Here is a 143,357-nt window from a genome sequence, read left to right as displayed (position 1 = left end):
GAAGCAGATGGAGGATGTCTTGGTAGCACTCAAAATTCAGGAAACGTTTAGTTTAGGGCTTTGATTGCAGGTCCAGAAACCCTTAATCCAGCTGTGCTTCTCAGATGTGCAGACGATGGAGCATCTCTTCCCTTTGGGGTGCCCCCAGGCTGGATGGGCTCTGCCCATTCTCTACCAGGATCTTCCACGACTCCTTTGCAGGCAAGGTTCAGGGTCAGCTACTTTCAGTGGCACAAGGTGCTATAGTGAGCAACAAGAATAATGCTGACTGCTTGATGTACCCCGGGACCTGAACGACCAGGGCTCATAATCTGCACATGGCCTATGCACTGGTAAGAGAAAGCAAGGGTGTCATGTGCAAGGGAGTGATTATCATCTCACAGGCATTTTTTAATTCATGAATACTGAACAGCTGAAGCACACAGCCGTGAGCAGTGTTGTGTGTTCAGTTCCTGCTGTGTATATTTAAGCATGGATCCTGGGACAGTTTTGATCAATACATCCTCCCTAAGCAGTACAGCAAATGTCTTCTGTTAACTTGGATTAATTCCTTGATGGGTTATAGACATATGCTGCTTTTTGGGACAACTATCAATCACGTAGCCCTTCTTGCCACACTCCATACCTCTACCTTTATTATCTCGAAGTAAAGACTGGGAATAATCTGTAAGTAATTTATACCTCAGTGTTGTGAAGATGAAGCAGTTTCTGTGTTAGATGCACGTCACTGAAGGGAAGTGTGGCCTTTTGGTGAAGGCACCAAGTCAGAAACCAGGACCTCCATGTCCTACACAGGCTCTCCTGTGGTGCCAAATGGGTCAGGTAAGGTTCAAGTGGTTGTTACACTGAGTTTCATAGTACCTAATGCAACTGATGTCTGTACCCTGTTACTGGACAATTACACTGGCCCTCTCCTGACTGTTTTCTACCGTCAGTGTTCTTGGTTTGTCCCAATAGCACGATCTTGCTAGCTAGATTTCCTATCGCCACTGTAATACTTACATAAAAGTAATTTCATTGTTTTCATCCTTTGCCAAACCCATAGTTCTCAAATCTTTTGAGTATAAAAATCTAGAGCAGACTCTTCTGAACACTGCCAGCCTGACATTTAATAACTTTTATGCACTTTCCTGCCTAAATGTGCTCTATTTAAAAGCAGGATAGCTCTTGCTTATTTTCATACAGCATGATAGTCAATTAATGTTTGGTTCACTGGTAGGCTTCATCCTGAACCTGCAACTCATCATAGACATATGCTATCAAGCTTCACCATCTTTATGTGAGAGACATACTTGAAGTGTAGTAACTTTACTTCTGCATGAAAGTCGCTCAAAGTAATGAGTGAAGGAGTAAATTGTCCTCAGTGTCCCAGCAGGACTGTGGCCACATTCATAGTCAAACCAGAAAGTCTTCCACTTCAGCAGAAGACACCTTCCTGGGCTTTTCGTGAAGCTCTGTGTGACTCACTGTTCTGACAATATCATACAAGCCTTTTATTCAAAATTCGCTGAATTGATCAACAGAACATTGCTGCAGAAAGATTAATTTTAGGTCATAATCCTTCTTGGAAAATATTAATTGTGACTGAATTATTTTATTTTTACAGCACAAAATAAAATCATACAATCATAGAATCATAGAATGGTTTGAGTTGGAAGGGACCTTTAAAGGTCATCTAGTGCAACCCCCCTGCAAGGAGCAGGGACATCTCCAACCAGATCCAGTTGCTCAGAGCCCCATCCAACCTGGCCTTGAATGTTTCCAGGGATGGGGCATCCACCACCTCTCTGGGCAACCTGTGCCAGTGTTCCACCATCCTCACTGTAAAAAAAAATTTCCTGATGTCTAATCTAATCTACATCTCTCTATTTTAAATACATTAGCCCTCATCCTTTCACAACAGGCCCTGCTGAAGAGTTTCTTCCTGTCTTTCCTGCAGGCCCCCTTTAGGTACTGGAAGGCTACTATAAGGTTGCTCCCTGGAACCTTCTGTTCTCCAGACTGAACGGCCCCAACTCTCTCAGCCTCTCCTCATAGGAGAGGCATTCTAGCCCTCTGATCATCTTTGTGGCCCTCCTCTGGACCCACGTGCTTCTTAGTCCCTTAGGATTCTGAGTGGGATACCTTACCCAAATTGTCTTCCCCTTTTCCTTGTTTATAAAATGACCTCCCTCCCTTCCCTGGTTTCCAAGTGTTCTACCAAGCAAGAAAACATAGCAAGTCATTGTCACCTGTTTGGGTGGAGAAAGGATGTACAATGAAAGCTACCCAGAGGTGTGTCTCCAGGGGAGCAACACAGTGCCAATGAAATTCTGAATGAACTGAACCTACAGACTGTAAGCACTACGACAAAGCAAAGGAAAAAAAAAGAACAGGCTTTTAAGCAAATGTGCATTAAAGCACCTGAGCCCTTATGGTCTGTTCAGAAACTTCTTGCCAAATATAAAGTTTAATTTCCATAACAATATGAGCCTTAGATAATATCTCTTCTGCTTGGTGCGAAGAGTTATTATTAATTGCTGTCTGAATGCTCGTCTCTATGAAGCGTTGTGGAGAAAAGAGCGTTCAGGGACTTTCAGTCAATCCACATAAACAGAGCCAAACACTGTTGCAGGGAACTTCTATAGCAGACACATGAGTGCATTTGAAGTTTATTTGCCAAAAAGATATTAGGTAATCATCCCTTCTTTTACTGCGCAGGGCTGTGTTTTGGTCAGAATCTGCGCAGGGCTGTGTTTTGGTCAGAATTTCAACTAAAAATACATAATTCTTGTTATTCTGACTGCTTCCACAGTTTGGTAGATAATGAATTAAAAAATGTGATTTCCGTTTTTTAAATTTAAAGATAGTGTCAATATTTCTCCCCTATTTAGCCTATTCTAGTTACTGCCTAGTAATGTCTGCTTTTCATAGTAGTTTATCATTACTCTTTGCAAATCCTTTCCTTCTTATCTGCTAATTTTTAAGAGTCAGTTATACTGGCAGATAGATTCCTGCAAATTCTTTACTCTGAGCTGTTTTCAGTTTGCTTATGTTTTTTAGGATAGATTGATTGTTACACTTACAAAGTGTAAATCTTCAAAGCCTGCTGTTTCTTTCTGAAAGAAAATACAAAAGGAAATACCCTAAACAAGAAAAAGAAAAGAAAGAAAATAATTCCTTCCTATCCTGTGTCTCTGACTTCACTCAATCTTTCTTAGCTATGCTAAATAAAGCTTTTTCTACCAAGGAGTAGGAAAATTAGGATTACTATTTTTTTCTCGAGGTCTGAATGTATTCTTTTCTAGTCACATGATGACTCCATTTCTTTGGAAATCTTTAAATACATCTTAATCTGAACAGGTACACTGATTAGAGTGCTCCTTCCCTTGTTTGCAATCAGCCTGTGTTTTGTTCCCTGAACTTCAAAGAGTTGATTATATTGTGTCCTGGCTTCTTCTGGGTCTGGATTTTTATCTTGCTGATAATGGTGTAAATAGGAAAAACTTGAAATTGCTGTGTCCTGTCAACAAAAATAAGATCTGACTTGGATCTTATTAAGAGAGAACCATATTTGCTTCATGCCTCACACTCCAATTCTCAATTGCTTTTCTGTCTGCCTTCAAATCCTCGCTGCAGAGTATCCATCTAGTGCACAAACTCCTCACGAGCTCTAAACTTTAGCTCTAAGTCCTAGATTTTTCACGCTTCTAATTCCTGTTTCTAGTGCTGCTGCCTTGGGCTTGCTGTGACTAATCTGGACATTTTTGGCTGCATGAAATGATAGCTTGCAATATTTGCTTCCCTGTGGGTCACAACAGCAGATAAATAGTCTTCCATAAGCACCATTAGATTTTCCTCTTGTTTGCTCTAGTTTCTTTTTTTTGGCACCCTGTGGGGAGAATTGACATGGGGGTTTTGTGAAGACAAGACAATCCTCGCTGTGGTTCACAGGCAACAGCGAATGAGATCATTTAGATTTCAAAGCCTTTATCTTGATACAACTTTGTGTTTGTGAAATTTGTGCCCATAAACACGATGTGACTAGATTATGTCATGGGATTTGAGTGTTTAAACAAATTCGTTTTCCTGACCTGCTTTATGGTTGGTGCCAACTTGCAATGCAAATAGATCTCTGATATGTTTGATGTGGCCTTTGGATTTGGTCATTTACTCAGGTGAGATTTCTTAAAAACTCTGGAGAAAAATGTTTCTTCTGCAAATCTTCACTGGTCATGACAGTAAAAAATTATCAATTCCTAGACAGAGTTACACAACACTTCTCTACCTCTCTTTTCCAAGAACACAGGTCTCAAAATTCTGCTCAAGTGGTTTGTAGCTACCATCACCTCACCACACAGCCCACCTGCTCACAGCCTTCTAAAATAGGTGACTTTTTTCTGACCAGTCACTGCAATTGTTAGTGTGGAAAGAATGTGACAAGAACCATTTGTATTTTTTGTTGCCTCTTAATGACATTTGGCAACTGAAAGTGAGAAGGAGTAGCCAGCACCATGACATTAACAAGCAAGAGGAAGAGAGCAGTGGAGAACTTCAGAGAACTTCAGCACAGAGTAGTGTAGGACAAAGGGTGGCTATTTGTTTCCTGGAGACACTTATCTAAAGGAAAAGCTTTATGAGAAAAAAAATCCATTATCTATTGAGAATCAGAAATCATTTGGAGAAAATGGAGTAATGCAATTTACCTATGCTTTTTTAAAAGAAGTGAGCAGTGGAGATATTTTCTTAGCTCCATGAGAGATTCAAATGCATTCATGTATGTTGCTGGGATAATGGCATTTCAAGGGTCCCTGAGAGTAACTTAGCCTCATCCCATGCCTGGCAATGCAGTGGAGACTTTCAATTACCCAAGCACAGGGAAAAGTTGTTTTGTTTTTTTTTTTAAAATAATAAGGAGTAGCATGAGGCCAGTTCTGTAGAGTTTTGTAGAGCATTGTCTTGCAAGACCATTTGTTTATTAAAGGCATTCAGCTTAGGTATTCAGAGGTCAGTCTTGTGGGACAGCAAACATGCCTGGGATCTGCATTCATCTGAAACTGCTGGAGAGGAGAAAGCTCTGGAAGGACTGTGGGGGCAACTGGTAGTTGTGAGATTTGAATGTAAGTACTCTGAATGTTACTGTATACAACTTGTACGTTCAAAGTAAAGCAAAAAATGACATCCTTACTGATCAGTGAGACTCTATTTACAAGGTTTGTATTCCCTGTTTTCCTGGAGGAATGGCAGTAAGAAGTACTTGGAAACCCCTCGGGGAAGTTCTAGACTTGATGGAGGAAATAAGAGTCCTCCCAATGGCTTCATCTTTATGGTGAGATGGCATCTTCACTAACATCAGTGGTCCAAAAGCCTGGTGCCTGGTCCAGGTGAGTCCCCCAGGATCTGCCTTAGATTGTTGCAATGGGGACTGAATGCCCCATGGAGGTGCAGGTCCTCCCACTGACTGTAGAGGGCTAGCTCCGACTGGGCACCTAATGGTTGAATGATGATGGATGAGAGGAGTCCTGCTTCTGCCAGCTGGGGCCAGATCTTGAAAACACATCTAACTCCTAAAGACTATGCCTGGGGGAATCTTCACAGATGCCTAAGCAGGTTAAAAGCCTGTGCTTCTTTGAAATAAAAGAACCTATATAGCCACTTTGGAAAAATCGCTGTTTTCCAGTCAGCACTGTATGGATCTCTTTGTGTTTTGTGGGGTTTTGTGTTTTGTGGGGTTTTTAAAATCTGGTTTTAAATCATTATTTCAGCCATGAAGCAGAGAGCAATATTTCCTCTCAAGAAATTCATCCTCGGTTCCACTGATATTAAGACCTTCTCCACATGGTCATTTGCCTTACTGGGAGCCTTTCTTGATGGCATTGATTGCCCTTTGGAGGAGAAGTATAAAATTAAACAGAGAAAATATTGAAGTGAACTAATGTCTGAATTTGTTAAAGGAGAAGAAGATTTTTCCATGTTTGCTCTTATCCCTGTCATTAGATTAGCTTGATGCTAAGGATACTTTCCTAAAAAAAAACAAAAACAAAAACAAAAAAAAATCCAACAAACCGACACCAAACCCCCCAAACTACACAAACTCCACAAACCTAAAATCTGAAGCTCTACTATAAATTATGGCCATTTAGCTCAACTCCTAGTGTCTTCAGTACGACTATAAACAATTTTTTTTGCACTGTTTTTATTTATTTGACATCTCAGCCCATAAGCTGAACAAATATGGAGAGATGTTCTTGACTTCCTCTGGAAGTGGAGCAGGAGTCAGGCAGGGCCTGTACTGAGCTCACTCATGTGGAATCACCTGGAGTTTTCTACACAAATCTGTGAGAGGAGTGTGTGAGGGGATGTTGCTTCATGTTACTCAAAACTATTGTCCATAATTTGCTACCTGGCACTGACTGACCAACATGGTGGTGCAATAAGATATGGGTGATCAGAGGGTGATGTATTCAGATATATAAGCATGATCTAGAGATATGAGTTTTGCTGGCTGTTGACAAGAATTAGTCTCTAAGACTGCAACCACAGTTGTTTGAGAGGAGTACAGTCTAAATGTTCATATCTGGACACTTACTCAATCATTCTGAGTTCCCTCCACTGAAATGGAGAAGAAAAGGCTTTTTTTTTTTTTTAGGATGAGCACCAGGCCTATTTGAGGGTGTTACATTCTGAGAGAAATCACCCAAAATGTATAATGCCTATTGCTGATTATAGCCTCACCGCAGATAGCTGGGACATAAAGATCCACATTTGGTCACATCCAGATGACAGACTCTTGAATATCTTGGACTTTTTGGAAAATGTTGACTAAATCACTCAAGTGCCGTGGGAAAATTTGGGAGACTGTGTTTGGGGAGGAAAGGGGGAAGACTTTTCCATAACAGTTCTTAGTCATGTCTATCCTATGAATTAAATAATGTCCTTCCTTCACCCCCTTCCAGGTTTTTTTGTGAGTGGTAGACAATTTTTTTTTCAGCATTGAGGTACTAGTATTTAAAATTGCAGAAGAAAAATGTGGTGGAATTTTTTTTTAAATGTCATGTGGGTTTTTAGTAGCTGAGAAATACTGAAATGGATACTGAGTTAATGCCACGTATACATCAGTCCAAAACCATCTCGCTTTTCTAATTGTTTAATTTGGAAAAGATGAGCATCTTGCCTGGCGTCTGCTCACTTTACTGGAGTTGGCATTGGTGCAATATGGAGCCTGGATGTGGATCACAGCTCTCCCATTCCTCTGGCGTAGTGGGAGGGGGAGCAACCCACAGAGGAGGCTCAGCCTTCCTCAGTGACGGCAGCAGAATTCAGAGATGGATGGAGTATTGAGAATGAAATCTGTGGTAGCAGTTAACTTACCCTTTAGAATAACATCCAAGAACACTGGTGAAATATTGGGGGTGTTTGGCTGAAAGAGGTATGAGAGGACTTTGTGGGCACTCTCTGTGGTACAAGAGACCAATTGGTTTTAAGGATTTTGATCCTGCTCCTCACTTTCATTCTGCTCTAGAAAAGGGCCACAACCTCCTAGTCTGTCCCACAACCTTGGAGGAAGGATCCCTACTAACATCTTGGACAGCAAGAACAGCCCATCCCCATCTGCTCAGGCATAAGAAAAACAGGCAGTCGGAGAGCAAAAGTGTAATGTTAGTGACCTGTTTGGTGGGATAATTCTGCTCAGATTATATGCGTGTGTTTCCAGATGTGGGACCTCGGCTCACTTGATAACTGACAGATGAAGGCTTGGTCAGGAGACATGGTGGGGCTTTCAGCTGCCAGTCCAGGCGACTGAGTGGCATGCAAGCAGCCAGTGTAGCTGAGTAGATGGCTCTGCATGGAATCATAGAATAGTTAGTGTTGGAAGGGACCTTTAAAGGTTATCTAGTTCAATCCCCCTGCAAGGAGTAGGGACATCTCCAACTAGATCAGGTTGCTCAGAGTCCTGTCCAACCAGGTCTTGAATGTTTCCAGAGATGGGGCATCTACCACCTCTCTGGGCAGCCTGTTCCAATGTTCCACCACCCTCACTGTAAAAAATTTCTTCCTGATGTCTACTCTGTACCTCCTTCTATTTTAAAACCATTACCCATCATTCTATCACAACAGGCCCTGCTAAACAGTTTCTCCCCATCTTCCCTATAGGCCCCCTTTAGGTACTGGAAGGCTTCTATAAGGTTTCCCCAGAGCCTTCTCTTCTCCAGGCTGAACAGCCCCTACTCTCTCAGCCTGTTCTCACAGGAGTGGTGCTCCAGCCCTCTGACCATCTCCTCTGGACCCTCTCCAACTGGTCCACGTCCTTCTTATGTTGGGGGCTCCAGTGCTGGATGCAATACTGCAGGTGGGGTCTCATGAGAGCATGGCGCTGCTCATGCTGTCCCACAGCCACTCCTGCACACTGGACATTACTGTCCTGTTCAGACACCGCTTTAAGTCTGGCTGCTACCTTTGCTCATTCTTTATCAGTCACTCTCCTCATGAACAGCCTCTCTAGTTTCTTGGCCAAATTATAACCCCTTTGGAGCTTTCAAAAAAATAAGTTCCCCATCTCACCTCAAAATTTGCCACATAGTCTTTCTCTTTCTGGCAGCTCTCTCCTTCTGAGTTGGCTGAGTTTCAGTAGTGGATGAACAAAGCATTTCTGCAACAGGTGACCAGCCGGCATCAGCCAAGGCAGCTCTGCTCATCATAACGGAGTTTTTCTTGCACCAGCAGATGATCTCACCCAGGTTCCCTGAAAGCACCTGGGATGCAGGTGATGAGAACACAGTACTAGTTCAATGCTCGCTGGTGCTTGGGAAGATCCCTACTGGAGCCATCACAATAATTTTTACGAGCAGCAAGGCTTTGCCCTGTGGGACAAATTGCTCAGGACAGACTCTGGCCACAGCCCTGGCGTCGGTCCTGGGCCAGCTGCTGGAGTACGGCAGAGCTGCCTGTGCAGGGTCACTTAGGTTGAAAAGTAATTTTTGCTGCTGCTCTAAACTGTCTCTAAGTGTACAGCCTTAGTGGTTCTTGTATTGTGACAGGGCCTTCAGGTCTGTAAAGCCCTTAAGGGCCTCACTGTGTTATGCTCTGTTCATATAGCTACTAGGAGACAGTCACTGGCCCAAGAGCTGCCAGAATAAAGACAAATGGGCCATTCTGTGAGCTGTGCAGTTAACGGAGCCTAGATTCATACAGACTTGAAGCCTATATATCTATCCTTTTCCAAAATGCTCCCTTTGCTCCCCAGATCTTTACAATCCCTCCTATTCTTGCTACAGGAAAACCAATTTCTCTCCAGAGTGACCTCTCCTTTCCTCAACCCCAGCCACAGGTCAAGCCAAAGGCTAAGCAGACCCTAGCTGTGTCGGGGATGGAGGCCGCACATACCCTGGCTGTTTGAGAGCTGCACGCCTGGTTTGGTCAAGCAGCGTGCATGTGCCAAATGCTTAGCAAAAGGCTATACTGAAGAGGGAGCTTCAAAGCTTCCACTAAGGCTTACTTCTAGTGGAGGCACTAGTTTGGCTTTCCTTCCTTAAGATCACGGAAACATGATGCAAGTAGCTGTTCTGCCAGGGAGAGTGTTTGATGGCATGAAAAATGATCAGGTTCAATACAGCTTGAGACCTGTTTAAACTATCTTAAGGCCTCTACCCAACTTTCAGAGCAAACAATTCCTCTGTGCTCCTAACCTTCTGATCTGTGAGTACTCCAGGACTGCAATAGGAACTCTTTATGAGGGGAAATGGAGCTCCTAAGCAGTGGAAAACACAATAGCAATATATGTGCAATTAGTATGTGTAACAATATCCCTTCCAAGTACCTTTATCGTCATGTATCTAATCACCTTCTCTTCTACAGCTGCAGAAATATTGCAGTCTCTCCAAAATGTAAATTAAATAATCCACTGATGAACCTGTTGCACAGATTTAGCATACTGATGTAGAGGGTTTCAGGTGCACCACAGAAACATTTTTTCTTACAGCATGCATCTAGTCCGTTACCAAGTCTTGGCAAGGAAAGCCTCTATGGTGGGATCTCTTTGATGATCATGAACACAAGCTCCATCTGTACAGCTTTGCCTTCATTCAACTGAGTCATAGCCTAAGGATCAAACATTGTGCCCAGCCCCAACACGGACATCTGAGATCTATGCGTGTGTGTATCAGAACAAGCCCTCTGTGATCTCTGAATGTCTGTGGCAGTGTAGCCTAATGCAGAAAGATGAGTTTGAGAGCCATTTGATCTTTAATTCCTGTTGAACCTTCTCTGACTTTAGTCGGTATCTTTGAGTTTAGATATTTTTCTGCCTATCTGTAGGTTCTGTTCTCTAGTAAGAAGTGGATTTCCTAATCTTCCTGCATAGTTACTAGCATAAGAAAAGTCTTGACTTTCCTTCTGAAATTACTTCTCTCTCCACTGTCTCTGTTGTGAGCCTACAGCAATGGCAATCCCAGTTTAGGTATCTAAACATTACATTGGATGCATTTAGATTTGACTTTCATTCTCTCTTTGGTTGCAACACTTCACTTCTGAGAAACAAAAGATTCTGCTGTGCTATGGTGCTAGTTCTGTAGCATGTCCTTTAGGAGATGAAAGGCAGAGGACAACAACAGTGATCAGAAAATGAAAAGGGAAAGCATGGTTGCTAACAGCAGAAAAATAACTTTCACTTCCCATCCAGCACACCACCAGATCTCCCCAGCCACTTACTCCTGCCTCACTGGCTGCGCTGAGCAGCAGTTACCCCTTTTTTTTCCCCAGTAGAGTTATAGAAATCAATCCAAGTAAGTAAAGGAGGAGAGCTAACAAAATGGTGAAGAGACATTGGCAACAGTTAGGGGATGGAAGAAAAAGTGTGGATGTGAATGCTAGAATGAGAAAAAGGGAAGGATTGTCTTTTAAAAACAAGAAAGAGCTGATAAATAACCCTGAGTAATACCATGAGTACAGGAAAGAGAAGCGTAGAGATGGGTAGCACAGATCAAATGCAGAAGAAAAGAAATGCAAATGAAGAATGAATAAGAAGAGTAAGAAAAGTTTTCTGAGTTTGGATGAGTTAATTTTATTTATACTCTTTTAAATATAAAGAAGTCTTTCCCTAGAGATATCCTACATCACAGTTTAAAAAAAAAAAGCAACAAACAAATAAAAAACAAGTTATATCAGTCAGATAAGAATGACAACTCATGCTGCCTGCCTTCAATCCTCAGGACAAAGATATGCAAACAGCTCTAAGCCTGGAAATCCTGCTGCAGAAATCCACTTCTGCCGAAAGTCCTGCAGCTGCAGTAGAGAGATCACAGCACAAATAAACACCTCTCCTAGGGATGCCAGGCATGTATCTCACTTCATCTTGTGCCGCTTGCCTCTTTTTACAGGTAGGCCTATAAAAATAATTCAGAGGAAGATGAGGGAAGAGACACAGAAGAAATCACTCCTTTAATAGAAAGCAGTGGCTTGCGATTAGGTGTGTTTATCTCCCTGGGGGTTCAGAGGGCTCTCTCCTCCCCTTGCTCCAACCCTGTCTTGCTGCTGCTCTTCCCTTGAGTGAGTGTTAAGCTACTGCTGCAGATCTTTTTAAACACTGATGTGAAACATCTTGCTTCTGTCACCATTGCCTAGTTTGTGCTTTTCCTTGGACCCTTTGAATTAGCCAGAGCAGGGCTGGCCTGGGCTTGGTGGCAATTGCTCTGAGGGAAGAATTGATTGCTTCCCCAATTTGCTCCAAATCAAGCTAGGCAGGGAGAAGAGAGGCTATTTTCTCATCAAGTAACAGTGTTTGACTGAAGATAAGGAGAAACAATCAAAACTAAGCTCTAGCTTTTCTGTTTCATGAAAATAAAGTAGCCTTTCCTATCAACTTTTGCTAGCTGTGGGAGTTCTGCTCCATGCAATTACCTCCTTAATTACCTGATCCAGAGAGACTGTGAGCATCTGCAGATCCCACAGGAAAAGAAAATAATGGCAAGGAAGAGAAAAGGAAATGGCACCCTCTTTCCTCTAGAGGAATGACGAGAATGGGCAGAATTTTGCAACCCTTGGTAAGACAGTGTGGGAAAGACAAAAACTAAATACCACCCATCAAAAATAAGCAAGACAAGCATAGAAGCACAAATTAATAACTAAACGACTCTGATCTTGCCAAGGGCCTTTCGTTTAGTGGTGTTTAGCTTTAGAAAAGCTGGAGGTAGTCTAGAACAGGAGGATAAACCAATCCAGAAAGCATACAGCATCTCTCCTGAGATCAGCAGAAGACCTGTTCTGAGGGATGTCCCAGGTTTACCTATGGTGATGAGCTGTCATGGCAATCCAGCTAGATGTTTGGTGATGTTTTGGCAATCCAGCTAGATGTTTTGGTCTGGTGATGATGTGCTAAAACCTCTGACTGTGGCAGGAGAACTCTGCTGTTCTCCTTGCCAGCAAGCTGCTGGTCTTCTCCTAGGTAAGGAGCATGCACTGCAGTGTGCAGTCAACCTTACAATGTATTAAACAGGAATTAAAAAGCAAGCTGCAAACAGGCTCAGGTTTACCCACTAGATCCTCCCCCTCTTGAATCATACTAGTCCACTTCAAAAGATTGTCCCCATATCTTCTGAATTAGCCTGGTGAGCTGGGAACGGTGTAACTCCTAAGTATATTTAGTTTGGTTGGTGTGATTGATCAATGCCTTTCAAAAATATGGGAAGCTCGGATTAGTTGTCTGTGTGATATGAATGGGAGCATATTGACAAGTTCCTCATACTTGGCGTCAGTTCTATTTCTTCCAGTAAAGATGCATGATAGTCAAGTTGCTGTTAAGACTGTCCCCATAGAGCTGGAGGCTGGGGTCCTGGACTTGGGCAGATGTGCTCAGCATACACGAGCCATTTGGAGAGGATGGTCCGTAGGTCGTTGTGAAATAAAGTGTGAAATCAAGCAAGTGCCAGCTCTAAGGCTGGTAGGAGTCTGCTATTCTGGAATTCCCAGATGCTCATTTTGTGGGCCAGCGTCCTCTGAAAATATCCTCACAGATCCATGTTGATGCCATATTGATGCATCTTGCATCCTAGCTTAACATATCAGATGGTGTCTACACAGCCCAGGGAGACAGCCGTGGTTTTATTTTGTTCCCTCTCTTTTCCTCCCCCCACTACTCATTAAAGAGTATTCTTTGCCTGACTTTGCTGCAGTCATCCCCTTCGCTTTTCGCCGTGCCTTAGGTATTGTGCCTTTCACAGTAAGAAACCATAAGGACAAGCAGCTAATGTTGGCTTTTATTTTTTTGAGCTGGAAGACATTCTTGTCTTAATCTATTCCTTTGGATTCTGTGTTGGAAATTTTGTACTTATGCCACATTTCTTTTTTTCCTTATGATTCGTCTAGTCTTTATTTTTGTCCTCTTCAGTGAGGATGAGCAGCGATCCCTTCTGTTGATGTGCATCTGGTTGTGCACTGCACCCAACTTTTTAGTGCGTGTCCCTACTTCCATGTAATTTCAGCATGCATGCTGTTTAGTTAACGTCTCTCCAAGTTGCAGTTTGTGCTGCATTTGTCCACATTTGTTTCTGTGTTGTGTGTGCAGATAAGGAGCTGTGCACATTTTTATATATATATATGTGTGTGTGTGTGTGTGTGTATAAGTGTATATGTAGGGGGTTTTTTTCTGGCTACAGATGGCTGACTGGGAGATTTCCTTACAGTAAACTTTGAATGTGGTCTGTGGTGAGGCTGCATGAGATGCAGAGAGCATACTGAGCTCTAATAGAGTTGCTGCAGCCTCCATGATTGCAGTGAGTAAGTAGTCTTGGCATGTTAGTCACTGTAAGCTTGGTATGGATGACACCAAAGTGAATCTAAGTGGTAATCAGTACACTAAAGTGCACCCAGGATCTTGTCACATATGCTATAGTTAATAACTAGGAGGAATCGAAGCTGTTGACAGTAAACTGAATCACCTAATTACTGATAACTGTGGACATGGATATGGCTTTGTATTATAAATGTTGGCCTTGGAGCCGATATTGCAAGTTAGGCTGCAACTCAACTTTTCAAAAATACCAAACTTCTGGATATACTGTCTGTGACATGAGACTGCAATATGGGAGTGAATTTAGAGCTCCTGAAGATAGGTGACAATTGGTATCTGATACCTAATTTCAATCTCTTAAATTAAAAAAAAAAAACAAACAAACAACCAGAAATGCTGTAGCTGAACCAGTTAGGTAAGGCCTGACTTTGCTGATATGTAGAAATAGTCTGTGTCTGGCTGTTGTTGTGGCAGTTACAGCTTTCTCCTGTTCGTTGCCCCAGCATGCTTCTACCTGTGCTGGGAACTTCAGTATCTTTTCCTGGAGTCTATGAAATCTGTATAAACTCAGATTCTCATGATGATCTGTGTCTTTCTTACAACTCTGGGTGCCCATCAGCGAGCCGCTTTGCCCAGTGAAGTCACTGCTGGGGCATTGCAGCATGTCCGTGGTGAGATTGTCCTACCACCTCATGGATACCTGCACTCTGCTCTGCCACTGCCACCACTCCAAAGACAGGACATGTGCATGTGAAGAGAAGCAAGTGTGGAGCTCCCCTCATGGGAGGTCTGACAAAACCAAGGGAATGGCAAACTCATGATGTTTTCCTTGCAGAGAGCAAGAAAGGGAAGTCCTGATAGGGGTAGGGATTTGCCTGGTGCAATGCAAGTTATCAAAAATCAGGAATGTGCTTTGCTAATATAGAAATAAGAGCAAGTCTTGAACTTGCTTTCTTCAAGGTAGAAAGAGTGACTAGTTTAAATTAATTGTGTGCTGTCAAATACCAGCAGAGCTGGCAGGCTTGAAAAATCAGGGAAAAGCGAGGAATTATTGGTTGACACAGGAGTAATCACTACAGTATTGCCAATGTCATGAGAAGAAACTAAACCTGCTGGTATGCTGGGAGTAGACGTTTTAATCAAAGGGGAGTTGCCTACTCTCCGCACCGAGGTGGGATGTGCTCTTGTGAGATGGATATTGAGAAGGATAATTCTCTATCAGCTTCTAAGTAAACAGAGGTGAAATTGAAGATTGCACTGGGAGATCAAACTGTGTTAAGCAATAAAATTCACTTTGGCTGGCACCTTGGAATGCTTGCCTTCTACAGTTGCTAGCACTCACTCACCAATCAGTGAGTTACGATATGGGCAAGTGTGCACTGGGGCTGCGTGGGTGCCATTACTGCATATTATTTGTTTCTGTCATAATTAATCTCTTTTTTCAAGTGCTAAAGCTAACAGCAAATTAACAAAGAATGACAAAAGTCTATCTGGCGTGTCTCCAAATCCCTCCCATCAGCTGTAACTCATTGTGACTTTATTTTGGGCCAATATTTCCTTCTTGTTGAAAAATTGCTCCATCCTTCCCTTTAGTTCTTTGACCTATGACTTAAAAAGCAGAAGCCTTGGCGCACTCCTTGTTTGTATGAGCCCTGGCACTTGATGAAGAGCTCTCCAAACAAAGCTCTGTGCCTACGTAGACAAATTATACAAGTCTAATTAAACCCTCTCCTATTACCCCTCTTACTTTTTTAATGAAGTTTATTTAAAACGTAGGATTTTTTATTTCTTTTCTTGTTAATTAGATTAAAATGCAGCGGGCATTTCCTTTTTTATCTTTTTTTTTTTTTCCTGGAGGTATTATGCAAACTTCATCTAGATAATACTCTTGCCTACTCAGTTCCTCTTCATATATTGGCTAGAATTTTTCATCAGTTCTGGGCTGTAGATTGCTGCACTCTCCGATGGCTCTTGTGTTTCACTCTCAGTGGTTTCAACAAGTGTCTGAAAGCATAGACAAAGAAATATTTGTGCTTCAGTGAACTTGATTGCTGTTCAAACATCAACCAATCACCCTGTTTGTTTTAAGACACGATTGTTAGCATGACCCAATTAACTACAAATTTGCTTGTTATGTTCTCAGAAATCTGAACAATCAATAAGCAAAGACCATGAACTCTGGAAAAGTGCACCCTCTTTGCGCTGAATAGGGAGGGAAAACTGAAAACAAAGTACTCCAGGTGATGCTGGGAATGGAGAAGGTTACCTCTTAAGCAAATAATTTTCTGAAAATCTTCTTTATGAAATGTTAAAACTTTTTTTTTTCCCAGGGAATTGTAAAAAGGAAAAAAAATAGCTTTCATAATAAAACATGGCTTACTCTCTATCAATGCAACAGCGGGAGAGAAGGGGGGAATGGGAGAAATTAATAAAGAGAATTGAAGAAACCAGGAAAAAGCCCTGGCTTAAAAGATGAAAAGAAAAGATGCAGGCATGGGGTCAGAGGTTTCCAAGCTTGTGAAAATTTGGCTGTAAATAGCTAAAGGTAGGGAGGAGCAAGCTGTCTTTGTTTCTTTTTTTTTTTCTGAAAACAATCACAGTAAATGTAAATGTAAATGTAGCAACACTTTCCATGAAAATTGTTTTTATTACAATTTAGTTTTCTGGAAAATCTGTTGATCTGGCCTGTGCAATTGGTGGGTGGTGGAAAACCAGAAAGGCTCCTCCCCATCCACTCCAAACGCTATCAAGACGCCAAAAATGTCCAAAACAATAGTGGTGGTGGTGTCAATGTGGTAACTCGCACCATTCAGATCGGTCTTTCTAAATACATTTATGCTGCATAGATCACTGTAGCCAATTGCATGTGTTCTCATTCTGCTCTAGATGTGTTCATATGCTGCAGCTTCTTATAATAACCATGTGCTGTTTGGGATTGTGTTAAGTGATGTGGCATATGCATCACACATCAGTGGTTCTTCCATTCTTTTCCATGGCCAGATACTTAGACAGTGGGAGATTTTTCATATATGTGTTACACACATAGCATGAGGCTGGTGGAAAGCCTCTCACAGACAGTGCAGACTGTGGAGTCGATGGTTTGACAAAGGCTTCATTTTTTCCTAAAGTAGCCTCAGAAATTTCCTTCTCCTCAACAGACAAGGCTGCCCTGGCTGGAAGCTCCCTGGACTGGAGGAACAAGGTTATTAGTGCTCTGCAGCCCAGAGCCTTACAGGAAGGTGCTCAGGTGCCCTGAAGGACCTACAGCATGAGTGATTAGGGTTTCTTTTTTTTTTTTTTTTCATCCAGCAAACATTGCAGAATGAAATTCTAATTTGCTACAGCAAAAATTTACTGTGCTGAGACACTCTTGAAAGCAATCCTTAACTGACTACTTTAAAACACTTGGATAAATCTATCCAGTTTCTCTACTGAGATACTGAGCAGCCTCAGAAAGAGATTGTTACGATCCTTCAGCGTTATTCCTCTTTATTTGGGTTATCTCTATTCTTTATGATCTTGCAGTTTTCCTATCCTGTTGCATATATCAGTACAAACTGTTACACCATGGAATGCCTGGGATGATAGTGCCACGAATAAATTAACAATGTTTTCATGAAAATACACAAGGAAAGGTGTTTATGGAGAACTTGCCTTGCACCAACCAAAAATATCATGGAGCACAGTACTGGGAAGAGATAGCAAGATGTTGATGATAGCATAGTTAGAGCAAGCCTAGTCTAATATGAATTTTTCTCGGGTAGAAAAAGGAATTCATGTGGATGGTTTGGCCTGGCAACAAGCGTGGCCATAATACGAGTCTATGCTAGAACTATAACCGTCCTATGTAAAAGCCTTTCTTCTTACCACTGAAGCTTTGTTGAACATTGCAAATCAAGAGTTGAATCCAAACTGCAGAATTTGTGCTTCCTTTCTATGCAGACACAGATTCCATCCTCACAAAATAAATGTAAAATAAGGTAAACTTCAAGTTGGAACTACATAATCTGTATGTCTTAAAGCTTGCCCCCTCCTAGTTTGAATGAGACAATATTGTCTCTTTTAGTCAAATACCAAAACTATTTAACCCACCTTTGACCTCAGTAAAGCACCTGTATCTTATGATACCGACTTTGACTGCATTAGCACGGGGCTACTGCATTGAATAACGTCGTACAGAAATTTCTAGCTTTCTTGCTTGAAGACTTCTGTCCTGAACTCTGTCTCTGGCTAGTAGCTCATCAACAAATATTATTAGTATGGGATTAGTTGGAAAGAGTCCAACACACATATATATATAATCTTCTTAGATCACCTCAGTGTTTAAAGCTACCTTTCTGTTCTGCAGCATTTAAAGGATTTGCACAGTCCACTTCCTCTAAGCATGCCCAGTCCCTTTTCTTATCTTTATATACTGGTTATAAATTGTACAAGTCAGATCAATAAAAGGAGATTTTGAAAAAGGGTGAAAATAAATGTCATGCTTCATAATTTCTTTCAAGACATCGCTATCTTTATTATTGTCACGCCTACACCTTGCTAAAAATAAGCACAGGTTAGAAGCCAGAGTCAAATTCATTTTCAGAAATGTCCTTTTCAGGTGTTCCCAAAGAAATATTTGAGACTGATATTATGCACCAACATTATGCCTAGTTATACTCCTTCAGAAACTCAGAGAAGGCAAATCTTCTCCAGGTTTCCAGCCCAAAAGGTTCATGACATCATCACTCACTGTGAAATCCTCTGTGAGTTTTTCATGCACTCATGCCCTCTCAGTGGAGGAAAAAGTTGTCTGAACCTTAAATTCGGGGGTGAAATTTGTAGTGTTTCCATTGGATTTCCGTGTGTATACATACCTGCTGGGGACCAAAGTAGAGGAGAATAAGGAAGAGGGAGCGAGACATTTCTCCAGAGCACCCACTGACAGTGCAAGAGGCACTGGGCACAAGTTAAAACTCACAAAATTCCACCTGAACACAAGAAAACACTTTGTTTCTTTTGAGGGTGGTCAAACACTGTCACAGGTTGCCCAGAGAGGCTGTGGAGTCTCCATCAGTGGAGATTCTCAAAATCTGACTGGATGTGGTCTTGGGCAACCTGCTTTGAAAAAGTGAGGTTGGACAAGATGGTCTCCAGAGGACATCCAGTTGCAAGAGGCCGAGGACTCTTCCAGCCTTGTCCATTTTGTGAGTTTGCAATTTCACATTGGACTCCAGGTGCTGCATATATCTTGCAGATGCCTCAACACATTGAACTTCCCATCTACATGGGAGTCTCCTTTTACATGTTCATGGAAACTTTTTAAATTTAATCATAGAATCACAGAACCATAGAATGGTTAGGGTTGGAACGGACCTTTAAAGGTCATCTAGTCCAACCCCCCTGCAAGGAGCAGGGACATCTCCAACCAGATCCAGTTTCTCAGAGCCCCATCCAACCTGACCTTGAATGTTTCCAGGGATGGGGCATCCACCACCTCTGTGGCCAACCTGTTCCAGTGCTTCACCACTTTCATTATAAAAATTTTTTTCCTTTGGAATAGGCAATGTATAGACCTTAACATTTGCAAGGCTCCTGTCTGAATGCACAAATATAAAAGCAGGGAGGGAAGGGGAAAATCTTGCTGCGTTGCAAGCTTTGTTGTGAGCTATAGTCTCCTACAGTGATCAATGAAAGTAGAGAGAAGCCTCTTCCTGTTATGAATTACCAGGTCAAACCCTTCATCTGTGAAGACTAAAGCTGTCGAGAGAACCTGCAGAGGTTGGATTAGAGTTATGGATTGAAATCCCTTGTGTGACAGCTTGACACCTGTAGGTTTACAGAAGTGGCTGATTTATTACATCAGGATTACATTCCTTTGAATGTTCTTTGTGATCCAACTGTCGAGATGTAGTACAGGTACATACTTTAAAATCTTGTATGAAAGATCTCAGCTCATTTAACTGCTTTCTTGGTAGTTGCTCTATGTTTCAGGGAAGATAGGTCGCTGTAGGTATGTGGAGAGCTGTTTTTAAAGTGCCCTTGCTACACCTTTGTTACAGGCTTTCTTGTGGTTTTGCATGTGATGGGATGAAATAAAGTTTCATCAGTCTGAAAGAAAAATGAAGGCTACAGAAACAGCACTGACTGGTGCCTCCTTTGTGGGTTCACACCTACAGCTCTGGTCTGCGGCTCTGCTGCGTTCAGCAGCCTCAAGGGTGTGTTCCCAGCAGGGATGCTGCCTGTACCACACCCGGGCTGTGGGGGTGTGGGAAGATGGTGCAGAGGGTGATTTGGAAGTGCTTAGGGAACATTCCTTTCTTTAGCTTTAGCATTCACCTTTTTCTGCCACTCGCTGTGGTGCATTTACACTAACCCTAGGAGTACTCCTGCCAGGAGCGCAGTGCAAGGGGCTATACCCACTTACTATATATATTATATAATTACACTTTTTTTTTGCTGAGCTAGCAGTGGCACTAATCCCTGACACACCATGGCAATGGCAATTTCTGCATTTTCACACACACAGCCCTCACTTCACGTCATCTGAACCTTGATACGTATGACAGGCCTTCAAAACAAGCCTTCAGATAACATCATCAGCCAACTTCCGTGTATTTTTTTTTTTAGAAGATCTGATGCACGAGGACTACTAATAAGGAGAAATGAAGACAGAGATGGGAAGTGAGGGAGGCGTCAGAGACAGAGAGATTGAGTGAGGAGGATGGATCCAAAGCAAACCTATGCCACCCACGCTGCCAGGTTGTTTGTTTTAAGGGGAGGCTGGAGTTTAGCATGCATGAAAATGCGATACTCCTGTCCACCTCAATAAAGAATACTGTTGTCTCAAGCAGACAAAGTTGGAGGAAATTCAGCATGCAGCAAGCCCACAAAATTGCCTGAAAATTAAACCTGTGTGGAAGAGCCAAGAAAGCTTGAATTGATCAGAGCAGACTGAGCTTAAATAAGAGTGTCTGAACAGAGATGTGATGGCTACAGGTACACAACAGGAAACAGTAAAGAGGTCAGGGATGGAGTGTCACCGTTAATGAGTGAGGACAGATCAAGGGATAATGGTCTCAGCGTGCAGATGGACTCAAATGGTGACTACAAAAATGGCACCATGACCAGGAGGTCTCTTTTTTGTTCGTGATGTTCAAATGACTTTCACAGGCAAACCACTGCAGCACAGGCTTTAACAGCTAGCTGATACAGTCCTGCTTTCTTGTCTGGGAAGATGTGTTTGCAGCAGAGACTTCCTTTGCAGGGGAACTTCTCTGCTTTTGCTGATAGACTGGAGCTGCAAGAAGGGCCAGTGTAGCCAGGGAGCATGCACCTGAGATACCTCAGAAGAGAAGGGTTGCCCTGTCCCCCAAATCAGCACATCACAGAAGTGTAGATAGAGGAAAACTGCAGAGACTGTGGGAAGAAGAAAAACGAGGGAAAGGGGCAGGGATATCAGAGGGAGGGAAGAGAGGAGGTACTGGTTAGAAAGGGCAACCATGGGAGGTCAATGGAGGGAGCTGGACAATGCCCAGCCCACAGCAGCCCAGGAACAGGACGATTATTGTTCATCTGTGCCCATTGTGGTGGTCTGGCAGCTGAACTTGCTCTGCTGAGCGAGTGAAAATGCTGGGGCTGTTGGTGCTTACAGCATAGCTGGGCATGGGTGGGCAGCACTGGGCACAGCCTACGATGCCACCATTTCCCTACTCCCTGGTGTCCTGTGCTCCAAAGGAGGGGCTTGGAGAGTTCAGAGAAAGGTGGTCAGAATGCTCCTTGGAAGGTGGCCAAGCAGAGTTTCTCCTCAACGATTTTAGCAGTCTGGGCTTACACTTTCTGAAAGCTTGTTTGCAACTTCAGTAACACTGAGTTTGGTTTCCTATAGCAGACATTATGTCTCGTTATTAAATCCGTCAATTTCTCTAAATGGAGATGGACACTCCTTAGCTCCACTACCCCATCTCCCAGGGCTCATAATCATTTACTTTTGTGCCACCCCTACATTATGAAATACCTGTCCTTCTGTTTATGCCTTGTCCCATGATATATTTAGAAAGCGCAATCATACTCCTTCTCAGCCCATGGTTAGCAAAATAAACCACCCCTTTTCACCCTTTGTGACAAGTTGTAGTCTCCTGCTCATCCTAGTCAACCTCCTTTTACAACTGCCCTGAGTTTAACCCCTCTCTCTTCTGTGCAGTGGGCAGAACAAAGCACATAGTTGCAGGTTAAGTCTCATGTTCTGTTAATACAGCTTCCTCATCCTTGCTGGAAATGTCTGATGGCTTCCTAAGTGTACATTGGACAATTTGTTGAGGTTGGTGAGTGGAAGTGGAACAGGTCTCATTAATCTGACTTCAACAGCGTAAAAGACTTGAAGACAAGTTTTGAAGAAAAGAAGAATTAAATGGATAGGATAAGGGATAAAGTGAGGGTAGATCATGGTAGATTAATCCAGCCTATCCTTCGTAAATGAGGCAAAGTACCACTGCACTGTGCGTATATGAAATGATGTTGCAGGGAGAATCGTTAGGGAAGTGGAGGAGACTGGACCTGCTTCAGGGACTGCATGGTCTGTGAGGAACTGGCTCATGGGGAGGGAGATGCGGTAAGGATGAAAGCTTTGGCAGCAGAAATTTGCTAAAGGAGTTTCCCAAGGTCTATCCCTGTGGGAAATCTCACGGTAATGTTTTCACTAATGGTCTTGGCACAAAAAGGAGTCCGCTAATGAACTATTTTTTTTGTATCCCAAATAAATAAGAATAGAAGATCTTTGAAGAAGAGAGCTTCAGAATGAATAAAGTAAGTGGATGAAACAGGGCCATACAAAGGTTAGCTTCATGCACATATGAGCCATGGAAATATTCATGAAAAATAACAGAGCCTAGAGCTATTGGGGGTCTAACTCTAGCAACGGAGCATTTAAGGTAACTGGAAACTTTAATGGGGAGGCTCAAACATCTTTAGTGGCAGCTAGTAAGTTGTCTGTGTTGTCCAATATGTTGTACAATAGTTTTCCTTGTGCTCCTACTTGTAGCTCTTTTGTTCTGTGGAATGAAGGTTATGTCCTTGCTGTATGATCGGAGCCTGGCTGGACTCCACAAGTTTCTGTGGAGCCCTGAGAAGGCAGAAAAGCCTCTGGGCTGGACTGAGACCTCTGTCACCCCAGCATCAGCAGCAAATGGCTGCATGGTACCTGTGGCAGCTGGGAAGCAACTGCTTATCCTCAAGGAGATGGAAGAACTTGGGATGAGAAACACTGCTTTTGTCTGGTTTACCTATTCATGCACTTCAGTTTCACTTTCAGGAATGCATTACTTAGGTCTCTAGTCTCTGATTGTAACGATTCACTTTTCCTGTCTTTAAAATAATTGTTCCTTCTTGGGAGGATATTCTTCCTTGCTAATATTTCCCAGTAAGCTGGTATCTGGTCCTTGTTTTGAGTCATTCTCTCATAGGATCACTCAAACTACCTTATGCAAAGTATGACTAAGCTATGTAGCTTGATGAAATTTGATTTACACTCTAAAGTCATCCTGAGCAAACCTAGACCTTTAATAAAGGACAGAATAATTTGAAAAAGAGGGTATAAGACAAGGTATTCTTGTTTTGACCTTACCTCAGATTGTCCTGCACTGCACATCCACAAAAATTCAGGGTAGGGTTTTAGGTGGGAAAAATGACTGGGGGGTGAACTCTTTTCTGGCATGTGCATGTGGTTTTCTTACCTGGATTAGGAGGAAGGACACTACTAAAGAGGTCCATTAATGGCTATGCAAACAGCAAACACTTGCTTACCAGTAGATACTTGTGTTTTCACTGCAAAAATATAGTGGATGCTGTGTGTTGGACCGGACCTTGACTAAGGGTAGGCAGCCAGGTCCTCCCGGTGGGGCTAAGCCTTTTGGCAAAGGCGTTAATGGAGCTTCATAAACTTTCATCCCAGCTGAGCAGCCCATGGACACAGAGATGGTTGAGCCACTGGTGCCTCCATCGCAGCCAGAGGGATTGCAGCAAGAAGGCGGCACAGCCTTGAGATGGAGCTCCCCATCAGCCTGGAGAAAGGACTTGGGGAGAAGGGAGATGAAAGTCTCAGGCATTTAATGAAAACCAAGACATAATAAGGAAGAGATTCTGGCAAAGTTCCGCCAAGACTGCTGGAAGGATGAGGAACAGGATCAGACTCAGGTAAAGATCAAGGAATGACTGATATGCCCCTGGGAGAGGAAATACTCATTTCTGAATGACTTAGTCATATTGTTGCCCATGGCTGTTTCATTTCCTCAAACAACAGTTTGCATTTATGCAATGCATTTGAAATCAGCTTTATGCAGAAATGATTTCAACAGCTGCCAAAAGGCAAAAAGATACACCTAAAATAATTTTATTGGGTGAGTCATCTGCTTGTAAGGCTGTAGTGGGATGACAACAACATAACCATTTGATATCTGAAGGTGTTATTGATTCATAACCTTGTATCATATCCTAGATGGTGGCTGTATGGGGGACAGTCTCCAGGACCTCCTGACCTGGAATGAAGAAGATGCAGAACAGAGAGAGCAATCATAATCTAGGCTTGAATCTCAGTGTTATTTATATATCCCTAGTCATTGAAATTACAGATCCACCTAGATGATGACCATGACACTGGTGGTTGTCTCAGCATTTGAAGCTACACCTCCTGAAAGAAGAGATTTACACTTTTCAGTGAGTTGAGAAATCTTCTACAGACCTGTAAAAACAGGAATAATATAGTTTATGCAAATTTTATGTACTAGTTTGTTCATTATGGACTGTCAACTGTAAGAGTATGCAAAAGGGACAGATGAAATTTCTGTTATTGTCTAAAAACTAAACTCTTAAATCTTTTTGCCAAGAAATGTGAACCTACAAAAACTAATCACTTGTAGAAACAGTGAAAGTATGCCACAGATTTTTCCATGGTTTTTTATATAGATCACTTGATTGTGACAGTAAATTTAAACCCAGTCTTCCTATATTCACCACAGCTTGAGCCACACACCTCTGCAAGACAAAAACTGCAGAAATACATAAAGGAATTCATTTTGTCAGTACTTGAACATGTGGAAATGTTAAGACATGTCCAGTTGAAAGGCTGTTAAATTTTTTTATCAGACATAATTTGAGGTGAAGCTTACTCACTGCAATATTAAGTTCTTCAAAGATCTTCTTCCTTCCCTAAGCACACACAAAACAATAGGGATGATGGACAGATACTTTATTACTGAGTACTATTAGCTTTTTCACAATACTCTGAGTGCGTTCCTGTTATCATGTTAAATTTAGAAAAAAACTTGATCGTATGCGCTGGAATTTGACATGAAAATTAAGTTCAGTCAAAAAATATTGGAAAAATATTCACTTAATGAGGCATACATTAGCTCTCAAATACTGGCTTCACATTTTCATTCCAACGGTGTTCATATGTTTCAGGAATCTTTGGGTTAGAAGTTATTTGGTATTTTTATCTTCAGCTCCTGCTGTCTCCACTTCTTAGAACTAATGGAAGTTGCTGCTTTAATTTCTGCTTGAAATTCGACAATGGAGAGACCTTTTTGTGTGTGTGTTAACAGACTTGGACAGATTATATAAACCTGCTAAATATTGATTCTGCAAACGCTGAGTGTCAAATTAACTTGAATTATCCCTTTAAAGAGCTTAGACACTGATTAAATACACTAAATGCCATTTTAAAAAATAAATTGATGCTTTGGATAATTGTATATATTAATATAACTGCATATTTAAGCATGTATGGCAGTAAAAATGCATGCTCTAAGAGCAGTGGTTCAGCTTTTAATTTTAAGAGATGTTCCTCATTTCCACCCTAAAGATGTAAAGATGCTACTAGTGAATGATCCTTTTAATATTTTGGGCAGGAGAGGGTTAGGATGCCCAAGCCCTCATTCATCTCTCACTGCAGAGATATAGCTCTCCCTGCCTCTGCCCCGGCCTCTTCTCATGAAGGTACCCACTGCTGCAGAGAGTTGCTCATCTGGACTCCTTTGAAGGACAGGGTCCTTTCTATAAAACAGTAAGAAACACGTCCATATCTGCCACCATTACACTTTACTGGTGCCAAAATGTACATTTTACTGAACAGCTGCACAAAAATGCCTGGAGTAGCTGAGCTGGGGTATATCCAGTCACCCATGGATGTGAGCCGCTGGAGCTGGCTGTGCAGCAGAGATGCTGGGGTGCACCTCACAGCAGAGCTGAGCTGGAGAGTGTAGCTGGCACCTTTGGGGATGGGGTCAGGCTTTGCTTTCTAGTGCAGGGCATGTCTGTTACATTTTAAAGTGCGTCATTTGCAGGCATTGGCACTCATCTGCATTAGCAGGCAAAATTGACTGGAGCTGCCCAGGGATCGACATCTCTCCAGTTGACATGGACGGTGTAGTGCTGGTGTGATGTGGACTGCGTTGTCTCAGGGGTCTCAGTGGGTCCAGGCTCAGGCTGGCCCTACACTGGCTGTGCATGACAGGGACCTCCAACAGATTCTAAAACACCTCTTGTGCTCTGTGCAAGAGACCTGATGCTTCTCAGTCAGTCATCTTGCAGGAGGGACATCTAGGAGTAGCCAAGGACAGGAGGAGGCTGAATTATCTTCTTGGTAGCTCTGTAATAAAGCACAGGGCAAGGAGTAAGCATGAATGCTCTGTGATGGACATTTATTCAAGCCAGTAGAGCTATGTCCTCTTACTGGCACTGTCGCTCTGAAGAGCTATTCCCCTTTTATCATCATTACATGCACTTGTACGATGGTATCAACATCAAACTTCCCGTTTGATGCAGAGGTATTTGTGCTCTTTAAAGTTCTTGAGTGGATCTTTCACAGGCGGGAACAAATGTCAAATGTTCCTCTGATTTGGCTTGTCAGCTGTGTTGGTGAGTCAGGAGAAGGGCTGTGATATGTTTCTGCTGTTGGAGTTTATCCACTGGCTTTTCTGCCTCGTGCAGAGCTGCTGGGACGCTAGCACACAGGCTGGTCTGGCAAACAGCAGTGATGCTCTGGTCTGAACCAATGTGCTGGTACAGAATGTCCCATCAACATGAAGTGGAGGGGATGGATTTAGATTATATGGAAATAATCACAAAAATATACCTCCTTTTTGTGTTAAACATTTTCTATCTTTCATTTCTATTTTATTAAAATAAATTATCCCATTTGCAGCCCTCATCTTCACCCAATGTCTGTTTTTCTGTCTACTCTAACATTGTTCCTTAAGTAACTACAAAGATTTAATGAAGTGGTATCTCAGAGTTCCTTTCCCTTTGAAGCCTCACTGGAATTTTCTTACACAAACCATATTATCAGTACAAATAATATTCTTCTGACTCCTTCACACAGGATATGTTGAAACAATACCAAGTTCATGGCACGTAAGATGCCTCTTTGATTCTGTACTGGAGTCAAGTGAAGGAGAAAAAATAAATTATTCAGTGTGGTTCAGATCTGCTAGCGCAAGTGAGCAAGCTCAGAGCTCTTGATCCAAGGCTCTGAAGTGTAGTAGCAGTCAGAAGTTCTGCTGCCAGCCTTTTTCTCATAAAATCACATTGTTGTTCCTCCCTGTATTCAATGTTGCATATAATGTGCACTGGCTGGCAATAAAACATTGCATGCAAGGCTGGAGGTAGAGTCCCATGTGCACTAAAGTGCTTACTGAGCACTTTAAGGAGCATTTAGGTTCCTGCCTCTTGGAGACGGTCTGTGGGAACTGTGTGTTCAACTCCCATGTGTCCTCTACAGAGAGGGGGAAGGACCCTTGAAAAGACACGCTCATTCTCGCTAAAGCTGTCCTAGCTTCTTTTCCAAGCAGTAGACTTTGGGAGCAGAAAAATTCAGGTCTGCTGCTCTCAGTAGAGATGGAGACACCTGCAGTGAGTGAGCATCACCTTCCTGGAGTCCAGGCTTGAAGGAAATGCAAGGGAGTGAAACAGGTCTCCTATAGTATAGCCAGGTGACTAAGGGAGACAAGGTCAGGAATGGTGGCTGGCAAGGAATGAGCGATTTATCAGTTCATAATTAGAGCTTGAGGTACGGGAAAAAGTAAGATTCTCCCATATGGATTCCAAGGAAGGTGGTTTAGAAATCCCACAGGGTGTGAGGGATGGAGTAGGGTTTCAAAGTAAAAGCACAGATTCAGTAGAAAGTTGCTTAATTGTTACTGTATTACAGTTACTTATCTTTGCTTACTCTTGCTAAAGAGTGAAGAGACATTTTTTTATTTGATCAGAAGAGCCAGCCATTTTCAGGAGCACTGTGATGAAGGCCTCCAAGATCAGGGGCCTGAAGTGTCTGAAGCTTGATGACTGGTGAGGGAGACAGCAGCTCAGAAGAGGAGGAAAATGAGATATGGTATAATGGACTCAAACACGGTAAAGCAATCATGGCATCATGAATTCCCAAATCTCTGACTTAGAGCCTTTACAGTGACTTTAACTACTGCTCAATGGTAGTCTCTTCTGAAGATGAGGGTTGAAGTTTTTATTACCTTTCTCCTGTCTCTTACAGATGACATTCTGGTTTAATTCCAGTCTCATTCCAATTTACGAGGCAGAGAATCACAGCTGTAACTGCTGACATTTACTCTTCTCCACAGACAAGCCAAGTACAAGGATCTAATTCAGCATAACAGTTAAGTCCAAAGTTTGTCTTCTGCTGATATTTGTTGGGCCTCAAGAAAAATATGTGTGTGAGAAAGGGTGTATTTAAGTGTGTGTTTAACCACAGACCAGTGTAGGATGAACACCTGACTTCCCACCCCAGGTTAGCTTGTCTGGGGTGTGCTGATTTAGTGATGCTGAGAAACATATGGGAGCTTGACCCCCTCTGTAGAAAAGAAGGTATCTTCTGTCTCCAGGGGTGGTGCCTCAGTACTTTTTGCAACATTTAAATCATTCTAAAAGGTCTTTAAGAATTTACAGTAAGTCCTTGAGTTCTTCCACAGGCCACAAATTAATTAGCTTGCTCCTTAAATTCCAGCAAGATAAGTGGAAATGCTTCAGAGGTTCCTTCCCTGGAAAACGTAAAACATTCTTTGATTAACTCCCCACTTCATGATAATGAAGGCTTGAATTTTTTTAAAGAGCTTGATGTGATTTTTAACTTCTTTTAAGTGTCAGAGTAGGTTTCCAGTCAGTGTTAGGGATTAAACTGGTGCTTTACTTAAAGTTAGAGGGAAAGAATTTAGCTGGCCACCAACAAGGAGAGACCCTTCAAGTTGCAGATGGTGATGAACCAAAGGTGGGGGCTGCAGGCCCTGTGGGTGCCCTGTATCGACTCCACATATTAGCTGTCAGTTCTCACCCTCATTTGTGTTTGTCATGAGTCTGGAGAGCAAACCATAGCTCACCAGAGATGCAAGAGTATTTGAGAGAGACTTGTGAACTCTCCCCCTGGACCAGGCTACATGCACATCCTACCAAAGCACGGCTTGCATTGCCCTGCTGAGCAGCCAGCCCTCTTCCTTGCAGCAATCTCTGGAGATTTTGAGATCCTGCTGCCGCCTCCTTGGGTTGCCTTTTCTTTAGTGCATGAACACTTGTCCATCCTTTTCAACTGCTCTCAAAGACAACACGGGCTTTCCTTTCTTTGGTACTTGTTTCTAAGGTATGTTCTGCTTCCTGCATCCGCTGGCTGGCAGATTTGAAGTGAGATCTCCTTACAGACTACACTAAAGGAAAAATAAGCCTATTGCTTAGGTAGCTGCTAAATGCAAAGGTCAGACAAAATCTCAAGGGATTTGAGATGCTACAGTGAGAGAACGGGCTCCTCGGAGCTGCTGGAAAACATGAGCTATCCAGTCCCAGAGTGAAGAAATCATACCATCATTTACCTGGAGATAAAATAGTCAGAGGGGAGGTGGGATTTCTTGCAGAAGGTCTAGTTCTAACCAATCAGCAGAGGTGGATTCACTGCCAGCTCCTGCAAGTAGGTCCTGTGGGGTTTGGACCATGGAGCCACAAAAATGGAGGCTGGACCTTACCTGATGCTGAAGTCTTCTCAGACAAGGCCTTGGAAGAGCTCTGGGAGGGTGCATTGCAGCAGGGAATTGCCAGCAGGTGCAGATACGGCATGTCTATGCCAAAACACACAGCTTCACTGTGAAACGGGCAGCTGAGAGCCATACTTGATCCTTGAGCCAGGCAGTGGCTTCAGTGCAAGATCTGGAAGAGCTGGCACAGCCGGCACAGTTTAAAAATCAACTTTTCCCCATTACAGCCCTGTTCTCATATCTTCTCTGCAATGAGAGGCAGGGCTGAGGAGACACCTCCATAGCCTTCCATGTCCATGATCACTTAAAAACTGATATCCCAAGTCCTACAGTTCCTGGTTCACTTTCACTGAATTCTGGACAAGGAAACACTCTCACTGAGTTAACTGACATTTTCGCTTTGTAAATCCTGAAATCCTTCATTACCGAGAAATATTACACCTCCAAACTGGTGGTATTTATTTTTGTGCCGGTGCCAGTAAGCCCTGACTGTAGAAGATGAAGCCACAGAGCTAGGTGCTGTACCGTTATGACCAGCTAGTTGAACTTGAGAAATAACGGACTACCCTACAGTTCCTAAAATGCTTAACATTTCTGCTGCCCCACAGGATCCACATACACCAGTGTCCCTGTGACATGAGAGGGCTTGTGCCTGCTGTCTGAGTGGTAATTGCCTCCCAGCCCACCACAATATTCACCTCCCAGTAGGGTGCTGGATGAGATGTCTCCTCTTCTCCTTGCCCTTTTCTGCTGTATCCTCACCCCAGAACCTATATTTTTCTCTTCCTGCAGCTGAAGTGATGGCTCAGACCCACATTTGTGGCAGCTCACTGAGATGCTGTATTTGCCTGCGGTTCCCAATCTTGGCAAAACCTTTCAAACAATGGGTGGACCCTCAACAGCAAATTTTAGCTGCCTGTCAATAACCTTGTTTTAGTAATCAAGTTTAATTTGGGCAAGGTAAATCTTGGCCTTGGTTTGTATCTGTTTATGAATGCTTGCACTGTGTGTAGAGTGCAAAAACCCCTACAAGCTCTCCTGCTGGTTTTATCCCTAATGGACAAGTTGCTAAGGTATGGTTGCTAAAAAGGCTGTGTTGCTGTGCGTGTCATTGGCTGCTGAACACTAGGTCTCATTCCTGTAGTGGAGTGACTTGGTTGAGTAAAGCAGCTAACAACTAAACTTCAACTACAAAGACTTTCTGTTTACTTTGTATGCCACATAATTAACAATTTGATTATAATCTGGCTCATAAGGGATGGGACTTCCAGGAGGAGAAATCTTTTCTACCTGATCCTTGTTAATAGCTATGTAACACTTGATTTTTTTTTTTCCAGAGGAAGCAAAAGTATACAGCTGCCAAGGGTGAAAGATGTGGGCAAAAGACAGTTGAGGGGAAAGATGAGAGTGTAATAAACTGGAGTCTAATGAAAAGGCATTCTTAAAGGGCAGATAGAACAAGTACTTGGGCAGTAGGTCATGAAAGTCTGGGGAAGACGACCAGCCCAGCAAAACACTTTATTGCTACAGGATGGTTGTTTCTGTTGTTTCCAGCTATTTAAATGCTTTCATCCATCTTCCAAGTAAAAATAACATAACAACTCTTTCATACTTTCAAGTCAAAACATACTGCTTTATTTTTCCTTCAATGGAGACATTGTGGAAGGTTATGAAGTAGAAAACTGCTGCAGGAGAACTGAGTTCCTCTTGCTCTTACTTAGGTTGTAACATAAGGCAGGACACAGATTGTGTATTTCAGTGATTGTAGTAGTATTTAAGGAGATAACAAAAGCCAGAGTAGCTGAAAGCAAACTACTCAACCTTATTATAAAGGGAAAACTTGCAAAGCAAGCATGCTACAAGGAAAAGCAGTTATATAGTCTCAGAAAGTAGGTTAGGGTACCCAAGAGACAATTTAAATGAGTTAGGAAAAACAGATCTGGGACTATTGTGAGACATTCCTCTTTGTTAATAGTATAGAAATGAGTAAATCCAAGGGGGAAAAAAGATCGCATTTCATATACACTGTGTTATGTTGTGTTGATTTCTTAAGACCTCAGTGAGTCATCTATATCTAAACTCTGTGGGAAGAGAGGATGCCAGGAGGAGATTTGTGATCTAGTATAATAGTGCTATGGCAAAATTTATGAGGGAACACTGGGTTTTGTTTTTCATGATTAAATGGAGGGGGGCACTTGAGGGTCTTTGCTTTTGTTGTGCACGGTGTCTATCCCTGCTAAACCGTTACTGTTCCTGTCAACAAGCAAGAATACGCAACAGGAGTTAACACGATTTCTTGGGAGGGTGAAGGACAGGAGTGAATCACGGCACAAGTGAGACGAGGAACATGAATGGTGGCACGTGGGCTGGGAAAGGCTCTTGCTAAGGCTGCTCTAAGCACTGTACCTGCGGCTTCAGCAGCAGTGTCTCGATATGGAAGCTCACACAGCGCAAATAGCAGTCAAAAATCAGAAAGTGAACGACTGCAAAACGTAAGCCATCAGTTCTGGCTCTTGCTAGCCAAAGGCAAGTCTTTATGCCTGTGGCTGCTAATGGAGGGGGCTGCAGCCAGCCCCTGCTGCGGTTCTGTGGCCCTGAGCACCTCTGGGGCGCTGGGGCTCCGGACGCTCTCATTCAGCCATCCAAAGAGGAGTCCACAACAGAGTCAAGCCTCAAATCTTTTCGCTTGGCAAGCTGGTAATCTTTTTTCCTAGTGTAGAAAGGATCCTCCATTTTAAACACACTAAATTACTGACAAGTAGAATATCCACTGGTCCTAGAGTGGCTTTTATTCATTTGTTCAGTTACGCTCCAGTTGCTCCTTCAGCTGAGAACTTGCCATAGGGGAAAACACCACTTATGCCCTGTCCTTATACCTTCATAGCATCCCCAGGTGAACAATGCAGTTTAAAAAAATCCTCAGTATCCTAACTTCTTTATGACATGGGTCACTCACCTGAAAATAAGATCTTATCTGTTGGTAAAATTAGAAACCTTTGTGTGAAGTCAAAGTCATTTCTGTAGCAGTTTGTAACTACACTTATTTCATTTGGGATTCAATTCTGCAATTTCCAAATCAGTGACTGTGAATGCTGGTGAATCTTATGCAGCAGGACTGCAATTCTGACCCCATTACAGTCTATGGTAAAACTCCCAGCTCAGCTGGAGCCGGGATTACAGCACAGAAACAGGAACAGCATACAGATTTTCATTCAGACATTCCCAGTTTTAACTTCCTGGTAATATCACTAGAGCAAAAGAAAGGGTGTATACATGCAAGTTTGCTTGTAGGTGTTTATATTGATATAGAAAATAGAATTCCAAAAGTCAAATCAACATTTTGAGGAAAAGAAGGGGTTAAAAACAGAGGAGGAACTCTGTCCAGCAGCAGCAGATGAAGACAATCAGCCTGATCTTTCATCCTCAGGATTTCCAGAATCAAGTGCTATTTGCATTTCTGCCTAATGGAAGAGAAGAAAGAACAAGCAAGGTTGTGTGCACAGGTACTGATGAAGCCTGGTTTCCAGCGTATTTTTCTGCTGGATTTTTTTTGACCACTGGCTCTGTGGATGTCTTCTTCCTTTAAAAGAGAGGGAGCTCATAAAACGGCTCATGTAGCTGGTGTTAAAGTGTGAGCTTGCCCTACAACTTTTCCACTTGTCAAGGCACTTACAGTATTCTTTCCCTCCCCACTCAGCCCCTCTGCTTATGAAACTTGAGGAACTAGATTATCTCTGAATTTTGCTCTTCTTCTGTCAAGTTCTGGCTGGGATGAGCTAAAGAGTTCAGGAGTTATTAGGAGGAGACGAGAAGACAGTGTGGCTGTGTTAAGCTTCGTTCCCATAGAAACACGTCTAAAAAGTGTATTCATCCTCAAATGGCAGGAAGGGAGAGCTGCAGGGGATGGTTTGCTCTTCCTAAGAGCTTGGCCACGGGCAGGGGGACACATGGTAGCTGTCTGGTTTGCATCTTCGTGGGCTCGATCCTGTGAGCGGTCAGCAGGTCACAGCCAGGCACCAGGGAGGAAGGCTTCCCTCCAGTTCCTTTGTTCTGGCTGCTGATCCTGGGTGAGGTGGGGAGCCTGTTTTGGAAAAGGGACAGCATGCCTGCATCCAGAGAAGGCATATTTTCAACACAGCCTCCCAGAGAGCAAGGCAGTGGGTGAAGAGACTGGGAAACTCTTGAGAAAAGTGTGCTCCCAGCAGGATTCTGAGAAGAGGGAAAGACAGGTGTTTTCTTAGGGCTCAGAGGGACTGCACAGGGCTCGCTGCAAACCAGGAGCCTCCTTGAGCTGACCAAAGGTAGGCCTGGAGGTTGGGATCTGCCTTGCAAGGCTATGGATGGCAAGGAAGAGACCTGCTTACATCTTGTCTGGCACAGCTGAGTTTCTCTACATAAAAAGCTTATATTGCAAGTAAAGCATAGCCTTACAGAGTTGAGACTCTCTTGGTGTTTCTGAGCGGTCATGTTAGATGCATGGTCTTAGTTTGCACTGGTTTGTGGTGAGCCAGCTGTCACAGTTGCAGTGGTTTGCCATTGCAGGGTTTCATTACAGCACACAGCTTTGCTACAGCAAAAAGATGCAGAGCAGCAGAGCACGGCTGCTTTGAGCTGAGAGAGGGAATGATTTTGCTGTGCCTCGGTGGCAGGGACTCTCTATTCCTAGTACACACACTCTGCGCGGGTGTCCTGTGGTCCTTATGTCCCAACACTGTGAATCTGGGGAGTTTTCTCACAGTTTATTGAGGGATATCAGGTAGAAGTTGGCCAGAGTTTCTGGAAATTTGTGCCAAACTTGCGTATTTCTTTAATGCATCTTTGTAGATAATGACATTCCAGTGTCCAAGTTATCATGTACCAGGCAGTATGCTGCAGCATTACAGAGCAACTTTTGCACCCAAGGTCCTCCCACATTATTTCTCCATGCCAAGCACAATACATCCTAAAGCATCTTGACTTGTTCTGCACTCTAAGGGTGTCTTTTGAACCCCTGACCAGCTGTGTGTGCTGGGTCACCAAGCAGGGTGACAACATGAAGATGAGCTGTTGAAGATGCAGGTTGCCGGTTCAGTAGGCAAGATTCTACTGAGTCTGCATGAAAGGTATTTTCTGAAAAATCTGTGCAGGGTCTTCCCTGAGCCATTTAATAATAAGCATGGGCCATAATATTATTATATATAATATATATAATTAATATATTAATATATAATTATTATTATAATAATTATTTAATAATAAGCATGGGGTGAGGAAGAAAGGGAAACAAAAACCAGACAAAATCCCCATAATGAACACCACATTTTGGGCTTACTCCATTGCTTTTACTGAATACCTCTTTAGAAGTAGTTGCTAAAACCTTCTGGGACCACATCCTGCTCAGTAGAGCTCCTCTTTTTGACATCTTCAGTAGGATTTATTTCAGTCCTTAAATGGACTGCACTTAATATAAGTTGGCATTCCTGTATAAATCTAGGCTGACATTCCTGTATATGAGTGCTTACTGTGATCATATGGGCTCCTTTGAAAATCACTCATTGTTCTTAAAGAATAGAGAAACTGAAGCCTTGGAAATATGAAAAGAGATGTAGAAGAATAATGAAAATGATAATAGGAAATCATACCAACCCAGTTCATGGCTTGAGGTGAGTCTGATTTTGACAGTACAATTCTTGTAGAAATATTCCTTTTTTCCCAACTGGGACCTTGTTGCAACCTGGTGATGATCCAAGCTGGTAGGGTTGAAATGCCAGCCATTTCTCTCCTCCTTAGCTGCAATATTGCATCAAAGAAGATGAAAAGTCTTCTCTATATATGTGCGGAGATGTGGCTGAGGCAAGAGCAGTTAGTGTTCTGGTAAATGCCTGATAATGCTGAGCCAATTCAAGATAATTCAGGATATTTAGGTTCTGATTCAGTAACTGCAGACTGCAAACAGTTTTTGCAGAAAACGAACACATTTTCTTCCTCAACTATTTGGAGTTGTTGGAGAATTTTGTTTTCATTTTAAACCAACTTTTTAAAGTATTGCTTTTTTTCCCTCCATGCCACATGAATCTGAAAACTGCATATTTATTTTAGTAAGACAAGCTCTTTCTTCTTTACACTGAAGTTCTTGTAACTTATTTTCTGTTAGTCTCTTCGAAATCCTGAGATTTTTTGAAACCAGCCTTACCTTGTGAAATTGATGAAGGCAACCAATTTAAATGTGCTTAGAGAAGAACTGGGTCAAAAGTTTTGGCCTAAAATGTGCTGCTGCTTTTTTAAAGTAATTTTCCCTTTGTTAAATCCTCTAAAATTTGGAATGGAAATATTCAGGCTTTCAGAATGACATTTTATATGCAGAATGCTTTTTTTAACGTCAACAGTTGTTTGTGGGTGTAGCTCACAGTTTTTGGAAAACTATCTCACTCTCTTCCATCAGAAAACGTCTTTAATATTACATATGTTGAATTCAGAAAATTGTACCTTCCGTGATAACGTAGGCTGATGTGCGATCTTTCCCAGACTACCTTTCTGCACCAGGTTTGTTTATTTCTTATTTGTCAAATGTACCTTCTTGCCCATGTTTCTGAAATTACATATGTAGACATGTAGCCATTTTACAGAGTTCACACGTCCCTTTTGTTTGTCTGTTTTTCCTTCATATCAGTATTCTGGGTTCACCATGGAGCTTTTCGCCTAATGTGTGCTCTTAGTTACCTGGACAAGTTGCTTTGCAACTGGATATCACTTCTAAAGATGTGTTTGGGTTTTTAAAATCTGTATAGGAAAGCATTGTCTACACTGACTTTTCTAAATAGTGTCAATCTCTTCATTGTATCCTCAATCAGCCCATGACACCAAAGCTGCTCTTCTCTCGTTTACTTAACATTTTGCAGCCTCTATCAGTACGGTGGCTCTTGTCTCCTGCTGTATGTGCATCCCATGCCTCCTGGAGCACGGTCCCTCGGGAAGCAGCCTGAGGTTTGCCCGTCTCTTGCTCTGGTTGGTTTTTGTTTCCGCCCAGCAGAGAGAAGTAGGGTGCTGCTGTGGGTGCCCAGAACCAGGGCATTGCTGCTGGCCATGCTCCAGAGGCAGGTCCCAAGGAAGGGGAAGGGCTTGAAGGCAAAACCAGGCACAAGGACAGCTTTGACGCAGAAACTCAAGAGCTCCTGCTGTTGGTCTGCATTTCTCTCAGAGGCAGAATTTGACATTGGAGAGAGTTTGGACCTCAGGTTTCCCCTATTTATATAAGCACAGCTGTAGCTTTAATAGTAAATCCCTTTGCGTAACTCCCCTCTGTTTTGGGCTCCTACACAATTCAGTAACCTTCAATAGCAAGAAATAAAAGACTTGGACTGTGCAAGACCCCCTTGCATTTAATTTACATATGTCCATTGGAATTGCTTCTGAACAATAATTTAATAAAGTGCAAACCTGGATGAACAACCATTCCCACATTTGCGGAGACCACATTATGCTGGCAGACTGTCATCCACACTAAAACAGGACAGGAACAAAACGTTCTCTGCTCCGCAATATGAACTTTTTGGGGAAACCACAGGGCTTCCACAGTATACGTACTCTTTGGAGAACTAGGCCAAAGGTCAGCAAGTGAAATTTTGGGCAATAAGAAATGAGCCCTGGACACTCAAAAATGCTACTGGTACAAATTCTATAGAAAAAAAACCCAAATACTTGAAATACTGATTTTGAAAGCAAGGTCATTGGAAGGAAGCTTTGAATCCTTTTGTATCTTTAAAGAACTCAGGAGGAATAAATCCCCACTCTCCACAAAATGCTGCTTCAGTTTTTAAGAAAAATCATTTTTACCACTGGAAAATTTTAAGGTACCATTGCAGAAGCTTTAAACTGTCTTAACCCCAAAATTTTGCTTCTGAGGAAATGAGAGCAGGATGTGAAAGCCATAAGTGGTATTTTTTTTGTTAGAAGAAATTTTAGCTTTCTGTAGGGGCGAGTTTTCCTGTTCTTTTCCATTTCAATTTTCTGTTCTCCCTTCATAACAAATTAAGCATTTCTAGAGGCACAGAATAGGCTTAGAAAACCAAGGCTGATTTAATTAGTCCCTGTATTTGTTAGATTGTAGGTGCTTGACCAGTGTATCTCAAGGGCTACTTACCTCCCTGTAATTGCTCGGTTTCTCACTTTCTCATATGAAGTGGAATAAGAAGGAAAGCCTTTTCTTCCATTGCAGCCACAGTGAATAAACTCTGAGGGAAAGAGCAATAAAAGCTTCAAAGAAATAGATGGCAGAAATATCTTGGTTTTGCAAATGCATACAACGCTGTGTTACTGTTATTCCTGAAACAAATTCAGGCACTAAATTTGTGAGGTCCAGGGATGGTGTTCTCTGACTTCTAGCAGTAAAAATTTGAAAGCATCATAAATTATCAGATGGGCATGAGGGAAGCAAAGCATCTTAGAGGTGGGTTAGTGAGGAATTAGCAGAAAGCTATAGAAAGCCGGGGCCTGAGGGGGGAAGATAGGCCTGCAATTAGGCTGCATGTTGAGACTCCAATCTCAAATCAGTTCTTGGCTCTGTCACAGGGTTTTTTTTTCAAGCTTGGGCAAATTAATTGGTTTCTGTCCCTCAGTTTCCAATCCATGAAATGTCCTCAGAACGTCTGGCAGGAATTCAAGCGCTGTTGTTACAGGCTTTCTGTAAAAACAGATATTTGGGGTTTAGGCTGAGTTTTTGACAATGCGTAAATCTTACCCAATCAGTAGCTCTTGCATTACTGTTACTTCAAATGGTGCCAGAAAGCAGCCTCATCTTTTCCTATATATATTTCAGGAATTTAATTTGGATGCCTCTTCACCAGCGAGAACTAACAAAGCTCGAATTTAAGGTTCTAATTTTAGTTCATCTCTATTATGAAGTCAAGGGTTTCTGGGTTTTTTTTTTGCTTTGTTTTGTTTTTAATGGAAATTCTTCCCAAAATATGTCAGTGATGAAGAGAGTCAGACACGACACACAGCATGAAGGATGTGATAGCGGCAGCTCTCAGCACACGTGGAAACACTCAGTTCCCCCAGTAGCTGGTTACTGCAGAGTGATTAATAAAGCACTGATAGCGACTGACTGGGATGCTCAAGAGCAGGGAGGCATGGTGGTAACACAGCTATGTCAAATAAAAAATGAAAAAAAAACCAAAACCAGCAGCTTTCTTGTTCTTGTTCAGGCACAGTCCCACAGGACTTTGTACTTGAGGTATCTGGTTTTCTTCTGTAAGTAACTTGAATTAAAAGAGGCTCTGCAAAACTTATAATTTTTACAGTTTGCAAAGAACTGGGGTGCAAAGAGGGTAGGAAAAAGAGAGGGTAAAGATTCGATCTAATGTCTGCTGAAATGGCATGTGGTCAGTTATGTCTGTCCATGGGGTGGGAGATTACTGTGTTATGAATTTCGTTTCATATATGCATGGTAAAAATTTATTACCAAGAATTCTTTAAGCAATAAATCTCCCAGCATCCCAGATCACCAAAGACCTGAGCTTTTCCATCCTTCCTCTAGAGCTCTTAGCATGACTCATCTGTTAGGAACAGGTATCTGAATCTCAGATAATTAATCTCTTGTGATTACAGTGGTGTCACTGCATCTTCATCTATCTTCTGTTTCTCATGTGAAGGAAAATCTTTGGTTATTAAAGTAGCCAACTGAAGGCAAGAGGCTGGAAGAAATAGTAACAAGAAGCAAAGGAGTGAATTAAAGTTTTGTGTATATATATGTATATAGACTGTTATTTATCAAGCAAGTGCTGTGCCTTTGAGTACAGAAAAGGCCTGGATTAGACTTCAGAGTGATGGTAATGATCAGCCATCAGTGACGTTAGCATGGGTGCAAGAGAGGAAATAGACAGAAATATGTGAGCTTTATAGAGCAAGATTCAGTTTTCAAGGATTAACAAAGATTTCCAGTTGTTGAAAACAAGAAGAAAATTTGTATGAAAAAGTATCATCTGCCTGCTCTGCATTTTTTCCTAATGAATTTGCTGTTAGACTGAGATGTCAGGTACAGTCACTGAACTTTCCTCCTTCTTTTTTTCCTGTTTTCACTATATTTTCTATGGCTTTTCACCTTTTGTACCCATAGTTCTCTCTTTCAATCATAGGCAAAGCTTTCCTGGCCTGTGGTGTGTGCAGCTGACGGGGAGTGATGGGATAAGAGAGAATAGAAGTCCCACCGACAGGTCGAGGCTAAGCGTGGATGGCGTGGCAGAGCTGCCTGCAATTGCCTGAATCAGGTATCAGCTGAAGCTGATAAGTCCAACGATCCTTTCTGCCCCCTGTTCCTGCTAGAGAGTTCGAAAAGGTAGGAATTTATGTCCTTGTCCTCCTCCTTGTAAAGTAACAACAGCAACTGAAGAGTAGACTGAACGTAGATGTCCCATTATGAAACAGGATTTGCATATTTCTGGTCATGCTATCAAAGTGAAGACAGCTAGTTTGGGTGTAATAGTTGTGTAGTTGTTGCCATTTTAGAGTATTGCCATTTTTTGTCATCCAGTATTACCTGGAAAAAACTGCTGATGGAGTTCAGCTGTAGCTTGTGCCAAGCACTTTGTAGTCACTACTCAAAAGATGATCTGCTGGCTCCAGTTTCCTCATGTAATGACATGCAAGGCAAATATTGGAGAGGAAACTCTTGCACAAGGAGATGAAGTGAGTCACTTGTGGTTATGCTATCAGTCAGCTGCAGAGCCGGGACCAGCACTCAGCTCTGCAGAGTCCCACCAAGGCAGCTCAGTCCTGCTCCTAGCTCAAATTGACCAATTTTAACTACAATTTCCAACTGGAAAAAAAGGGGTTGGTTGCATCCTGTTGTGCTTCTTGGGAGAGTGGTAACCTGGCAGGGCTGCGGGCAATGTCCTTCTAATGCAAAGTTTGGGGTTGTCATCCTTGGGTGGCTTAAAACTGTTTTCCTGTTGGGGATGTGCTGTGGAATCCATACATTTCTGACTGGATGTAGCCAGAGAGACTCATCTTATTAGCATTTCTACTCACAAACATCTTTAGTCTTTACTCAGAAATGGGAACTATTTTAAAAACAGGCTGTGAATACAGATTCAATGATGTTGTTATAATTACTGTACCAGACAAGATGGCTCATTTTAGGAAGGGGAAAGTAGTTACAAATACAGCATCTCATAAAAGAGACTTTAATTAAGTCAAGAGGCAAAATATAATAACAGTCTTTTTAATGTAGACATGCTATACCAAAGATCCCCAGACTGACAGGAAGATTAAGCTGGTTATGGTTTCTACGTCAGCGTAACTTGAATTCAGCACTTGCCAAAATAAAGCCTGGATCATAAAATAGGCAAGTTCACATATAGCAAACTATGGAAAATTTTCAGAATTTTAATTTAGCTGAAAGTTTTATTCACAGTGAATGGTTTAATACCATGTGCATTTGTATAATGAGAGACAGAAGATCCTTAGGTTAATGAAAATTATGCAGATTCTGCCTCAGTTCTTTCCAATACAGTTAAATGCTGGGCACACCTACTCATATAAGTAGTGCTGTCCATATTTGCAGTGTTCCCACTAGAGCACCGCTAGTCGTGGCAGCAGCTCCAATGGCTTTTCCTGTGTCCCGGAGGAGTCCTTTGGCGGTGGTCCTGTGATGCTCCCCACTAAAACACTCAGTGACCTTCCCAAAGCTCCTCAGCCCTTGTGCCTGCCTGGAGGTGACTACTTCCTACCCCAGCTTGTCCATGCTTGCACTCTTTCCCTGCTCTGTGCTGCTACCTATTCTCCATCCCTGCAAGGTGGCAGGGCTTGTCTTTAGGTTGGGCTTGGGATGCAGGAATAATCTCAGTGGAAGCAATTCATACTTTTTCCATATCCTTATTCTCTAAATAAGCAGCAGCTTCATCGTGTGATTTAGAAAGCCAGGCTGTGTCAGCTTGATCCCTAGCACTGCCTCTGGAGTGGATGGTCCACCTGGGCTGGCTCCTAGATGTCTCCTCTGATTCCATGCCATGGTTAAAGCCCCTGGTTTGGCTACTTTAGCAGCAGATGGGACCATGAGGGACTAACAACGGAGCTTGTACCCCAGGAAGGAAAGGGTGGACTTTTCTGACCAAAAAAGCATGAAGTATCTCTTGTGCTGTGGGCTTGTGCTGCCAAGTCCTTAAGGCCTTGGACAGAAATCAGAGACATTAGTTCCTACCTTTTCCATAGACCTTTTTTTCCAAGTTAAGTAGGTCCATGTCAATAAAGATAACTTTAAGAGCCTGACTCCACTTGGAGAGTTACTTATTTCTGGTCAATGTCAGTATGACTTAAGCACTTGGATCTAGACCTTCTCTATTTATGAGATGTGGATCCTTTGCCTCGTATTTGCCAAAGCTGTTGAGTCTGTTCTCCAAAGAGCCAACTCTGTGCATGTGAAATAATTTGTATAATAGGACACTGCTACAGTAATACTATTAATTTTTTAGTGAAATTCTGGCACAGAAGTAGTAACTGAGAGTTGAGAATCACCATCTGTTTATACAACTTCATTGGGACTTAAAAGTGGGAAGTAAAGCAAGAATACAGTGCTACAGGCTAGACTGTAACTTTCTGATAATTGTATTTATAATGGTCCTTCTGAATGAAAGACGTTTTTTGAATGCTATTTGTAATCATTCAATACTTCACAGCTACCCTGCTATTGCTGACTGTCATTACGGGAAAAAAAAGTAGGCCTTTTGGAATTCAAATAAGATGCAGAGAGCATTATTCACTGGGCTGACTCCACTTTTGTTGGCAATCATCAAATATGCTGCCAGTGGGAGTTTGATTCCGCAAGATGAAGAACAGTCAAATCCGCTGGCCCCGCTGCACGCCACGCTGGTTTTCAGCTGGGTTTGGAGATGGGTTACTAAACATTCATTCACAGCCACGGCTGGTGGCAGGGTTGATCATGGCTGCTTGAAATTCTCTCAAAGGTGGGAATGTTTCACAGGCAGTGGGAGAGACACAGAAGGCTCCTGGACAAGGGCCTTCTTGCGACAGCATCAGCATTTTCATCCAAAGAGATCCTAATGAAAACACTGCCTCTATCCTATTATTTTTGCACTCCTCAGGCTTGTTGGCAGTTTTTAATAATGATGTAAAAGGCATCTGTTTTCACTAGTAGTACGTGCACAGCATTCTTGGGAGACAAGTAACTCTTGTCTGGTTAAGGGTTTGGTTTGATGGTTTCTTCCATCCAGCGTAACTTTCACTTAACTAAGATCACAGGGAGGTATTGGCTTGGTTTGAAGCCAGGCAGCAGTTTCCCAGGGCCAGGGTTATCTGCCTGTGTGTTTGGGTCAGCTCTCCGGGCACAGTCCCACAGGCGGGGGCTCTCTAGGGATGTCTGGGCAAAGCCACTGTAGCTGTCACAGTTCTCTTGTTGCGTGCAAAGGCTCCATCCTAGGCTGCCTGGGAGATCCCTCCTAATTTTGGCTGGTCTGCAGCTTTCAGAGGTGTCCTTCAGCTGCTTGGCTTCTGCTCTGGGACCGGGCATGCCACAGGCATCCCTGTCCTGCCCTTCTTGGGGGGCCGCAGGCTCCAGCTCACTCATACATCCCTGCTGTCCCAGGGCTCCCTTCAAAACGAAATGAGGTTGCTGTTGGGCATTGCTGCATTTGTCCTGGATGCGGTTTTGCTCTGTGTTCTTCAGGGATTATCTGGATGGTGGGCCAAGGCAGTCTGAGCTTGTTAACCTGCAGACAACATGCAACAAGGAGTATCTGCAAGCGCATTGGTGGGCAGGGTAGGAATTCAAAATAACCTTTAGAAATGTACTAAAACTGTAGGAGGTGAGTCAGTGATGGCAAACACAAGGCTCCGACATGTGTGGGGGAAGATACAGAACATGAGGGTGGGTGGCAGCCCCTCTCTGGGGGAGACATGACAGAGATGGCAGGCTCGCTGTGACCCCAGTGTGGGACTGCTGGGAGAGGCAGAGAAGAATGGAGAAATCAGTTATTTGTGCCTTTGGATAGGATAAGAAATGAGAAGCTTAAACTTTCAGGAAGAAAGATTCAGATTTTACATTATCAAGAAATTCTCAGACCGCTGGGAAAGCAAGGTCATGGCAAAGCAGGGGGAGGAAATGTTTTCTTTTCTTATGTCTCCCATCTGTCAACCATCAAATCATTAACAGCTGAACTGTTTCCAATGGTGGACAGTCTAGTCCATCTGAATTGGTTTCAGGCAAGTGCCTCTTGTTTTTCAGACCAAAGTGCAGAGATCAGTGCTCAGGCGTCTGTCTCCATGACAGCAAAACACTAATTTTGTTGGGAGGGGAACACTCAGGGAGATTTAAATCGGGAATCTTTTAGCTCTTGAAACCTGATGGATAAATACTGGTTTTGCTCCTGGCAGATGTTTTTAGCACAACTCTTAAGGAAAATAAGATGTGAAGCTGGGCCATGACCGAACGCATGGGCGGTGTGGGGCGATGCGCTGGCACAAAACAGGCTAGAGGAGAGATAGCTCTGCCTCTCTTCAAGAAGTGCTTGAGAACTGGTGAAATGAAGGGCTAGATTTCATCCTAGCATTGTTGCTAATGTTATGAATGAGATGTTAAGCCAGAAAAGATGGAGAGATCGAGTCATTCCTTTTTGTCCCTTACCTTCTCTACTTGCCATCTTTAGCTTGCCTCTGCTTGTCGTGCCCTCTTTTCACATCCAGCAACCAACCGCAAAACCTCTGGCTCTGGCAGGTTTCCCTGCCCTCTGCCACAGTCCAGCTATAGCATCTGCTGCTGGCCACACTATCCCGGGAGAGTGGATGAAGCCACTTTCCTCAATCTGGGACTAGATCACAACATTATTTTAAAATAATGGGTCCTAGATTTTGCAAGGATCTTGTGCCCTCCAGCTGCACTTACTCCTCCATGATCCTTAGGCAGTGAAGTGTCCTGGTGCTTGCTGTGGTACGCTGTAGAAATAGCTCACTTATTTAAAGATGCAAAGCAGTGATAACATTGCTGGGTTATATTCCTATGGCTTCTTAAGCACTGTTGCCTGTTTAGTTACTGTGAACACCCGGGTAGGTGAAAAGCAGTGCTGGGTTTCTGTTGTTTTATGTTCCTTCTAAGCTGTTGTCAGATTGGAAATTTAGATAACATATGAGGGTAGAGCTCCAGTCAAGCTGTAGAGATCCCTTTTGGATGCTGAGTGTCAGGGTTATATTCTGATCCTTAGAGATGCTGAAATGTGTTTTGTGAGGTGTAGGCAGGCAGTGGTCAAGGATACTTGAATCTTTCATGACTTATTTGAGAAATAAATCTTTTATTGCTATTGTAGCAACCAGACTAATAGACTGAATTTTCTGATTGTTTTCTGATATCATTTAGCAGTTTTGAATGCTTAAGCACCTTCATAGGTTTTGATATCTGCAATACAAGAATTAAACATACTAAAAAGAAATGAAAGTAAACCTTGCTTGCTTCTCCATAAGAAGTATTTCCTATTCAGTTTCTGACATGTTACTAGTGCCTGGATGATACTGGTATCATGCTTAGGGAACATTTTTACCTGGTAAAACATGACAACTATTAGCACACTAAAGGTTACGGTTTTAGGCACAAGGAATTGCTGAAATGCATAATCCTGCCTAGATGTTGACCTGGCCCTTCCCAGAAATATGGTGATTTTCAGAGTTACAGAAGAGTGAAGGAACAGAACAAGCAAGTGGTAACATGTTCACACCTCCTTTCCACCTGCATCTCCCACCTGCCAAGAACCACAGGTGGAATTTCTCCAGGTTTATACTATTCTGTGGGCTCCCACCCTCCTCCAGGTTGGTGTAACTCCATTTTTTGCACCCACAAGGTTTTTGTAACCTGCGGCAAGGAACTGTAGAGATGTTTCATAATCAAGTATTTTCGGCATGTTCACTATTTTATCCAGTTGGAGAGCATTAAACAAAACTGATAGGAGCCAGGTTCAGAAGTGATCATCCTGTTTGCCCTCCCTGCCCCACTTGAACTTTGTGGCTTTCTGTGGTGCCTCCAACTTGTTGTCAGTACTGGCCTGAAGACAACCGCTGTGTTGAGCCTTCGTTGCCCTTCCCCGCTTCTCTCCTAGCTCCAGTCGATGCTGCTGGAGGTGGAGGGCACCTGACCCACACAGCATGTGCTACATGGAGATGTTCCCTGCATGGTCCCAGTCCCACTGGGACAATTTATTTTCTGTTCCTTACTTCTCTCTTTATTTTTTATGTTTCCTACTTTTAACAGCTACAGTTTTTTTTTTTCAAAAACTGTCCCATCCATTAATCATATGGAAAAAGATAATATAAAAATCATTGTCGTGCAGGATTCGATTTTTTTCCATGTGTGTCACTTCGTATTTACTCATAAATTACCTACCAGCTTGCTACCCAATTGCTGCCCAGTGAGGTCCTTCTGAAATTCCTGTGTCATCTTCAGATTACTTTTTTTTCTAAGTAACTCAGTATCATCAGCAACGTGTTTTGTGTCATTATTCAAGCTCTTTACAGATCATTGAACCTAATATAACTTCAGGATCTTTTTCCTGAGTGGTAATGGTTTGTTCAGAAACCGCTATCATTGAAGTAAAGCAAGAACTGTTCTTCTCATGTTTATTTACCCACAGTGAATTTTATTTGCCATTATGGAAAATTATGTTGCTTTAAAAAACAGAAGATTTTTATTTAAGACAGATTTTGGTAAGAAGCAAAGATAAAATTAAACTACAAGAATAAAACAGATGATCTGTTTTAAGACACGAAATTATGACAAGTGCATTAAGGCCAGAACTTGCTATAATATCTGAGAATTTAAGTTGATGTAGATGAAACATAGTATTTAAGAATGACATTGCTTATTTCCAAAGTTTGAAAAAGAAAGAGCATAAAGCTCATAAAAGCCACCAGACAAGCATCTAAACCAAGTTTTTTGTCAAAATAATAAGACAGTTTTACAGCTATTTCCTCTCAACAGGAATTCAGTGGGGGTTTTGTTTCAGCATGTTCATCTAGTTGAGCTCAAAGACAAGTTAATTGAAAGCTGAAAAACTGTTTCAAAATAGGAAAAGCAAAGTGTGATTTTTCTGCACTAACACAGAAGTAAAGGGAGATGTGAGGAGACCAGCTCTACTGATCTTAAAGGACCTTGTGGTTAGTAATGGCCAGTTCTATTCACTCGCCATAGAAAATGCATATGTTCATAAATGAGAAACTTTTTCAACAGCAGTCACATTTCATTAAGGATTTAAATACTATACAACCAAAACAATTTTTTTTTAGAAGTTGCTATTGTGCTTTGTATGTGTATTTTTAGACAAATACACCTTGAACCAAATTACCTAGGAAAAAAGTCACAAGCAAATAACAAATCTTTAACTTACATTTTAAAATAGGAAATTATGAGCTACAATAAAAATTTACTATTCAGATGTACAAATACAACTTATCCCCTAGTCCTCAGAAAGTACCACGTGTACTTGCATCTTTTATTAATTGTAAAATGTCATACCCTGGTAGATGCCAGGCGATAGGAATGATTTTTTTTTTTTTCAGTTCAAGAAAATTACGCAAAGTATTATTAAAACGAATTCATTTCGATCTGCAGTTGGGAGAACTTATGGAAACTGGTAAAAATTGCAAGTGGTCAGAGTCAGCTCTTCAGGAGGGAGCTGCCGCTGTATGCGCGCTTCAGCATCCTCCAGGCAGCCAGCAGCTCAGTGCACAATTCTCCCCGGCTGAGGAAATCAAAATAATCTCGTAATCTTACTTCCAAGTCTGTAAGCAAGATACCACAGCTAGAGAGTCACAGATGATACCGGTCTATGGCAAGAGGTTAAAATCAAGGGGAAGGGCTGGGTGAGTTGAGTAATAAATTCTGGCTGAAGTGTTAATGCAATGTGGCAGCTATTCCAGGTAAACCTTAGCATTAATAATGGAGGTCTCCTGATTGGAATGAACCAGGGATTCCCTTATTGACAATGCCTCTGACACCCTGAGCTTGTGTGAGTTTTCATTTTCGGGGACTCGGTAGCAATGTGCAAATGGCCGTCAAATGCTGCAGCTTCCTCTGGGTGAGATCTGGCACGGACATCTTCTCTAATTTCAACCGATTCCTCCGGGACCCTTTTGGCACCGATCAGAGTCTCGGCCAGCACAAATCCGCGTAGCCCTGTTGACTGCAAAGGAGGCCTATTAACAGCAACCATGGGCTGAGCCTTATTTGTGCATACGTGTGTGTTTTACCTCTGATATAAAAGAAAGGTGGGAATTGTTCGTGTTGGTAATGGCTTCCCTTCTCCATCTACCCCCTCTGAGGTACGAATTAGCTTTCTTCCTTCTCCTCTGATGAGCTAAACAGGGTGGCCTTCTCAGAGGACGATTCAATTAACATGCAAATATCAGATTGTGTAGAGAATAGCTGACACCTCTCTCCAGACCTTTGTGAACTTAATTCATAAAGCACTGTAAGCAAAATAATTGCTTCTTTTCTGAGGCCATAATTGCAGAGTACATTATACGCGATGTTCAGGAAGAAATTATCACTGTGCTATCAGACAAAAAATCAGGAACTAATAGGAAGCACACAATTTTATGTCAGGGAAATACAAAACAAGGTCATGTAATTTCTGTGCACAATTGTGATAATGTAAGGCCTAATTCTGAAAGACCATGAAATTCGCCTGCTGAACAGGAGTCCTCATCAGGAGGGTAATTCAGGAGTGGGCTCCAATTAGAATAACAATTGTGAATAACATTCTTAACCAGATTTAAGTTAGGATAACAAAGCCCTGCAGTAAGCATTTGGATAAGACACAGGTTAGATTCGGTCATATGATGCATGTATAGATAATGACATTTAGAAGTTTCAGGGAGTCAGCTGACTTGCTTTTATCACATGTCGATTTTTAAAGCAAATTATAACAGACCGCTTAATTAGGGAGATAGTATCTCCATTGCTGATTTGAGGAAGTATTTGAGAGTAGATGCTTTTCACTCCAAATCAGTGATCTCAAATCAGGTGTTCAAACAACGTGTAGACGTGGCACTTTAGGACATGTTTTAGTAGGTATGGTGGTGTTGACAGTTGGACTTTATGATCTTGGAGGTCTTTTCCAACCTCAAAGATTCTATGATTCTATGATTAAAATACCTGTAACGGGGTTGTCATCTTCAAAACAAGGCTCTGGTTGGTAGCGTTGCCCTCTGAGCTATTGCAGTGCTCCTGGGACAGCTCAGGCAGCCAGAATACTAACAAAGTTGATTCTTTAAAATATGAAATTAGGAGGAGAAAAAAATATCCTTAATGCAGTCCAAGAGCAAGTTAATGGCATGGGGTAAAATGAGAGGAAAGGACTAGACTCCTGCCCAGGCTTTGCCTGCCTGGGTGGCTTGGAGCAGTTTGGAAAGCACCGTGCCCTTCCCTTGGGAGCTGCCCTCACTGAGCACTGGATGGGAATTATTTCAGATGCACCAGGATGTGTAAACGCACGTGGGGAAGGGATGGGGTCCTTGCTGCCAGCTGCAGCAGGAGGACTGCTAGAAATGCCTCCCCACACCACCGCAGCTCCTGTTGACAAGATGAAGTGCTTCGCAAGGGTGGGTAATGGCCTCGGACGTCCCTGTCCACACCAACGACAATCTGCAACAGCAGCTGAGAGACAATAATTCATGCAACTTGGTGTCCAGTACGGAGCTCACTTGTCCTAGTGCAAAAATGTGCTTCATTTTTGAAGCCCTGTAGTGTTATAGTTGCATTTGTTTTGAAAGGAAGTGGTAAGACCTTTTACGCTTTTTAAACTATGCTTTTTAGTGCAACTTGATACTGTTGATGGAAGTGTGCATGGTCTTGCCTTGGACTAGGTGAGGGAGTATTGCTGTATAATGGGGGGTAAGATTATCCCTTGGAGAGAGATTTTCATTGCTACTAGGTTAATCTGGTTAGGCTTACTTCTGCCAGGCACTTACGAGTACGTTTAAATGAAGACAAGACGTGCTCCTTTTTCAAGATTTGCTCACTGTCGAGGTACTGCTTGCCTTTCCTCGCCCTTCACCCACTACTCGGTATCCAACAGGAGTAGCCACAGCCTTTGTCAACTAAAACTGCAGCTTTTCACAAAACAGGCCCCAAGGCAGGGCATGCAGATGCTACCATAGGGTAAAAACCAGCATATGGGTGGTAGTGAGTTGCATAAATGATGGGAGAAAGAGATGTTCACATGATTATGAGACATTCACCATTGCACTCCTGAATTTCGGAAACTAATACCTTCTGTGTCCATGTGCCACTCTGTACCTGGGATTATTGACAGGATTTTAATTTATATGTTAAACGCACTCATAGTATTGGTATGAGATTGCAGCAATCTTCTTATCTTTCATTATTAACACCAGAAACAAAGAATATTTCATGCTGGCATCTGCATTATTTGTAAGATGTTCTCCCTATTCATCACAATAATTCTGTTTCTTCTCTCCTTCCATGTGCACATGCAACATAGCAGCTGAGTTTCATCATTTTCTTTCTCTTATTAGTCAAGATTAAATTTGTCAAAATTGTATTTTCTCTTCCAAATAAGACTGACCATGCAGTCTGATATTGGTTCTTTTCTGAGAGTATTAGATTTCTCAACAGATAAAATATGGACACTATTAGATGGCATTGACTTTTTTAAAGCTGCAAGTAGTAACTGATAAAATCAGTAACAGAGACCATTTTAAGCAACCTTTCATCCTAATAATTCTTTGGCTTAGTCTGATACGGAAATTAATTTTACATAATGGGAGAAGATGTATTTATGAAGTCTTGAGTTATTGAGAAGAAGAACTCTATTTTCTTTCTGAAGTTTGTGTCATTCTTTGTAGTAAGTGATTAAAGATGTTATTCAGCTCTGAGAGTTATAATTTTGTGCAGTGGAAGATCTGGCTAATCTAGTTATTATAGTCACACCGTGTGAGTTTTATAATCCCATGAGGGTCTGCAAGAGGCAACCAGTAGCTGATGCCGCTTGGCTGTTTGAAGGTGGGTATTTGCAGGGATTTGTTCTTAGAGACAGCAACACCACGACATAAGACAGTGAGATCTGTAAAGATGAAGTCATGAAGGTGGAGTGGCAAAGGGGCTTCTGCAGTGCTGGAGTCCTCCACTGAGGCTGCGACAGCAGCTGGAGATAGCGCATGGTGCTGAGGATGAGGGTGGTAGGATGAAGCTGCCTTGCCGGGGGTCTGCATTGTGTAGATGGGTTCAGAGCCAACTTTGGTGCATGCATCTGGGGATGGTCCAGCAGCTTGCAATTTGCAAGGAGGAAGGTTTACATGAAGACCTGAAACAACTTCTAGCAGATCTCTAGGCCAGAGGCATTGGCTTTTTCTCCTTTACCATAGATGGTTGGGTAGAACAGATCCCCAAATCCAGATCAACTAGTGTTCCAGGGTCCTCTGGAAAGGAGCCGCAGATTCTCACTAAGCGGAGGACAGAGGTCTCACTCTTGTTCAGAGACAAATATCTGGGTCCCCATGTGTGAAAGGGGAGGAAGGTGAGGAAAGCAGCCCACAGCACTACGGTCGGGGCCAGAGAACAGTTTGGGTTGGAAGGGACTTTCAAAGGTCACATAGTCCAACCACCCTGCAAGGAGCAGGGACATCAGGAACTTGAGGGACATGAGCAGAGATGGGAGATGAGCCAAAGATAGCAGCTATTGCTGTTACTGACATGGCAGCAATGGCACCTGCTTCTGTGAAGCGTTGAGATAGAAAAAAAAGAGCTGGGGAAAACTGTGCTGGTAATAGAGAAGTAATATTGTTGATTCATATTGTTGTAACGCTCAAAGGGCAGAGCTTGGGGCTCTGCTGTGTTGAGTGCTAGATAAACACATAATTGCCATCAGCAAATGAGAGCAAATGTCAGCTTTGCTTTGAGGTGAGAACCTCTTTCTGATTAAGGGTAAACTAAAGCCCATGACAGGCCCAAATTACTTGGAAATGTCATGTTCTGCAGCATGGTGCAGGGTAACACAGAGACCTACTTCTTTTAGGTAACTGAGCAAGGGATTCCTGAGCTATAATACATGACCATGAAAGGCCCTTCTTCAGCTTGTAACTCAATCTTGCATTTTTTGTCTTTCAGAAGTTTGAACTGGGTATTTAGGAAAGGCTCAAGATGACTATGGGCAACAAAACTCGATATTTTTTCTGGCACTTAATGAGATAAAGCTTGTTTAGTCTCTAATTTTGTGTGTTACTGAATACAAAGACTATTACAGATTATTTGTATTTCATCAAGGCTTACCTTTTCTCTGTGCCTCCAGGCTCTTGGAGGAAAAGGACATTTAAAGTTGCACAGCTGTGCAGACTTAGAGTTACTAAAAAAATTTGCATTTTCAAGTCCTGTTTTTAGTTTCTTCTGCCTTATCAAATAAACTTGAATCCAAGTGGATTACAGATTATACTGCCTATCCCAGAGCTTGGTGGCTTTACAAGATTCAGCAAATCTGATCCAGCAAATTTGGAAAAAGTCTAACACAAATCAATTTAATTTCCTTGAGTCAGAATTCTTGGAGCTCTTTAGCCCAAATCACAGTACCTCAATTTTGATCAGGAACTGAAGCTCAGTAGGAGGGTTTGATTTGCAACTGGATCAGTTTTCAGTTTTCCCTCTCACCCAAATCTGTCCAAGATGCAAACCTATGAAAAAAAAATTTAAAAATCACTATTTCATGTATACTTTTGATATATGGTGATGTGGGAAAATTCTTGGATGATTTTATCTCCAAACCCAAGGCTCCAGCCCGGCATACTCTCTGGAGCTCTTCCTTTGTAACCAGGCATTGGAGCCAAAGTGAAGAAGTGCTATGCTTGCAGTTGAAGCATATGGATGAGTAAGGCAGAGCTGTGAAAAGCAGATGAAGATGAGGCAGCCTAGTGAGTGGGGAACAGATGTAAAGATAGACAGAGGTAATCCGGGAGTAGGAATAGGAGCGGGGTAAAAAGCACAGGAAGGACCTGGGATGTGAAGCAAGAGAAAATGATGGGGAGGTAGATGAGTCTGTAACCACGGGATATATGACTTTCTAAGATCAAATTCAGGGTGACTGGGTTTCTTTAGCATCTTCCCCAATAAATGGACTAGAAATAATGTCAAGCAAAATGTGGGTGTCTTCCTACATGGAAGGCAAAAGTTTACTGTCTCTGCTCCACCAGCTTAGTTTGAAGGGATACACAGATTGAAACAGCCCAGTTTGGGTAAGGACTGCTTTGGGGTGGAACATAAAGATACCTGAGGTGCCCATACACACAAGAGACAACAGGCCAGTGCATCAGAGGGAAGCAGAAAAGCGTTGAGACATTTCAGTGGAAAGCCTCCTTGGTCACTGCTGCAGGACAAGGCCCCTCTGAGGAACACGGCTGCAGCATTACGCAGACTAGTCTCTAGGGATAACGTTTGAGTACTACGATCCAAATGCTGGCAGACGTGCTTCAGAACACTCTAATCTCTTACATAATATTGGCCAAGGACTGAATTGCTTTGCCAAGCTTCATTGAGACAACTGGGACAGATTGGCAGAGCGCATCATACTGCAGGATGTGTGGCATTTCAGGGGAGAGAAGTACAGGACAGAGGAGAGATTGAACTTCATATCTTTTGTATTGGCACTGGCTGCAGAAAATAAAGAGCACTGCATGTTTCTATGTCAAACCTGAAGCGTTTCCTTCACCTTCATATGGCAAACCCTAGCGCTTATTTGCTGTCTGGGTTAAGGGTCTGCTTATCTCAGACAGGAAAGGCATCCTGAGCAGCAAGGACAGGGCTGTGAAGAGTTGACAGCATGTCAGCAGGGCTGATGTGGCGATGCAAAGGAGGGACCAGGCAGATATTAAATTTAGCAAGTAGCCAAGGGGCATTGATCGTAAGAAAGTAACAGTCCTGCAGCTTGAGCACAGGCAGTGTGACACCTTGGCTGGGAGCAGAAGTGAAAGGCTGGGGAAGAAGTGAGGGATGCATCTGAGTCACAAAGGCAGGAGGCTGGGGGTGTGTGGGGGCTGCTTTGCACTTCCATTCAGAGCCAGGGAGATGTGAGCAGCCGTGTTTCAGTTGTGAATGACTGATGCAGGCTTGTTTTGAAGAAGCAGCCTTTGGTCCCTGCAAAATATCTTTTGGAGGTAACGTTGGCAAGAGCAATACATTTCCAATACAACATTAGTGCTCTTGAATCCAACCAAGGAGATTTTTGTGAAAGATTTTTTTTATCTTGCAGGGAGCCCAGGGGTGCAGCCTTGTTGGGATATGGGGGCCAGGAGACCACCCAGCAGTCTCAGCAGCCCCCCTGACCAATAGTGCAAGGGGCTGCCAGCCCTCAGAGCTGACTGAGTGCAGTCATGACATTAGTACAGGGGAGGGACCTTCCCCTGTTCTCCCAGTTACATTCTGAGTTTGACCACCTTGAGGGGATGCAATACGAACAATCCTATGTTCACCGAATGCTTGTTTGTAGAGCTGCTAGAAAATAATAATGAATTTGCAGAGTAAACTCAAATAATTGAATTTACTCATTTGGAAATTTTTCCTGAAGCCTCGTTTGACTTGTGCATGCCTTTAGCATAGGCACATCCTGTAAGTGCCAGGAGAAATTCTATATGCAGGTCATGAAACAGACCTTTGGATGGCCTCTCAGGGAAATGAGGGGATATTTCAAACAAGACTGAAGAAGCACCTCTCTGGGGCAATGCTTTCCTGGCAGAGATGGCCTAAATGGCCCTTTATGATCACCACATAAACACGAAATAAGTGTGTCAGAGTCTTACTTCTAAAACAGAGTAGGATTCAAAACTCTCAAATATTGTATTTAGCAGAAATAAGTAATTTAACAATTGGATATTAACAACATATTAACATAAATTTAATATTGAGCACTGCTTCATCTGCACTTAGACTGAGTCTAAAATGAGGTATGGGTCTGTGGCCCTGTCCCCTGCAGCCTTGGTCCCCAGGCTGAGACCAAGCTCAGGATTTCCTTTCAGCGGACTGAAGGGAGGAGTTGGGGTGTACCCAGGTCCTAACAAGGACTTGGGCAATGTCTGGGTCCCTCTACATCCAGTAGAGCCTAACAGACATTGTGTGTGTCGCAATAGGCTTTTTCTTGCCTTGCAAAAGTCTGCATAAAAGAAACTGGCCTTGAGACATATTTTAGCAAAGAAATTATGTGCTTAATATACAGAGAATTTAGGATTCATGCACTTTCCCAGAAACACAGTTTTCATGAGACAGCCTTTTCTGTCAGTGTTAATGGTTTAGCTTGGGAATATGATTCCATAGCTCTACTCAGATTCTTCATATAAGTAAAAGAAGATAAAGTGTGAGCTTCAGAGTCTGAGTCAGGGCAGGTACATAATGCCTGAGAGGGTTTGCAAACTGGTTCTGGTGGTGGCTGCATCATCATATTGCTACAAATGCTGGTTTCAGTGCTGATACCATCAACATCATATAGGCCTATTGCAGCAGCACTGGATATCCAGAAGAAAAAAGAAAAAAAGAAAAAAAAAAAGCATCGCTTTGGAGCTGAAATTTACTTTTCCCACTTCTTTTAGGCTCATGGCTTTTGTATTACTCATTTAATTCTGTGGTCACTTTTCAGGAGTTCCTGCAGGGGATTTTGCCTCCTCCTCTTCCCTGGGAGGAAGGTTATAAAGGGAGTTTCTAGCTGTGTTCAAGTACTGTGCAAATATGAACTTTTAAAAAAATCTGCCTTTTTTAAAGGTGAGAGTCAGACATCTTTGCAGAGAGTTGCAGTAAATGATGGATGAAGTTTGGAAGCTTGTTGTTAACATGAGTGGTTCTGCTGCCTGATCTATTTGTTTTATACTTAATTGTGGCTTAGCTGTAAATGAAGCTAAATGCCAAAGCTGTCAATCTAACACAGAAATGATACAAAATCTGGGAATCTGGCTGCAGAACTCACATCGCTCAAGGCAACCTGCATTTGTAGTCAGAGAAAAAGGTAGCCCATCTTGCTTTTCCTACAACACACAGAGTCAGCCATTTGGGTGATGTATAGGCTGCTGTCTACCGTAAGTGTTGGTGATACTTGCCATGTAGAAAATCAGTGTGATAGATATTCACTGCAAACACATTGAAATGGAAAGTCTGCTGCAATTCGAATAGAAATATCCTGGGAGATTCTCAGTTATGTTGAGTTAAGGAAGGAAGAATAGATCAAATGTTTTTTTCTAAGCTCAGTTAACTCCACCAGAACAGGACACAGCTGTGAATCCCTTAAAGGCAGCACACGTTCTCTGCCAAGTTAGAAGGCAATTATTCTTCATAAATCTGTCTTTTTAAATTCAAGCAGATCGATTGTCTCGTCCATCCTTTCCCTATGCAAGCACCCGGAAAAGCTCTTCTAGCACCACCTACGACTGAGCACCCCGCTTATCAGGAGAGCCACACCATGGCGGTGATGAAAGCCCTGTCAACCCTGCGCATCCCTCTATAATGGTGGATGTAAAGGTACGTTCAGATCTTTAATGTTTTAACTAAGAAGTTTCTGTGCTGTTTTTAAACATTATCTTGGCTTTAGATATCTGACCTCTAGGCAAAGAAACAGGACACTCCTAAAAATTTATTGTCCAGCTAATAGGCAGAAAAGTGTTGCAAGAAGACAGGATAGTTTCCTTACGTATACTGTCATGGTTGCATCAGTATAGAGTTTCCAGAGCTGTGCTATATTGGCTTGGTTACAAGTCAGTCAGCTCCTAATAGCCCTGTTCTGCCAAATCACCCTGAATTTGAAAGTCAAAATGGCTTCTGCTGTTTCTGGTGACCTGTAATCACGGTTAGACATTCAGTAGGTACAGCAAAGGCAAATATTGCCTGGTGCAGTTGTGAGCAGAACCTACATAAAAAACATGTGTGAGACTTAGGAGAATTGATTGCTTTCGGGGCTTTAAGGTGCTCATTGTGATCTGAGTAATATGCTAGTCTTGATGTTTTACACTTTTGTTTTCAGATATGGAGAATGCTTTGCAGTTTTTGTAAAGTGCTTTTTTTAGATTGTGCTGATTACACCCATTGCCTCTACGGTGTGTCTTCTCTGGCTGACATTTGGTGGATTTACTAAAGTCCTGAAAAACCAACAAACACTATGAGAAAGGGAGAGGAGTTAGCATAAATTGTCCTCTCCAATGCTGCAGTGGTACAACAATGAAAGAAAGGGTGTTCATTCACCTTTTTTTTTTTTTCTTTAAGACCATATTTGTATAGGTACCTCATTTGCATTCTGTTGTAATGAAACAAAGTAGGTAAATGGGATGTTTGTCCTTATCAAAGAGCCTCCAGAGCTCAGCCAGAGAAATGAGCCAAGGAGAGTTGAGAGGTGGGATGTGGTGTGGAACAGACCCAGCAAGTCCTGGGTCAGCTGTTTGGTGGCACTGGGTAGGACTGGGCAGCCTGGGAACATACACTAATTGTTGACAGCTTAAATCCAGGAGAAAAGTGTGTTCTAGCTATAAAGAAGTATGGGAAATTCTTCTGTCACTTATGAAACTTATAGTTTACCTCCATTGGCAGCATAGAAGCATCCTCTAGGGTCTTAGTTCCACCTCTGATCCCGGTATGGCCAACTTCAAAGTTAGATGAGATTGTGTAGGGTCTCATCCCATTGAGGTCTGAAACTCTAGGATGAAGATACCACGGCTTCCTTGGGCAACTTTTTCCAGTGCTTGGCCATCCACCCTCATGATGAAAATTTCTTCCTTGCTTCTAACTGGAATTTCCCATGCTGACTCTGTGACTGCTGTCCCTTGTCCTCTTGTGATGTGCCTCGGCAGAGCCTGACTTTGTCCTTCTCTGTCACCCACCATGCTATACGGTAGTGGGAGGCACTGCTGCTTCCCCCAAAAATAGCAAATGAAGCAACTAGAACTGAGCCAATGGATTCATAATAGCTTCTGGGGGACTGAAAGGCCTTCTGAATCTCAATTTGTGAACCATTTCTGCTACAAAAGCAGAAGGAATTCAGAAAAGTCGACAGTTTGGCATTGACACTTCCAGGACAGGAATTTGAGGTTTTTTCTTTCACCTGGACTTTGAAAAGACCTAGATGTTGACAAGGGATGGTGTCAACACCATCCTTAAACAACCTGGAAGCTGAACTGAAATATTGCTCTTATTTTGACCAATCCGTAATTTATTGTTGATATTTTAGTTCCACGAAAACTGGAGAGAAAAACTTTGGGTGTTACTTTTTCAGCTCCTGAGGAGACCAGAGCACAGCTTGCAGGTGACTTCATGGAGGCTTTGCTCCAAAAGAGGTGGGGCGTCACAAGAGCGCTTCCACTTTCTCCCAACATCTCCACTGTGGTGTCAGCCAGTAAAGCTGCATTTTTAAACCCTGAAAATGTGGAAAACTGCAGCTGCAAATCCTCTGACAAATCACAGGAAAACCAGGCTAGAAAGATTCACAAGGGCTCATTTAATCCTTTCTCCAGCCTCAAGGCAGGTTGTACCACTCTATCATCTCTAACCACCACTTGTCTGACCTGTTTGTAGCGTGAAGGAAATTTCAATTCCCTCTCAGTGGTCCAGTCCAGTGATTTGCTGCCCTTACCTGTAGAATTTTTTTTTTTCCTATGCATGCTCTGACTCTTACTTGCTTTCATTTAAGCTCATTGCTCCTGTTCACCACAGACGTTCCCCTCCATTTAAGACAACATTTTACGTAGCTGGAGGATTATGCTTCCCTTCATGCTTCACAAATTTAGGCTAAACCCCAATTCAGCCTCTGCTCTCGGGGTGTTTTCCAGCTCCCTGCTCAGCAGCTGGGCTCTCTGCAACTGCCACTCCTCAAGCCAGGGTGCATCGCTCTGGCTGCTGTGGAACGGTAATTTCCCATTGTATGGGCTCTGCTCCTCCTTTATCTACCCTAGAACATCTGCCTTCTCCACAACAACGTGACGTTGTTGATTCATGTTCATTCTGCAATCCACAACCACCCTCTCAGACCTTATTTTGGCAGAGCTGCTGCAGCTGAACCCAGTCTGTGTTTGCGCAGCTGATTGTTCCTGTCTACCTCACACGCATCTCTGCTGAACCGCATCCTTTTTTCCAGGTCTTTTCCCCAACTTGTCAGCATTGCTGTGAACTGCCATCCTGCCCTCCTCTGGGCCTGCAGCTCCCACTTGCTTTGCCTTGTCTATAAGCTAATAAGCATACTCTCAATTTCTTCATCTCTGTATCCTCCCCAGATGCTCTTCTCTCCAATTGACCCTAATGTTTTTTGGACTCATGGGAAATATGCCATGCTTCACCTGCCACCCACTTAAGAGCTTAAGAGCTCTAAAGAGCTGAGTCTCACAGAGGTGCCCTTTTGTTCCCCTTGCTGCAAGAACCCCACAGCAGAGCTGGGTGCATTTTTGACCGATACGGTAATCCTTGCTTCCTCTCTCCACTTGCTTTGTGTAGCATCACACAGCTCCCGCACTTACAAATGAAGGAGAGGTTATCTGCTTATAATACATGCTGCCTCTTAAGCATATTTTAAGTTCAAGGAATGGCATGGGCTTATAGGAGAGCCTTTCACTTTGAAGGATGTCACTGCTTTTAATAAATGAAGTCTATAGAAAATCAAGGCTCCTCACTATGAAAAGAGCACTCGTTCGACAACATGCTATGACTGTACCCAGTAACTTCATACTGGGAATGAATAATGCCATAACGGGGCAGCATAGACCCCTCTGCCATTCTGAACGTGTCTTTGGCCAGGAGGTGCAACTGGAAATTACTGGTCCTGTGCCACTGGGAGTCATGCTGAAACGAGGCACTCGGCATCGAAACAGCTCTTCTAGAGCAGCAATTGTGCCCTGTCTGTGAGTCTGTGAGCAGCCTGCCACTCCTGGCTTGCGTAAAACTGAATTCTCAGGTCAGATGTTGCTGTTATTTTGAAAAGGCACTAAACTTCTGCCTCTGTGAGGGTACGCTCTTTTACCAGAAAGTAACATGTAAAGGCCCGGGTCTGTCCCGGGGAGCCCTGTGCAGAGCCTCAGGGAGCCCGCTGAGATGCTGGGGGCACTGGGGTTGCATAGCACCAGCCATAAACCAGTCACCCGAGGCTGGCTTCTCCAGCATTCAATGAAAACATGCCCAGTATACAGCCTGATTACATGTGTTAGTCTGCAAACTATGAAAATCCCACCTCCCCCTACCTGAGAGCGGCGAGTTAAATGAGCGGTCCCAAGGATTCAACACCTTGAACTGGACGCTGTAATGACTGGCTTAAAAATTGCAAAATTGGGAGAAAATATCTGTGTTTGCTTGCTGGTGGCTCAGGGCTCAGGGTTAATGTTTTCAAACTTGCCGTTAAAAAATACAGACTATCAATGTGACTGGTTTGAAAATTGAAGGTCTGCGGTCGCAAGCAACACGTGAATTCCAGCATCTGGACCATTGAAAAAAGCCCAAACGTGATAAGGTCTGTAAACAAATGGAGATTTTATGGAACCAGTTGTAAAGCAGTAGACGTGACAGTGGAGGCAGGGAGGAAGAAGCAGGTTAAACTAGTGTTATAACAAAAAATTTCAGAAAATATCTCTCCCTGTTTACAGCTGGGACATGAATGTCAACCTGAAAGAATGTCACTCCTTTCTTTTATGCTTTCTATATTAAGAGGCACTATTTTAGATTTCTACTCACTTCATCAAAGTAATGGCAGGGTCCACTTTCTGCCTCTGGGCTGAATCCATCCTGGCAGGAGCTCTGTAGAAGTCTATGCAGTCCTGCCACATATGAATTTGACCCACTGTGCTCGGTTGTCCTACTAATGCACCTGTCTTGGGTCCAAGTGCTCTCCTGATTTGTGCTATAATTATCCTAAAACTAGATTTTTCTAAATTTCATTCCCTTGTAGCTTTTTATAGTTCTGGGAATTAATTATTCAGTGCTGTGAAAGTTCTCAGCAGCGCTTTTCCCCAGCTTTTATGGACATGGATGCATTTGGCTCACGCAGAGCAGAGCACAAGCTGGTACTTCAGACCGGGATTAGAGAATGACTTTGGCCAAATGTTAAGCATGCTGCACTCAGTGTCTCCTCCTCTGACACCATCTCCTTGAATCTCTTGAGGCACAGATAATCTCTGAACCTAATAATGTCTGTATGACCTCCCTGGCATATGTAGGCTTTAAAGTCTCCTTTTACCCATTATAGGTTGATGCTGCCTGTGGCATCGAGGGGCAAGAGGGGCTGCAATGAGCATAGGGACCAGTGCGGCTGCAGAACTGGGCACCACCACAAACACCCCCACATTTTGGCTGGGATGGGAGTAAAGTGGAGCAGAGGTGCAGTGGGGAGGCTGAAGAAGACAGACTTCTAGCCTGGAACCAGAAAGCTGGAGAGAAGTCAGCAATCTCATTTTGCCGGCTGGGAGCAAGTGGATGTGCGGTCAGGGATGGCAGGGCTCTGGGGGACACGCCAGAGGGGTGTCTCTCTGGGGTGCAGGCTCAGGGAGATGTGTCCTGAGAGCACTAAGTCTGAGTTGGAAGTGATGAGGTGTGTTTGGAGGGCATGGAGGCACCAAAGCATGGACTTACGAAATTGCTGCCAGCAGAGCTCCTCTGGCTTCCTCAGCTGGGAACCGAGCAGTCTCTGGCGCAGGCATGTGGGAAGCAGTGCCTGCATTGGGGTGTTGCTCCCTCTCTGGCCAGCCTCTCTCCATCTGCCCGGGGAGTCACGCCCACTTCTTTCACTGAGTCCTTGTCCCTGGAGGTTGCCACTCATAGGCTGGGGGTTTCCAACACAAGGAGCGTTGGTGAAGGGAAGGGTCCACGCTGCAACCGCTGGGCTCTGAGCAGGACCCCGGTTCCCCTCTGCAGTTGGCTCTGCAGAGGCAATACAGCAGTGGAAAATGAGATTGAGCCTCTTCTGCCTCCCACATCCTCGTTTGGGTAAGTGCAGAGTGTGTACTTTAATTAGCAATGATACATGAGGGAGGCAGGAGATGAAGCAACGTTCAAATTAAGTATCTGCAGAGCTGGTGAGAAGGTAAATATGAGCTCCCAGACTTGGGGGATTTTTTTCAGTCCCTTCTTCCACAGCAACAGTTTGAGTTTTAATTTAAAAAGCAAAGAAATCATTGTTGCAGCAAGTTTTTCTCCCCAAACTCATCGCTGTTGAGGTCAGTCTTCCCAGCCCCCTGGGCTTTATGGCACTGCCAAATCCAGGGAGGGTTAGCTGGGCTCCCGCTGCAGCCAGGGGCCGGGTCCCCCCCCAGGGTTGGCAAGTGGATGCTGCTCCTGCGCTGCAAACCAATGGGGAGGGCGATGAACTGACACCTGTGTGGCACCACCAGCCCTCCTGCAGCACATCATCCTTTAACAGAAGCAAACCACAATAGGTTTGGGGTCTTTCCCTCAGGGACGGAGGCTTCAGCGACCTGCTAACCAGCCTGACTCTTCTCTCCCATCACTTTACACTGCTGAGGGGTGGGGAGGCTCTGGGGTGCACCTCTGCCCCCACCCCTGTAACATATTTCTGCTCACATGATCGGAAAGCGCTGCTCACAGCCATGCACTTTGTACCGCCACCCGTCCCCGGGACATCTGAACACCTCATCCTTCATGCTGAGCATCCTCTTCCCTGCTGGCGTGGACATGGGCTTCAGACTGAAAGTGAGTGGTATGATGAACACAAATATTACACACGTCAGGAGGATAAATGATGGTTTATTGAAGAATAAATTAAACTTACATTTCAAAATTGTTGTTTTCTTAAACGCATGACTGCCTCTGTGCCCTATATGACAGATTTTTTGTTTGCTTTTGTAAATAACAGAGTATTTAGCTATTGGACAAAGCATGCCTCATAGTGAAATATGGTTTCTAATGCATTTTCAACCGGTAAATACCAAGTATTCACTCCCCCTTTGCTACAATTTCACTTTAACAATAACTTTGGTGTTTCAGTATGAGTCAGGCGACAACACAGGAATTGCTGAAGAAATTTCACTGAAAACCTCTCTGAAAAACCAGTTATGAGTCAGAGGAAACACAGCTGAGTTTTACTGGTTCAAGCTTGGTTTGGTCTGTAATTTCAGAAACCAAATTCCACACCTGGAATTGTCTACAGTTTGGCTATTAATAAGACGTTTGTACTTTTATTTCAACACCACCACCGAAAGATGGGATCTGCCTTGCAGAAGGCAGTGGCTGCCAGCACTCACTGCTGTCTGGTGGAGAGGACCCACTAGAATGGAAGATTTCCTGCAGAGATGACTCAGAAGAAATGTCCTTTTTTCCAATGGAAAAAATGTCTGGGTGATGTAAAGAGGAGCAGCCAGGAGAGGAAGACTCCAGAAGACCCTAAAGGCTCCAGAGTCCCTACTTTTGTCTTTCTGCCCTGCTAGTGTAACTTGTTTACCTACATTTTTGTGACCAAAAATTAAATTTTCTATGCCATTAAAGGCTGGCTGTTCCCAACAAGAGCCCAAAGCAAAGCAGCAGTTGTGTCACGCTCGGGAGTTCACGTGTGCAAGGGCAGAAATGTGCTCGTTGCAAGTCTGAAGCCAAACTGTATGTTAATTCACCAGTGCTAAAACTGTACCAGTTTATGTTAAAGGCAACCCAGTCCAGCGTTTTTTAGGAACTCATCTGGGTTAGGAATGTGTTGGGTGCCCTTTATTGCTTCTGAATCTCCGTCAGCATGAAGGGATGTCTCTAAAAGTCTCTATCAGATGGAATTAATGTCATTTAGATCCCCCCACCATGGAGTAAGTAACTGAAATTCTCTTACTTGCCTGTATATAATTTTATATAAAACAGGACACTTTATATGGTGATAATAAGAAAAATCTGGTGGTATTTGCATGGCAATCTGAGCGCAGAGGAGCTGCGGTGGCTTCAACGAGCCGTGCCACTCTTTGCCTTTGAATGCCGCTGGGCAGATCGGCTGAGGGCGGCAGCCCCAGCGGGTGGTGGGAGCACCGGGTCCCTTGCCAGAACACCAGTGGGATGCTGATGAGAACATGGTGTCACATGTTGTCCAGGATCCTGCTAGTGGGCTCTTTTATCAGATTATTGTCTGTTTGGAGGGGGAAAAAATATCCTCTGCTTGAAGCAAATTGCCTCATGGTTTGCGTTGTGACAAAAGGTGATTATACATCCCTGAAAACTGTGATTGCTTTTAGTTGCAAAGTCACTGCCTCTCTCCCTGTCAGTTTATTAAAAAAATGCATGTTTTGGTAGCACTGTGGCAAAGGTAGGCCAGGAGGTTTCGCAGGACCTGAAAGCGGCCTGCCTCTGGGGAAAGTCCTCCTGTTTCAGCAAGTTCTCTGTGTTTTGCTGCGACAACCCTGTCAGGTGAGCAGCACCAGCTCCTGGGGGGACGCTGCTCCCCTGTGTGCCTGCCCCAAGCCCACCATGTCAGTGAGTCCTCTTGCCTCCCCCTTCTGCACCCACCAGGCCAGGCACTGGGCCTGCGTCGCTGCCCGTCCCAGTTAAGCCCGTCCCAGCTCAGCCCACCGGTGGGTCAGAGGCCCCAGCAGCGCCTTTTGCTGCCAGGACATTGTGGGATCGGACGCTGGGCTCTCCAACCGATGGGAAACACAGATTTGCCAGGTGATGGCCAGCAAGGGAAATGCTGTTGTCTACACTCTTGAAATTAAGCATATTTTTCACTCCTTGAAATGAAAGCTTGAGGCAGCAGAATCGGGACATTCCTGCAATAGCACAGAGGATCTGGTGATTATCTAAACGCCTAATCAATACCCCTATTTAATTATTAGTGTGCATTTGTCAAATGCCCAGCAATGTGATTACCCTACTGAAGTATTTTCTCCAGGCATAAACCAACCTTTCAAAAATTACTAACTTTTTTTCTTATTTAAAGTGTTGTTAATTAGTACTTTTATTGTCCTCCCCTGTGATTTGCCTTTTCTTAATTACCAACAGAAGCAATACAAGAGTGCTCCATCACCCGTGCCAAAATGAATCTGACTTCCTCCAAATTGCACTGAATGATCTACATGGTTTTGCCTTTGGGTACTGAGTGGGAGAGCCTGATCCCATGGGACATTGTGGTTTATGAGGCCTTCTGATTTCACAGAATCACAGAATGGTTAGGGTGGGAAGGGACCTTTAAAGGTCATCTAGTCCAACCCCCCTGCAAGGAGCAGGGACATCTCCAACCAGATCAGGTTGCTCAGAGCCTCATCCAACCTGGCCTTGAATGTTTCCAGGGATGGGTCATCCACCACCTCTCTGGGCAACCTGTGCCAGTGTTCCACCATTCTTGTCATAAAAAATTTCTTCCTTATATCAAGTCTGACCTACCGTCCTTTAGTTTAAAACCATTACCCCTTTTCCTATTGTTACAGGCCCTACTAAAAAGTCTGTCTCCATCTTTCTTACAAGCCCCCTTTAAATATTGAAAGAAATTTCAATATTAAGTATTTCAGAGTGGATTTATGCAGATTGTAGCACCATGAGGAATGGGGTGTCCTGGCAGTAAGGTTTGAGCCCCTTTTTGAGTCCCCAGAGCCCAAACACAATGCAAAGCCCCTTAACCCCTGAGTGCTGGGGAGCAGCATCCTGAGGCCGGTGTGTGGGGTCCCCTGGCTCTCGCAGGGCTCTGGAAGGCATCCTGGAGCACACAGGCTGGTAGAACTCTAAATGAGCATCTTGTGGGTGCCAATATCCCAGAAAGCACTGTCAGGTTTCTTTCTTTTCCTCTTTTGTTCAGCCATATGAAAAAAAAAAAGCAGTCTTAGCAAAGCCAAAAGTCACTGTGGGGAAATACTGGGTTTACTATATTATTTCTTATTGCCTTGATTGAACAAAATTACTTTTTTTTTTCTGTTTTTATTTTTAAAGCTTTTTTTTTTAATGCCAAGCTAAAACACTGATTTCCATTTAGACACACCACCATTTTTCACACTTAATTTCTGGCTTTTGCACTTCCCTTTTGTGGTTCAGAATAGATACCAGTGACAGCATTGATATTTTCTGCTGCATAGAAACACTTGAGTTTTCTTACTCTATCCCACCTCTCTCAGCATAAATCTGCCATTTTGGACCACAAACCCAGAGTTCACTCTGTGGCGTCCCACAGACACGACAGTCTTTCGATGGCTCTGTGTGACCTCTTCCATTTTGAAGGCTCCCTGTTATTTCCCACTCAGACAAGTCAGACACGGCGTTTTGTGTTTTGTTATTGCTGCTGTTGCTGGTGTGGGTGAAAACCCTGGGTAGGAATGTCAGGAACAAAGATGCTGGGGCCCTCACCATGCCACAGGATCACGGGTGGGTACCCAAGGCCCCGCTGCTCTGCCCTGACAGGGAGTATCCCCGTGCGTAGAGCCCGTAGGAGAGCCAGGCTGTTGGTAGGTGCAACTGAAATAAGCACATACAGGCTATGTAGCATAGGAAGTACCAATTTAAAAAAAAAAAAAAAGAATAATTTTACTTAAAATCCCTTCTGGCCCACGTGTTTTTGATGATAAATCCCAGTAAACACTGTGGCAAAGCCCCGTGGTGCAAAACTACAGCAAAGCCCCACGGAGAGAAAAGAGACTTTTCAATTTTCTCCATTTAACAGGGCTTTTCCCTTTTTGTGTAAGACGCTTTGGTATTAAAATCTTATCTAAAACACCCAGCTTTAGTGTCTAGCATAGCAACTGCAGCCTGGGAGGCAAAATCAAGTCCCTTTTAGATTTCCACGTAATAAACTTGTAGACAACAGTAAATGAAATGAAAATGCACTGGTTTAACTCACAAATTCTTCACCTTCGTCAGGCGTAATTTTTTTTTAATATTTCCTCCCTCAGACATTCTATTATCGGAGAGAAAAACCACACACCCAAATTTCCTTTATGTTGCTTTCATCGTTGCTCTCTTTGACTTTGAAAAGGACACCAAGTGTTCTTGTACATGTAAACGTGCCTGATGGCTGTGGCTGTTCATATGCTAAGTCCCCCCTGGGCGCCGGGGTATCCCCGGGGCAACCTTAATACAAATGTAGGTAGCAAAGTTCATTTTTTTTCTTTGTCCAGCTGTGCAGGCTCACATCTGCTGTTCTCAGGCTTACTGCCAATCATCACAGCTCTTACTATTCATTTTATCTCGCAAGGGAAGAAAGCACCCAAGACAATCTCCTGCTAAGAGAAAGAGCAGAAATCATGCCACGATGGAGTATTACCACTTTTTTTGTTATCTCTCTTTTTTTTTTTTTTTACATCTATCTGACGTTACTGGCACAGCGGCAGGCGTAGCAATTAGGTTGGAGATGAAAAAGCATGCAAAAAAATCTACATTAAATATCGCGTTGTAACTAAATTCTCTGAACACCCATTCGCACTTGCTCCACATTTTATTATTCAAACTAGACAACGAGCCTCTGGAGTGTACTAGCAGATTCCCCCCTCCGCCTCTCCCCATCCTCCAAGGTCATTCAAAACAGGCCAGGAAAGTACACTAGAAGGGATACTGCAGGGAACAGCCCTGCTTTGGGAGAAAAATGCATTGTAAAAACCTACTTGTCTTTTTCCACCTCCAGTTTCTGTGATCCAGACGACCGGCAGAACCCCTTGGCATATTTGTTTTGGTAGAACATTAAATACTGGGTCTGCCTGTTCAGGCGATGCTGCTTGCCCATCTTGCGGGCAAGAGCAATGTGTGCAACTGACATTTCCCAAATTATGTTTATTTGTCTCTTAAGTCCCAGCTGGAAATGCAAAGGAAAGGAGCACAAAGAGGGGTTAAACGCAGGCAAAGATTCAAGCCCCAGTACTTGGTAGCAAAAAAATTGGAGGGTTTATAGATGAGCATGCAGGTTTTTATTACTGAAAGACAAAACTTATCAAAGAAAATACTTCTGATAAATAATTTTCCTTCATATTTCCCCAAGCACCTGCCTTTCAGCTTGGCTTTATCACAGTGAAAAAACATTGGCTGCACTTCTCCGTTGCCATTTTCATTTGAATTTCTCTAACACGATTCCTTGGTGAGGGATCTCCAAAAGCAAGATTAAAACAAGATTAAAGAATAAATAATTAGAGTGTCTTTCGAAAGGTTGCTTTCTTCCATCAAATGAAAGTTGTGAGGAAGCTCAGCAATGCAGACGGTACTCCTCCAACTGCTCCTACGAGGTTGTCCTGCAAATACCCGAGCTGGGCAGAAGCTCCTTCCCAGGTCACCAGCAGCTCCCCCTGGAGAAGTGCTGTCCACCTCCAGGAGGGCAGTGTGGGGATGACCGGGATGACCATGTCCCCAGCTCAAAGCCAGAAGACATGCTTTTTCTGTCGCTGTCTGCAGTGGAGGCAGGTCCTGGCTCTTTCCACCAGACACCTGGCCTGAAAGCTGCTGGAGCAATCAGTTGTCTTCATGCACAATGCTGCTGACCAGCCCGTTGTGAAGCACCAGCATTTTCCATCCCAACAACCATGGCAGGTATCAGAAGAGCAACAGGGAAAGACTGGGCTGAATCCTTAATCCTTGCCAGCACTTTCTTCCTTTGTTTTTTGGGTGCTGGGCTGTCCAGGTCAAGCCAATGAACTGCTCAAAAAAGGCGAATATCGCTTTAATCTCTTCCTCGAGTTAATCATGCCAAACCACAGGAAGGCAGGTAATAATTCAAGATTAGTGATAGCCTTATGAAGCTCACATTATTATGGCAGATATTTAAGGAACAGCAGCACGCCACACATCTCAAATACTTTAGTTTCCATCTAATCCCTCGGTGATTAAACCCCAGACAGCAGAGGAATTTCACACAGTATTTTCAAATTCAGCATAGTTGGAATGATCCAGATGAATCTAATTTAATCTCTCTTTGTTTCTCTCTCCTGACTGTGAAAACAGAATGAAAAGCAGACAGAAAAAAAAAAAACCAAAAGGTGAGATGCCAGAGCAGCTATGGATTTAAGTTTGCGGAGGCCCACACTAGGTCATCACAGGGGTATTACAGATAGGCTTAATGGACGTAACGCCATCAAAAGAAGAACTTCAAATAATCCAGATAAACCCAGTGGGCCCAGTCTTGCAAATGTACCTACTCTCATAGAATCATAGAATAATTTAGGTTGGAAAAGACCTTTAAGATTATTGAGTCTAACTGATAACCTAACACTGCCAAGCCCACCACCAAACCATGTCCCTAAGCACTACATCTACATGGCTTTTAAACACCTCTACGGATGGTGACTCCATCACCTCCCTGGGCAGCCTGTTCCAATACTTGACAATCCTTTCGGTCAAGAATTTTTTCCTAATATCCAGCCGAAACCTCCCCTGGTGCAACTACATCATTCTATCCCTTGTTACTTGAGAGAAGAGACTGACACCCACCTCACTACAACCTCCTTTCAGGTAGCTGCAGAGAGCAATGAGGTCTCCCCTCAGCCTCCTTTTTCCAGACTAAACAACCCCAGTTCCTTCAGCCGCTCCTCATCAGACTTGTGGTCCAGACCCTTCACCAGCTTCGTTGCTCTTCTTTAGACACACTCCAGCACCTCAATAACTTTCTTGTACTGAGGGGCCCAAAACTGAACACAGGATATTAAGTCCTCATAGTACTCAAGTGGTCAAGTACGCACTTAAGGGCATAAAATGAGAAGGTAACTGCCTACCTATGGATCTCAATGGGTATGCGTATTGGCTGTCTTCACACGGTGTGTCCTCTGAAAGGCAGAGCAGAGCTGGGAGGCTGCAGAGCAGGAGCTTCTCAGACTGTTCTTAAATTCCCTCTCAGCTTTTCATCTCAGATAGTTTGTGAGCAGCCGACGACTTTCTAAGGTCATCCTTCCTTGTTTCCCAAGGGATTTCTGTAACTCAGGGATTGCTCATAATCAAGCATTAGGACTGAAAATAATCTGAAATCTTGGCAGTGTTTCTTTGGTTGGTCATCTGGATCTGACGATCTTGTAGCCGGTCACAGCTGGACGGGTGCGATTCTTGAAGAAAGAAGTTGGGTATAAATGACAGTAATGCTTTGTGTGGTTCTTCTCGTGTCTTCCCCAACAATAGTTGAATCCAGAATTATTTTCAGTATTTATGCAATTTGTCATGGGATAGTATACAGAATACTGAAGGGCTTGAAGAGAGGAGCAGTCACAAGTCCTTCTCAAGTAAGTGCCCACTGACCACAAAACGTCCCGGAGCCTCCCAGCGCATAGGCAGCTCCTGACAGAAACGTTCGAGCAGACGTCAGCCCCGAGAGCTGTAAATCTCGGAGGAGGCCTCAAGTAGGTACTTGCTCTGTTGCCACCTATTCCCGGGCGGGGAGGGTGGTGTCGTCAGTCGCACCACCGCCTGCCCCGGCTGTGCGCTTGTGCAGGGAAGGGTTTGTGGGGAAATCAAGGGGATTACGCACGGGTAATCATCTCCTGCAAGGAGAGCCCAGCTTCAAGTATGTGAAGTTGGCAGCGATGGTGGTTGCATACAGTTTTCCATTATATGTTCCTGGTCGAGTTTCTTCTAGTTTTCAACTGTTCAGGTTCTTCAGTTTCCAAGCCTGTTCTTTGCCTTGGGCTGAGATTTTTTTTTTTTTTTAAGCTGGGAAAATGGTAGAATTATTTCTGAAAGTCCTTGGAGAAAGTGGTTATTGTTGAGTAACATTTTCATCTCTTTGCATCAATGTATTCAGTTTCAAGGTAGCCAAGCTTTGGAGTACATGTCAAAGGTTTGGGTTGTTTTTTTTTTTTTTCCTGTCCTTATAAAAATCTGTTGGACTTGGTACAATGATAAGCTTTGAAAAACTGCCGCTTTGGTGGTGGTGGGGGGATTTTTCTGTTTGTTCCCTCCCTCCCTCACCTCCCAAGGTTTGTCGCTAAAATCTTGAAGTATCTCTTTCCTGGCGTGGCCTTGATTTCAACCCTATTCGGTCCTTATCTCGGGACTGCACTGAATGTCCTCACTCCGTCTCCTGGGCAGAGTGAAAGCTGCCGATAAGGCACAGTGGCACCGACATTAAACTCTCCGTAGGTTTTTGAGTTGAAAATGTGCTGGGCAGGATCTGCGGGGAGAAAAAAAAAAATCCTAACGGGAGGATTCATTTCTTTGTCTGTGCTGCGGGACGTATTACTGAGCAACGCTTCCAATTACCTCCCTCGGGAAGCAGATTAGCACCAATCCCTAAATCCCCTCCATTTTGTGATGGGGTGCGTGGGTAAGCTCTGCAAGTTCACGTCTACGCGCAGAACCGCCAGTTCCCAGGAAAACTCACCCTCCCCAAATTCACCTGTACGGCTGTCGGCCTTGCCGGGGGGCACCGCGGGGAGGGGGCACTCTGGTGGGGGGGCTGGTCCGCACCGCCCTGCTGAGCAGGGACGCGCGGAGTGCGCTGCGGGGCTGCCCCCTCCTCCGCGCACCGAGAACTTGCCGCCTCCAGCCGCGCGGGAGATGTGCGCTGAGCCCGGCATCCGCCGGTGCCACGGGAGCCCCTGCTCCACCGTCTCCTTATTTGCTTTGGGGTAAAAAAAAAAAAAAAAGAAAAAAAAATTAAAAAAAATCCAAACTTTTTTCTCAGCCCCTTGCCCAAGCCCGCGCTACCGGCGCACCCCTCCGCGGGCGCGCAGCCCTACGGAGCCGCCTCCTTGCGCTGCCCCGCGCTTCCTGCCCGGTGGCGGCCCGGGCGATACCAAGTGGCCCGGCAGGGCGGGAGCGGAGGTGGGGGGAAGCGGGGTGCGGCGGCCCGGCCCTGCGCGGGTCCCGGCGCTGCGCACGCCGCGGAACAGCGGCGCGGCGCAGTGTGGTGCGGTGCGCTCCGCCCCCATCCCCCCCATGCCCTGCCGGGGAAGTTGAGCTCCGTGCCTCTCTCTGCCCTGTCCCTCAGCGACGGCTCCTTCCTCCCTCCCCCTCCCCGTCCCTCCCCCCCCCTCCCCGTGCCTCCCGCTCATTTCCTCTTTTCTTCCCCGCTCCCCGCCGCTCCGCAGGCGCGCGGGTCGCCCGGGCGCCGCCGCGGGGTTGCAGCTCCCGGGAAGCCGCCGCACACCGGATCCAGGCCGCTGCGGGACCCGCTCCGCCAGCCCGGTAAGGGGCTGGGGCTGCCCCGCCGCTCGCGGAAACTTTCGGCGTGACCGCGGAAGAGCCGCGCTGCCCTGTCCTGCAGGAGAGCGGAGTTGGGGTGGGGATAGGGGGGCTTGCTGGCTTTTGGTGGGGCGGGGGGGGAGTGTGGGGGATTTTTTGGGTTGGAAAGATCTCGGCTGGGTTGCGGGTGCGGAGGGCTCCGCGCATCGGTTACCACCACCCCCGCGGAGCGGGGCGGGCGCCCCTTTCGCCCTCAGGGGGATGCGGAGCGGGTCCCCCCCGGCCCCGCACGCCTCGCCCTGCGCAGCGGGCACTGCCAGCGGCTTCCCCCCCTCGACCGCCGAAAAAAAAAAAAAATCCCTTCGCGCCCATCGGCGTGTTCTTCTCTCCGCGTACGCGCGTGTGTGTGCCGGGTGTGCGTGTACACATCCCACCCGCGTGTGCGTCCGGGCTGTGCGGGAGCCCTGCCCGGTGGCAGTGGGAGCCACGCAGCTCAGCTCGTTGCCGGTAAATGCTTTACCCGGCGAAGTTCCCGCCGCACGGGTGTTGCAGGGCGCTCTCAGCCCAACTCCTTCACATCCCGACTTCCTATTTCCCACCTTCCCAGACGGCCCCAGAGAAATGCTGGCGTTTGCCCCTGGTGAGTAGGCTTTTTTTTTTTTTTTTTTTTTTGGCTGCCTGCTGGGAGATGGCTGCGGCCGAGGTCACCCCGATCCCCTGAACCCGGGGCGAGGGGGGACAGCCCGCTCCCGGGAGACCACGGCGGCTCAGGTGGCTGCCAGCCTTGGTTTGCACCAGGGAAGCCGAGGGGACCCGCTGGAGCGCAGGGCTCCGGCACACAATAGCTGCCGGAGTGCCCAGAATCGCAAGAAACGGGGAATAAAAACAAGGCAGGGGTGTTTACGACTAAGTTTCCATGCAGATGAGTTTCAGCTCAGTTTGGGAAAAGGTCGTGTAATGCATCATCTGGAACGAAAGATTTGCTGAGAAAAACAGCTGGGTGTTCACTAGGTCTGCATCTCCTGCTCCCAGCTGGGTAATTTATATCTTTATGACAAAATCCTAAGTTTTTTCACAGGAATACTTAGAGGCAAGCACTGGAACTGAGAGTTATCCTGTAATCTCATTCACAAGTGAAAATCCAGTAGGGAGATAAAATTTTGTCTGGGGGGGAAAGAAAGGAGGAATCAAGTACTCCCTCCCCAAAATATTCCTCAGTTTTTTCCCAATAGGAGCCATTTGTTGTGGTTTCGGGTTCAAAAGCTCCTCTTGCCTAAGATGAAACTTGAGCGAAGACCGGGGGGCTATTTCAGCAGCCCACCAACATGGTAACGCCATCCTGCGTGGGGTCCCACCGGCATCACCGGGTGCTTCCCACGGTGGCCAGGGAGCAGAGCCAGAGAGGAGCCCACGCAGGGCCCTGCCTGGTTGGGGGCCGAATATCAACCTCGCTCCCGCTGCCTTGACTCTTCTTGGGTGCTTCAATCGGGAGCCCTTCGATGCAGGTGGAAGGATCTTACAACAGCATATGTTTGATTTCATCTCGTGTGGTGAGGCTCGGGGAAAAAGGCAGATAATCAGCCCACATCTTCACCAAGGTCAGGGGGGAGATGCTGGCCAGACAGCAGGGCACACGTCGTCTCTTCCTGACACCTGTTTTCTTCTTTTGTTTGTTTCTTGCCTTAAATTTAAGATTTCTCTGTGTAGAGATGGAAGTGTTGGAAACTGGGAAGGAGAAAAAAAGCATGTGCTGCTATAGAGCGTCTGTCGCAACGCTGGCAGTGGCTGTGCTGAGGAGTCAGCTTTGCTGGCAAAGTGCTTTTTGTTGGCATAGCTTAGTCCGTTCGGGGCGTTGCAGCGGTGAGAAGAGTTCTGCCAGGGCAGGAGTGGGGTTTGCTCTTGCAGCTGGATGCTTGCACTGGCAGTAACTCGTGGAAGCGTGGACAAACCTTTTTGAGTTACGGAATGAGGCTGTCACTGTGTAGGTGCAGGCGATGCTTCGCTTGCTGTGTGTGGCAGCTGGCACCGTGATGCCAGCTCATGGGCATGGCAATAACATGGGCCAGTTGTTGGGAGCTGGTGACACGGATTACTTTGTAGCCTAAGCAACATTAAACTTGGATTATGACTCTGCTAGGAAAAAAAAAAAAAGTGAAAAAAAAAAAGGAAAAAAAAGGGCATGTGGTCTGTGATTAGAAATAGTTACAATTAAAAATACTCATGCAACATGATTTTTTTTTTTTTTTTTTAACAAGGCAGACTTTCTTTTGAGTGTTGATTACTTTGACGTGGGTGAGACTGGAATGCTGGTAGACCAAGGGAGCAATCTGAATTAAAATTCTATATTATTGGGGTTTTTGTCTTACTTTTAATGGTGCGAGACTGTAAGGAATGAGGTTGCGCTGTCTGCATATGCAAGATGCATGGATGCTCATGGGAGGAGGGTCTCTTACTTTTCCAAAGAACTGCTGATCTCTCCTTCAAGCATGACTTCTAGGTCAGATTCAGTAAGAAATGCAGTGTTTTCCAGTGAATGGAAGAAAAACAGACTTTATTTTTTCTTTTTCAAATGTGTGTTTCCTAATGTTCCTAGGATACTTCCTGTAACGTCTGTATGTGGGATCAGTTTCTTTTTTGTTGTCTGTATTAGAAAATAGTTTGTGAACTGAAGTTAAATTTATTTTGGCATGAGGTGATTTATCTTAGCTCATATTGACTGTATTACTGTATTTTGTGTGATCCTACCTATGGATTATGGAATGATTTGCTCTTGCAAAATTGTTGGGTTTTAGCTTTAATGAGCAGAAAGTATTTAAATCAATGCCTGAAATTTCCGTTAATCCTCTACCATCCTGAGAGTATAACAAATGCAAACAATTATCTTCACTTCATCAGCCCTTTCCTGTATAAAAGCTTTGATGGGTCAGTAGTATTTTGCTAACCTGCTAATTAACCCATTGATTTCTGCAGTTCTTGACTTTCCCAGATAAATGTCTTCTGCCTATTGTCACGCTCTGATACTAAAGCAACGTGGCCAAATACTCCATGAAAGAGCTCTTTACCTTGTCTCCCACTCCTTTAGGAGAGAAAATTCTTCACCTGAACCTCCTGGAAATGTGACCTTCCTGGAAGTTCAATGTTATCTTGCTTAATGACTGGGAGACTCATAGGATGGACTGTGGGGTGAATCATGCATTCTTCTCCTGCACTGGCTGCACTGGAATCAGAAGGCAGGAGCTGGAGGGGGCAGATACATCCCGTAATCTAAAAAAATACTGCTGTTCTTCTGGATTACGCTGCATGAAATACACCTTTATTAAGAAATGCTCCTTATACCTCACACGGGAGGTTTGTAGGTACCTTGGAATAACCAGGGTGGAAGGGATGACAATGGTACTTTGAGTATTTCCATCAAAGTCAAAGAAAGCAGTGAATAGTTTAAGGAATTCTCCCTGATGATCTATGTTAGCCGAGATACTGTGGAAGCCCGTGCCGGCACCGTTCTGTGCAAAAGATGCCAGCTACAACCTGGTCAGCTTTTCTCTTCTCTTGCGTGCGCCAATGTTTCCTTACTATCGAACTGCTTGTATCAATGATCACAGTCCACTGGAAATCTGACTGGGAAAAAACAAACAAACAAAACAAAACCAAACCACCAGCCAGCAACAAGAATTAGCTATAGTTACATACAGTTCATGCACCAGCCTTCGAGACCTTCTGCCAGCCTTTTTTTTGTGACTTCTACAAATATATTTTAGCCTTCTCCTCTTTTCCTCCCCTCTCTTTTCAAGGGAGATCAGGCTGCGTGAATGGGAAAGGGTGCAGCTGGATAAATGCATGTTTAACAACTGGGGAAAAAAAAAAGGATGCTTGCTAGTATTTCAGTTGCTGTAATCTTAACGTATTCAGAGAGGTGTTCTGAGCTGATGGTATCCTTTTAAATATCCAGTTGGGTTGAAAAATGCTGGATTTGGGTGTTGAGGACACCTGGAGACTTCGAGGGTAGAAGACACAGCTTGCGCCTACGGGGATGCTGAAAAGGAGGCATACTGAGATCCTGACACGCTTGCCGAGAGCGACGGCTAAACATGAGCAGCTGGTTTAGCAATTAAATTATGTTTTTGTTTGGGACAATGGCTTTATCGTAATGAATTAACCGGTGGACTAGTCAGAGTGGCAAAGGGGTTTGTTTTTGATTCCCCAACCGTGCAACACGCCAGCGTTGGCAACGTGCTTCCCAGCAGTGGGAAGTGCAAGAGGTGTTTCATGTGAATGCCCAGGGGATCAGGAGCATGTGTGTGTGACCTCGTGTGCAAACACCACATTTTTCTAATTTCACACAAGCGGGTGATGGATGGTATGGCTTGGGCATAGGATAAGGAAATAGATCTTGCTTGAAAATTGGCACATGGCTCATGCAAAATCACTTCAGAAGAGGTGAGGGTGGCGGTGGTGGGAGGAGGGAGAAAAAGAAATGCCTTCAGGGGGGCAGGAGCCAGTGTGTGGGCATGCTGCAAGCCTTCCTCACCGTGTTTCTCGTTCACCTCTGCTCTGCACAGACTTCTGTCTGTGCAGAAGGGATGCTTTTCCTTGCTCAGAGGTAGCAGGAGTTTTTTTTTTCAGGTTTCTTTTTTTTCTTTTTTTCCTTCTAAAGGGCATTGTGCGCAGGATGCTCTGTTCTTGGCAGCTCGCCTGCAGTGCGAGGGGAGAAAGCTGGTTGCTTTTGGTCATGCTGCAGATAGCCGCCGTCAAAGCCAGTTAGTGTTTGCCAGGCATCCTCTCCCTTTTCTCTTTAAGGGAGCTTTTTTATAAGCAGGTAAATGGTGTTTCTCCAAAGACACCACTTTGTATTTCTTAACTTATCCAGGGAGATTGAGGCAAACTTTCCTTTGGAGACGATTTGGAGCTAGATGCTGCATGGTTGTGAGAGGGGAGTGGGAGTTACAAGGGAGGACGTTGTGGATGCATAACCATTGGCACCAACTTTAATTAGGAAATGTGTGTTTAAAAGAAAGCAGGGATCCTTTGTGGTGCTTAGGAAAGGGCTGAGAAGCAACATCTGTTAATATGCTAGAAGGCACTTGAAAACCCTGTATCCCCTTCACCAGAGCTGAAGGGAAGCAGCAGCTTGAAGCTTGGGCTTGTGAACACAGGCCTGGCAGGAGCGGCCTGGCCTGTGGGTATCACAGATGTTTGATGTGGAGCAAACGCACTGAAATCAGTTGTGGAAGACCTGTCCATCACAGCGGGCTCCTCCCTTGCTGTTGGTAACTCATGGGCTAGGGGGGTTTGCTGGGTGTTGTACCCTCAGTAATGGCTGTGGCCCCTTCTCAGGTTGTCAGGACAGGAGTTTGGTCACTGCAAGTGCCTCTGTCCCACCGGGGAGCACAGCATGAGCCTGGGGTGCTGCGCTCCTTCGTGCCAGACTCATCCCAGGAGCAGCAGCTCTGCCTGGGCCAGTCAGTGGCTCACTGGGGTTATCAGAAGATGTATCAGAAGACTTTTTTTTTTTTTTTTTTAATGGAAATTTAATTTCATTGCAGTTGAGGGTAATTGGAGCTGTGGTAATGGTCTGACAGCAAATGAGAACGAGCTCTGTAAACTCCAGCCACAACTTTCTGTTCTGCTCATGTCATGCTTCTTAAAATGGCATTTGTTCCCAAATGTGGCCCTAAAGCTTTTACTAAGAGCTGTGTTTTTCTCAGGAGATAGGCAAAGTGAGGGAAAACCATCCTTCATTTTTCATTTGTCCTCTAGTCTTCCTTTCCTGTCTGCTTAAGGATGCCCTGAGCCTGCAGGTTGACTTGCTGGACCCAGCAGAGCAGCCTGTGGTTGCAGGAGAAGGAATCTGTGACTCCAGCAATGTCTCCCTGCCTGGGCAGGAGGAGGAGAGAAGTCTTTGCAAAGGAAAATCCCATTGCTGATGCCTGCCAAGGTACCACTGGATCTTCCAGAGCGGAGAACCGAAGCAATTGCTCTGACTGTTGCAGGAGTGGGGGGTTTCTCTCCTTACAAAATGGCGTACTGCACGCAGATTTGGCCAGATCTGAGCTTCTCAGCCGCACCGACTGTGATTTCTCCTCTCTCAGATCTCCTGGTGTTTGCCCGTGACTTTCATCACCTCTAGTGGGGCTGTCGGCAGGCTATTGGCCAAGTGTGTGCTGCAGCTTTCCAGAAGTCCCGTCTCTTAAGTGAGACAAGCTGTTATGAACTGATAGCACCAGAAACAAGTGAGTTTACTGAGTGCTAGTTTTCCTGGGTGTAACTCACACAAGGCACGGTTTGGAAAGTGAAGGTGCCGTTTCCAGAGCTCTGGCTTGTTGCAGGACACATTCAAGGATTTTCTTCCTCAGCAGTAGGCTTAGAGATCATCTTCTGGGGACCAGGAGCTTCACAGTCAGGTGTTCATTAGTCCCATTTGTGTGGGGACATTTTCAGTTAGCTGCTTCTTGGTGCCAAGCTTTGTTTTCAGATGCTTGGTGCCCCATGGCTGGTGCTGGGGGTCTTGTATGACTCATTACTGGCCATGCTGGCTTTTTAAGCTTGGTGGGGAGACTTGTTTCTAACAAAAATGCTCTGTGTTGCTTGCCTGGTTTCATGAAAGCACTGCAGAAACATTTTGGAGGAAGTTTTAGTATTCTTGAGCTGTATGCACGTGCAAGGCTGGGTTGGCTATTGGATATCAGTGCCTGCTCAGGGGCTACCAGTGAGTGTGCCTCCTGGTGTAACAGTCGTTAAAGAGAAACCATCGGTGGTTTTTATATCACAAGGGGTATGGTGGTGTGCCTCCTGCTTTCCATGCAGGCACACTCACTGTCTCTTGCCTGGTGTTTGGGCAAACTCTGACCCAGGGAAGACGTGTGGGTGCTGGGGCAGAGTGGTGCCGCAGGCTGAGCTCCTCAGGGCCACCCACCGCTGATGCCTCTGTCTGTGTTTGTGACACCTCTGTACTGGGTTCTGCAGCTGGTGCCATATGGGGTTTGCAGGGTGCCCATTTGCCACCACTTGTCTCGTCTCCTTCCTGACCTGACCATGCTGTCCACGTGAAGTCATGGAGATGCCGGCTCCTGATTCTCATTACTGGCCTCTGTTTAAACCTAAGCTTGGCAACAGCCTTTCTTAAGGTCAGTCGCAGTGGAAGGAGAGGGAACTCCCTAACTGGGAGCAACGGTGACAGACCCCAAAGCGTTGACTTCAAGGTGATCACCCATCAGTCTTCTCCGGGTGCCTGGTTTCACACAGGTCGTGGCCCCCACAAAGTACAAAGAGGAGGAGACATCCAGCACTGTCACGCAAGTGTCCCTGCGGCTCCCGAGGAGGGGTTCACCCGGCTGTGTTTCAGACAGCCCTGCTGCTGGCTGAACCCCATCTCCACGTCCCCTGGTTGTGCCGGGAGGGTCTGTGCCAAGGTGAACTGTGGGATGTGGGAGGGCTGCCTGCGGGGTGGCGGCAGCCTGTCCGGGCACAGCAGGGAAGACCGTCCTGGAAAAAACATTGTCACCTGAGGTTGATATTTTACAGCCTCTACTGCAGCGATGAGTGCGTGCAGGGAGTTTTACCCTTAACATTGCTTTTCCAACTCTCTGGAGGTTAGCAGGACACCAGTGCATCTGGTTTTTGCCTTGCTTTCGAGGTGGCTTTCCCCTTGAAATTTAAAGATGGGGGTGCGTAAATTTTTTTAAATGAATACATGATCTGGCCAGGAGCACTAGTTTGTGATAAAGTCAGTTTAAGTGCAACTATATATTCTGTAGCTGGAGAGTGTGAGGAATCTGTGGTTTTATATAGCGTAAAAGGGCCTCAATATGCAGGAGGGTTAAGGTTATATGAAGCGCCTTGGCTATGCCATAACAGCATTTATCGCTGTAATTTGTTTTTTTTAATAATTTCAGGCTTCATTCAGTCCTTTGAAAGTTTTTGAACTCTTCCAACTACTTCTCTGTTATGTCCCTCCACCTGATATCTTAGCTGATACAAATTTTCAGTGTCCTTTAATAAAAGGTGGTTGACACTATGCCCTGCGTAGTTGCTCAGCAAGTCTTATTTTAGCAGATGCCTCCCTTCCCATGACCTTCCTTATTCACTCCATCCCTTCCAAATCTTTATTGTGTTACTTGAATGTAATGTTTAGTTTAGAGCATCCTGTGAAGCAGGGAAATGCAACTGAAAAGGAGGCTAAAAAGAGGAAGACAGAAACTTCCTGGGCAATGAATGTGTAGTGACATAATTTAGTTAATTGTATTGGAAAAAAGTTTAAAAGAGGAAATAGAGTAAATAACTAGCACGGTTCTGTCCGCAACTGCCTGTATCCCTTTTAACTGTAGGCTGATAGCTTGTGTGCAAGTCGGACCAGGCAGTGTGTGGCGTTTGTCAGCAGTCTTCTTGGGGAAAGAAAAAAACCAAAACAAACCTGCAATTCTGTAAGGGAAATATATTTAAGTGAAAATAATTCATCTTGTTCTGACACTTTAAATCAGATTTAATAAAATGTAGTGCATTAAGTCAGCAGAATCTTCGAATTTCCATACCTTCCTTTCCTTCTTTCATGTGCACGCAGCTTCTAGGGGAATTTAGTGCAGTACGTGAGCTTAGACAGCTTGTTTTGGCAATCAGTTCTGTGATAATAACAATTTACCCAGCTGGCTTCCAGTCTTAGCCCCGTTGCTGTCCTGAAAAAGCCTTGTTGTGGTTTCCTTTTAGTTGCTTTTGTGGGACCCAAATTTGGGATGTGTTTAATAAGCTAAATAGCTTTGCTTGTGTAAAGCTGGGCTGAGGACTGCAGATTTTAATTACTCATCGAACTGGGCAGAGGAGATGTTTATACAGCTTCCTCACCCCTTTGAAGTGGGGCTTCACAGCACGGTCATCCTCAGTGGCCAAAGGTTATTGGCCAAGTTGCGAGAGGCGTCATTAGCAGGAAGGACCGGGGCCAAAACCGACGTGTAACACAGAAATGCAGTCTGCAGCATTGAAGTGAGTTGAAGTGAGCGGTTGAAGTGAGCAAAACTCCTCTGGCGAGTTGCATCTGCCTCCACTGAGGTGAATCTGTGGCGGTGTAGCCCGTGATGTATTTCATGATAGGCTTTGTTGGCATGCAGGTTTCTCCTTTGCACAGGCTTCTTTTAGTTTCCGTTGTTTTCCCTGTTGTTCCTCTGAATCTGGCAGGGATGATTGTGTTACGATAGTGTTAGCCAGAGATAAAGTTCTTGTACCACACAGGTCAGTCAATTGTTTAACCATTACATTGCAGCTGTGTTCAATAAATAAACCTTTGGGGTGCTCGGAGAGGGTGGTTTTAGAGATGGAGCAACAGTTACTCTGGACCTGATCTACTAATTTAGGTCCAAGCTTTTTGAATTGTACTCCAAGTGTTTATGTGCTGTGAAGAGAGCTTCAGCACGACATACGTGCGGTGGAGATGTGTGGGGCAGTGTGGAGTGTTTCCTAAAACCCCACAATAAGAACTGAGGGGCTGGATGGGGTCATTGATAGGATTTCTGTGACTCCTGTGAGCCCAGCTCAGATGTCTCACAGCTAAGGTGTGACCTTCCTCCTTGAGCAGGAGCACGTCACAAATGGTCTCCCAGACAGAGACATAGGTCTCTTACTTGGAGAGTTTACATTTTAGCACCTAGATAAACATCTCATCGTACACTCAGGACTTGTTGACTTACCTGATAGCCTTGGGTGCCAAGGGAAACCCAAGAAAAACAACCTTCTGCCAGGGCAAAGATTACACCACCATCCCAGCAACACCCAGCAGCCCCATAGTCCCTGATTTGTTTTTTGAGTTTGGTGGTTTGTTGGGTTTTTTTTTGTTTTTTTTTTTTTTTGGAATAATATCCACCGTTCTTTGTCTGTCTTCTCTGCTGAGAGGTGGACCTGGCTTGCACTTCACCTCACTGTTAAATTCACCAAGCAGTGTCAGAGTTGCTTTGTGAGCAGGTGTAGGTAGAGCGGTGATGCTACTGGTTGTGTTGGAAAGCTGTTGAAGTAAACTGCAGAGGGAGAAAGCCTGAAGGCAGAGAGCTGGCATGAGACGAACACCTTCTGAAAATTCAGGCTGCTTTACAGCATGAGAAATCAAAGTGGCCTGGGAGCCCAGGTCTGTTTAGTTGGGAGGTGGAGGAGGTGCTCCAAATAAGCAAACATGGCCTCTGAGGAATGTTTTGAGCTCCTCCCTGTTGCCATTTCCTGATGCTGTCGGTGTTAGTGTTTCCTTCGTACTCTGACAGCTGCCTGGTTACAGTCTTCCCTGTGAGAAGCAGCGCTGCGCTATGGTGGCGGTCGGCAACTTCCATTGAGAGTTTTTGAGCTGTGTGACCATCTTGGAGCCAGATACATCCAAGTTGAGTTTCACTACTGTTGCAGTCATGGTGACAGCTGGAAGTAGGTGTAGGGCCTGTCTCCTGTCTGATGCACTTGTGGCTCGGCTGATGGTCTGGGGCTCAAGGGCTCGACGTTCCGTCTCTGATAACCATAAGCCTGCTGAGATGTTCCTGGTGAGGCTGCAGTGTCTCTGTACTTAATTTTCCCATTGCAGTGGTTCGATTATACTACATTTCTGGGGGTGCTGCTAGCACCTCGCTTAGGTGAAATGGAAACGAGAGAGGTGCCACTAGCAGCATCCAAGGCAGGGAGAGGAGGGGCAGCAGTTTGTTCTGTTGACACAACAGAAACCTCCCTCAGCAGTACCAGCCCCTCAGGGGACGCTCAGCCTGAGGTGCACCTGCACCGCAGCCGTAGCAGGGAGTTGAGGGGAGCACTTGAATTAGCTTTTACATTAGCTGGCATCTAAATCTCTAGTTGTAGCAGAGCTCAATATGGGCTAGAAAACCCTACCAGGAGCCGAGGGAAACGAGCCTGTGCTGGGCTGCAGTAGCATCTGGGCTCTCTGAGCTGTGCCGAGTGGTGTAAGTGGTCCCTGGGGCTTAGGCAGGTTGAAAATGAGCTGGGGTAGTGACAGTCCTTTGCTGGACGGGATGAATTGACCGACAACTCTTCTGGGATGTAGGGGCCTTAAAGAAAACAAACCTGGAGGACAGAGTCCTCTGGGAGTTTCCTTGCACTGCGGGTTGAATTGTATGCCGAGGTGGGACCTCTCAGAGCTGCTGGGTGGGCTCAGAGCATGGTGACTTACAGGCCTGGTGTGAAAGGTGAGGAGGAGAAAGGGGGCCAGAGGTGAGAGGGAAGAGAGTGTCCTATGGAGGGGAAGGGTGGGCGAGCACACTCCAGAGTGATTTGTCGGCCAGCTCGAGTGCTGGCACAGCTACTTGTGCAGGCTGGATGTGTCTACCCACAAGCGCCTGTAGAAGTGCAACAGCCAAAGATGTGCAGTAATGGGTGATAAGCTGGCTAGCTGGGAGGGACTGGAGGGAAATTAGAATAGAGTAGTTCAGCTGGAAGGGACCTACAACAACCATCTAGTCCAACTGCATAGCAAGTGACAGGACAATTAGTTTATTGGCTGTCCGTGGACTGTTGCTACCCATGTGTAAAGGGAACTGCAGAATTGTATGTCCTACAAGCCCTCACCAGTTTGCATTTGCAAGAGAAAAACTCAACAAATTATAAAACAGCAGTGTCTAGTAGAAAAAGAAATTGCGAATAAGGGAGAGCAGAGACTTCACGTGGTGCTGGGGGTTATCTCCACTGCTGCACGCGGTGTTTGCAGATGGGTCACAAGATCCCCAAATATAGTAATGTTAATAATGGTATTGATTTGTCTTAATGCGTTTGTGAAAGCTGAACCTTGGAGGTGTGGGAGAGCATTATCAGTAATCAGCATTGAGATTGATGAAGGGTAGTATCAGCCAAAGGGGAACAAATGGAGGCTGGAACAGGGCAGGGTAAAATAGTGGCCATTAAAGGAAGAAAAGTGCCCACAACACTTGAGGCTTCCTCATCGTGTAGAAATAAATCTACTTAATATATAATGTATATGATGCAAAGCAAAGGAATGGGGTTAAAATCACTTTGGGAAACAAGATGGGTTAAAAAGAAAAAAAAAAAAGGTGTCTGCAACCGTTTTGGTGCAAGCTAAGGCAGATCCCAGGGCACTGCGGGATGTGGCAGAGCTTCAGTGCCTGCAGCGGTGGGTGATGTGTGACTGTCAGGAAGGAGTTTTACCCCTGCCAGATAGGTTAAAGTGTGGTCTGAAAAAAAACCAACACATTTTGTCATCTTGGTTTCTCCACTCCATCAATGAAGCCCTTTTTGTAAGGATGATCTTTACGAATGATTCTTTGGAGCAGTCTCCTCCTTAAGCTTTTTGCTAACAGCTCTGAAAATAGTAGATTGATGCACTTGCCTCTTCCTGCCCAGCCTCCAAAAGTTACTGACATCTCTTCCTTTAATTCTGCTTTGTAATTGAATTTCTGCCATAAGTTGCTTCTGCTAATTCCATTATACCTTACTTTTAATTGGCAGTGGATTTAAATACTTCATGTGCTGTTAACGTAGAGATTAAGATGTGCTGTCTGGTTACCCTCTATTCCATTACATTGGAGCAAAGGTTTTGTATGATTATAAGAATTTAAGTAGCCTTTTTTTTTTTCCTTTCTTTTTTTTTTTTTTAAAGTCTTGTGGGATGCCAGAATCTAGCTGAGGACTGGGAAGTGCCATTTATTTTGAGCGTATAAACATGGCCAGATAATCTTGGTGTGCTGTTCTGTAAGGTTTATTGAATGTGACATGCATAGGGAAGGCACAACAATTTTGTAACCAGGAACACAGAAGAGATCAGAAGAGCTTCTGGGTTGTATTTCCTATTTTGCCATCGACCACGTTCAATCCTTACCTTGCCTTTCCATTTGGCTCCATTGGGTCAGCAGTGTGGAGACGTTAACATCCAGGACACCAGCAAGGTGCGGCTGATGCCCCCACCATAGGGCAGGATGTCCTGACCTCACCTCAGTGACACTGGTCTTGTTCTCATTATTTGTAGAAGGAGCCTGGTTTCAACTGGCTGCTTGACTTCGGTTCTTTTCAATTTCTCCTGGGTGATTATTTCTGAAAACCTTTTGTGAGGTTTCCATACAATGAAAAAGCGAAAAATATAGTGCTACATTTTTTTAAAAGGAGGAGGAAGAATTGCAGTACAGTCAGTCTGACTTTTATTACAGTATGTTCCTGGAAATTAATAAATTATTTCCCACCTATAGGCATCTTCTGGGTGCTTATGAGTAGCAGTCAGCATTTATTAGTCTGGAACAAATCATGTCAGACATCCTCATTTCCTTCTACAGCAGGGTAACTGGTCTCATGGATAGAAGGAGAGCAGATGATATGATGTACTTCAGTCCTAGTTAGGTTTTTGGCACTGTTTTGATATTCTCAGAAGGAAGCTAGAGAAAAGAAATTTTGGCAAAACTTTTGCCTTACAGATGGCGCGATGTAAGTGTGCTAACCAGGCTTAGCTCCATATGTGGTCAAACTCAGAAGTATTGAGTGGGGATTTGCAGAGACGGACCTTGTGGGTTGGTCAGTAAGTTATCAACATAGTCATTGATGCTTTTGATAAAATACTGGTTCAGACTCAGCAGGTAGCACCAAACTAGGGGAGGTTACAAGAACTTGAGAGGAAGGATTAGATTTTGAAATAGGTTTGGATGGAACCAAGAAATGGGCTTGAGGGGTCCGTCGTTCTCATGCAGAGGTGTTAGTGCACGCTTCTGGTTGTCCCTGGTGAATGAAATGGCTGTACAGCCTGCCTGGGGGTGCTTGGGGGCCCTGCTGAAAAACATCTCAGGATTATAATGGGTCACACACCGCTTTGGCAACATCATCCTGCTTCGAGAGCAGCAAAAACTGTCCTCCATAAACAGGAGGATGGACTTGCTGTGTCCTGTATTGCATCTCCTGGTGCTTGGGCATCACTGGAGTACTGGAGCCAGTGTGGGGCACTGCATCTGGGAGAAGATGTGGAGAAAATGAGAAGGACCTGTGGGGATCTGAAAAACAGGACCCAAGGAGAAATATGGGAAGGGGTGGAGTGTTTTGTGTGGAAAGAAGGCAAAGAATTGGCACAACGGGTTTGCAGTGTCTAGAAGACAGCTGCAATGGGAGAAACAGGAAACCTCCGCCCCGTGTCTGTAGAGGTTAGGGCAAGCGGTAATGACCTTGAATGGTATCACAAAAGGAAGAAATTCTTATTTGTAGGGGTGGTGAAGTGTTGAAGGAGACTGAGAGGCTTTGGTAATGTCTGGGATCTCTGAGGATGGCGTTTTGTGTTGGGCAGACCAAACGTTTGTGTTAGGGGTGGGCTGGAGGTGCCTGGCAGTAGGATCCCAAGCCGGGTGGGATTTTATTGGCAGAAGTTGTGGGGTTACTGGGTCATACAAGGGTCTGGCATGAAAGTCATTGGTGTGGTGGGACTGGAGACGTTGGGCTGGAGGAGGTGAATGCTTCCCAGCTGTGCCTGGCCTCGGCAGTGGGGGAAATCGTGGGAGGGTGGGAGTCCAAGCAAGTCACTTGTTTTTGATTTTCTCATCCAGAGACTTTGAGAGTTTAGGAATCGCAGGAGCAGGTGAGCTCACTCCTGGTGCTCTGGTCTGTGACTCCTTAAGTGCTGATGAGCCCTCAGGATTCACAGCTGGCAGATGCTGAAGGGATGCAAATTATTATACTCTGCTTTCTCAAGAAGCATGCTTAATGGAAAGAGGAGTGATTTCTAACCTTTCAGAGCGATGCTTAATGGCTCTGGAAAACTTGAAACTGGCACGCTCATATTTTATTTCTTTTTCTCCTGTTTTTAGATCTTGGCATAGTCATATTTTGAGGTATAGGCCAAGTAAACCTTCTGAATCAGAACTTGAGAATTCCTTATTTTGAAAAATTAGTTTTACAAAAAAGAGTTGCAGTAGGAAGGGTATTTCGGCAGATTTTTGAAAGCCAGAAGAATTTACTGTCTGCATTGGGAGAAATCTGTGTATTTTTCAACCTGGGAGCTGTTTTCTATTTCAGGACAAGTCATAAAATGCAAACGCAGGCCATAAGGTTGCTTCTCAGTGTAGGGTAAGAACTGGAACAGAGTTTTTTGCATGTTTAGACTAATACTGATTTCTTTTTCAGCTGGGAAAATTGTTTTTTACAGGAGAGGTCAAAAAGTGAGAAGGTTGTAACTCAGAAGAAAACTGTGATGTAAAGCACGTTTGGTTTGTGTCTTCTCTTCCAGGCAATTGAGCCCTGCGGACTTTCTCTGAAGAGGTTCCAAGATAGGTGGTGAGTACTTTTCAGAGCCTGCTCCTTTCAAGGCACTCTTTAAATTAGTAATAGAGAAATTAAACCAGTAATAGAAAATACCAGTGTTGGGTTTTAGTCTGCACTGGATGCAGCAGTTTGCATTTGCTGAGCTGGTGGCATGCTTGAATTTTCAAGCTGGCAGGCTAGTCTTTGAGTAGGGTTTGACATCAAAATGTTAAGCTTTACCTTTGCACCAAAATGAATTTCCTGAGACTTGATTACTGAAATAAATGTTATATTTTAAAATATATTTGACTTTAAGGAAAATCTGTACAAATTACGCTCTTTTTTTTTTTTTACTAAAAGCATACGCTGTGCAGTCAGGCAAAGTGTTTTCTGTCTCAAAGAAGAGCAACTTTAGGGTTGTTTTTTTTTTTTTTTTGTTCTGTTCTGACTGTATGTGTTAATCTAAAGGAATGCAACTTCCAGAGGGTTAAATGACCTGCATAACTCACGCTAATCTCTGTTGCGTGTGACTGATTTTCTCTTGCTTGCACCCAAGACTTCCATGTATTTCTTTTGTATGCACTTCATTAGGTTCGTATTTGTAAATAAACAAAACATTGAGTTGGTAAAGAGCTGTGGGAGAATGAGATTGCTAAGAAATGCCGATGCTGTGGTGTTGCAGCTGGAGAGGCACCTCTGGCGCTGATGTAACTCAGTGCCATTTCTTTTCCTCTGGTGGAGCTGATCTCTTCTGGCAAGTGCCAGCCAGGACTTGGCTCTGTAGCACCCTTTGCTGTTTGTTTTTGTTGTTTCTAGAGAAATACATACTCTGTTTCCTTTTTCAATTCTAGATTTCTTTCCAATGAGATTAACCGAATTATATCATCACCCATTATTGCTCAGGAAGTGTATTCTTTAGTTGCATTTCCCTAGTGCACAGGATGCAAGCTATTAGAGCTCTTGTGCGTTCAGACTGACTAATGAACTGCAGTTGAATGCCCCAGACCTCTAATGGACTTCTCCATCTTCCCAATCAATGTATTTTCCATAGATGAGGTGCCTTTTTACACAGATGGTCCCAAGTTGATTTGAAGTGTCCGTACGGCTGAAGTGTAGCCACCTGCTCTTGTTTCTTGTTGGGGCAGGTGTGGATGCTGGGGTTTGGTATGTTGTACTGTGCTTGTATCCACCTTAAATACGTGTTCATTTTGGCCAGAAAATGCTTACTCTTATTTAAGGTCCCTTAAATGTATTTGTCACCAATTGCATCTTTCGTTGATGGAAGCATCCCTTAGTATAATACACTGCATTATCCATGTTTTCTGTATAAGGGGAGCTGATTTATCCCCAGACGATCCTTCTGACTAAGGCTTATGTCTGTAAACCATGAGTCTTGTGAGGCCAAGTCATGAATACCGTGTGCCTTTTGCCAAAATGCTCTGGCAAGTAATAGCGTATGAACCCCTCCTCTCTTCCAGCCCTGCAGCTCCAGTGGATCTGTGTTATAAACCTGCACACTATTTCTACTGATAATTGCTATGTTGGGACCTGAATCATCAGTTGATCTTTGAGATGTTGAAAGATGAATCAAGCGCTCTTTTTCCTCAGGGCAGAGGGGAGTATGGGGTTGGTGACTGCAATACCGTCTGTGTAAAGGCCAGGCAATTATAAACAGTCAGTTTAAATTGTACTTAAAATTGGATTTTCTTTCCTTCTTGTTTCAGGTAACACCTGAATAGGTTACAAGTTAAAAAGTTGCTAATACCCCAGACTGTGCTTGCCAGAGTTAGTGGTTTTTTTCTCCTGGGGAGTCTCTTTGAGTAGCGCTTTCAAAAGCATTGAAGGTCTTGTGGTCTTTTGATGAAACTCAGGTTCCTGATGCACTTTTGCATGTAGAATTTAGAGGTATTGGGTGTTTATATATTACACTTTTGCTGCTTTAATGGTCTATATTTCTCCTTGCCTTTTCAAATTCAGATGTGTCTTTTATTCCAATTTGGGAATTTAGATGATCTATACCAGCATGAAGGTATTTCTCCTGGGTGTAACAGTTTCTGTATGGAGGCTTATGGTGGTCTGGCTGTGTCAGTTCATCTTTAACATACAGTAAGAGACAGACTTGAAGGCAGACTGGTGCTGAGCCAGCTGGGCATTTTCCAAAATGTAATGTATGGTCAGTAGCACATAGGTGTCTTCAGAGCAAAGTGCAGCATCCTGAAAGAAAATAATATGAAACTGCCTGAAAGTAGCTCAAATTTTGCCTGAGCAGGGCGGCTGAATCGGCAGCCATGCTGGGGTCTCTCGTGCCTCGGCATGTTTTGGGGTGCTGCTGGGGTGGTTGTGCTGGGAGGCTGGAGATAAAATGTGGGTGTGAGGGCTGTGTCCGTCCCAGATGCGATGCAGTGGGGCTGCAGTGATGGCTGTAGCCTCTGTGTTGTTTTGGAGGAACATGTGAGTGGCTGCAACCTGTGGTCAGGAAGGGTGGAGGATAGGACATAAATGGCATGAACAACAGCAGAAGCTGCCTGTTACTTGCAGGGACGTGGGGCTCTGCGGCTGAAACAGGGCTCCTCGCTTCTCCGCTCCAGAGCTGGTGGAGCTTTCTGCAGCCAGACAGATCTGTTCTACCGAGCTGGCTTTGAGGAACATTTTATTTTTAAACTGAAAGCTGAGCTGAAACCTGTACAGCCTTTGTTTTCGAGGGAAGGTGGCTCCCCTTGAACGGGAGGTCTCATGGAGTACAGGAGGGCTGGGCTTCTGGAGATACCTCAGGACTACCTGTGTCTTTGCATGGAAATCAGGGAATACTCTTGCCATTGGTGTTGAGATGCTTTTGGAAATACTCCTGTGCACAGAGCAGGGCCGTGGGCACCTCGCCATGGCCTGGCTCTGGGACCTTCTCAACCACTAGGACATCCACCTCTCACCAGGATGTCCTCATCCCGGTGCCTCCTGGCACAGCTCCTCCTCTACTGTCCCTGCCAGCATCTCCCTGCCTTCCCTACCGCCCACTCATGTCTCTGAGGTTCTGTGGGGTCACCCCGTCTGCGAGCATCCAGGCTCTGTGAGGAGTTAAAAACAGCAGCAGAGCCAGGCTGAGTGCTGAGGAGGAGGAGGAGGAGGAATGGAGCAAGATGGGATGAGGGAGATTGTTGGTTTGGGTTTTTGTTTTTCTGGGTTTTGTTTCTTTTTTTTTTTTCATTTTCTCTGGGCATCCTCTGTGCTACAGCCTTGGAAAACTCTCTGGCTTGAGGATTCAAATCCTATTGGGGAAATGGAGACCTTTCAGTGTTGTTGCCTTTCCCCGCTACCTTTCCCCACAGCCTGCTCAAACCCTTTGGGGGAAGCTGCCAGGGCCAGATGTCTGCCGTACAGATGACTATACTGCAGTGGGGAAAAAAAAAGTACAATTAGTAGGAAAATGTGTCTTAAAAAAGAACAAACAGGGAGCACGATAGCAAATGATGTACCTTGTGTGAGTGGCTTAGGTAATGAGGTAATTAAGAAGAATTTATTACGGTTTAATGTGTCACTAATCAAAGCTTGCATTTTTCCTCCCTACCACCTTTAAAAATTGGTATTTGAGTCTGTCTATACTTTTAATGTAAGAAGGTTTCATTATTTTCACTGATGAGGCGTTTCTGTGTTGTATTGTGCATTTCCTTTCCATATACGCTGTTTGCTTACTAAGGGATATTAAGAAAAAAAAGAACAGAATGAATGTGCAACACTGCTCTTCATCCATGTTTGTTTCTGTGAATGAATCTTCTGCCTGGGTGCACACAGGCTGTGGGATTGCCCGCTTTTCAAGAACTCCTAAAATTCAGACTTTTTCATTAATTCTTTACTGTGATGGGGAAAATTTAAAAGCAGGCTTTGCTTTTACGAATGAAAGTTATTAGTCAAGATTTCCAGGCTGGAAAATAGTGGGGCCCCAGGTTTGGATTCTTCTATAATAGCGCTGGTTTCCCTGTCACGTACTGTGCCTCCTACAAATACCACTTGCCTTCTGCGTTTTGTATAGATGTTCCTGTATAGCATGAAAAAGGAATGTCTCCTAATGCAAGTATCTCATGTTGATTCACTGCTGTACAAGTGTTCATCCTCTAATAGTGTGGGATTACAAAGCATTATCATGCTCAGATTGACTCAGGTAGTGCTATTTTTGTTTAAGCTGTATTAAGGTATCATTGTGAATCTTTGGTCTTGCAGCATGGGGGTAATACGATTTACTATTTTTATAAAAAATCAACATGGCTGTACAAATCCTGTCCATAGCAAGAGCTGCAAAAATTAGTCATGAGCTCAAAACTTTTTTTTTCCCCCCTTTTGTCTACAATAAGTCGTTAAATTTTAATTTTCATGTGACCTCCATCATGTTGGCCAGGCTTGGAATAAAATAAGAGAGTGCCTTGGCTTATGGTCAGGGACTTGATACTTGCTGGGAGAAGCTTTGTAAGTGAGGGGCTTTGGTGTAAGAGGGTGAGCGGGTTTGGGGGTGCTTGGTGGAGTTACCTGGCAACCACCGAAGGGATGCAGGCGGTTTCATCCATCTAAGCCCTCACGGGTTCGTCTAATTCAGGGAAATGAACCCTCTGTGGACATCATACCAGCACTCACGTCCCTCCACCTCGCTGGCTTTTATATCAAGCCTGGCCCCTTTTAATTGAAAAAACTGCAGTAATTTGGTGTGGGTCCTTTCCTCGCTCCACTTCTCCTTGTCACCCTGCAACAGCCTGATGCCCTTATGAAGCAAAAATAAACATACGCCCAAGGGCTGAGGTTGGCTGAGGGGTGCTGTCAGAGTGATAGCATGATTTTCTCTCAGTTGGGACATGTATTTGTGCTCTGAACTTGATCAAAATTAGTTTCCTTTGCGACAGGTCTCAGGGTTTGCAGGGTCAGTGAGGAGCTAGCAGTGGAAGTCAGCCTGGTTTGGTTTGAGCTGTGGGTGCAAAAATGGTTTCATAATGTTGCTTTGGTGCTTGAGGGATGGTCTAGAAGAGCTGCACTGGATCAGGGATCATTTCCCATAGGCAGTTTGGATGCACCTCCCTTTCTGGGGAGCGTAGTAGGAAGGACATTGCCCACCCCCAAACTTCCCACCTCCAGGATTTGATGGGGTGAGGGGCTCCTCCGGAGCAGAGGATGCAGCACTGTCTCTTTTGGGGAGTTTCTGGGCATCTTTCCAGTCTTCTTTGACATTTGGGAGGGGAGGTGATGGTTGAGGGTGGTGGAGCAGCTTGATGCTGGTGTGCATATGCCTGCAGGCATCCTCCTGGCCTCTGCATCCTGGGGCAGCCCAGCTGGCAAGCAGCTTAATTACTCTAATTGGCTCGTGGCACCCAAAGGCACCAGCATCCTGGTGGGAATGTAGCAGACAAGCCCAGGAAAATGCTACCACGAGCATCCACGGCTCTCTTGAGTGTGGTCCCCAGTTGTATGAGTGAAGACACACGGGGCCTCAGCCCACTAAAAGATGTGAGCGAGCATTTCCATCTCCTTCAGGCCTTTATTTGAAATGAAAGAGACACTCAATGATGGGAATTATTACAGCTTTCTCTTTAATTATCAGGAATGCAGAATAACTGTCAATAACTCCTTTATTTCTACCTTGCGAAGTAAAAAAGCCAGTGGTAGTGGCTGGATGCTCCACAGTTTGGCGTGGACATTGCAGCACGTCTGTTGGAAGCGGTGAGAAGATGCTGTAGGTTTGCCAGTGCAGCACTGCAGCTGGGTTCTTGGCAAGGCTTTCAGTCCTGTTCCCTGCTGGCCATGGGCTGTTGAGTATGGAAATGGGCTGGTGGAGTCTGATCTCTGTGACACCATTTAGGTTCGGTGAATGTAAACTGTCAGTTTTGCCATAATAAAGTATGTGAATAATTTTGATGTGAGATGCATGCTGGGTCTTCTAATAGCCTGGGTTGAAGGCAGGGAAAATTTTCTGAATGTTAATTAAAAGGTTTTTTGAAGTGAAGGCTGAAAACCCCATCCTGTTTTGAGAGGTTTGACCTATCTAATGTGTTTGTCTTTTTGAAGAGAACAACACTCCCCATTCATTGTATTCCTTTTTATGCTTAATGTGTGTTTTATCTGTATTTAAGTGTTTCAGTAGCAAAGTTAACCATTTAACCACTTGCAGACTTACAGGTTTGAGCGTTTTGCTGCAGTGTCATTGCTGCATTCCTGCTGTGGCCGAGGGCTTGGGCTCCATTGCTTCATTAATTGTTTGGTTTGGGGGGGCTTGGTTTGAGGCTTTTTCTTTTTTTTTTTTTTTTTTTTTTGGTTGTTTTTTTTTGGTTTGCGCCAGCCCAACAACACCCAAGTGTTGCATCTACATCTGCTGTCGGGACCAGGCATCTCCTTCCTCCTGCATGGCGTTGCGGTGAAGTTCCAGTGGAGCATCGGCAGGGTTGGTGGGGTGCAACCTGTTTTTTGTGTGAGCAAAGAGAGTCTGAGCTAAGCCAGACAGTTTTCTTTCCTTCTCCCTAAGCATTTGATATTTGTGAATAGTGCCCTTGGGTTACCAGAAAATCTTGTCTCTCAGCAATTAAAATCCCAATTGGTCCCTCCCAGAGGGACGATTGATTGCACCGCCAGGGGAAGCAGATGTCGCCATCAGACCCTTGTCGCTGTTTTCTAGGACGAAGTGTCAGGATCTGCAGTTGAACCAAATGATTGTTGCAGGTCCCTGCCAACTGAACTCTCCTCTCCTCCTCCTCCTCTTCTTCCTGCAGACAGGATTGGGGATCTAGAAGAAGGACTGGGCTGTAGATCCCAGACAGTAGCTCCATTACTTTCGTGCGGGAGGAGTGGGAGAGATTTACTTTGCTAGCTGCTCACTGGCTGTCTGTCTTACACCCTAGAACTTGAGAATTAATCGTCTCGACTCTAATTTCATCAGCAAATGGACTGGTCACAAAATGCAGTGGATCTGGTACAGTAAAACTGAAGTGGATTCAACTACAGAATGTACATTTCAGAGAAAAAATAATATTTGGTCTTCATTGAATTTCAAGGGGAATGTAATTTGACATTTTCTTGAATGAAATGCCAGGGAAAAATAGTTTAGGAAAAATATTAATTTTTGTAATTTGTGGGAGAAATTTCCTTTTATTTTGCCATCAATAGATTATTTCATGGTATGTCAGTATTAAGGCATATATCATTAAGGGCGTGTATCATGTTTTGTTGTTTGTTAGGTACCATTGCTACCTTTATGTCAGAATAGTAAATTATCTAGTTCTGATCATTTATATTGGATTCACTAAGGCAGTTTGTTTTTAAGTCTTTTTCTAGGTTAGAATACCATCTCTGGATTATAATGAAATATTTCAATACTGTAACAAGCAACATGACAGACGTTAATATAAGAGTGTGAAAGCAGAAACTTCAGGTTTCAAAACCTTGAGCAGATTGGTTTCAGAATATACTAAGAGTACCTTCCCTGAGTTTGCATGTGCTAAGCATTTTGAATCTGATCAAAAAGAGCTTTTTCCTCGTTTTGCTTGGGTTTTGGTTTTAGTTGGGTTTTTTGTTTTAAGTTTGGCCAAATATATTTGAAAAACTCTGTTCCTCACCTAAAGAGTCAGGTAAAAGGGTTGAATGGTCCCTGTTCACCGCTATAAAAATAGTGGGAGATGGATTTGTCTGCAAAATGGCAACTGAACAGAGGATTGAGAGACGGTAGCAAGTACAAAAGACATTTCAAAGCAGGAAGGTACTAAATGTTCGATTTTTTTAGAGTACCTGGGAAATTACTTCAGATTGTTGTCTTGAACCAGGATGCTTTTAAAGATCATAGGCTGGGTCTCTAAGAAAAACGTTTCGTTTTGCAGGCTGTCTGGTTCTTTGGTTGCTTGCAGACATCTACCAGCTCTGTGGCTGCATACCCCTCCAGCTAAAGGCTTCCTATGCGCCCTGGATTAAGTGTGACTTTGTAGGACAGTGGGCCTTACCACGCTCTCCACTCCTCCCAAATCCTTCTTGTGATGACAAGGGAGTTGTTCTATTTCTGGCTGAACTAATGTAACAGTTTGGTTTTATTTCTTATTACATCTCAAGCATCCTTCCTTCAGCCTCGTGCTCTGCGAGATGCCCTGCTTGGGGGTGACGATGACTCTGCCTGGCGACCCAGGCACCCCGTGGAGCTGAGCAGCATCCACCTCCGTAACAGCATCCGTGCAGAATCCAGGGTTTGTTATGCCTAAATGCAAGTCAAAACCTACAATAAGTGGTTTAATAAAGGGAATGTCAGCAGACCCCTGAGTACAATGATGCTGCTGGATGCTTTCATAAATCTAAGGTTTAGGGATGACAGTTATGATGCATGGCGTTGGGAGAATGTGAAACTGCAGTCATTAGACAAAAATGGGCTTTTAAACTAATGACAGCTGCCTAAACAGTTTTGCAGTGTGGTAGATTCCCTTAGGCTACCATTCTTCACATAATACAGGCCCTATTGGCTCAAAAAAAAGCTCCAGGAAAATATTTTGGTTTGGTGCTGTAGCATTGCTTTTGTATTCATCCCAAAGGTCAGGCTACTAAATGTTTGCTAGGTTTTAAGCTGAAGGTGTTAGAAAATACTGAATGGCAACATTTCCAGGTAACTCGTTCATTGTTGTTCCCCTGAATTAAGCCACCTGCAATACTGAGGATCCACACCTGTTCCTCGATGGCTTTCCAAGGCAGTACTGGGGGCACTTATCTCCATCCAAACTCAGCTGTGTTTAACCCAGTAGGTGGTTCTGTACAATGCTTCTGTTATACAGAATTTTATCCAAATACCTCCGTCAAAACCTGTTCCCACTCCTGCTGGTTTAAAATGATACACATTAAAGCAGCATGTTGCCTTGCCTGCTCTGAAACCATCATTCCCAGCCTAAAGCTGGCGGTGTAAAGATGCTTGTATGCCTTTTCCCTCATGCCAGAGAGATTCTGATAGGCAAGGGCTAACCGTGATCTGAAGTGCGTTGGCCAGTTCCTTGAAGAAGCATTTCAAGAGCGTCTGGTGGTTGCAGAAGGCCAACCCATTCTCAGCTACCCACACCCACATCTTTTGTAACTTTTACTTTACCTAGGCTTGGTTTCTTCCTGAAAAGCTTGTTTTGGCTTAGTCTCCCTGTCCCTCTCGTTCTTCAGCTTGATGAGGACTCATCATCTCTTTTCTTTCCTTTTTTTCCCCCTCCTTTTATTACAAGGAGCAGAGGAGAGGAGAGAATAATCCTGACTGTGAAAGAATGCGGAACAGCAGCATTTGATTGTTTTGTATCATCTCTCTCCATATGATGCAGAGGTCAGAGCCCACTTCCCTCCCTGGAAGCCCAATTTCATCCTGGGGCTGGCCTCGCTTGCTGAGTAACTCCAGATTCTTTTTTTTTTGAAGTCCATTGCAACCAGTCATATTGCACTTTGGAGCTTTGGAGCTTTGAAGCTCTCTATGTCATGAGATGACAGTTTAAAGTTGGATGTTGTAATATGCTCTAGTTTTTCTAGGAGATCTACAAGACCGAGCAGAGGTTGGGAAGGATGGGCTGGAGGTCTGGAGGTCTCCTGCCGTGTCGGGGAGCTTTCAGAACCCAGTGAGCTCTCCTCTGAACATCACCTGCAGTCTCAGCTCTCTGCAGGTTTTGGCTGTCCTGTGAGACCTGGATAACATCCTGCTTCTTTCCAACTACTTTTCTTTGTTGCTTCTGTAGTCTGTCCTAGCCATAAACATGTTTTCTGTGGGCAGTTCTTTGTGGACGAGGAGAGCTGCCTTAACTGCAGTGACTTCAGCCAGGTTTTCTCCTTCCTGGGGAGTATGCTTGAGTCAGGAGAGGAGAGTGGAAGAAAAAAGGTTAAATTAACTATGACATGAACATTGGAACAGATGGCTGACCTTTGTAATATCAAGAACTGTTTAATTTTAGAAATTTGCAGGCTGTTTTAAGTTTGTCATGCTCTTTACAGCCATCTGAGCATAGATACATGACATGATTTATTAGCTTACTGCAAGGCTTTGTGGCTTAATTTCCCTGCTGTTTGAAACACTGAGCTTTAGGTGGAATGAGGAGGATCCAGGAGCATTGATGGGATGAGCTCCCTTTCTGCCAACTTTCTTTGAAGTCCTGGAAGCTGAGGGAGGGGGGGGATGCTTCCTGTCATGCTGGAAGGAGCTCAGCTCCTTTGCTTCCCTTGTTCCCCCCCTTCCCCCCGGAGAGCTCAGCGCTAGTGCCAATGAGGGCCACGCAACAGTTAATTGTGGGCAGGGCAGAGACAGATGATCATCCTGCCTCAATCACTTAACCATCTTAAGGGTCTACCCTTGCCTGCCTGAATGAGCCAACTAATCTTTCAGTGAGCCGCACAAGTGAGCACTGAGCTATATATGGTACAAAGAGAGAGAGGACACAAAATGATCAAATTCCCTTATTCCCCCCTCTCCCAAAAAAAGGGAGTGCACTGTATGCTTGCTTAATGGTGGAAGAACGTCACTGTTCAGTGCAAATGGTTTCAGGCTATGGTGGGTTCTCCATCCTCTTGGGGCTTTTAAGTCAGGGTTGCATATCTTCTGAAAACATATGGTGTAGGCCAAATGGGTGGTGGCTGGATGCAGAAATTCTTGGAGAAATTATTTGAACCAAGAGGTATCTGACTAGATCAGTGGTTCTCAACACTTTTTGTGAGATTGCAGCAAATTCCCAGGGGCTGCGCTTTGAACGCTTGTGCAGTGATTTGGAAGAGCAATATCTGCATGGTGGCCACACATGAAGTCCTTGGAGCCGCTGCTATAAGCGATGATGAGGGTCTCGTCTGGGATTCAGTGAGTCAAGGGTGGAGGAACAACTGTGAAGCACTTGGAAGTTGTCTTTATAAGGAGCACACCATGTTAGTCCACCAAAAAGTGAAAGAAAAAAAAATAATCTCTATCAGTGCAGTGCATATTTTTTTTTTACAGAGGTCTGGCTCATCACTACAGTTGGCTTTTCTTAATTACTGCTAATGCTTCTGCAGGCTGTGCAATTGGAGATGGAATGTAGCTGGCCTGAAGTCAGGGTGCAGAGGCTCTTATCGGGGCCACTCAGAGACAGGCCATCTGCAAGATGTATTTATTTTTTTCTTATTTGTCTTCTCTAAATAAAAAATGTGATGCTGTGAGAACGTCTGTTCCATCCTGTTGCTTCACTCCACCAAAGTTGCCATTTTCTGACAAACTGTTTTAGAAAGTTATATTTGGCAAATGGCTGTTTACTTAATTCTTCTCCTGTCATTGCTGCTTGTCTGTGAAACCCAAATCTGTTTGCATGCAAGCTCAGACATAGCTCAGTTCAGAGGACTCTTTAAACCATAGTTGTTTGCTTCTCTGTTTGCTTCTTTTAGCTCCTGTCCTCTCACGATGGAGGAACTGCGGGCACTTCATACCTGATGCAGGCAAATCTAGTACCTGCAGAGCTGAGGGCTGTTAGAAGCTGCAACAGCCGTGTGGTTGGGTTTCCTTGCTTACCCCAAGTGTTGGAACTTCAACACTGTTGGCATCGTGCGGCTGTAACACAGAGCGTAACGAGCATTAACTTTGCAGGAGTGAGTTTCTTCTGTCTGCAGAAAACCATGTGAAGCTCCGCAAAGGAGCAGTGGCCCATGTTGGTTCCCCACGTCCTGCTGGTCTTCAGCCAACAAGGGAGGCTTCTCTGTGATTCCTTCAGCAAAACTGTTGGGTTTTTTGTATGTTTTCTTTTGTTTTTTTTAGAAAAGTTATTTCCTTGGGCTCAGTGTAGTGAACCTACCTGCTTGGGACACTGGGATTTGTTGTAGAAATAAAATACTCCATCATCATGGAGCTCTACAAAACTGTGCTGATCAAATCACTGGGGGAAAAGGAAGAGTCCTTTGGTGATATTGGTTGTTGCAGGGTTTTTCTTAAACTGATAAACTTAAGGCTATCCCTGGCAAAGTGAGCTTAAGCAAGGCTTAACAGTCCATGGTCACTGCGATATAACCCGGCTTTGGCCACCCTAGCCTAACAATGGGTGTTTCTGGAGGAAGGCAGAGCATAGGGGCTGTAGTTACAAAGGGAAATGCAATTATAAAAGCAAAAGCGCAAAGAGTTGTTTATAATCTATAAAAATTGATACTCATTGCTCTCGGATTCACCTTCCTTGCCTTAAGGTTTTCTCATTAGTAGCAGTTTCTGTAAATACCATCTCTTTCCTTCCCCTTGGAGAGATCTCAAATTGCTGGGCTGGAATTGTTGTCTGGGTAATCGATAAACTTTAATCTACGTGATGGGTTTTTTTTCCTCGAAGTTGCTTCTTTCTGTACTGGAGATAACATGTCTAAAGCAAATGTAAAATTAAGAAAGGTTAGATTCAACTTGACTCGCTCTTATTATATGCTCTTACAATTTTGCAATATGAATGTCTTCCAAAACAATTACGGTTATTGCTAAGTGGACACTAAATGATTAATCTACTAGCAGACAGCCAGCGCAGTAATGTCTTTGAAACAATTTTTGAGCCTTTTCCCTGCTGTTCTTTCCCTGCAAGCCTGGTGTAAAGATAAGACACTGACAATAAAATAAATTGTGATTTGTAGCCCAGTTCTTTGTCAGTCTACGCCTTTGCATTAGCGTTGTGCTTCTTTCTCGCACTGAAAAAGCGTGTAATGAAAGGGGTTTAAAGTCAGCCCTGAGCCAGAGGAACATTCACTCTTGTATTTCATTTGAGGCATATGCTTAATTATTGTGGGGTTGGCTGGATTTATTAATGCACTTAGATGCATGTTTAATCCGGGTGAATAATGGCGCTTCAGAGCTTTTGTTGATGGGAGGTCACCAGTGCTCCTCTTTGTGAGTTGGTGGCATCATGTGCAGAGCATATGAAAATGTTCATCCGTCATTTTACTGTCTGGAGTAGTCCTTGTGCTGGAAATACCTGCTTATGTCCTGGTTTTCTTCTCAGAAGGTCTCTCCTTTTGGCTATGTATTGCAGAGGGAGAACTTCCCAGCACTTAGTTAAAGAGCTGAATTTGCAGCTGAATTTAGGGAGCTAACTAAACACTTTAAAATGCAGTGATTTGTGAGAGAAGAGGCAAGACTGCAGAAAAGACTTCAGATTTGTTCCTCATACATTCTTGTAAACTTGTACACTGTTAACATTTTTACAGCTCCAAGTCATAATGCTACATACCACGTTGCTTCGTGACAACTGACTCAGGAAAAATCATAGAATGGTTAGGGTTGGAAGGGACCTTTAAAAGTCATCCAGTCCAACCCCCCTGCAAGGAGCAGGGACATCTCCAACCGGATCAGGTTGCTCAGAGCCCCGTCCAACCTGGCCTTGAATGTTTCCAGGGATGGGGCATCCACCACTTCTCTGGGCAACCTGTGCCAGTGTTCCACCATCCTCAGTGTAAAAAATATTTTCCTTATGTCCTGTCTGAAACTGCTTAACTCTATTTTAAAACCATTACCCCTTGTCCTATTGTTACAGGCCCTGCTAAAGAGTTTCTCCCCATCTTATAGGCCCCCTTGAGGTACTGGAAGGCAGCTATAAGGTCTCCCTGGAGCCTTCTCTTCTCCAGGCTGAACAGCCCCAACTCTCTCAGCCTGTCCTCATAGGAGAGGTGCTCCAAGCCCTCTGATCATCTTTGTGGCCCTTCTCTGGACCTTCTTCAACAGGTCCACGTCCTTCTGTTGGGGGCTCCAGAGCTGGATGCAGTACTCCAGGTGGGAGTACTCTGGTGTATGTTGATGCCGTGGACTTGCCTATATGCTAGTGCTGGTTTTAATTGTCTTTCTGTGTGAGGAGATGTCCTCAGAGTATCTCCTCAGATTGGAGGTTAAGCTGTTCCTCATTACTTTGAACAGCAATGGCACGTTTGGTTGTACATGCAGTTGAGCCAGCTTGGAGCTGGTGAGCAGCTGTGGAGCTGGGCATAAGTCATGGAGTTACTCATGTAGCTTCTTACGTTTTCTTAAGTTGTTCTGGTTAATAATAATACAATAGTAATTCTGGACAATAATAGGTTTGCTGCTCTGGCTTGTCTGATGTCAGTTCTGTTATTGCACAGGTTTTGAGTTTAACTCTCAAGACACTGCATGTGTGGTTGAACACTGGCATGATGGAGCTACAAACCAGACTGCACACATGCTACCTGAGGTGGTAGGGCTAATTAAAAAGCAATTTGTGCTGGTCTGGGAAAGAACTGTATCTCCTTTTTGGGAATATTTTCTCTGCACAGGGGAATATTTTCTTGTCCCATGAAGGCAACCCTGTGCTCTGATAGTGACACTTTCATTGGAGGACGAGAAGGTTTAAAAACTGGCTCATATTGCACACTTTTTAACAATCCCAGCTCTCTCAGGTAAACGAATCACCTTTTTTTGATTGCACATGGTAGAAGAAACAGTCATGACAGCGGTTATAAACGATGCACTTTGCTTTTTCTTAGGACACCAAAGCTTGGGGAGTGAACTCCAGCAGACATCTGTGCTATGTGAAGGTTGTTCAGAGCAAACCTTGTTTTCAGTCTTAACTTCTTTACTGCCAAATTTTTGTAGCTAAACGTGAGACAGACTGCTTTCAGCCAGTAACAGACAGGATTGTTTTGGTGTAGAGCTTTGATGCGTGTTCCAAAATGGATCTGTGACCAGTGTTTAAAAACCAGCATCCTCCCCTCCTCCAAACCTCCAGATGTGGGATGCTGTGCTGCAGCTCCTGCCAAAGGAGGTCAGAGAGGGGTGATCGTTTGCTGAGGTCAGAAAATGGATGTGAAGATGCTGAGTGTCTTGTTTGTGGGTGCTGAGGGATGGAGCTACAGACGGCAATTAATCCCCTTTAATCTTATTTTTAAGATAGTTCTCTCCATGCATCACAAGTCTCTCTCATCATCCTGTTCATGTTTCTCTGTGAGCTGATGGTGGTCAGCCTGTTTCAGAATAGCAAATTTCATGAAGCTGTGTTGAATGCAAAGCCCAATCTCCTGCTTTTGCGGTGAGCAGTAAGTAGACTTCCAACCCCAGCAAACAAACGGGCCGCCTCTGGGTGCTTGAGAGGCTGCTCGCCTCCCTCCCTGACTGGAAACTGCCCCACTTTCAGTTCTAACTTACTCAGGAACTGTTTAGTAGTTTGGGTTTGTTTTTCTTTTTTGTCAGCGCTCTGGGTTTATTTTTTTCCGTCTGCTGTTCACCATCCTAATGCGGTTATGGCAAAAGCTCCTCTCCTTTCTCGTGCTTTGGTTTTAAGATGCATCAGCCAAGTGCTGCTGCTAGTCTGCTGCTTTCCTTACACTTTTATTTTTTTAAAAAAAATTTGTATCACTGCAGAATTTTGATCATTGCTCTTTATTTTTATTTGCATGATCTAATTCAGCTTGACTTTGGCAATTTCTCTTTACCCCTTTGCTTCCTGACCTCCGTGACACAGCTGTCTTTGCTGAGCAGCCCTTCCTTTCCATTCCTCGCAGGCACTCTGCTTAGTCCTAAAATCCCTTTTTTGGTGGTTGTTTCTCCAGTTAAATTGGGAATCATTTGCTAGATTTCACTCCCACTTTGCTTGGGGTTATAAGTACCAACTCTTTTTTTTTTTTTTTTAATCTTTGCCATGAAGATATTCTAAGCTTCTTACAAATGTGTCCTTGAGCATTTCACTCCTGTTGACTTCCATGCCAAGTTCCTTCGATGCCTCAAAGCTTATGGGAAATTGAAAATACAAATTTCTATGTTTCACTTCAGAGTATTCTTCTGCTTAAACCACCTCTCCGTGATTACCATCGCCGCCAGAGTCACTTTCTGTGAGCACTTACAGCTACTTACAGCGTCTAAATTAGTATCGCCCTTTTTTGGTTCAGCAGCTGGAGGATTACAACTGCTGTCTGCTGCTTCCCGGAATATCTGTGGTCAGCTCTTAACGTTAATAGTAGCTTCTTCAGTTGAATATTTTGGGAAGTTACAGTCCCACAGTCACTAAGCCCTGTTAGCACTTTTATCTTGCTCTGGACCTTGCAATCTACGCTGCGCTCCTCTGTAGGGTGTAGGACAACCCGTGCCATTTTTCCTCCTTTTCCCAAGCAGCGTGGACCCCATAGCACCATAGGCTGTGACTACCGTCCTCCTGAGCTTCTTCTCCTTCTGCTTCCTGACTTTGCCGTTGCATTGCCCTGGCTCCTGGTATCAGTATGTTAATCCTTGATCTTGTTTCTTACTCATAATCTGTGAATTTCTGGCTAATTATCTACCGTCCTATCTGACTGCTGCTCTTGGTGTTAATGTGCTCCTTCTTCTCCTAAGTTTGGATGAAATTCTGTCCTTCTTTTATCCACGTTTACTAATCCTCCTGCCTGTTTATTAAAACCAGATGTGGGAATTAACTGATTTTCCTGATTATCCTCTCTAGAGATGTGTTGTTTTGGTTTTTTTTCTTTAGTTTAAAAATCTCAGCTGTGCCTGCTGTGATCACAGAAAGCCATCTCTCATCCACAGAGAAACGTACTTTTTCCGTTAATTCCTTCTGGTGTTGGAACTCCCTAAAACTTCCCTTGCAGTGTCAGTTCTTGAGCCATATGGACGACATTAACTTGTAATGGCTTTTCCTTCCTTTTGTAGCATCGAAAGAAAGTGATACTCAGAGGCTAAGCCTGGTCTCCCCAGGCTCTCTCTGTAGCCCAGAGGGAAGTAGCCACCAAACAGGGAGGATCTAAAATAGGCTTCTGCTCCAAATTGCCTTCCTAGTCTACTTCTCTCACTGGCAGAGAAACTGTCATCTTCTGGGATAAATTTAGTCCTGAGCCTTGTCCATGCCTGTGGTTGAGTTCTCCATCTCCACACTGACAGCAAGAGCACTTTGTCTGTTACTGGAATGCTGAAGATAAACCTCTTGGGGAACAAGGAACTCTAGAATAATAAGGACCTTAATAACTCTTAATAATAAGGACCAAATAAAGTGGTGTAAGTAAACCAAGAGCTGAGGACAGTACAGTGAAGCAGCCAGGGGCATGGGATGGAAAAGGAGATGGAGAAGTGGAGCATGATGGAGAAAAGTCAGACCCCCAACACGTGAGCTGTGGCCTAGCAATCAGAAGCAGCTGAAAGTCTTTCATGGTGCAAAGACATCTTGCAGCATCTCTCCAGCAGGAAGAATGAGTCCAGATTACTGTGTCTACAGAGAGCAATTGTTTTATTTCCCACTAAGGGGGTAGACACAAAATCAGATTTCCACTCTGAGTTGTCTTATATTTTTAGCCTGTGATTGGATTGCAAATGCACACTGGATATTTACATTTCTGGAAGCAGGCTCTGGTGCCGTCTTCTTAACCAGGATCCAAGTTAATTTACTGAGCTTCCAGATGGGAGCCATTCATTTCTATATTACAAATTTGCAGGAATGCTTGATTTAATCTAGATTTTCTAGCTCAGTAGTTTGCCTATTCTAATATTCAAGCATTTTCCTTATCACCCCTTCTGCTTTTCTTTTTTGCCTTCCCCTTGAGCTGAATAGAGAAAATGGGTTTTACAGAAGGACCCACCTGTCCGTCGTCCATCCTGGGTGGAAGCAGATTGTCCTTCCATCTCTTGTAGACGGTTTCCTAAGAGGAGACTAAGCGCGAGGCGTAGCTGGTAGAGCGTCTTAGCCCTGTTTCACTTGGTTTGTTGAGGCTTATTAAATTTTGACAGCTTCTTTGTTTTAAACTATTTAATGATCACCTTATTCTGGTCTAGTGTGTGTGCTGAAAAAAGATGTTGTTAAACTACTGGCTCTTCCTCTGTTGTGGGTAGATAAGGATATTTGCTGGGGGAGGCTCATAATTTTCCTTAGCAACATTCAGCCTCCGGTGCATTGAGAGACTTGTGATTGCATTATAGCTGTTTCTTTAATGAAATTTTAAACGACATGTCTCTCTACAATAGCTTCTGCCTGGGATTCTTAGATAGCCATGCAAACACTACGTGTATTGTTGCTGTGGCGTGCAGTACATACTGAAGCAGCAGACGGGGTGCAGACAGGTGAGGTTAGCTCACAAGCCCGCCCCTTTCTTCATCACTGCATTTTCCATAACAGTTAAGGCTGTGGTAGGAAAAAATGATGCATCACGGTTTTGCTACTTAAGTTTCAGAATGAGTGAATGAGTGTATTCAACCAACTTGAGGTGAACTTTATTATTTCTTCTTGTGTTATGAATTCCCAGTGCTCCCAATAGCCAGACCTCAGCCCAGTAAATCGCAGAAGTGCTCCATGAAGAGACTGCATCCCTAAGCCCCGGAGACGTAGAGTGCCCAGAGTGACAGGCACGCTCGAGAGCTCGTCCTGAGCCAGTCGGGTCAGTGACCTGCAATACTTAGCACACGGAAGAGCATTTACAATTATCCTGCCTGGTTTCTGTGTTGGTTACGGTCGTGCAGCAGTTGAAGGAAGCAGGGGTTGGTAGGGAATACATGATATGAAACTGTTCTACTTCATTCCTTGCTCAGGATTGTTGCCTGTGAGGCAGTGATGCTGGGGATGATGTGGTAAGATATCAGAAGACGTGTTTTTTTTTTTTCTGGATCTGTACAACATCAAGTCTACTGCCTCCTGGTCTGTGACTCAGGCCCCAAGGTTTCAGGGTGGTGTTTTCAGCCAGGTGATGCTCAACCCTTGCACCGGTGGAGCAAAGTGGGATATCTGGCTATGTAGTCAGGAGGCTCTGGCTGCTCCCTTCTAGTAAGTCCTTGGTACTTTTTCATTTTTGGGATGGAGGAATCAGTATTGTGGTGGGTTTTTTTTCCCCAGAGTACATGAGCAGACAGGTTTTGGAGTATTTTATCAGCCAATGGAAGTGATGGGGCCTCAGTTCTGGAAGGCAGATGGTGGAGATGAAGCGATGCTGTGGTTGTGCCTGGGAAAGCAGGCACACACTCAGCGGTGCAGCCCAGCCCCGGGACCGAGGGCAGGGCGTACGTCTTGTACATGCTCGAAGAGTCCAAGGCACAACCTGGACCTCATTCTTGGCACCACTGGCAGACTGCGAAACTCTGCAAAGGCGGTGTGATGGAAGTGATACAGTAAAAGATTATTTGGCTAACAGTACTTAGGTCAGCATCTCAGGTTAACAGACAGTAACGCAGACAGGGTGGGAAATTATTTGAAATTATATAAACAGTACTATCATATATTTTATTAGACCATTGTTTTCCATCTTACTCTACCACCGTAAAAAAGAATGAATATAAAAAGAGAGAAACAGCGCTGGTATTAGAAACTGAAGCTTCTGTAACGTAGCCATGAGATAAGCTGGTTACATCAAAACAGCCTGGAAGTTTTCTCCCTGTCCTGCTGCGCATGCAAACTCGTTAGACTCTTGAGGAATTTCTCACAGTCTCTTCCTGCCTTAATGTGACCAGGGCACTGAAAACATGGAATTATCCCCACTCGCAGCACCGTACAGTGCGCACGTGTTGTGAAAATTGCTCGGCGAGGCTGCCCTGCAGCAGCCAGAGCCGGTTTGGGCTATCTAGCAAATCCTATTAAGTCAGGAGTGTCAATACAGTGTGTACAACTTTGGTTCAGAGGGGGCTATTTATAGCAGCAGTAAGAGTATTGTGTGTGCAGGCTTTTCTTTCACACTTAATCAGGGACCTTGGCGGATTCATCGTCCCCTTTACCTGATCAGCAGCTTGGGTGCCAGACCTCCAAGAGCACCAGTGTTTTAGCTGGAAATCTTAGTCATCTTCTAAGGCCACCTGAGGGCCATCGTGGAGGAGGAGGTTGGGATTTTCTGCCTGCCTCCCTGGACAGCATCTCTTCCTCTCCTGGCTCACTGGGTTCAGCAGTTCGGCTCTCGGGGTGTGCAGTACCCCACAGTCACCACAAGCACTGCGGCGGGAAGGAGGGACACCATGCCTATGTCAGTAATGTCATTAAACTTCTGAAGCTCTGCTTGGTGATGTTTTGGGGTAAAGCGTGTAGGATTTGGGGTTTGGAGGGGTCAAATGTGGCAGAGCTGCAGGGGCAGGGTAGAAGGAGATGTGCTTGGTCTTTGTAGGAAGGATGATTTACACACCCTGTTGGCAGTGTCTGTTCATGGGTTTGGGTCTGGCTGGGGAGATAAGAAGGACTCACCTGTGAGAGGTTTCCAGCCTGGTGGAGCGAGGATGTCCTTTGTGAGCATGTGTGTGTTCACGGTCTGGTTTTAGGCTTTGGCATCTGGTGAGCACACTAATGGTCAAGGAACTGGCACTAATTTAGTTTTAAAATAACATGACGTTATGGTCACACAACCAGCAAAGACCAGTGAGAACATGCACCTGCCCACAGCTGGCCTGGGATGGGGTCCCTTCACCACCACAAGCCCCCTGGAATGCTGCTGAGAAGTGCAGTCAAGTGTGTTGATAAAGTGTACGAGCTTTCTGCATGCTTACTGCATTACATCGAGTGAGTTGATTACAGGGACTGTTGATTTTATGGGTTTTTTATATTCTTACTGGGAGCCGTTTGTCAGTCTGCATGGAAATCTGATTAACTGAGAAGTGTTAGCTCTCTGGTATATGTTGACCTATAAAGTGAAGGATGCAGCAATAAACACAGTCCCTTAGGCTGCTGGAGAAGTCTGTTGGCTTCTTTGGAGGTTAGAAAGGAGAGGTCTTAACACTTAAATGCCTTTCCCTTGGGAACTTGCCATGTTTGGCATGGGGGATCCGTGCCAGCATCCCTTGGTGGGGGCTGGCAGCCTGTTTCAGCCCACTGGTGCTGCTCTCCGCTGCTGGAAATTTGGGGTCTAGGTGTCCGTGGGTCTCTGTGCCCACCGTGGTGATGAGCTGAGAAGGAGCTGCCTTACTGTGGGTGGTCTCATGCGCGAAGGGAGCAGGACACTGGTGTCACTGCAGCCACAAATCCACCCCGGCAGCAAAGCGATGCAGCAAAGCCTCAAGGAGCAGGAAGGGGAAGGTGCTGCATCTGTAGATGAAGGGAGCGGGGTATTTTAGCTAGCTGTGGTGCTTTTGCAGTTCTTCCTAGCAGTAAGCATGCTGCTCCTCGAAGGGTGCTGTTTGTTAGTTAAGTTTAAATTCAAGTCTCCAGGGTACAGGGACACAGCATCAGACTTCCACTTTGCCCTGCAAATGCACACCACCACCCCCCGACCCCCCCATCACTCTGTATAAAACAACTTTCAGTTTTTAAGCAAGGGGATACTTAAACTTGGAACCAGGCACCTCGGTGTGTTGCCAGGGGATGTTGAATGGGCACTGTACCTGATTGCATAAAGCTGGTGACTAATGACACCTGCAGCCTTGCAGCGATATCTTGTGAAATGTCTCCAGTGTAGTGAAAGCCCAGGGCTATTCTCACCGAGATGCTCTTCTTTTTTCTTAATTAAAAAGATTTTATTTTCTGTTAACAGCGTTGGAACATCTTTTGGCAGTAAGGCAAGCGGAGGCTGTGGAAAGCTTTGCCCTCTGTGGCAGTGCGTTCAGGGTGCCACTGCCAGCGTAACGCAGGGTGCGGTGGTTTGGGGCCGCAGAGTGGTGCTGCTCCTGTCCCCATCCTGGCATCCCCAAAAGAGGCCAAGGCTCCATCCAGGACATGATAAAAGTATATTTTAACTGCTCTTTTGCCAGGACAAGTTCAGCTGCTTGATGAAGGCGGACCTGGGCTGCAGCGTGCATGAATGACGTGCCTCGGTCCCTTCTGGGCACCCTGATACATTGACCTGTTTTGAAAACCCAGTCTGGCTGGTTGAGACGGGCCAAGAGGGCTGGATGACAGTAAAGCAAGGAGTGGTTGTTCGCTAACGTAATCTGCTGTCCTAAAGCCGACCCGTGTCTTACCACGTGTTTGTTGGGTTGGACTGGGAAAAGTTGTTTCACGTCAGCTCTGATTCTTAAAACACACAAAAATATTTGCCAGCCTTTACAAAAGATTTTTAAATTAATTACGGTAACTATAAGGCTGCATTGAATCCACTTTTTATCCTAGCGTAGAGGACCACTGAGTGGTTGGAGTGACCCAAGCCTCTGAGCTTTCACCCTTTTTTATATTTATGAACATCTTAATATTGTTGAGCAAAGCTTGTGTCTTCAAGTCTTGTAGTGCTTGAAGCTGTCCAGTCCATCCCTGAGTGGCTGTGCAATGATGTACCCACCAAATTTTTCTTCTCTTGGAGGTAAAACTCAGTAGCGAGATACTAAAACTGAGGCAGATGCCTTCTTATGACTTCAGGTGGCTTCATTTTATCTTTCAAGTTTACTTGCATCAAAGTGATGGCTTACACTTGTTGTCCCAGCAGTGTGGTATCCAGCGAGGACCTGGCATGGAGTTTACAAACAATCACTCATAAAAGCAGTGCTGTGTTTAATTAGGGTTTTCAGAGCTCTGAAACAGTCATTTCTGTATTAATAGTGTTCATGTCTAAGTGACCCTCTGCTGGCATGGGGTTTCTCTTTGAACAGAGATTGAAACAGGTAATTTTGCTATTAGAGCCTGAGTATGTAGCCACGCCAGGCTGTGGGCAGAAATTGGGTCTTGTGTAAATGTATTTACTCTTCTAAGTTTTTCTTGTTTTTGATGTAGAAGTCTTGCTGCTGTAGGTGTAGATACGTGTGTGCTGACCTAGTGCTCCCCTTTTAATTAAAGGAAGATCTGTGAATTCCTGATAGACCCATTTTGGAAAACCAGGGGATCTTTCAACTTTTAATCTTTATTTTACCTTTGAGGGAACCTAAGTGCCATACCAGAAGTTCCTACGGTGGAAGGATGATCAGCCAATTGATTTCCTCCAAAAATTCAACCTGAGGAGCTGTAAATTGCAAAAACATCAACTGCTTGGAAAACCCTTCAACCCTTTCTACCTGCACCTCTGAAACTGAAGTGTGGGGCTTCTCTTTGGTGTCTCTTGAGATCCTGTATCTTGTTTACCAGGAACACCCAAAGATACTGTAAGTAATGATGTCTGAGGACCTGCAGAAGAGAAGCTTCAGCCAGCTCCTGGCTAGCAGGGATTCAGAACTGTGTTTGAACTGGGGGAAGGGACAAATAATCCCACGCTGCCTCTTCTTTCTCTGAAATGTCTGCAGCAAAGCTTTGGAGGTGTGAGCTGCGTCTTCTGCCTGGTGTTCCTGGATGTCCTGAGCTTGGATGTTTTTTGGGGAGGTGGGAAAGCGGGAGACAAGCTGAGAGCAGAGCCACTTGCCTGCTTTTACACCGCAGCAGTGCTAAGGGCGCGTTCTCTTTCTGAGCTCTCTCTTCGGGCTTTACCTCCTTTGTGGAGAGACTTAATTCAGCGTTTAAGAGGCTCTTATTTTGCCCATGCAGGAATGGAGATGCTGGAGGAGGCTAATGGAAATATATGGGGTGATACAGTGACGTCTGCTCTGCCCCATCGCCCAGGAATTTCTGAGTGTTGGAAGGATGTAAAATGTAAAACCCATCGCTGGGCGGAGTAAGGGTGAACGTGTGGTTTGTGCATGTGTTTTCGCTTTGTATTTAAGAAAAAAAAAAAAAAAAATCTAAAAATAAACTCCCCACTCGCCTCTGCTTCCTGGTTCGCGCAGGGCTGTGGCAGAGCGGTCGGAGAGATGGGGCGGCCGGCCTGGCCCGGGGAACCCCCCGCCTGAGCCAGGGGTGGCTGGAGGGTTGAGGTGAGGGGGCGAGCGGGGGGGATGGCCAGCACCCCTGTAGTCTGCAGAACAGGGCTGAAGGTGTGTGGCTGGCCATTCTGTGAGTGTGGGGGGGTCACTGTTGTCGATTGGTGTGTAGGCACCCTGTGGGTGCCTGGCCTGCGTGGGGTGTCTGTGTGAAGCCCCTCGGCAAATTTACGTTGTGGTGCAAGCGTGTAGGTCCTCCATCAGTCATGAGCGTATGAGTTTTGGCGAAGAGGGAGGTGGTTTGAAACCTAAATCCTAGAGAGGGGTTTAGAGGTCTGGAGTGGAAGCAGCAACTCTGGATGAAACAGATAAGCAAGCAGAGCAGTGGTGAAGCCATCAGAAATGTCTCATAACAGCAGCCTCCCGTGCGGATGCAGCGGCGTGGCGTTGCAGTGGTGTAACCGGCACCAAAGCTCGTCGCACGGCATGGCACTGGGGCATTTTGCTGAGCCAGCCCGTCGCACCAGTGCTGCGAGAGCTGCACACGGGAAGCAAGAAAGGCAGCGCCCGGCTGAAACCACAGGGCAGCTGTGTTCATCAGGAGATGTCCTGGGAGCTCACTTTTTCATTAAGGACACTACAGCATTTTTTTAATATGTTCTTTTTATTTTTAAGAAAACATAATGATATTGTGCAGGCAATGCACAGGCAATTAAAATGTTCATAATACTGAAGTGTTTATGAGTAAGCTGGCAAAGGCAATAGGAAGTTGCGTAGTTTTCTCTGCTCTTTACAGGCAGGATTGAAACTTCCCCAGCCTGTGGTCAGTAAGATATTGCGGAGCCTGGTTCTGGCCTGAGCTGCCGGCAGGGACCTTCACTTTCTTCTCTGTGCGAGCTAAACCCATTTTACTCCATGAACCTTCATGAACGTTGGTTTTACCTCCATGAATCTGCCTTGCTTGTCTCAAATGCAGAAGCTGTTGATTTGGAAAGATTTCTCTCAGTGTCTTTCTAAGTTTTAGCAGTGATTTCTCATCCTGAGTTCTACCAACATACGTATCATCTGTGTATTTACATTGCGTATTTATACTTCACAGCTTGTTAGTTCTCAGAGGTTTAGCAGCCTCCTGGGAAAATTTGCACTGAGCAATAAAGCAGCCTGATGGCTGTGTTTTCTGACACATATTAATGTATTTTTTTCCCCCAGCCTGGAGGAGATGGTGCTTGCAGGTTCAGGAGTGGGCTGGTGGAGCAACACCAGAGAAGTATGGGCTTGCCAGGCGGTGGATTACCCAGCTGGGGCAACTGCTGAGAGGCATCTGGCATTTTAAGAGCATTAGTGGACGATGGATGTTATATCTGTATGTAAAAAGTACTTTAAAAAGTGTCTGGAGGGGTTGTAGATTGCCCATCCAGCTGGCAAGCATCTGAATAGCATTGCTGGATGGGGAAGCATCTTGCTGTACCTGGGGCTTTTCTGAGCCAGGATAAGGTTGACAGATGCAATTTAGTTTCCAGAAGACTGTAGGCAGCTTTGCACAAGTAATCATGAAGGGAGTAATCATGGGTGGAAGGGGAAATGCGGCTGGTGTGGTGGAGCAGGGCTTTTGATGAGAGTTGCAAACGATTTGGATTTCTTTCTGTCTTTTTTTCCCCGAAGAAAGCCCAAGCCCTGGTGGCTTTATCTCTGCCGCGTGGCCCGATGCTTCGCAGAGCTGCTGCAGCCGGCTGTGGGGATGCTCTGGGATGCAGCCACTGGGTACCAAAGCACCTGGGGGAGAGATGCTCCTGCATTGGCATGAGGACCGGCTGTTTAACAAGGGCTGCCGTTGTCTCGTCCTTGCTGGTGTCACAGCCCAGGGATGGCTAGCTGCTTTTTATTAACTGCAGATTATTCATCCGCTTGATTTTCCTCTGCGGGGGAAGAACTGGTTATGGTGCAGGCATGCTCCTTGGTGTATCTGTCGGTTTCAGCTTGCCTTGAATTTTGTGACTAATTGCTGCAGCAATCAAATTTGGTTTCTGGAGGCAGCACCACAGTCATGCATGATGGGAGAGACAGAAGTAATTCTTCTATTTAGCTCCTCTGAACACTTCTTTTAATTTGGCCAGTTTGGCTGGTTTTGTTGTTGGTTGGTTGGGTTTTTGATATTTTGAGGTGTGTATGTAGGGTTTTTTGTTATTAAAGAAAAAAAAATTATAGCTCCTTGGCTGTTTAATGTAATGTAATTAGGTGGAGGAGCAAGCTATTGAATGGTTCTGGCTGAAGCTGTGAAGAAGAATAATTTTAACTGTTGTTAGATGAAAAATCTTCCTTTTTCTGCTTTTATGATGATGACTGCCCATTTGTATTTTAGCATCTGTTCACGTAAGAATGTGGAAGAAAATGAGCTGGCTCAGCAGAAACGGAAACCCAGACTAATCTCATGCTGTAGTAAATTCTCAATAGTCTCATTGTCTGTGGGCACTTCAGCAGCAAACCCAGGAAAAAAAATAAAATCAGCATTAAAACCCTAGAATAGATGGCAAAGAAAGCATCAAAGCCCTTTTGTTGTGTTCCCCAGCATCCCGCGGGCTCCACGCATGTGCTCGGCACTAAACCAACGGCAGCTTTCCCTTGCCGCTCGGGGTGCTGGAGCCTGGCTTCGCCATCACCGGCGGGGCGGCCGGTTCCTGCCAAAGCTCTTTATGAGCTTTCCGAGGCTGGCTGCCCTGCATCCTGCGGAGTCCTCCCGTCCTTTCACCCCGCACTTCCCCACTTGCATAACTGACTTAGGCATTACCCTCCCTGCTCTCCTTGCCATGCCTTTGGCACTCGTGCGTCGCTCAGCCTCTTTGTTTCAATAAATAACTTTCCAGCCAAGTCGCTCCTGAGGTGAGGCTGGGAGTTTTTCCAGGCAGAGGCACTAAGTTTACATTCTCGCCTATTTAATTTTGCAGATCTATTTCATACCTAAACTCACTGGGATTATTTACTGAAAACATATGGAGAATAATATTTCACATTTTAAAAAAATCCCTGTAGCTTATGGACTCATGATGCTTTCTCTGGTCAGAAACTGAAAGTGGAATGGATTTTTTTTTTTTAAACTTTATCAGACTGAGAGAAGTGTAGAGATTAGTAGAGCATAAACAGAAGGACGCAAAGCAGCTCTCAAGTGTTTTAATGATCTGAGTAGCCCATTTGTTTAGAATGAGTTGTCACTGAGCCTGCAGTTTGACACTTAGGGTTTTAGTTTGTTAAAAACAAATAAATAAAGCATGGAAATGGAGTTTTTAGAAATTGTGGTCCAGCTCAGCTGTGCACACATTCTTCAGTCCCACGTGTGGGATTGCTTGGTCCATGCTGGTATTACCCAGCTGGGCTTTTCCTTGTGAGGTGCTGTTGTGTGTTTTAACTTATTAATTCCATGGACAGTGGGATTGAGTGTGCCCTTGGCCAGTTTGCAGATGACATTGAGCTGAGTGGTGCAGCTGATATGTTTGAGGGAAGGAGTGTCATCCAGAAGGACCTTTACAGGCTGGAGGAGTGGGCCCGCGTGAACCTCATGAAGTTCAACGAGGCCAAGTGCAAGGTCCTGCACACGTGGGTTGGGGCAACCTCCAGTATCAATGCAGACTGGGGTATGAAAGGATTGAGAAGGACTTGGGAATACTGGCAGACAAAATAGTGGACATGAGCCAGCAATGTGCACTTGCAGCCCAGAAAGCCAACCACATCCTGGGCCGCATCAAAAGAAGCGTGGCCAGCAGGTCGAGGGAGGTGATTCTCCCCCTCTACTCTGCTCTCATGAGACCCCACCTGGTCTACTGCATCCAGTTCTGGAGCCCCCAACATAAGAAGGACATGGACCTGTTGGAGGGAGTCCAGAGGAGGGCCATGAAGATAAGAGGGCTGCAGCACCTCTCCTATGAGGACAGGCTGAGAGAGTTGGGGCTGTTCAGCCTGGAGAAAAGGAGGCTCCGGGGAGACCTGATAGCAGCCTTTCAATATATAAAGGAGACTCCTAAAAAAGATGGAGAAAGAGTTTTTGGGAGGGCCTGTAGTGACAGGACAAGGGGCAACAGTTTTAGACTGAAAGAGCGTAGGTTTAGATTGGACATCAGGACAAAATACTTCACCATGAGGGTGGTGAGACACTGGAAGAGGTTGCCCAGAGAAGCTGTGGATGCCCTGTCTTTGGAATTGTTCAAGGCCAGGTTGGAAGGGGCTTTGAGCAGCATGATCTAGTGGAAGGTATCCTTGCCCATGGCAGGAGGGATGAACTGGATGATCTTTGAAGGTTCCTTCCAGCTCAAACCGTTCTGCAATTCTGTGATAATTCCTGTGAGATCTGGTGCCAGAATCAGCATTTGTTTACTGGCAAAAGCTGATATTTATCCTGTACTTGAACAACTGTTGTTGTTCAACAACAACTTGATGAAGGTAAGCAAAATTCCTCTGTCTGAGTGGAAAAAAAATGTTCTTCAAGTTTAAGACATGAAGCATCTAATATTTTCAGTCAGGGTAAATTTAATGATATTTTAATGGCTGGGAGGCAGTGGTAGGAAGCAGGTCCAAAACCTTTTGGAGGACAGGAAGCAGATATTTTTTTTTTAGGCTTGCCAAGTGTTGCCATTTATCAGGCAACTCCTCTTTATCCTCAGTGCCTGTTATTGGACCTTTCCAGGACTGATTTGAAAGGGCCCTCCACCTCCTCGATGCAGGGTAATGTTTTCTGCTGCAAGATGTGCTTCTCCAGCTGGCTGCTTGGCAAGGCAGGGAAGTCCTGTCAGCTGCCTTTCTACTTAAATTATCTGCTTTTTGGCACAGCGACAGGCTCTTTTTAGCCCTGTGCATGGTGCCTGGCACAGCAAAGGCCAGATTTCAGCTGCTGCTTTTCTGCGTTGCAGCGGGAGCCCGCCAGCGGCCTGTGCTTGAGCTGGGGCAGCCGCTGGCAGATGCAAATCCCATCGCAGAGCCCAAGCAGTGGACTTTGACTGGTTAACTTTTAACGTGTACTGGCCTCAGATGTGCTCTTAGCAAAGAAAACGGTAGCTCCCACCGCTCATACAGATCCGTGAAGCCAGGCTGCTCGTATTAACCGTAGCGCTGGCTGGAGTGTACGCACGCCGTGGTTTTCTCCGGGAACGCTGCTGGCTGAGAAATGCTGGCTGCAACAGCGGCGTCAAGGAATTGGATGTGTTTTGATGGCGTTATTTGTGGGTAAAGAGTGGTGCTTAGTTGTTGAGGAGCTCTTGTAAGCTCTGCTGCAGTGCTCCTGGCAGCCCCTGCAACTTTGTGGTGCAGCCTGCAGAAATGTGCTGCCGCAGCTCCCCGCCCTGCAGAAAGAGCAGTTTCAGTCGAGAAGCACTCACTTTTTATAGGAAAAGTAGATCTCGCGGATTTATGCAGGCATAAGTTTTATTAACTACATGTTTATTAACATGTAGGAGTTTGAAGCTTTTTACGACTCTTGTGTCAGAAGCGAGGGGCCATCATAGCAAGTGCTCAGCTGAGGAGGCTTGTGCCTGCCCAGAGCTACCTGTGTGCCCAACGTACATCTGGATACCATTACGATGTAGACCAGAGTTTTGGCAAACGATCAAATTTGCTGTATTTTTGCGTGGTTTCTCCCCATCCATTTGCTTGCACAGCGACCCGATCCCGGGTGCCTTTCTGGTTTGCAGGGGGTCGTGCTGTTTTGTTTCGATGCGGGTGCTGCTCAGAGCTAGAGGAGGAGCAAAGGGCACACTTCTCTCGATGTAAAGAAAAAAAAAAAAGTGCTTTTCTCGCTGACGAATCTCTCATTGACTGCAAGGATTGTGCATTTGTAAGCCTGCATGATCATGCATTTGCTGAAGAGCATCCTCTGCCATACAGCAGATCCTGAGGCTCCTCATGCTCCAAGGGGGCTGCAGCCTGCTCATAGCTCTCAGGGATATTTTCAGTCACCTTTCTTACTGCTCTAGTAAAGGGGGATTTTATTTTTTATTTTCAGAGCAAACTGCCTAATGACATTTTTTTTTTTGTTACAGTTTTTCCTCTAATGTGCCAGACCTGAATCTCCCCCTTTAGGAGGAAAAAACCCCAACAGCTGAATTGTGGATAAAATACAAATATATACATGTAAGAAGCTGCACTTGCTGAAAAAGTTTTCTAGTACACAGATCCTATTGAGTAGCAGATAGAGAATGATTGTGGTCTCCCGTAGTTAAGGCTGTGGTTAGATTTGGTTGGTTGGTTGTTTTTGAATAAGCCTGCTGTTTTGTTTATAAAATAAATACGCCATTATTCACTGCTCTCCCACTGGATGGGCAGTACAAGTGGTCCTCCCTGGTCGCCCAACACTTACAGCTGGAAAATAACCTGGAAAATCCTCGTGTGACATGCACCACTAGGTTTTACATGTGGAGATGTTCCAGAAATGTGTTGGATCACTTATTTCTTAATCCTGTTTTTCCACTGAACTTCACATTTCTTCCAGTAGACCTTATCAAACATTGGGTTTTGAAGCTTCATATCTGGGAGTGCACAGATCAGGTGTCTGATGTCACAACACTGGCATTTGTCATTAACGTGAAAGAAGATCAGGATGTAGCTCTGAGTGAGCTGGTTAACCCTGGGGATGGAAGTTGCAGCAAAGGCATGAAATGCAGAGAGAGTCCGTCTCTGAAGAGAAGAGGAGCTGCTCATCTGGAAGCGTGGAGAAGAGCCCGGATAGAGCTGAACACAGATTGACCCAAGGCACTAAGGTGAAAAGACAAATCCCCTTCTTGGATGAGTTCCCTGTGCAGATAAGGAAACTTGGCGTCACCGTGCAGACATGGCCAACACCTCATCCAACATGGTGCGGTGTGGTCCCGATGGACAGGAGTCGGGAGGCTGTCACTGCACTAATTGAAGAGGAGGATTTCTGCAGCACGGGGAAAGGAAAATGTGTGTCTGAGAGAAGGTGTGAAGAGCCTGGTCAGTTAAGCCAGGAAAGCCAAGGCTCATGTGGAAGTGATGGCTCTCTATATGTGTGTGTATTAGAGGGGAAGTTCTAGAGAAGATTTTGTTGGGACCAGAGCAAATGCTGCAATGAGCACTGAATACATTCAGGCTGGAAGTCAGAAGATGATTTTGAGCTGTTAGAGGAATCAAGCCTGTGACTGTGATGATGGGAGCAAAGCCTCGCTGGCTTTTGGGATGAAGCTCGAAGAAAGTCAGAGTGATGCTGTATCTGCCATACCAGGGCCCGAACCTGGTGAGCTGAGTGGTCCCTTCCCGTGCTGAATCCCCACTGTTAGCACAAGTGGCTGTTGTGGCTCAGCAAGAAGCAGGAAAAACATGCAGCGTGGGGGGACAGCCAGGGCTTTCCAGTGCTGCTCATACCCCAGTGCGACAGATGAGCTCTTGTTTGATGTGAGCTCCCGTCGTGCTTACCTAAACATCCAAACACTCATCAGTGTTGTGCTTTAAGGTCCTTGATGTGACCGTGTTTCCAAGAGGAGCAGCTCATCCTTCGGAGTGCTGAAAATAATGAGTATTGACTGCATTAAAGTGCAAGCATATTGAGATGCATCCACCCTGGCATAGCTCTGTACGGAAGCCATTAGAACATAGCTGAGTAGTGGAAGCTTGTAGGACACTGAGAGACGGCCTAGAAGCAGCAAGAAAAAGAGAAATAAACTATAATGGCCAAATTGAATTTGCAGGAGCGGTAGCGCTCAGCATCTTCGGTTCGCTGCATGCCCATGGTAGATATGCCACCTTTCCAGGGCTGGCACTCGGGCAGGTCTGCCTCTCTCACCCATGACTCCAAATTTGGTGTCGCCACGAGCTGTTTCGTACTGCACTTTGTCTGACTTCAGCCCAACAAAGCCATCTTCTCAGCTGAGTGCTCACCATATTGCCATAATCTGAATTAGTAGAGATAACCTGGGAGTTTTCTAACAACGGTATGTTTACTGAGCGCATGTTGTTGTTCAGTGAACCCCGAACCTGGTAGGTAATTGCTATGATGAATAGTTTTGCCTCTTTCACTCCCTTGTAAAACCAGGGAGGAGTTGATGACTTTATCTCTCTCAGTTTTGGACCAAGCACAGTTTTGATGGCTATCTTGGCAGGTCAAAACCACAGATGTCTGTTCCAGACTGGTGGGCAATTGTTTTGTGCAAAGCTATTTATGAACTAATTTTTTTCCTCCAGGAAGGTGAAGTTTGTTTATTCATCCCATTTCAAAGCAGTGCCACTTCTTTCCAGAGACTGTAGCAGAAATGTGTGCACAACTTGGTTCTTTCTGACCTGCCTATATCTTCGTTTTTGTTTTGAGAATATAATTTTGGGGTATATTTTTTTCCACATTGCTTCTTAATCTGTCTAGCCTGATATTTTCCGAACCTGTGGTTTCCTTCCTACTCTCGTATTATCCATTATTACATCTTCCAGCCCATTGAAAATAAGAGATGTAGATTTAAGCAACTTCAGCACAGCACAAGTCATCTTCTCTTGGGTTAATAGGCAACGGGTGCTCCAGCACACTAAGAATGGCTTGAAAAATGGCAAACAGCCTTCCTCCTGCAAGCTGACGCTTAGGGTGAAGAACAGGGCAGACAAGAGGTGCAACAACTGAATATATACATTAAGATGGACACATAAGATAACTGATGCAGTACTGTGCAGAGAAAAGATCTGAGTGGTCTGCAGATATGTATTACTGTATTTAGGGTCTGATTCTGTTACATCCAAGCAAAGTCAATATTCCATCGGTATTTATTAGGAGTGAGGGTTTTTTTGGCTGATGCCAGTTATCTGGCGTGTTGCCCAGCCTACAGGTTGTCCTTGCTCCAATGTTCATGCTCTACATCTGGGACCATGCGAGAGGCAGGAGGGAGGCAAGAGGGGGAAGGTCTGGTGTGGCTGCAGAGATAGGGAAGGAGCTGGGAGGGATGGATGGAGCAGGGTGCGTGTCGCCATCCATCAGAATAAAGTGATGCTATGTGTTGCATCGTGTACGTGTAGCTCATGGCCCTACAGGTCATATGAGAAAGGGCTAAAAGGTAAATGAGGCTGAGAAATAGCATGATGTCGAGATGGCATTGCGAAGTGTAAATGCAGCTTCTTGATTTTCCTTTTTCAGCAAAGGATGTTCTCAGGAGGCAAGTTTGGCTCTGTACCTTTGGTGCAGGAGCTGAGAGACCTGTCCCGGGCTTTCCACAGGCTTTTTAATCTGGACAGCGCTGGTCACACCAGGGCTGCGGGAAGCCTTCCTGTTCCCACTGACATGGTGGGAACCACAGCAGGGTGGCCACATCCCATGGGAGACCCCAGCAGCCTTCAGCCACATCCCAGCCAGATAGGATTTTCTTTCAGTGGCAACCCTTTTGGTCTTCAGCAGGGCTTGGGAGGAGGGTTATTTAAAGCCCTCGTCCTTTCTGTGGAGTATAGGAAGTAGGAAGCGCTTCCTCCCCGTAGATCTCTATCCAAAGCTTTTGTACACTTCCTTACAGTCCCACCCTGCTTGGAGTTGCTCCAAAACTCAGCACGCCGGGGCGATGTGCTGTTGTTCAACGGGGTCATCCTCAGCTATGAGTCCTCTCCTTTTCCAAAAGAGAAGGTTTTGGCACCAAAATGATGAAAAACAGAGGCCTTACCTGGGCTATCAGATACATAAATGTCTGCCTGTCCACCCTGCCCCACCACCCCTCCTGCAATTGGAAATGTTGGTGCTGCAGAGAGGAACCAACTCTGCAGAGTTGGTTGAAGCTTCTTCCTTTGGTTGAAGCTTGCTGCTGCGTTCTAGTTGAGAATCTTAAGGGAGGTCTCAAGATAAGTTTGACAAGTCATGATCTCTGGGATAGAGGGTTGTGGTGGGTTGACACTGGCTGGACCCCAGGTGCCCACCAAAGCTGCTGTGTTACTCCCCTCCTCAACTGGACAGAGGAGAGGAAATACAATAAAATGCTTGTGGGTTGAGATAAGGATGGGGAGAGATCACTCAGCAATTACTGTCATGGTCAAAACAGACTCGACTTGGGGAAATTGTTTTAATTTATTACCAATTGAATCAGAGTAGGACAATGAGAAACAAAACCAAATATTAAAAACACCTTCCTCCCACCCCTCCCTTCTTCCCAGGCTTAACTTTACTCTCAATTTCTCTCCCTCCGCCCTACAAATAACGTAGGGGGACGAGGAATGGGAGTTGTGGTCAGTTCATCATATGTTGTCTCTGCCGCTCCTTCCCCCTCAGGGGGAGGACTCCTCACAGTCTTCTGCTGCTCCAGCATGGAGTCTCTCCCACAGGAGACAGTCCTCCACGAACTTCTACAATGTGAGTCCTTCCCACAGGCTGCAGTTCTTCAAGAACTGTTCCAGTGTGGGTCCCCCATGGGGTCACAAGTCCTGCCAACAAACCTGCTCCAGTGTGGGCTCCTCTCTCCATGGGGCCACAGGTCCTGCCAGGAGCCTGCTCCAGCTTCCTGTGGGGCCACAGCCTCCTTCAGGTGTCCACCTGCCCTGGCATGGGGTCCTCCACAGGCTGCAGGTGGATCTCTGCTCCTCCGGGGGCCTCCATGGGCTGCAGGGGGACAACCTGCCTCACCATAGGCTTCAGAGGAATCTCTGCTCTGGTGCCTGGAGCATGACCTCCCCTCCTTCTTCACTGACCTTGGTGTCTGCAGAGCTGTTTCTCTCATATGTTCTCACTCCTCTTTTCAGTTGCAATTGCTGTTGCGCAGGGGTTTCCCCTTCTTAAATGTGTTATCCTAGAGGCACTGCCACTGTTGCTGATGGGCTTGGCCTTGGCCTGCAGTCAGTCTGTCTTGGAGCCGACTGGAATGGACTCTTTTAGACGTTAGGGAAGCTTCTCGCAGCTTTTCACAGAAACCACCCGTGTAGCCCCCCTGCTACCAAAACCTTGCCACACAAACCAAATACAAGAGTCAAGAAGCTTAAAAAAAAAAAAAAAAGTTAATCACAAGGATGTGAGGGCCTGAAATGCTTTTAAGGTACTGCCTACTCTCTTCAGATCATGGGGAGGAAGTGTGGGACTGTTTCTGTTGTGATGAGTGTGTCTGAGGGAAGTGCAGCAGGAGGATTGTACCTGTGTTTGCAGAGGGCAGAGAGAAGCAGCTGACTGGGAGGCTCGGCCAGGGCAGAACATCGGCTGGAGGATCCACCTCGTGCCTCCAAGGGCTGAGCTGCCTTCAGCTGAGCAGATGAAGCTTTGCCACCTTCTGGCAGGAACCTCTTCCCCAATGCCAGTTTGACTCCAAACACCTACATCAGTTTTTGAGCTGACTCCCTGGACCCTGACGGTGGTATGTTCACTGGCCTTCCCTTCTTAACATACTTACTGCCAACAGAAAGCTGTTAGCAGGCTTCAAGGAAAAGGGAAGCGGCCTCGCTCTTGTGTGCTGAAAGATGATGTCTGCACACCCCAGGAGAAGGCTTCACTTCAGAAACTTTCAGTTCATGCACCATCTTCCACCAGCGTAGCTCTCCTTTGAACCACCACCACGTCCTTTAAACACTTTTTTCCTGTTCCTCTCAAGAGGAAAAAATAAATGATAAATTATTGTATTGATGGTACACAAATGTTGCACTTACGGAAAGGTCTTGTTGGCGTGGTTTCTCACACAGGATACCTTCTCCTCCGTACAGAAAAGTCACTGTAAATTTCCAGGAAAATAGATACGTCATCCTTGGGGAAGGGAGATAAAAAAAAAATAGCAGCCTGGTGTCTACCGTAGATCTTGGTTTGTGAAAGACTTAGCAGTTGGTGGAAGTGTTGGGCTTAGTAGGATTTTCTGTAGCCCTGTTAGAAGTGGAGCTGACTAGTAGTTGGTGTCAGGTGTAGCCTAGGCTCTCTTCAGAGACCAGAGTAATACATGAAAAGGTCAAAAAGCATCTGAGGTCAGTATCCTGGTGTGGCCAGAACCAGAAGAGCCATGGACAGAAAAGCTTTTACCTTGTGCTTTTAACCTTACCAATTATGTGCCTTTTTTTTTGCCTTTGCTAAAGCAAAGTTCATTAAGATAGTGCCATCTGAAAGAGAGACCTTAAGGTGGTATCAGAGGTGGGTTTTCTCCCTCATCCGCTTCTCCCCTCTATGAATGTCCACCTTCAACATTGCTATTGAGAGAATACACTTATTTCCTGGTTTTCGTCGAGGACCTTCACCAATGCAGCATTGAGGTGGTGGGACAGGACCTGCCCCATGTGTGGTCTCAGGTGGAGGTCAGCTCTTTTCATCCCACGCCTGTTGGGATGCTTCCTGCTGCCAACCCTTTCTATCTCCTTCCTGTTACTGTAACCAGTTAGGGAGGAAAATACACCCATTTGGCCACTAATGGCATCACTTAGAGAGAAATATAAAATCCAGTGTGATTTGATTTTCCATTTGCTGTCTTACCCAGCCTGCTGACACAGACTCAGCTCCAGGCAGCCATCACCCGCAGTGCTCGGAAAAGCACATTTGGTGTGGATATTGCTGGGGATGGAGCCCTGTGGTGGAGGTTAATGAAAAAAGTGGTGTCTTGAGTGTGGATTGCATGATTTGCTTCCAAGGTGATTTGCATTCAGGTGTTGGATGCCGGGGAGAAATGCCAGAGGAGAGAAAGGATTTTCATAGGGCTGTTCTTGGTGCCTCTAAAAACATCATGGTGTGTCTGGGTCAGGGGGTCTTCAGCTGTCTGTTCTGATACGGAGCACTCCCTTTCTGTTAGGCAGACAGTTGTATTGCGCTTCTGCATAATTCATATCAGAGAGTCCAGCAAGCAGTCCCTGACAGTTCAGCGGAGGTGTGCTGCCCATTTTTGTGCTGCTTTTGTAGAAACTCCTCACAAAATAATCCCATGTCTCCTGTTTTCTGGAGATCTCTCATTTTTAATGATGGGAACTTAAGTGAAGTGAGATGGGTATTACTCATATCACTGAGCATCATGCATGGCCAGAGAGATGGTCTGGCATGTCACTGCTGATCAAGCAAAGATGTCATTCATGTCTCTACAGCAATGGAAAATGGCACTTTGTGTTCAGGATCCACCTGACAGGAACACCCCGCTTATCCCTGCGACCGTCGAGTCTGGAGTTCACACCACTGAGGCACAGCCTTGGGCAAACTCTTGCGTGTGCCCTCACACACGTTGCCCATGGGGAGCCACCAGCCTGGGCCTGCCTTGGCGTGGGCAGACCTTGCCATCCCAGAAGGACAGCAGGAGTTTGTCCTAGACGGGTGTCCTCGTACCAGCGTGGATTTTGCTATCATTCGGTACGAGGTGTGTGTTGTGTTCTCAAGCCACGACGGCTTGTGGTTGCCCTGATACTAACCCGAGCATGAACTTTGCATCAGGTTCCTCATGTGGTGCTCTTGTCCAAGAGCCATGTGTGCTGGGCACACGGCTTTTCTGCATATGATCCTAGTCTCTGCACTTTTTGGCCCCTTGGTTTTAAAAATAAATTAGATAAATCCCTTTGAGGCTGGTACAGTCACCTACACCAAGACTTCAGTAATATCCTCAGTTAGAGTAGAGCTTGGACTGATTCCTACCAGCAAAAGATTTGGTCTTCTGCCGCCTGAATTGCTGCATCCAGCAGAATCATGTTCCTTTTGTACGGGTGGGATGCTGTTCTAATACAGTTATTTTACAGGGTTTTTATTTCACAGGATTTTTACACCTCTGCAAGAAAAAAAAAACAGTTAAAATCTAGGTTTGTTTTTAGATTTTTAACTTCAGCATTTTTTTTTCAATTCAGCAGGAAAATAAAGGTGTCAAACAATTGGATTACTGTCATTAGTGATGGCCACTGAAGGGGAAAGAAAACAGTGTTTTGAGAAGAATTTTCATTTAGTGGGGTGTGTTTTTACAAGAAAGTTAACCAGTGGCTTTTGTGCTATTTTAAAGTGATGATCTATGTGAAAAAAGAAGCTCATTTAGAAAGCTAGATTAATAAAATAAACGGATGCGTTTACGTAGGATGTGAGATTTTTGGAAAAAAAGATTGGGTAGTAGTAGAAATTGTTAGCAATAGCTGTGTGTTTGGTGGATGACAGTGTTAGTTTTCTCTTTTAGTTGATTTTTCCCCTCAGTGTTCCAGTATTTTTAATTAAGCATATAAATAAATGTTGGTTGAGTTTTTGTTAAAGGTAGCTAGTTGGTTTATCTCCAAAGCCACATTTTTGAGAGTCTTTTTTACTAAGCATAATTCTGCTAAATAATGGGTTTGGTTTTTTTTTTTTTTTTAAAAAAAGACGTTTTTTTCCACTCTTTGAAAACAAACCCAACTCTTCCCTGTTTCAAATTAGCTGCCCTGAAACCTGCTTGATTCCCCCAGCCCCCATATCTCAGCACTGTACCTACAGCTGGGGAAGGGGAGGCTTTCAGATCTCGTTTTCTTTTTTTCCATTTAGGCATCATTGGCAGTGAGGATGGTCTTGCACGTCAGCCTCTGAGGGCTGATTATTGTCTGTCACTCTCTCTTTAGCAAGTGTCGTTGTCCCCAAACTCGCTGTCTTCTCCATAGGGTTTGCTCAGGTGCCGTTGCCTGGCTCTTGGTACTGCCATATTTTGGCTAATTCTTCTGAAATTAATCCAGTTTCCTTTCTCCCAGGGCTATGATTATTCTGTAGAGAATACTGTGATTTTGCCTTCATCAATTAAATGCACGCATCATATGAAACTTTTAAAATCCAATGACCAAACAACCCAACCGTGCTAATTCTATGGTTGTATTTATATTAAAAATATAACACCCTGTGTTGATTTTTGTCACTTTTCTTCCCTTTTTCTAAAAGGTTGCAATGTTCTCTCTGACTTCCCGGTTCGCATCAAGCACCTTTCCCTGTCCTGCAGGCCAGCACTCAGAGTTTTATTTAAAATTACAGATCACAATAGTATCTTCAGTGAACATGATGTGGGTTTTTCCTCACGCAACCCAACCTTCTCAGAGAAAGATCTTGTGTGCTAAGACATTGTGCTGGCATGTTTTCCTTGCTCTGTAATATTGTGTAAACAAACTGTAATTTATTTTTTTTTTTAAGCCTTGCCAACTTTGCACAACGTCTGAAGACAAAATAGAGCTGGCTGCTTCTCCCTTGGCTTCGTTTTTAAAAAAAAAAAAAAAAAAAGGTAAAGGGCAAAGGGAGGAGACGAGGAAAATCCACTCATGATTTTCTTTTCCTGTCTGCAATCACAAGCTGCATTGCTGCCCAATCTGCTCCCACCTAAATTAACCCAATTTCCTAATTTACTCAAAATATTTCTGTGCTTTTCTTATTGCATTGGGAATATTTGCCCTTTACAGTAATAAGCTCTCCTCCCTGAGCTGGAGAACATTACAGAGAGCTCCCAGAGGAACTGCCATTTCTCTGGTCCCAACGCAGGTCTCCGTTTTTCCTCATTAGCCACAACTTGTGAATGTTTGGGGGTGTTTTCCGGTTCTTTTGTTTGCAGTGAATTTGTAACCGTGCCCTCGATGGCACCGGCAGTGGGGGTCAGCGTCGGCGGGCGCAGCGGGTACCAGCATGCCCCTGTTTTTGCAGTGACTGCAGTGGTTGCGAAGATGCTGCAGCTATCATCTGCAAATGCCTCTGCGCCGCATAGTGATGCTGTGTACATAAAATGGTTCTCAGGTTAATGCAGCGATGCTCGGTGTCAGGGACTAATTGATTTTTCTCTGTAAATCAGGAATATAATCCCAAGTAAAGTGACTTCAATAGACATGAGCAATCCAGAGACCTATAAGTGAATTTCTTAGGTTTCAGCCCTTGCAGCTGATTCTGTGAAATTAATGTGCCAGCCTGGAAATATTCCCCTCACTTAGCTATTTGCAGGATTGCAGCCATCGTAATTATATCTTTCATTGGCAAGCTGGGGGTAGGTGGTTATCTGTAATGCGTTTTCATCCCAGACAAAAATAGGGTTTTTAAGACCGCACAGTTCCTGGGTAGGTGTTTATCCATGAACTTCCAAAGTAAGGTGGCTCGAGGTCTGTTACCAATCCACTGTACCTTTTGGAAGTGTGTTCATCTACACACCTCAATTGTTACTGGGTTTTCTGGAACTGAAAATGTGGGTGATACAGGTGGGCATCCTTCCCCTCTGCCCACTTTTTAAAATAAGCTTCTGAAAAGGATTAAACTTGAAAATAAGTTGCAAGTAAGCAATGTTACTTATTTAAATAAAAGCATGATTAGTCACTGAAAGTGAAAAAGTTAAAAAGCCCGTTTATTTATTTAGTATGGTGTGCTCTTCACTTGTCAGGTTTCGTTTCTCTTTCTATTTCCCTGAAGGTGGCAGAGGAAGGAGCTTTGGCTTCTCTTGACGCCAGCCTTTTGCATCTCAAACCCCACAGCCTTCCTGCGGGGTTTTAACTTTTTTGTGGCGTTATTGATTGAGGTTTCTCTTTTGTTTTGCTACTTCTATTATTAACTTTTCAAGAGGTGGAGGTATTTCCTGTTACACCTCAAATTTTATCAAAAGGTGTTACTTTTGGCCCCAAGTCTGCAGCCTGGGAAGGCGAAGTGGGTGCTGCGGAGCGGGTGCTGTGGTACCTGAGCGTCGGCGCTGCTTTTGCTGCAGGGCAGAAAAGAAGTTCACATGAGTTTACCAGGCAGGACCAGATATCTATAGCAGCATATTTGTATATCCTGTGCCTTCCCTATTTCCACACTCGTTGCTTAGGATACTGGCATTAAAACATGTAACAGAATCTGCTCTTTACTCCAGAGTTCGTTATCTGTCCCAGCCCTGTGTAGTTGCATGTTTCCCCTCCCAGTTCAGTTCAGACCCGTTGACTGACCCTGGGCAAAACATGGTCCAGAGGATATGGTTATAATCCCATTCTGCAGCCTATTTACTACATGGTCTTTTCTTACCACTCAGCATTTTTTGCTAGCTGGGGTGCCCAGGAACCCGTCTCCCTCTTGCAGCTTGGCCCACAGGAGCTGGAGCCTTCTTAAATACATCTGTGCATTGACTGAGCTGGTGAGCACTGGTGCTACAGAGCCCAAATCATTTTTCCCTGAGGGCATGTTCCTGAAGTGTGGCAGCGCAGATCTTTAGTGACTGAAGCTTTTATTTGGACCACCTGTGGTTTTGTTTTTGTTTTTGTTTTTTTTTTTTTAATACCAGGGTCAAACTTTTAAATATACAACCTCAGAAGAAGGCGTCACAGTTGCTGAATTGCCCCAGGGGAGCAGGACCTCCTCATGGCTCTCAGCTTCACCTGCCTGTAGGAAAAAGGATATTGAGGCTATTTGACAGAATGGCTGAGGTTGGCAGAGACCTCTTGAAATTGTCCAGTCCACCCTCCCTGCTCAAGCAGGGTCAGCTAAAGCAGATTGCCCGGGACCATGTCTGCCTGGATTTTCATTATCTCCAAGGATGGAGACTTCGTAGTTTCTCTGGCAACCTATGCCAGTGTTTGACCACCACCACTGTAAAACAGTGTTTCCGAGCCTTTCTCAACATGATGCTCACAAGGCCCCTGTGGGCTAAATCCTTTTGTCTCTTCTTCTGCACTTCAAGGCGGAAAGCGTCAGTGATGGATCGGGCACTTCAAGTGTTTTAGTAAAAAAATCTTCCACCCCTCTGGGAACGGTTCTTGCTTTTCAGACCAACTTAGAGCAGTATTTGCTGCCTGGCTTATGATGTTCATTTGGGCTTCTGAGCTACAACTTTAAGACCATAATGGATCTCGGACACACTTGTTCTGTTTTACAAGTGAGCACTGCATGAGAAATGGTGCTGGATTTCCCCCTGCAAAGCAGATAGCTCAGGTAACATGAAGAGTATTTATTTTATTTCTCTGTGCACTTTGTTTCTCTGCTGGAGAGCACCTCTGTACTACAGACAGGCATTTCATCAATTTTCCTCTTTTTATTAACACTAAATCAGTATCAAAGGGGGTTTGCACAAGGAAGTGCAGCTCTGAGGAGTCATTCCTCCTTCTGCGGCTGTAACTGATGTCCTAAGAAGATCCCATCAGGAGTTCAGTTCAAGGGGATTTTGCCTTCAGCAGGTTTGCAGTGGAAAGGCCGGGTGGGTGTTGGGCTTTCTGGGTTACGTGTATGAGAGCGCTTCTTCCCGCAGTAGCTAGTGTTTGAGGGAGAGTTCATGTAAATGTAGGATGCGCTGAGCTTTGTTACAAGCACTTCAAATACTCCAGTGTATGGATGTTGACAACCAGTCCATCTATTGATAAAAACACAGAATTGCTACTTTAGCTGTTCCAGAGTTAGCGACGATTACTCACCAAGTGCTGCATAACTGGTGTGCGTCTTGGCCTCAGTCAAAGACGTTTTTCTCATTGCTAGGCTTTTGCCATAAGATTATTGTGTGGGTTTGGTGAGCGTAGAAGGAGAAGAGGATATAAAGGTTCAGGTAGGAGTACTCTGGCATCTCGGTTTCTGGCCTGGCTGGATGTAGCTTGTGCAGGCACTCAGCAGCACTGTGTAATTTTATTAAAACTTCTGGTGTGAAACTGGAACAAAAATGCATCTGTGTTCCACCCTGTTTGAGCCTCATGTGACCAAACATCACTTTCATGAGCAATAGTGTGTTTGTAAAGTCCACTGGTCTGTATTTCCAAGCTTTTCCTTGTCTGGTCACCTCAAAGGCATTCCTGTGATTATTTTTGTTGCTGTCATGACAGTGCCAGGTGCTCTGAGGGCTTTTGCTCATCGAGCTAAGCAGGGACGGACCTCGCTGCAGTGTATGTGGTATCATTTCCCTGGATTTTGCCTTGGTGTGGTGGGAAATGAGGGACAGGGAGGCTGGGTTGGAGTTAGGTGTCTGGTGCCTGCCTGGGACAACGCTGGGTGCGAGGATGTCTCTCCTCCCTTGCCTTCTGCACCCGTTGCAACAAGTGATTTGGCTGGTACAGGCTCATTAAAAAAAACACCCCATGGCCCTAATCACAGGACGGACCTGAGCATCCCAGACCTACTTGCTGTGATTTCCATTAGCAGCCATCCTCCAACTGGTCTTATGGCTAAATCAGCTTCTGAGCCTCTGGAAAGTGATTTGATGAAAGCGTTTTATGGCAATTGAATGAAATGTCAGTTGGATGCCAGCAGCAGGGGTTGCTGTCATGATTAATGAGATATTCAGGCATTTCATTTTGGAGGAGCTACCTGAGAACACAATTCACATTGAAGCTGTTTTTTTCGGATAGGCTTTAATAAATTATTCTTAACATTGGTTATTTAATTATTCGTAACAAATTGGTTACAACAATTGCAGGGTTATATTTGGGTTGAACACATTATGAAGCCTTTCAGAAAGCTCATATGCAAAAAAGAGTTGTGTTCAGGGCATTTGCACGTTACTTTTCTGATATAAAACAATGTGGAAGAGGAGGAAGGGCTGAAATAATCTGTAATTTGTTGAATGCAAAGACTACTTGAATGTAAAGCTTTTGAAGCTAGTATTAAGTGAGTATCTGTCCAAATCACTATCTTACTGCTAGTAGAAGTGAAATCTAATGAATGACATTAACATCTTACCTCTCTGTTTTCTGGGGGCCTCTATTTTTAAGGGTGCAGAAATAATTGGAAGTTTTATAGCCCTCCAACCCTGTGCATGATTAAAGCTGAGGTTTTTTCTGCTTGAAGTCGAGCTGCTGCATTAAGTGAGCTCTGCTACTCCTCCTGCCCTTTTCCCAGGGCTGCACCAAAGCCCAGATGAGTCTGAGACAGCGGCTGGCGAGGCCGGGACTGCTTTTGGACCGGGACAGTAGCTTTTACAAAGCACTGTGCATCACAACATGAAGGATTTAACTGAAGGATGGAACCTGAAGGCACCTCCTTGCCCAAGGACATAAACGTAGTGTGACAATTTCTGCTCTTAGAAAAAGGACCACGGTTGATCCATTATTTGCTTCAAGCCGCTGTTTTCTGCAAATTGACTGAAGCAGAGTAGAATATTGTGTTTTCTGCCCTCGGCACTACAAGGATGAATATCTGGAGCAGGAGAAATTGAAAGATGGAAAGGCAGCGGGAGCAGCTGGGAGTTAGTGGTTTAACTGGAGGGCAGCCCAGTGCTCTCCTAGGGATGATACTGGCAGGGACCGGGAGCTGTAGCATCCCTGCATGTTAGGAACAAGCAGAGGAATGTCAGGGGCCTGGAGAAAACTCTGCAATATAATAGACAAAAGTAAAGCTTTGAAGCTGAAATATTGGCAGCTTGTCTAGAAAACAGAAGTGCTAATGGTAACACAGTTTTCTGTTTAGCCCGATGCATCGAACTAATGAGCAGCTGGCTGTTTTTTTTCTCTGAGCATTAAGCCACAGAGCAGGATGTGGATTTTTTACATTGCTGAGGCGATGCAGAGACTAAGTGGAATACAAATAAAACAAGCTTGAATTCAGCTGTCGAAAATCTCTCTGCTGTAGAGCAACTTATTTTTTGCTGACCTTTAACTTCTTTTTTTTTTTTTTAGGCTCTTATGCATGCCTGAGATTTTTACTCTCTGGGAAGAGCTTAGCCCCTGTTACATTTTTCCTGGTCTCTGCATGCTTTGTTGCTCAGGTCTTGCAGTTTCTGAGCAGCCATGCGGTGTTGGCCTGTCACTAACCTGCCTTCTGCACCGGCTGCGAGCGAGCCTAACAGGGACACAACAGGCTGTGTAGAGAAATGTCATTTATACTGAACCAGCCATGGGGGTTTGGATGTGATTTCGTGCAAAGCTTGTGAATAAGCCTCTTGAGTCTGGGGAAGGAGATGCAGCTCAACCTCTTGCTTGACAGCTCGGTTTGGTATTTCTGAGGAAGCCATGAAAGGCGGAAAGGGATAAAAGCCAAAAATGCATCACAGTATCTTTTTTTCCTGTTGTTACCTAAGTGCAGATCGACCATTTTTCAATTTATTGAAGGAGCTTTCCTGTTGCTGGGCAGTGTCACCTGTGCAGTCACCCACGCATCATGGGTGCTGTCAAAGGAGAGGACAAATCCAGCCCCCTCCTGAAATCCTGATAAAATCCTGAGGTTGAAATGCCCTTTTGCCCACACTGAAGAATATTGAACTTACTGAATAAGCTTGTATAAAAGTATAAACCCCAATGAATCTGGAAGGAGTTGCTTTGCCCAACATTTTGCTTTAAAAAGCCCTTTTCTCTGCTTGCCCGGGGAGGCAGAGGATTGCGATCTGCTGAAAAGGATGAAGTCCCTTGTGCTGATGCTGCTGTCACGGAAGAAGGGAGGAGATGCTCCATAAGCCAAGGGCTTTCAAAGAGCATCTGGATGATGCAAATGTGGCCAGCACGGAGCCGCCTGCCTGTCCTGCCCCTTGCTCACCCCGCTTACTTTCACTTTTCAATAGGTGAATTTTACTTCTCATCGCCACTGCTGTCCGTGCCTGCTCCCGCTCAGTCATCACAGCAGATCAGCCCGTTGGGGTGGGTTGAGAGCTGACATCTGGACCTAGGCATCGCAAGCTGTATGATAGAGTAGTGGGATTATAGCAGAGAAATAAAATAATGAGGATTATTGTATCCCAGATAATAGGGATTAGTATTTCCCAAACAGTCCCTCCTAAACTGCCTTCCCTTGTCCTTCCATAGCATACTAGTAACTGAGAGAGCCCGGAGGGGAGGAAAAGAGGCCACATGAAATGAGATCTTTTCCTAATTATTTGTAGCATCCTTTTTCTCTTACCTCCTTGCCCTGTGCAGGGTCTGTGTTTCCTGCAGGGCTCTGCCTGCCTCTGGTCCCTCTCCACTAAGTAGGGCCAGAGCTCAGGCGGATGCTGTCTCTCACTTTGCAGCTACTGAACCGGGACTCAGAAGAGGATGGGGAAACAGAACAGCAAGCTGCGCCCCGAGGTGCTTCAGGACCTGCGCGAGAACACCGAGTTCACGGACCACGAGCTGCAGGAGTGGTACAAGGGCTTCCTAAAAGATTGCCCGACGGGCCATTTGACTGTGGAAGAGTTCAAAAAAATATATGCGAATTTTTTCCCTTACGGTGATGCGTCGAAGTTTGCAGAGCACGTCTTCCGCACCTTCGACACCAACGGTGACGGGACGATTGACTTTAGGGAATTCATCATCGCCCTGAGCGTCACCTCTCGAGGCAAGCTGGAACAGAAGCTGAAGTGGGCATTTAGTATGTACGACCTGGACGGAAACGGGTACATCAGCCGCGGGGAAATGCTAGAAATAGTGCAGGTGAGGCATTGTCTGGATTTTATTCGTGTTGCTGTAACCTCTTTGCCTCAAGACAGCTGGATCTGGAGATGAGGGATGTGCTGAGCTGAGTCCCTCCTGCCCCACGGAGGCTCCTGAGACCATGGTGCCCAAAGGGACACCAGGGGCCATGGTAGGACCTACAAGGTGCAAATGAGGAAAGAACCCAAGAGACAAACAGGGCATTGTGCAACTGGCCTGCAGCCAAAATCGTGCAGCTCTCCCTGGGGATTTCTTAGTGGAGTGTTGATGGGATCAGAAAACCTTAAATGCAAATTTTACTGACCTGATTCGTGTCAAAATGAATACTTTGAGACTTCAAATCTGAGTCAACATGATCTCTGAATGAAAGGCTGTAGTATGTCTTCATCTCCCAAAAGCTGGGGGCACGTAGCCCATAGGCTGTACCAGGTGGGCATGCGGGGCTGTTCTGGTTTTGGGGGCTCAGCTTCCGCAGTGGGCTGCTTGCCAGTGCCCTGACAGTTGGTCCTTACGGCTGAGCAGGGAAAATTTAGGAGGAGGGTTAGGACTGCAGATGTCCTAAAGAGGTCTTGTCTTTCTTCACATTCTTTTAAGTCTGAAAATGCATTTCCTTACCCCTCCACAAAGAAAAACAACCCCCATTCCTATATATTCATACTCATCTGTAACACGCATATGCATAACTGAGAGTGTGTTAAGAGCCAGCCGAAGAGGCAATGGCTTAGCCCAGTTGCAGAAAACAGAATTACACACCCTTGCCTCCTGTATTTCAGCTCAGTCCTGCTCCTACATTAATCTAGACCCTGACTTTCAGTTAAACTGACCCAGTGGTGCAGGACCTTCTTTTGAAATGCGAATGAATAGAGGAAAGAAAAATAAAAAAGCTACAGTCAGAAATTTCTATTTGTTTTGGTTTATAAAGTCCCGCAGCTGCCTGCCAGGGTCAGCTGCCTTTTTTTATTGCTACAAGCTTAACTTCTTTTTCTCAGTCCTGATGCTTTATTGTTTGGGTCATGTTTTTCCTATATCTTTTTTTTTTCTTTTTTTTTTTAATACTCAGGCAATCTACAAAATGGTTTCATCAGTAATGAAAATGCCAGAAGATGAATCCACTCCCGAGAAGCGAACAGATAAGATCTTCAGACAGATGGACACAAACAACGATGGTAGGCTCTCTACCGACACCCCTTCATAGGCTCTAGAAATAGAGGTTTTGCAGCCCAGCGTTGACAGAAGCAGATGACAGTATTTGGGGCAGGGTGGGTAGAGGGCAGGAATATCCTCACCGGTACCTCTAGCCTCTGCCTGGCCTCACTGAGCATCTCTGGTCTGTAACAAATAGGGTGAATAAATGGGCAGAGGGTCAGAGACTTTTCCTGCTGGGGAACTGGGAATGGACCAGTCCTTCCCTGACATTTCGCAGATAAATCCCCTTCTGCAAAGGCTCTTCTGAAACTCCCCTGAGTCCCAATGTCTTTCAGTTTTTTTTTTTCTCTGGGCGTAGCATGAACTAGGCACAAGGTTTTGCTCCCGTTGCCCTTGATAGGGTTGCAGCCCTGGGCTTGTTGTCAGTAATGCAAGTCTGGGATGTGGTTGGGTACCTGAAAGCAAAAATTCCCCTGGGTCCATATTACTTGTTTTCTGTGTGTGTTTGTAGCATGTGTACATATATGCATGGTCACACATGGTCCTGCAGTGGTCACTCCATTGCAGCGTGCGTGTTGGGGGATATAACGGCTCCCAAGCCAATTATGGAGCCGCTTGATAAATTATTTGACAGCGTACCCATCATGACCCCTCCACTTGAGCTAGCTCATTTCCTTAGGCTTGAAAAACACAGGCAAAACTGAGCAATTTCCTCTGCCCATCAGCCTGCTGACGCGTTTCCTCTCGTCCCAGCCGAGGTGGGGCTTTCCCTGGGAATTACCTTGGCAGCGACCGAGGTGGCAGCTGCCCATGTCGAAATCAAGAGCTATATCCTACTGATGTGCTCAGTGGGAGCAAAGATTTGGTTCTAGCACTGGGATATGGAGACGTAGAAAAATGTGACCTTACATGAAGAAAGGCTTTTGTTTAAGAGAAATTTTATGGCTGTGTTTTGGCCTGTGCTACTGCAGCCCCTAGGGCAAATTCCTGGCCTTGCTGAGGTCCTTGAGTATTTTACCTTTGGCTTCGTCAAAACTAGCACTTCATCCCATGACTTCACATGTGGACAGCTCTAAAATAACATGATTAAAATATTTTTGTTCTGCAGAAAGTGGCAGCGCATGCAAATATGTGACAGAGTAGTGATCGCAAAACCTGCTATTTACATCATCCATCTGTTGCACTTTGTTGCTGAAGTAAAGTCATCCTCTTCCCAATAAAATACCAGCCCTGCAAGTCATGCAGCGCCGAGCAATAAAGTCTGTGCATGGGGAAGCGTATGTGCTCTTGGTGGCTGGAAATGTTTCTTCTTTCCCATCGTACTGCTGGACATTGCAAATAGATTTTGGTGTGTGCTTTACTTTTAAGTATTGCAAGGCAAGGGGAAAAACAGTACACACCCAGATAATTGAGTACTTTTTTTCAGACTGATAAAAAACTTAAGAAAACACTTGGTTTGGGAACATTAGCTTAAAAGCCAGAAACTAGGATAGAAATGTGCCATGGGTTTTTGAGCTTCTGTAATTTCTACAAGAGAAGAGTTTGTTCATTCCTCGTCGCTCGACCTGATTCAGGTGCTGGCCACCGAGCTCAGTCCTCTCCCCATGCCTGCAGCAGGCTGGTGGCATCCTGGGGCTGGTAAAAACCAGCACGATGAGCTTGTGCCTCCCTCCCTTTGGAGACACATGCCCAAAAGTGGCAGCAGGCTGCTGGCAAGTGCAAGACATTTGTGTGTGGGTCCTGCCTGTCTCGAGTGAGGTTGGGTAAGGATGGCCCTGTGATGTTTTGTGGGGCTGGAGTAGGTTGTGCTGGGAAAATGGGAGATCACTGGAGATGGTGTGAGGGGCACAGTAAATGCTTGTCTTCTCCAATTAGTAGGGAAAACTGTTTCATTTCTCATTAATATTGCTACAGCATATTTCTGCCATGGTTCAGAGTGCTTGAGCAGGACAGTACCTGGTGATAGGAGGCAAGGCAGAGCCCACTCACAAGCTCCTGATGGCATTTGTGTAGGGTATTGCTCTGGAGCTCGGGAAAAGCATGCCAGGAGGCTGGATGACATCTAGGAGACCAGATGGGATCTTCCCTCCTTGCTGTACCATGCCGTGCTGTGGCATGCGACTGTTGGAGCCAGGGGATGCTGGTGTGGTTGCTCCTCATGGTCGCTGCTCCAGAGACCACCTTTTCAGACCTGCAAGCTGTTACAGGCTCCATCCAAGTCAGCGCATCTGGCCTAAACTGAAGATGTATAAACCAGAAACCTCAGGAGCGACACGTGGCAATAGGTGGCTCCCCCAAGGCTGGCTTTTCTTTCTGCCCCATGAAACCAGTCTTGTTCCTGTACACCCAGCAGTGCACAGCAAGTGGCGTGTACAATCACAGAATCACAGAAGGGTTTGGGTTGGAAGGGACCTTTAAAGGTCATCCAGTCCAACCCCCCTGCAAGGAGCAGGGACATCTCCAACCAGATCAGGTTGCTCAGAGCCCCGTCCAGCCTGGCCTTGAGGATGCAGGAGAAGCCATCACTGCTCAGCACTACATGTCACAACAAACCATGAGGGTGCAAAGTGAGAAGATTTGGGATATTTAGGTTTAAATGTTGTAATAATATAAGCAGCATTTTCAAAGCGTGCGTGTATTCAGGTACCATACCTTGTGTTTGTGTGTTGTGTGATTTGTATAATCCAGTTCTGGGCAAAAAGCTGCCATATGATATTAGAACAGTTGTTTTTATCTGGTACTATCTTTTTAAATTAAAAAAAAAAAACAATTATTATGCTAGATTGTTTTGCAGAAGGAAAATGCATCTAGGCTTAAGGGCTTGAGTAGGATTTGGCTGCTGTGCTTTGCACTAAATTCCCCTCGATGCTGTTGCGATAGATTAAATATACATATTTTGCTTTGGTGAGGAGGGGATTTTTTAAGCTACAACGATGGTGGCATCAGCAACTGAACTTTATTTTTATTATTTCCATTTTGTTTTTCCTCCCTTTCAGGTAAACTGTCGCTGGAAGAGTTCATCAAAGGTGCCAAGAGCGATCCCTCCATCGTGCGGTTGTTACAGTGCGACCCCAGTAGCGCGAGCCAATTCTGATTCAAGCGGACAGTGTGCACAGAGAATCTCTGCTTGTGTCCTTCAAGCTTTGCTCGCAAACGGATGCCTTCTCAACCATCCCTCCACGTTTCGCGGATAAGATCCCGTTGCCAGATTGTGTGTGTGTGTGTGTGTCCGAGCGAACCAGCCCTCGCTCCCCTCACTAACACCAGTGCAGCTCTCCTTCGGCAGCTCCGTTTCCGCTTCCCCATAATGTTACGATTCACTCTACACGTTTTAAACATTAATCAAAAGGTTTGTTTACATGCAGCTACGAAAGAGTTCAAATCGCTGGTGAGATACCACTTCACTTAGTCCGTAAGAAAGGTGATGTGCTAGTAGTTCCCAAGAAGATGCTAGGTAGGACTTTTACCCAACATAGCAGATGGTAGATAATTTATTTTGCTTCAGAAATTACTATGTAAAAAGAAAGTGGACTGAATGGAGTAGAAAGTTAAAAAAAAAAATAGAAAAAAAAAAAATAAAAGCAGCTTTCCTGGGCATGGTTCCAATTTTCTTTCTGAGGAAAATTGCTTGCACTTATCTAATGGTCTTTACTTTCTTTTAATATATATATAAATTATATATATATGGTGAAGTAAAATTTTAAATATTTAGGTCATCTATTTAAGGCATAAAATAGAATTCGAGCTTTGTTTCTTCTAGTTGTCTGTGATTTATTCAAATCTTGGAGATTGTTTTTTTTGTGATATTTATGCATTAGCAAATTGCCGTTCCAAAAGAAATGCATGACTAGCAGTTTGTGGATATTTCACTCTGTTTAATTCCTGAATGCAAATATTTGTTAATTTTTACTGTCAATCATTCCAACGTTACTGTTTTAACAAAAGACCTGAAAGGAGTTCATCCTCATTTTGTATTTCTCAGTGGAGTCCTACTTTCTGGTGGTTGCTGCGTTAAATGGCTTTTGAGTGCCCTGAGGTGACGTGACTCGCACTGCTGTTCTCGACTTGGCTACACCTCCTCCCTTTTGCTGTCGATATGTTAATAGTCTTGTGCATTCCAGTGTTATTTAATATCTGCCTAATGCCAAGAAATATTAATTGAAATAAAAGACTACTTTTCTTGTCACTGTCTGTCTTGGTCTAACCCATGCAGCAAGTTCCTAGCACCACGTGGTTGGGGGAGGGACGAGGCTGGCTCCCTGCCCGATGTGACCTTGTCTTGTCCAAGACACGTTGCCTTCTTAGTACGTAGGTTTTTTGGGGAGCCTGCTGTTGCAACTGGGTTAATGCAGTGGTATTAGTGCCTGTGTGTGCCTGTGAGATCCTGCTACATCCCAGCTGGGTCCTGGGTGAAGGCAATTTCTTGGTGAAGACCACAGCAAGGTGACAGCTTGGTTTCTGCTAGATGTGGAGCAGCTCAAGGCACCAAAGGGAAAGCTGCTGGCCCTGCTGGCTGGGCTTTTGTGACCATGAATTTAAGAAATAAAAGTATCTTGTTCCTGTCAGGTACCAGGTATGTGCTGTTAGAGTAACATTAGACATCAGTGGCATGGAAAGCAGTTATCCTCACATTCATCAAGTCTGCAGGTACCTGCTTAAGCCTGTCCGCTCTGCAAAATAAAGTATCAACAAATTATTTGGCCCAAGGTTAATGTTAAGCATGTAATTAAGGGATTTTTGCTGTCTGGAATGACCTAGTAGTGGTTAAGTATTAATACTTTAATATTAAAAAAAAAGAGAGATGGTTGCAATATCCAAGTGGAAATGCATTTTCGGTCTACAATACAGACTCATGTCAGTGCTACCAAGCAGAAAAGTGTGTTCGTTTTTTTCTCTAGAAATTCAGATTCGAGCTGTTAAACCAACAGTCCTTTGAACCGCAACACCCTGCAACCCTAAAAGGAGAGTTAATCAGAAGCCTGCCTGCTTTCCCTGGGTGAGCCCAGCAAAAAAAAAAAGTAAAGTATTGGAAAAAAAAAAGTAATTCCATGGTTGTTATAGTCTGTCTCCAGTCTCTTTGTGCCTGTGCCGTCTGTCTGCCGGAAGATGCCGTGGGGTTAAAGATGCTGCAGGTGTTCTTACACTAATGGCTCTTCTTGCAGGGGCTGGGTAGCAGTTGTTTAGATGCACAAAATTTATATGCGGATCGGCCACCATGGGCTTTAGCAACTCTGCACTTGGGAGAATGTGCAAAAACATCTCTGACCTTGTTGTGGGAAGGTGCCTCTGAGAGGGACCGCAACGTTTGTATCTTCTTTGTGCGATCTTAAAATGAGTCAGGCGTATTTTTAGTCAAGCTTTGCACAATGTCCTTTCCTTAAGTACCAAGGATGTAAAAACCGTTTTGCTGTAGTGTTCATAAATGCAGCAGTTCTGCTGTCACCATTCATATGTTGTTGTAAGTGGGACTTTTGTCACTTTTTCCACCTTTTCCTGATGTCTCTCTTCTGGTTTCCCCTTCATTCTGTAGTGAATAGCAGCTTTAAGTACCTGTTTAACAAAGCCCAAACTCTTCTCATTTGAAAAGGAAAAAATCTTGTTACAAAAGCTCATTTTAACCTTGGTTTTGCAGAAACAAAATGAAAGAATCTGAATTTTAGCGGTCAGAAAATTCCCATTTCTTTGACTTCATAATTTTTGCTCTGAAATGCGCTGAGGTGTCCACAATGGAGTTTGCTACCCACCGCAGGCTGACAAGCCCCCGAGCAGCCCTGTGCAGCCACTGGGATTGTGTCCTGCTTCATCCGGCCCAATCTCTTTTGCCTTTCTCTTTGCCTCTTTAAAATTCCGAGGCCCAGGTTTGATTTTTTTTTTTTTTTTTCAGGTTGTCCTCCACTGCTTTCCCAGCTTTTAAGGAGCTGCTTCTTTTCCAGTGGGTCAGCTCTGTTTTGGACCAGGGCTGGCACAGGGTGTGTGAGCAAGGTGCTCCCAGCTTGTCTTTGGGAAAGCAAGCAAGGAAGATGCTCAGGAAAGGTGGTTGCACTCAGCATCCCGGGGGGGAGCCAGGGAGATGCTCTGAAGCCTGACCAAGCTGAGCTTTTCAGAGGTGCCTTCTGATGTGGGGGACCTTTTGATTACAGGCCAGCTAAGTAGTGGAAAGGGCTTTATCTGCTTCTGTAAAGGAGCTTCTTAAAATCAGAGTTCAGTGGCTGAAGTTGTGCAGCTGCAGTCACCAGGTAACTGTGAACATCTTGGCTGTGCTTTGAAGAGTCCCTCTGAGGGCACATCTGCTTCCCTGGCTGATAATGAGGACTAGGAGGGGAGAGTAATTTCCAGACTTCGTCCTCCAGGATGTGTCGTTTGAGAGTCAATCAAGGCAGCATTCAAAACTGAGGAGGAGGCCTGTAGAAATTGATGAAAAGCTTGCAGAGCTTTACTGCTCATGGGGCTCCGGAGGTGTCTTTTGGGCACGGACCAGTGTGTAGCGGGGTTTAATCACTTGCGAAATGATGCCCAAGTGATTGATAGAAAACTTCAACTTCTTAAGTGACTTTGGTGTTCTGGCAAGTTGTATGTTCAATCAAAAGTAGAGTCTAACTTAGCAAAAGTGGAGCTGAGCACAAAAAAAAAACATTAGTGGGTCAATTTTTACCTTGCTTTAACAAGCTGTGTAGTTATTTCTCGTCACAGAGATATCTAGCACTCTGAAAGCTCTGGCTAATTACTACATAAATTCAGGCTTTTCTGTATGAATTGCAGGCCCTATTAAGCTAATTCAGAATTATGTCATTGCCTTTCAAATTAAGTTAGTGCCTGTCTGGTTGCAGCTTAACTCCAGTCTGGGTGGTGGAGATGCTTGGATTCAGTCTTGTGTTTCTGTGTCGCCAGGTTTGTGTTGGCCCTTTGTTTTAAATAAGGTCCTTTGCAACATATTTTTAGCATTAGGCTCTGAGTAATGAAGTACTGCAAATAACAAGAACATTTCTGCAGCTGCTGGGCAGATGGTCTTCATGGAGAGTCCTTGTTCCATTATGCAAGGCAACCTCTATTAATCTTTAAAGGTTAGGAACAGCCATCGACTTTAATGGTCCAGTGAACAGACTGGCATTTTGAGATCCCCAGGCTGCGTGATGGCAGATATACTGCTGATGAATCTGATGATTGCCATTTTCTTTTTTGGGAGGGGAGATGTTTCATTGGAAAAGGAGGAAAAGGGGGAGTGGAAAAGGAGAGCAGAGCATCTTTCTGGGTAGAGGATTTGGAGATGTTCCTGCAGCACCAGGAGCTGTGTGCCTGCAAGCAGACCATGCCTGTTGCCCACCTGTATCAAGTGTGATGGTTTAGACCCACACACACTTCTGAACACTCTCTCATGGTTGCTGTCGTTTAAGGGTGGGCAGTGCATCACCAGAGGGTTGGGTTAATCGCGGGCTAATGGCCACACCACACAAGCCAGAAACCACTGGCCAGAAGACGGAGGTGAGGAGCTGTCACAGTGGCTGCCTGGGGACTTCAGAGGCAGAGGTAAGACTATGACCACCACCTGCACACGTTAGTTCAACAGGCTAACAGCAGGCTGGCTCTTCCTCATGGACGAACAATTTATCCCAAAATGTTTACTGGTTGGGCTGTCACTTGAGGGAGTCATCTCTCACCTGAAAGCAAGAAAGGTGATCCCCTTCTTGCTTCTCTTTCCCACACCTCGGTGTTTGGTGCTGCTGGGTCTCAGGTAGGTCGGGGCCTCTGAACTCATCTTTGGTATCTTCTCTGTCTGGTTCTTGGTGTTGGGAGCTGCATCACTAAGCCTCTGGGCACTTGCCAGCTCACAGCTGTGCTCCTGGGCCCCTGTTCCAGCATTTTTTTACCTTTCCTGCGCTGTTTTGCTTGGGACTTTGGCAGCTTCCTTTGCCTTAACTGCATCTGACATGCAGCAATATGGAGCTTGGTGCAGAAGGCAGGTCACACTCTTAAGTCCAAGCTGGTCACAGAATATAGCAAATGTGACAAATTACATCCTGGATGAAATTTGCCTCTGCATTCCTGCTCCTGTCACCCAGGCCGTTCTGCAGGTAATGAGGTGTAAGCAAGGGAGCCTCTTCCTCCCCAGTGATGCTGGCTATGCCTGCTCTTCCCCAGATGTGAGGATGGGGTTGCATTGCAGAAGAGAGCGGGAGTGAGCACAGGTCCTGCCTAAGGGTCCCATCCTATCAAAGTCACCCTCAGCAAAAACTTCCACTGTCTTTCCCAGGTCGAGACGCAAGTATCTTTCCAGTTGCTATTTGCATTTTGCCCTTTAGTTTCAAAGTGAAAAAATAAATATTCTGAAATCCTAGTGTGATTGCAGATTCAGCCAGGGCTGAATCCAGGCTTTCTCCAGCAAAATCTGCAGAAGAGGAGGCTGAGGAGAGACCTTATCACTCTCTACAACTACATGACAGGAGGTTGTAGCGAAGTGAGTGTTTGTCTCTTCTCCCAAGTAGCAAGTGATAGAAATGGAGGAAAGAGCCTCAAGTTGCACCAGGGGAGGTTTAGATTGCAGATTAGGAAAAATTTCTTCACTGAAAAGGTCTTCGAGCACTGGAACAGGCTGCCCAGGGAAGTGGTTGAGTCACCATCCCTGGAGGTATTTAAAAAACGTGGTGCTTAGGGTCATGGTTTAGTGGTGGACTTGGCAGTGCTAGATTAACGGTTGGACTCTATGATCTTAAAGGTCTTTTCCAACCTAAATGATTCTGTGATTCTAAAGCCCTGGCCAGGTGGCTGTGCATGGTTCTTTTCCAGCCTGTCCTCGCTGTCAAGAACACTCACGTATTTATTCTCTGTATTAAAGCCCCTCTAATGCATTCCTTGACTTGTTTGCACAGTAGAATGCAATGCAAATGGCTGTGTCTAGCTGATATCTCCAGCATGGATACACACAAGAAGAATCACTGTCTTCCTCCCACGTGGGGTTTGGGTTGTAGCTGGTAGTGCGCTGAGCACACCTCAGTGGTTGGGCAGTCCAAAGGAGTCACCTGGCAGGCAGCCTCTCCAGGGTTTGCTCCTTTTCACCCCTGCATGACCCTGCATTGCTTCTGAGAACTTTTCTCCCGTGCCTTCGTTGCAGTGGTGACTGCAGGGACAGCCCATGCTTGCTGCACTGTGGCTGTGGGAGGCGGTGGTGGGAGCAGGGCTGGGGCACTCCTTGCCCAAGTCTTAAACCGACCGTGTGAATAAAGCCAGGCAAGAATCTCAGAGAAATCGGGAGGTTATTTGGGCAAACACTGAGGTGCCCAGACTCTGAGGAGAGTGGCAGCAACTCATGTAATTAGGATACTGGCCCATCCCTTCTTGTGGACAAACACAGAAATGGTACAGATAATCCTGTGCCTGAAGCTGGGATTCATCTTCCATTTGGGCTGTTTCTCCAGGGGCAAGACGTCTTTGTGAGTGTTTTTAAAAGTGTTTTGGGAGCAGCCAGGGGAAAGGCCATATGCTGAACATCCCAGCGTGGAGCTGAGGAGCATCGTCCTCTCAGGGACACCGGGAGCCCCTGCTTGTGGCAGCCAGCAGAAGCAGCAGGCTGCCCATCTCCAGCTCCCACAGGGATGTGGTGCTGAACCACCCCCCACC

At 44.8% G+C, this 143,357-nt stretch overlaps 1 protein-coding gene across 4 annotated transcripts; it reads left to right on the top strand.

Moving 5' to 3' along the window:
- Window positions 1-56,153: 56,153 nt before the first annotated feature.
- HPCAL1 (hippocalcin like 1) lies at window positions 56,154-137,931 on the top strand. 4 transcript variants are annotated; one of them, XM_086744832.1, is made up of 5 exons: window positions 56,154-56,239; window positions 86,913-86,959; window positions 132,197-132,599; window positions 133,660-133,765; window positions 136,742-137,931. In XM_086744832.1, exons 3-5 carry the CDS (start codon window positions 132,222-132,224, stop codon window positions 136,837-136,839), a joined length of 582 nt encoding a protein of 193 aa, XP_086600958.1. In that variant the 5' UTR covers window positions 56,154-56,239; window positions 86,913-86,959; window positions 132,197-132,221; the 3' UTR covers window positions 136,840-137,931. The 4 variants fall into 4 exon arrangements, with proteins under 4 accessions (XP_086600958.1, XP_086600956.1, XP_086600959.1 ...); XM_086744830.1 differs by lacking the exon at window positions 56,154-56,239 and adding an exon at window positions 71,584-71,740; XM_086744831.1 differs by lacking the exon at window positions 56,154-56,239 and adding an exon at window positions 72,031-72,377.
- Window positions 137,932-143,357: the final 5,426 nt, after the last annotated feature.

This window comes from Chlamydotis macqueenii, chromosome 3, assembly GCF_036417535.1.
Source record: "Chlamydotis macqueenii isolate bChlMac1 chromosome 3, bChlMac1.mat, whole genome shotgun sequence".
Classification (NCBI taxonomy): domain Eukaryota; kingdom Metazoa; phylum Chordata; class Aves; order Otidiformes; family Otididae; genus Chlamydotis; species Chlamydotis macqueenii.
Note: the sequence above shows the minus strand (reverse complement) of the source record. Positions and strands in the feature narration are given on the sequence as shown.

What these genes read in the sequence shown, in the direction of transcription:
- HPCAL1 (XM_086744832.1), top strand. Translation starts at nt 132,222, where the DNA reads ATGGGGAAACAGAACAGCAAGCTGCGCCCCGAGGTGCTTCAGGACCTG. An exon ending in AAATGCTAGAAATAGTGCAG is followed by an intron (nt 132,600 to 133,659) that starts GTGAGGCATTGT and finishes TTTAATACTCAG; the next exon opens with GCAATCTACAAAATGGTTTC. An exon ending in GATGGACACAAACAACGATG is followed by an intron (nt 133,766 to 136,741) that starts GTAGGCTCTCTA and finishes CCTCCCTTTCAG; the next exon opens with GTAAACTGTCGCTGGAAGAG.